General features: G+C 42.3%; 1 protein-coding gene and 3 pseudogenes across 1 annotated transcript; 3 read left to right on the top strand and 1 right to left on the bottom strand.

The window, feature by feature from the left end:
• Positions 1-7,096, top strand: part of LOC129017524 (ribosomal protein S6 kinase beta-1-like) — a 20,314-nt pseudogene extending 13,218 nt beyond the window's left edge.
• A 5,881-nt stretch (positions 7,097-12,977) lies between these two features.
• On the bottom strand, positions 12,978-24,218 carry LOC129017762 (E3 ubiquitin-protein ligase RNFT1-like; annotated as a pseudogene).
• Positions 24,219-47,677: 23,459 nt separating this feature from the next.
• LOC129017523 (obg-like ATPase 1) lies at positions 47,678-56,626 on the top strand (annotated as a pseudogene).
• LOC129017522 (stearoyl-CoA desaturase-like) lies at positions 56,333-59,007 on the top strand. The gene is made up of 2 exons (XM_054458139.2): positions 56,333-57,682; positions 58,877-59,007. Exons 1-2 carry the CDS (start codon positions 56,635-56,637, stop codon positions 59,005-59,007), a joined length of 1,179 nt encoding a protein of 392 aa, XP_054314114.2. The 5' UTR covers positions 56,333-56,634.
• Positions 59,008-118,653: the final 59,646 nt, after the last annotated feature.

The raw sequence follows: 118,653 nt of genomic DNA, 5'->3' as shown, positions 1-118,653 counted from the left end.
ACTTCCCGGCCTCCAGCAATCCTCACACCTCACCCTCTTGAGTAGCTGGGACCACAGGTACACCACCATGCCCAGCTAATTTTTGTGTTTCTGATAGAGACAGGGTTTTGCCATGTTCACCAGGCTGGTCTTCAAATCCTGAGCTCAAAAGCAATCCATCTGCCTCTGCCTCCCAAAGTGTTGGGATTATAGGCGTGAGCCACCACGCCTGGCAGTTATTTTTATTGATGCTCATTTTTTCCCTTCGTTGAATGCTGGGTGCAGTGAATGCTGGGTGCATCTTCATGTTGGGTTCTGAGTCCTTTTGATGAGCACATTGTCTGGTGTTGTACGAGAGAGCAAAATAAGGAAACTGCTGTTCTATGCTTATCTTTTACATTTTCCCCACACTTGGAATCAGCCATTCCTCCAGGGAGTGCAAGTACACAGTCTGGACTCTAAGAGAATTAATCAGGTCAGTGTGGTCATCTTTTAGTATTAAGTCAGATATTCTAAATTATTATTTACTTCCTACATTTGGCCCAAGAGTCTAACCAGATATTTTGGGAAAGAGACAAGGAATTAAATAAATCAATCTCATGGTTAGAACTGAAGTGATAACTATACTTTCACAAGGAAATATAACTAATAACCCATGCAGAATAGAAAATTATTTTTGCTCCTTTAGATTTCTAAAATAATGAAATAAGCTGTGGGAAGAAACTTTAACTGGAGCATATTACCAGTATTATTCATGTTTTAACTCTGCTTCAGTAGTTTTTCAGGTTTATTACAAACCTGCAGTAGCCAACTGAACTAATTATCTCTAAACAGGGATTTAGCCAGTGGACTAAGCACACTGAAGCTTTGTGAGAGGGGAAGTTGATATTCACATTTTTTCCAGCTTGTTTTGAGCTCAATATGTTCACTTTTTTTTTTTTTTTTATTGAAACAGACTCTCACACTGTCACCTGGGCTGGTGTGCAGTGGCACGATCTGTGCTTGCTGCAACCTCTGCCTCCTGGGTTCAAGCAATTCTCCTGCCTTAGCCTCCCAAGTAGCTAGGATTACAGGCACCCACCACCACGCCCGGCTAATATTTTGTATTTTTAGTAGAGACAGGGTTTCGCTATATTGGCCAGGCTGGTCTCGAACTCCTGACCTCATGATCTGCCCACCTCAGCCTCCCAAAGTGCTGGTATTACAGGCGTGAGCCACCATGCCCAGTTGATATATTCACATTTTTAATAGGAATAACAGTATACTAAAATATATTTTAATGCATGTTTAAGATTTGAAGATGTAATTTGACTCAGTACTTTCCACCTGCATTTTTTTTTATTCTGTGCCTGTTAAGACTATTCTAATACTTTAATACAGTTAACCCCTGCGAAAAGAGCTCCCAGAGCTTACAGTGCTTTTGATTGATGTAATATGGACTATTCATTATTTTCTAAATTATTTTGTTTGTATAAAGCAATCTGAAGAGGATGTAAGTCAGTCTGATTCCAAGTGTACACGTCAGACACCTGTCGACAGCCCAGATGACTCAACTCTCAGCGAAAGTGCCAATCAGGTCTTTCTGGTAAGTGAAAGAATTTCCATGTAGTCATGGGAAATTTTAAGTATGAGGATGGGCTCTTCGATAAGAAAATTCAGTTTGCTTGCTTTGCAGTTCATGTAGGTAACCTGGCCCACTTTTTTTTTTTAATAAGCCATGCTCTTATAACTTATTGATACCTATAAAATTGATTTTCATAATCCAACATTTTATTTTAGCAATTAGAGTGGGGATGTACAATTCTTTGGAGAGTATGATTCCCTTTTTTGGTTGGGCCACAGACTTAAAATGATGTTTGGCTTAGCATCTCAACCAAAAATTAAGTCATAGCAGTGGGGGAGAAAAACCTCACTAACTACATGTATTTTATTCCCGAAACAGCTATAGATTGTTGGTAGCTTTTTTTTTTTTTTTTTTTTTTTTTTCCTGAGACAGGGTCTCACCTTGTAGCCCAGGCTGGGTGTAGTGTGTAGTGGTGTGATCACAGTTCACTGCAGCTTTGACCTCCCAGGCTCAAGTGATCCACCCATTTCAGCCTCCTGAGTACCTGGACTACAGGTGTGTGCCACATCCAGCTAACTTTTTATTTTTTTGTAGAGACAGAGTCTATTTTACTCCTGGACTCAAGCTGTCTTCCCACCTCGGCTTCCCAAAGTGCCAAAATTATAAGCCTGAGCCATCATTCCTGGCCCTATTTTTGGTACTCTTAACATAAGTAGGGTTTGGTTTTTTTTTTTTTTTTTTTTGAGATGGAGTCTCGCTCTGTCACCAGGCTGGAGTGCAGTGGTGCGATCTCAGCTCACTGCAACCTCTGCCTCCTGGGTTCAAGTGATTGTCCTGCCTCAGCCTCCTGAGTAGCTGGGACTACAGGCACACACCACCACGCCCAGTTAATTTTTGTATTTTTAGTAGAGACAGGGTTTCACCATGTTGGCCAGGATGGTCTCGATTTCTTGACCTTGTGATCCACCTGCCTTGGCCTCCCAAAGTGCTGAGACATGAGCCACCGTGCCTGGCCAAGTAGGGGATTTTTTAACATTAATTGTGAATATTTGACATCAAAATATATTGGTTCATATGTAATAGTGAATTCTCATTGTAGAAATATCTGTATAGATTTATAGTTTGTCTCCTCAGAAAAGTAAAGGTCTTAGATGTTGGCCAACAGAAATGATGGATTTATATCAGATGACCATCAATGCATACTATTTTGCTTAAATATCATATATGCTTGTTTATTTTATTACTGTACTTATATGTCACATGAACATGTATCTTATTTTGTATCCTTTTTTTTCTTTTGTCATTCCTTTTTGGACTACCTCCAGGGAGAATAGAATATGGGGAAAACAATTGTTTCGAAGTGTTTTTTTCCCTCTTTTTGAGTACACTGGATTTGTCACTAACTTAATTCTCAAGCTTTTCTTCCCCACATTTCTCACTATGTAACACAAGTAGTGTTGTATCTTATGGGATGGGAAATAAGCTCTAAAGTTAGCATGGAGTTGGGGCATGGTGGCTCTCGCCTGTAACCCTGAGGTCAGGAGTTCGAGACCAGCCTGGCCAACATGGTGAAACCCCATCTCTACTAAAAATACAAAAATTACCCAGGTGTGGTGGCATGTACCTGTGGTACCAACTACTTGGGAGGCTGAGGCAGGAGAATGACTTGAACCCGGGAGGCAGAGGTTGCAGGAGCCAAGATTGTGCCACTGCACTCCAGCCTGGGCGATAGAGTAAGTGAGACTCTGTATCAAATAAAAAAAATTAACTAAAAAAGTTAGCATGGAATGCAAAAGTTGTCTATAGTACAGTATGGTTTCAAGTAAACAACACTGAATAGTAATAATCCTATAAATTAGTAATAGAGAGCATGTAGGCAAAATATAATCTTACAGTATTAATTACATAAGAGATAAAAGATGAGTGAGTGCACGCATGCTTTTAAATTCAAGTTTGATGTGTGCATGATCAAAGTTACGACATCTCTGTTAGTAAAATCTTAGGTTCAGTTAAGGAAGTGAGCATGAATCACTTTAATTTTGGCTTTTTTTTTTCTCTCATGTACTACTGATGTGGAATTTATACCTTTGATTTAACATAGAGACCTTTTCGTCAATTGAACATTGCAGAATTTCAACTTATGTGACAGTTTTTACCCCACAAAATAGAAGCATTTTATTTAGCTACCAAGAAATCCAGAGTTGTGCTGGTAAAAGTGAGATATTGAGGCTTTCATTGCCAGTTAAAGTACTGTTGAGCTTTTCATAATTACTTAAATTGGCTATAACTGATGAACAGAGCAATTCTTTTGTTAGGTTGTAGCCAGAATTCTGTACATAAAGTGGGTCTCTGTAAACATTAGTAAAAAAATAGGCCAGGTGCAGTGGCTCATGCCTGTAATCCCGGCACTTTGGGAGGCTGAAGTGGGTGGATCACAAGGTCAAGAGTTCCAGAACAGCCTGGCCAATATGGTGAAACCCCATCTCTACTAGAAATACAAAAATTAGCCAGGCGTGATGGCTGTAGTCCCAGCTACTTGGGAGGCTGAGGCAGGAGAATCGCTTGAACCTGGGAGGCGGAGGTTGCAGTGTGCCGAGATCGTGCCACTCACTGCACTTCAACCTGGGTGACAGAGCGAGACTCCATCTAAAAAATATATAAGTATATATATAGTGACATCCCACTTATCTGGATAATGTGGTTCTAGCAACCTCATTTCAACAAATATTGCAATTCCTGTTGTAAGACCCCATCACAGAATTAAAGGAAATTCAAAGATGATTAAGGCACAGCCTGTACCTCTTGGTAGTTATAGCTTTAGTCCACTAGAACGTTTATAAAATTATTCTCTGAAGTTCACATATAACTGTCACAAATCATGTGCACTTCAGAATTGCACCTCACTCTTTGGGCCTTCACCCGGAGCTTTGATGAGTCTTATTTATTGTAACACATAATGCTTACTCATAGGTTTTGATAAATAGAAGAGAAGATAGGTGAAGATGGTTAAAAGAATGAATATTGACAGTAAGAGAAATGACAGCTGGTAGCCTAATAGTAAGGTCCAAGAGAGAACTAAAACGAACAAAACTGCATTTTTGCCTATTACAACCGAAGGTTTTTGAAATGTTGATACTTATTCATCAAGAAAATAGCAAATTCTAGCTGGGCAGAGATCACACGTGCCTATATAGTCCCAGCTACTTGAGGGGCTGAGGTGGGAGAATAGCTTGGCTCCAGGACTTGGAGGCTGTGGTGAGCTATGATACCACCACTGCACTCCAGCCTGGGCAATATAGGGATACCCCATCTCTTAAAACAAAACAAAAAACAAATTTTGTCCAATCATTGCCACAAACCAGAAAGATCACAAGATCTGACTTTGATGCCAAATCAAAAAATTGTTTTTACTTTGACCTAATTATGAGAAACTGTTTTGGGGTGATAAACTTAATTGCTTATATGCCTGTGGCTAGAAACACTAGAAGTTTCTTTACATTTCTCCATCTTTTTTTTTTTAATTTTTGAGATGAAGTCTTGCTCTATTGTGCAGGTTAGAATGCAGTGGTGCGATCTCTGCTCACTGCAACCTCTGCCTCCCAGGTTCAAGTGATTCTCCTGCCTCAGCCTCCCGAGCAGCTGGGATTACAGGCGTGCACCACCATGCACGGCTAATTTTTGTATTCTTAGTAGAGATGGTGTTTCACCACATTGGCCAGGCTGGTCTTGAACTCCTGACCTCAGGTGGTCTGCCCGCCTTGGCCTCTCCGAGTGCTGGGATAACAGGCGTGAGCCACCGCGCCTGGCCATATTTAACATCTTCATATGGAGCCTGAATTTTCCTTTTTTTCTATTCCTGTCAGTAGGGTGGAATTTTGTTTGCTAGCATATCAGGCTCAATAGAATTCTGCTTTCTTGAAGTGTGTGCCTCACGAAATGGCTGGAAAGAAGTTAACAGGTCTAAAAATGAGGTTGAGGACGTGGGAGACTGTACAGATTGGTGGTTTTAGGTGTTCATCGCTGTGTAGGTATGTCAGACTGAACAACCCCATTTTCTTGAGATATTTGACAAAATGCCATTCTGTAGTCCACTGTTACTGTCTTTCAGGGTTTTACATATGCGGCTCCATCTGTACTTGAAGTGTGAAAGAAAAGTTTTCCTTTGAACCAAAAATCCGATCACCTCGAAGATTTATTGGCAGCCCACAAACACCTGTCAGGTATTTCACACTCTTATTGTCACTTTTTTTTTTTAACAACCTACAAGAGTGTTTACTTAAGAAATTTATGCCAAGTTACATAAATGAAAGACTGTCATATTCTCTTTGGTTGACATAAGCACAGCATCTATATCTTACATTGCAAAGGACTAGTCTGACTAATCTATGATGTTATATGGTTTACCTTCCCTCCTGAAAGTAAGCAGCCACACTGGCAAATGTCTTCTTTATCCATTCACTCAGCATTTATTGTGTACCAAGAGCACCAGCACTACATGCTGCATGTTATGTGTGTGTGTATATATATAGTACTATAATACAGGAATTGTCCCTGTCCTGATGAAGCTTACAATTTAGTGGGAGAGTCACAATAGACAAAGGATATACAAAAATATAATTACAAGTAGTGCTAAGTGCTATAATTTAAAAGGGGAAAAAGCAGAATGTAGTGGTAGAGAGCAGAGGAAAAACAAGGGGGCTTCTACTCACAGTGGTCAGAGAAAGGCCTCCCTGGTGTAGTAACATCTAGCAGTGAACAGAAAGAGCCAGCCCTATAAAACTAGGAGGTATAAGAATGTTGCAGGCAGAAGAACAGCAAATGCAAAAGCCCTGAGGGAGGAGAAAAGTTGCCCTTTTCCTGGAAATGAAAGGGAAATCAATGTTCCTGGAGTGTGTGGTGAGTGAAGAGGAGAAGGGCAGAGATTTGGAAAAGTATTTTATTTTAAATGCAATAGAAAGCTGTTTTGAGCAGGGGAGAGTAAAATGATATATATAATATGTATTTAAATATATATATATCTCATTGAGGGTTTTGGGGGTCAGGTGTAGAGGTAAAGAGACCAGTTAGGAAATTCTAGCAGTTAATCTAGGTGGGGGAGAGGTGGTTCAACTTTTGCCTTTGTGCTAATCCACATGAAAATAAAATTAAATGAAAATAAATGTCATATTACGCCACTCCCTTTAAATGTAAAGGAAATATGTCTTGTTGAGATGACCCTTAAACAAATGAATTACAGCTCTTCCTTGTCTTAAAGCCCAAATTTTCTCCTGGGGATTTCTGGGGAAGAGGTGCTTCGGCCAGCACAGCAAATCCTCAAGACACCTGTGGAATACCCAGTGGAAACAAGTGCACAGAGCAGATGGATGTGACAATGAGTGGGGAAGCATCGGCACCACTTCCAATATGACAGCCGAACTCTGGGCCATACAAAAAACAAGCTTTTCCCATGATCTCCAAATGGCCAGAGCACCTGCGTATGAATCTGTGACACAGCAATGCTTTTAATGAATTTAACGCAAAAAAGGTGGCGAGGCCGATGTGTGAGCATCCTGCAAGGTGAAACAAGACTCAGAATGACAGTTTCAGAGAGTCAGTGTCATTACATAGAACACTTCGGACAGAGGAAAAATAAACATGGATTTTAAAAAATCAATCAATAGTGCAAAAAAAAACTTAAAGCAAAATAGTATTGCCGAACACTTAGGCACATCAATTAATTGGTTCCTCGCGACATCTTCTCAACCTTATCAAGGATTTTCATGTTGATGACTCGAAACTGACAGTATTAAGGGTAGGATGTTGCTTCTGAATCACTGTTGAGTTCCGATTGTGTCGAAGAAGGGTTATCCTTTCATTAGGCAAAGTACAAAACTGCCTATAATACTTGCAACTAAGGACAAATTAGCATGCAAGCTTGGTCAACCTTTTTCCAGCAACATGGAATCAAAGACAAAAGAAACTTACCAACTGATGTTTTAAGTGCAAACAACCTGAATCTTTTTTTATATAAATATATATTTTTCAAGTAGATTTTTGATTCAGCTCATTATGAAAAACATCCCAAACTTTAAAATGCGAAATTATTAGTTGGTGTGAAGAAAGCCAAACAACTTCTGTTTCTTCTCTTGGTGAAATGATAAAATGCAAATGAATCGTTGTTAACCACAGCTGTGGCTCGTTTGAGGGATTGGGGTGGACCTGGGGTTTATTTTCAGTAACCCAGCTGCAATACCTGTCTGTAATATGAGAAAAAAAAAATCTATTTAATCATTTCTACTTGCAGTACTGCTATGTGCTAAGCTTAACTGGAAGCCTTGGAATGGGCATAAGTTGTATGTCCTACATTTCATCATTGTCCCGGGCCTGCATTGCACTGGAAAAAAAAAATCGCCACCTGTTCTTATACCAGTATTTGGTTCAAGACGCCAAATGTGTTCAGCCCATGGCTGAAGAACAACAGAAGAGAGTCGGGATAAAAAACACATACTGCGGTCGGCTAGGTGAGGGAGATAGGGATATCCAGGGGAAGAGGGTGTTTCTGTGGCCCACTCTGTCTAATCTCTTTAGAGGAAATTGGTAAGATTTTCAGTTTTATTTCTTTCTACTGTTTCTACTGTCTACCTTCCTTATATTTTTTTCCTCAACAGTTTTAAAAAGAAAAAAAAGGTCTATTTTTTTTTCTCCTATACTGGGGCTACATTTTTTGATTGTAAAAATATTTGATGGCCTTTTGATGAATGTCTTCCACAGTAAATAAGAAAACTTAGTGGCTTCATTTTGGAAACATGTTAACAGGACACTATGTTTTTGAAATTGTAACAAAATCTACATAAATGATTTACAGGTACAAAGAATAAAAGTAAAGGTAACTTTACCTTTCTTAAATATTTCCTGCCTTAGAGAGAGCATCTCCATGACTTTAGCTAGTGAAAGGGTTTAATATCTGTAGAGCTTTATAAAAATGTATTTCAGTGCATACTGTATAACAGGTGATCATGCAGTTGCAGTTGAGTTTTATCACCTCTTTTTGTTTGTCTTTTATAATGTCTTCAGTCTGAGTGTGCAAAGTCAATCTGTAATATTTTGCAACCCTAGGATTTTTTTAAATAGATGCTGCTTGCTATGTTTTCAAACCTTTTTGAGCCATAGGATCCAAGCCATAAAATTCTTTATGCATGTTGAATTCAGTCAGAAAAGAGCAAGGCTTTGCTTTTTGAAATTGCAACTCAGATGAGATGGGATGAAATCCTATGACAGTAAGCAAAAACAGAACCATGAAAAATGATTGGAAATATACCTTTTCAGTTGTGGCAATAATTGAAAGAATCGATAAAAGTTCATCTTTGGACAGAAAGCCTTTTAAAAAAAAATCACTCCCTCTTCCCCCTCCTCCCTTATTGCAGCAGCCTACTGAGAACTTTATGACTGTTGCTGGTAACTTAGAAGCTACAATAATAATTAAGGGCAGAAATTATACTTAAAGTGTAGATCCTTGTTCTCTGAGAATTTGTGATGTCTGAAAAAACAGAACCCGAAAAGCTATGGTGATGTGTACAGGCATTATTTCACACTGTAAATGGCTTGTGATACTCTTGATACTTGCTTTCAAATATGTTCACTAACTGTAGTGTTGACTCCCTGACCAAATTCCAGTGAAACTTATACACCAAAATATTCCTCCTAGGTCCTATTTATTTGCTAGTAAGACGAGCACTGTGATTGGCTGGCTATAACCACCCCAGTTAAACCATTTTGATAATTAGTAGTGCCAGCAATAGTGGCAAACGCTGCAACTTTTCTGCATAAAAAGCATTAATTGCACAGCTACCATCCACACAAATACATAGTTTTTCTGACTTCACATTTATTAAGTGAAATTAATTTCCCATGCTGTGGAAAGTTTATTGAGAACTTGTTTCATAAATGGATATCCCTACTATGACTGTGAAAATGTGTGAAGTGTCACATTAGTGTCACAGACAGAAAGCACACACCTGTGCAATATGGCTTATCTATATTTATTTGTAAAATCCAAGCATAGTTGAAAATATGATGTCAATATTACTAATCTTGAGTTTCTAAGAGGGTTCTTTATGATTATACTAAGTGTATAAAAGAGATTAAGTGCTTTCTTTTTCATCACTTACTTTCTTTAAAATCAGCTATTACAGGATTTTTTTTTATTTTATACATGCTGTTTTTTAAGTAAAATATAATCACTGAATTGAAGTTTACTAATTTGATTTTATAAGGTTTGTAGCGTTACAGAATAACTAAACTGGGACTTATAAACCAGCTGTGATTAACAATGTAAAGTATTAATTATTGAACTTTGAACCAGATTTTTAGGAAAATTATGTGCTTTTTCCCCTTTTATGGTCTTAACTAATTTGAATCCTTCAAGAAGGATTTTTCCGTACTATTTTTTGAGATAGAAGATAATTTGAGGGGAGGGGTGGAGGATGCATGTATGATACTCCATAAATTCAACATTCTTTACTATAGGTAATAAATGATTATAAACAAGATGCATTTTAGATAGTATTAATATACTGAGCCTTGGATTATACATTTAATATAGGACCTGTTTTGAATATTCAGTTAATCATATGGTTCCTGGTTTACAAGAGCTAGATCTAAGATTATTCCCATGAGAAATGTTGAATTTATGAAGAATAGATTTTGAGGCTTTGAAAATGGTTAATTTCTCAAAAACATTAATGTCCAAACATCTACCTTTTTTCATAGGAGTAGACACTAGCAAGCTGGACAAACTATCATAAAAGTATTTGTCACATATAACCTGTGGTCTGTTGCTGATTAATGCAGTACTTTTTCTTGTGTGATTCTTAACATTATAGCACAAGTATTATCTCAGTGGATTATCTGGAATAACATCTGAAAGATGGGTTCGCGTATGTTTGCGTTTGCTCTTTAAACTATTGTTTCTCCTATCCCAAGTTGGCTTTGCATCTATCAGTAAATAAAACTATTCAGCTGCCTTATCAGGAGTGCTATGCTTTTCTGCTTTTCATCTTGTATTTAGTTTACTGTATTATTTGATTTTGGATTGAATGAATGTAAATAGAAATTAAATGCAAATTTGAATGAACATAAAATAGAAGTGATTTTTTTTTATTATCCTGATAGGAAGAAATTAGTATACATATCCGGTGTATAAATGGTTTAAATAATTTATTTTCATTAACATGTCAGATGTGTTCAAGCTGTCATATAAATAAACTATGCATGTAAAGAATGGGTTAAAAGCTGTTCTGCTGAGAAATTGAAGCTATTTAAGTATATAACAAGTTTTAGTACTGATGTTTATGTTAGATGTTACACATCTTTGTTTTTCAACTTATGCCACATAGTAGACATGAATTGTTTACTTAAAAAAATACATGTAACAACCTATGTGAAAGCTAGCTTCATAAAAAACTCTAGGAAGACCTTCTTGTGCTAACAATCAACAATTTGTTCAGCCACACTTGGTCAGCTACATTTGACAATTTGGTATGTATGCACAAAAGAACGTGGTGAACTAATCTGTTTTAACTAATGTCTCAATATATCTAGTGTAAGCTGGGTATTTTGCATGAACCACTTCTTATCTGTAATTATATCACACTTGCCAACAGGATTTCTCTACAGAAGCCCTCAAACTGACTTTACCTTGCTATACAACATAGTAGCGGATCTGAATTCACAGAGTAAATGGGTTTCTGAATCTATCTAACCTTTTTTTGAGGTGAAGGAATAGAGGGATGGAAGAAATCCTTCCAGTTCATCAGCATTGTTATTGGATGGCATAGCTCCATTAGATTTTCTCCCTTTTCAATTTATAGGTAAACTGCGTCCCAAAAAAACCCCACCATGCACCTCCTTGGTTCTTTAATCACATTAAGAAACAGTGCTGTCTGAATAGTTATAGGGTAAGCAAATGTATTAAATAGGTATAATAGGGCTGAAGTAAAATGCTATTCTTGTGTTTGAACAGGAAGTCATCTTGGCTATCCTTCACAGCCGAATTGTAATCCCAAATTGCTTTTCTCACCCATCTTCTGCTGTATACCTAAATAATACAACTATTAGCATCACCACAAAGCCATTTAAATAATATTTGTAGTGGGTCTCAAAGTAGATAATAGAGTGAAATATACTGTAATTGAATATAGTTGTACTTACAACCTGGTAGTATTTACCTGGAGAAAAAAGGTACAGGCTTCCTAATGTTCGTTTGTCAATTTGGATGGCCATACAGTCATGAAAGTGCCTTCTATAGCCAGTTGGTCAGTATCCTTATTAATCCATGTGCTGGTTTAGCTTTTGTCTTATCACTACAGCAAATCTGTTTTCTACCTCTGCTTCCTAAGTTCTCCTTTCTACCACCTTTTCCTCGACTACAAACTGATGGATGTACTCTAAACTGAGATATAACCAGTAGCAGTCCTTCAGACATGTTTTAGATTTCAGATTCCTCCTTAGAGGTAACAAGGGGAGAAAAGTGCTTCATTCCCTTTTCTAGCACCCTGCACAAATACCTAGAGGCGAAAAACCACACTATCAAAACCTTATGACCACCTCTCAGTGCAAGCTTTAATCTTCCAATTGATGGTGATTCAAGCATAACATTCCAAAACTTTTATGGAGAAGACTATAAGGGCAATTCTTTTCTAAGATTTTAGGGCATCTGTCTTGAAACTTTTTAATGTTTTTTTATATAGAGATGGGATGTTGCCCAGGCTGGTCTTGAACTCCTGGGCTCAAGCAGTCCTCCTGCCTCTGCCTACCAAAGTTCTGGGATTACAGGCGTGCGCCACCATGCCTGCCCATTTGTCTTGTTTTCAATACTATTCAAATCATCAAGTAAGCCAGCTGTTTATAATCCACATGAATTATTTTAATAGTTACTTCAAGATACTCCATGGTACTATACAAAAAGCATGATCATGAGCATTAAAGCTGATGGCAGGAAGAATTTATGAGGTCCACAGACAAAATGAATTTATTTTCACTGATTACTAGTAATACTACAGAGAATAATACAATATTAAAATGTATCATCCTCAGTAAATTTATCTTCACTTAGAAAATCTGTTACTGATAAAATATAACATTTAGAACTTTCATTTAAAAATACAAATTTTATGAAAATATTAAGAATTTTTAGGATGGGAATTAAAAAGTCAATGCTGAACAAAATTCTACTTTTAGATAGTACGTGTCTTAAAATATTATGAAAAATATACTTTATTCTGAAAACAATGTCTGGAAAGAACACCTGAGTTCTCTAAAACCACTAGTTCTAGTTTCAAATTGCTGTTTTGGTAATATTAAGAAAACACATTTACAATTTAACACTGCAGTTACCTGTCAAATAATTAGAATAGAATGTTGCATATACATTAGGTTGAACATTGTATGTATTTTAAAACACAGGGTTGTTTCATTTAATCTTTTGGTGAATTGGACCGTTAAGTCTTACATTCTAAAACCATCTTGAAACATTTTTCTTGTAGCCCTGAAAATCCATTCTGATGCCTTATCAGTAGTCATTATGACCAAATGACATTAGTATTTTGTGGCCTTAATAGTTTATACAACTTAATAAATTTGAAGGTGTGATGAAGTGGCTCCATCTTTCCATTTGTTTGTATGGTCTGAAATCACAGCTCTGCAGAGTGGACATGTTTTCTCTCTGTTAAACCATAAGGTAATGCACTCTTCACAAAATATATGCTGTAATGGGCCGGGCGCAGTGGCTCACGCCTGTAATCCCAGCACTTCGGGAGGCCGAGGCGGGCGGATCACGAGGTCAGGAAATCAAGACCATCCTGGCTAATGTGGTGAAACTCCGTCTCTACTAAAAATACAAAAAAATTAGGCGGGCGTGGTGGCGGGCGCCTGTAGTCCAAGCTACTCGGGAGGCTGAGGTAGGAGAATGGCATGAACCCGGGAGGCGGAGCTTGCAGTGAGCCGAGATCGTGCCACTGCACTCCAGCCTGGGTGACAGAGTGAGACTCCACCTCAAAAAAAAAAAAAATTATATATATATATATATGCTGTAATGGAATTAAGAATTCGATTTTATACTTGATAATCATTTTAAATCCATCACATTGTAGGGAATGAAAGGGATTTTTTTTTTTTTTTTTTTTTTTTGAGATGGAGACTGAAGACTTGCTCTGTCACCCAGGCCGGAGTGCAACGGCGCCATCTCGGCTCACTGCAACCTCCGCCCCCCAGGTGGGCGGGCGATTCTCCTGCCTAAGCCTCCCGAGTTGCCGGGGTTACAGGTGACTGCCACTACCATGCCCAGCTAGTTTTTGTATCTTTAGTAGAGACAGGGTTTCACCATGTTGGTCAGGCTGGTCTTGAACTCCTGACCTCAGGTGATCCACCCACCTCAGCCTCCCAAAGTGCTGGGATTACGGGCGTGAGCCACTGCGTCTGGCCTGAAAGGGATTTTGAAGAGCACTAATCCCATCATTTTACAATTGTGAAAATGGAGAACATATGAGACATTCAAGAAGACAAAGAGCAGTATGATTGATAGAGCCACTAGTGTTCTGGCTGTACCATCCATTTAACCATAAAAGCGATCCTTAGGTGACACCTTTAAGATTAAGTATGATAACAGCTTAAAGTCTTTCAGTTACTAGTAACTGCCATAAAGTATAGGAAAGGGCCACAATCCAGTAACAAATGTCAGTATTGTTCTAAATGGCTAGTATCCAATTATAAAAATAGCCTGTTTTTTAATCACTTTGGTATTCAATCTGCCAGTTGAATTATTTTTCCCCTTCATATACTCCTCTGCATAAAAATCATCAGAACATAAGGGACAAAACTTAGCCAATCCGCCAATCCCCTGATCATGAATAAATTACTAGTATGTACTCTGAATGCTACCTTACACTAAACACTAGATTTTTTTTTTTTGCCTTACAACAAACATAAATGTGACTTTTGCAAGTCACAGAGAAGTGTTGTATTTAGGTTTTTAAATTTAAAAATATAATTACCTGACAGATGAGAATTGGCTTCTGAAATTCAGCTTAACATATTGAACAAGTATCATCCACATCCGAACACTGTCTCTTGCTGGCAGCCACTCCATAACTCTATGAAGATAGTAAGTTCTGTTAATCTACAAATTTCTTTCTTTCCTCTTCCTCTAATTACGTAAGTGATACCGTACTTCTCAAATCTCCCTGGAACCAGGCATTTGAAAACCTTCCCAAAGGATACAAACATTTCAAAGCTGAACCACATATGCAGAACCACCTCTCGAGTGCACCAAGATGAAATCATTAAATAATACATCACAGGATTTTGGAAGATTGTTAGATCTACTAGCTTTCCAAAGGATGATAGTGCTTCAAATTCAACATAACTGGCTTAAGAGACTAAGCAGTCTGAAATGTAACTATTATAAAATCTATAGCCATGTATTATTTGACCCAGGACTGCCAAATTGAGCTAACTTATTACCTACAGCAGTGGTTCATAAAGTCAATCCAGCCAGAGCTTGGCTGGCTGAATGTAACTCATGTGGAAAGCTTGCTTTAAAAATAGATTTCTCTGTTCCACACAATATTGATTCAGTAGGACCAGACATACTGGGATGTGACCCAGTAATCTATTATTTGAAAGGTCTCCAAGTGAGTGCAATATGAAGAAGACTTAGGGACCACTGAAGAGTGTTCTGCCACTAGGTCTAAAAATTATTATTTCAAATTATAAAAAGCATTTAGTGCTAAAAATGAATGATAAAGTTTCACAGAGAAACTGCAACTGTAAATGTCGCTTGGGTAGAATAACTACCATCAAAACTAACTGAACAAAAATGCAATTATTTGAATTTTCTTCTCTTCCAATGTCCTAATAACAAGTTTCTGGTGTCTAAGATTTTAACTTCCTCACCAGATTCAGAACTTAGTCATTAACTAGATGTGATGTTAATAACCCTCAGTGAAATTTGGAGAAATCAAAATGTTACAAATGAAACCTTCTTTCTGTAGAAATGATGGGGAAGAGGTAACTAAAGAGATGTAAGAACACCCAAGTTCAGTCACGGTCATGAGGGTAAAGAGTTATCTAAACTTCTTGTACTAAAACATCACAGGCTAACAACATCAAAATCAAAGTAAAACTCAAAGGATAAAGATTTTAAAAATTAAGGTTTTTTGAGACTGGTGATAAAGATTTCAGAAACAAGTCAGGATACTGTTAGATGATCTTGGTGTCAATTTCCCTTCAGTAAGGTGTCATTTAGCAAAGTACATTTGCAGATAATTATGCTGACAAGCTTTTAAAACATTACTCATCTGGCATCTTGGAGACTCCCTCTCCATATAGTAACTGCCATTTCCCTGGTAAAGGAGACTTGAACAAGTCAAAGTATTGATGACTGATATCCTCTCCATAGTTTGTCTCAGAGAAAGAATATCAGGGTATTTTCTTGAGAGTATTTTGGCACAAATCTTACAAGACCAATTATAGTAAAATGGTTAATGCTCACATAATCATCAGTTGAATTGACTTGGACAAAGCTGAACTCTCAGAATTTTATTATGTCTTGTCTAGAGAAAGAAGCTTGCATAGGATGTAGCAAAGTTTGTTTCTACTTTGCTAACTCCATCTTAGGGAAAAGATGCCCTGGCCAGTTAGTCTGGTTTACTTTGTAGACATAATCCTTTTTTTATTTTTACGTTATATTATTCGGTTAGCATTCTTTTAAGTCAGTCTCCTTGAGCCCTGATGAAATGACTGCAAAGTTGGGAATCAAACCCTGAAATCTGCTGACCACATGTAGGTACTGGGAACCTTTCAGGCTACTAAGTAGTAAATCAGGGTTCTCTATGACATCCTTTCACTGCAATTTGCAACATCAATAGAATCACATAATAATGTTATAAATGACACCACAGTCTCAATTAATTATTAAATTTCATGCCATGAACTTATTTATGCACATATAATTGAGCAATGGGGAAATTTGCTCCAGTAAGAAAACTGCAAGAGACATGATTTTTGGCAATGAGCTTTCTAAACATACAAAATAAATTACAGTGGAAGGATTTTCACAGGTGAATAAGGAGTTAATAGGAACACACAAAGCCCCATTTGTGAATTAAAAAAGAGGAACAAAAGTTCGTAAGATTTTTAAGGGTTTACAAGTCCTTAAAAATGTCAAATGGATTGAAGGGGCAAGAGACAAGTTCAAATATATAAGCACTGCAACAATTAGCAGGTGGCTGTCAATGTGTGATTCAAGAATCTGATCATAGAGATAAAACTCCTGAATTATTATAGCCCCAAGTGCCAAAGTACTAGAAAATAATCAAAGTAAAAGAAAAGGATCATCTATTTACGAAATCCATTCTTGTAAAACTGCTGAACTAAAAAACTTTTTGCAATGAAGAAAGGTGAAGGTATTTTTCTTACCTGATAAAAAGTACTTACTGGTTGTGTAAAAAATATTCATAAAACCTGTCTGAAAGTTCTCAGATGCCCAAAAAATTCCAAAAGCTGAAAAGGGAAATAAGAGATCATTTATTAATTCAAACAGTCCTATCTGCTAAACCCAAAAACCAAAGCTAAAATCCCATAACATCAAATCCTCATATTAACTTAATGCTCATTTTATGTCACAACTAATCATTTTGTGCTGAATATTTTATTCAATTTATAGATTTGAGCCATCTCAATCAAGCTGAAGTACATTTAAATGCCTAGAGCAACAATTTGATCAAGATAAATACAAATGTAACTATGTCAAAGTCAAAGCAATTTTATCTGATTCACACGTTTTTAACATTTAGATTTTAAAGTTTCATAAAGTGATTATTAGGTTGAGGGGCACAGGCATGGAAAGAACAGGACAAGATACTCTACTAGTTTAAGAATTATGTGTATGACAGTGTTACTATTGAGGATGAGTATGTTCTATTCAACTTGTTTTCCCTACTTAGATAATCCATGCTATGTGAAGGTCTACTCCCCTTCCCTCCAATGGAAACTGAGACCGCTGGATTAAGATAGTCTATTTCCGTTTCTCCATTTCTAAATAAATATAGAAACTGCTATTACTTCAAACTAGTGATACGAAGATAAACTATAAAACTGTTAGAGGAAAATAGTAGTATGTGTCAGTAATCATTAATATGAATCATGCAGTGACAAGATTTGTAATGGTACCTACTTTTAGTACGAGGTAAAGTAAAGCCAGCAATATCCCAAGACTCCATCTAGTTACATTACCAAACTCCCCATAGCTTATAAGGTAGTGAAACCAAACTAGTATGGGAACTAGTTCGGTAGTATTGACACAATTCTTCTAAAAGCATATACCAGTAACCCTAAAAAATAAGAAAAAAGAAAACAAATAGAGCTACCCAAACTACTTAACTACATAGCACAAACAATACTAGACTGAGAACACTGAGTATATGATACAATAAATAACTACAAAATTAATCTTCATAATGATTATGACTGAACCTCAAGCTAGTTCTCACATATTACAGTCACTGAGTGGTCTGCTTTGAACGAATTTCTAGGCTGGACGTGGTGGCTCCCAGCACTTTAGGAGGTTGAGACGGGTGGATCACCTGAGGTCAGGAGTTTGAGACCAGCCTGGCCAACATGGTGAAACCCCGTCTCTACTAAAAATACAAAAATTAGCTGGGTTTGGTGGTGGGCACCTGTAATCCCAGCTACTTGGGAGGCTGAGGCAGGAGAATAGCTTGAACCCGGGAGGTGGAGGTTGCAATGAGCCAAGATCACACCACTGCACTCTAGCCTGGGTGACAGAGCGAGACTTGGTCTCAAAAAAAAAAAAAAAAAAGATATAGTGAAAATGTTTTATGTATACTGCAAGTAAAACCTATGTATGTTTTTGCTGGTTATAAAAATTTTAAAGTTTTTATTGCATATGGGAAACCACTGAATAATTGTATATAGTCAACTGCCAATTGATAATGCCCTGGACAACAGAAGTACCAATCTAAATAGTTTCCCATATATGATGTGGGGACTGATTTTAAAATTATTCTGAAGCAAATATAATTCTGATTTTATCCAAATAGGTTAACATTCAGGTTCAAGTGCTTGAACAAATGGTTGCCAGGCTGAAATAATACAGATAATTAAAGCTAGTTAGCAAACTGAAAAATTGCAAAAGGAGGATTCATTTAAACAAAGACTAAATAGCATTAATGTGATTAGTTAACATCACTCCAATAAAGCATGTTAGTTTCTTACCTTAGATTTAAAAGGCATGATGAAAGAAGGCACCAATAAGATAAGACATTTTAAGCTCATGAAAAAGAATTTCAGAATGAAGTCTGTAATTCCAATAATCCAAAGTACTTCCCAGAAGCTCAAATGGTCCAAAATAGGATTTTAAAAAATTCAGCCACCAAAAGAAAATCATCAAAATTTACCAGAGCAACATACAAAGGTAAAGTATTAAGAAAGGGTTTTAATTTGCTACAAATATTTTATTTTGATATGTAAAAAATATGAGTTTGGCAGGATGTCAGAGTTCACATTAATGGAATGGAGGATCATTTTGCTTATTTTAAAGAGACTTTTAAAATGTTTGGAATTTAGATCTTCCCTTCATAGAATAAGGAAAAAGTCTTCACAGTTTGTCACAGTTGACAGCTTTCTAGCCTGTAAATGAAAAAAACTCATCAATAACAGACATCTGCCATGTTTTTCTTAACCAATTCCAATCAGGATTCCATCTCTTCCTTTCAGTGAATTGCTTGTCAAGATCATCAACTCCCTCTGTATGGCTAAATTTCAAGGTCACTTTTCTTTTTCCATCTTCCCTCCCTGAATAATTTTCTTTCTAGACTTTTAACACAACGCTCTTCTATTTCTCATATTTTACTGCTGGTTTCTTCTTAGTCTCCTTTGCTGTTTCTCTTCTTTTTTGTGGTCATGTCCCTTACTGGGCTCTCTATCTACACTCTCTCTTTCCTGGGTTAGTTTTCTCCAGTCCTGTGGGTTTTTCTTTTTTTTTTTTCTTTTTTTTTTTGAGACGGAGTCTTGCTCTGTCACCAAGGCTGGAGTGCAGTGGCGCGGTATCGGCTCACTGCAAGCTCTGCCTCCCAGGTTCACGCCATCCTCCTGCCTCAGCCTCCCGAGTAGCTGGGACTACAGGCGCCCACTACCACGCCCAGCTAATTTTTTTGTATTTTTAGTAGAGACGGGGTTTCACCGTGTTAGCTAGGATGGTCTTAATAACCTGACCTCGTGATCCACCCACCTCAGCCTCCCAAAGTGCTGGGATTACAGGCTTGAGCCACCGTGCCTGGCCCCAGTCCTGTGGTTTTTAAATATCAACCATATGCTCCTGATACCAAAATTTATAGCCCTAACCTCTACCCTGAGTTCATGACATATATTTGGAACCACTTTCTTACCAATTCTACTTAGCCTCTCAAACTTAACATGTTCAAAACAAAATTATTGATTTTTCTCCTCAAAATCAGTTCCTTCCTCAATCCAATGAAATGACACCACCATCCAGCCAGTTTCTTAGACTAAAAACCCAGAGGTCATTCTTGCTTCTCTCCACCCACTTACCCAATCCAGTCCATCTGAGGGATACTGGCTCCACCTCCAAACTATATCCCAGATTTGCCCATCTCTCCAACTCCAGTGAAACGCGGTCTTCTAATACTCTGGTAAAAGCTGAAAATTCAGAATACTCCCATTTGACATGGAAACTTATCAGCTACTGTCATTTAGTAAGTGTTCTTACTTTCAGAAACAAAGACCAACAATAACAACCTAATGGTACTTAAAAAATATGGAATATATAAACAAAAACTCAGGTATCAAAAAATTAAATATTTATTGAGCATCTGCTATGTGCGAAAGCACTGGGGATACAAAATCTGAATAAGTTACGTAAAGCTCTTGCTTATGAGGCCGGGTGCAGTGGCTCACACCTGTAATCCCAGAACTTTGGGAGGTCGTGACAGGTGGATCACGAGGTCAGGACTTCAAGACCAGTCTGACCAACATGGTGAAACCCCGTCTCTACTAAAAATACAAAAATTTGCCAGGTGTGCGACTATAATCCCAGCTACTCAGGAGGCTTAGACGGGAGATTTGCTTGAACCTGAGAGGCAGAGGTTGCAGAGAGCCAAGATTGAGACACTGCACTCCATGCTGGGTGACAGAGTGAGACTCGTTTCAAAAAAAAAAAAAAGCTCTCGCTTATGAAAAGAGACAGTTAAAAACTGAACTGATTGAATACAATAAGTACTATGTGAAGTAAGGTACAAAGTGCTATGAAATATATGATTACATTAAAAATGTAATTGTGTATTTGGACCTCTAATTACCTGTAATAAAGTGATGGAGAATGAAAGATGTAATATAAAAGAACAGAAGATCCTGCTAAGAATACCAGTAACCAAGCACACTGAATCTTTGAGGACCTTTCCTGAAAGATAAACAATTTTATAATGTTACTTTGATTTTGCCAGAATTTTAAATATCATTAAACTGTTTTACTTTAATGCCTATTAACTTAGAACATTTTTCTAAATTAATCTTAATATAGAATATCTGTTAAACTGTACATAATCATCACAGTTACTTTGTTTTATACAACTTTAGTGACCAAACAGAACTCTTATATTAAACAAATGTCTAAAACACGAGTTTCTTCACCATATGAAAAACATTACCTATGTTTCAAAGAAGCCAAATCTTCTCTCAAAAAAAAAAAAAAGAAAGAAAATTAAATTAAAAAAAAAAAAAGGAAGCCAGGTCCTCTACAAGCTGACATAAAGGACTCACCCAGGATGGGCGCAGTGGCTCACACCTGTAATCCCGGCACTTTGGGGGGCCGAGGTCGGCAGATCGCTTGAGGTCAGGAGTTTGTGACCAGCCTGCCCAACATGGTGAAACCCATCTCTACTAAAAAAAAAATACAAAAGTTAGCCAGGCACCATGGCACGCGCCTATAATACCAGCTACTCAGGAGGCTGAGGCATGAGAATCGCTTGAACCCAGGAGGCAGAGGTTGCAGTGAGTCAAGATCACGCCACTGCACTCCAGCCTGGGTGACAGAGCAAAACTCCATCTCAGAAAAAAATGGACCCACCCACAAAATAAAATTTCAAAATGCATTTTAATCTTGACTCACTTGTCAAGGTTTATATTTTTAAAATTCTCAGATTATAATAATTTAATAAATTAATCTGTTTTAATCTTACTTTTTTTTTATATGAGGTCTCGACACATTGCCCAGAACTCCTAGGCTCAAGCGTTCTTCCCAACTCAGCCTCCCAAGTAGTTGTAATCTCCCCCTTTTTTTTTTCGTGTGTGTGTGTGTGTGTGTGTGTGTGTGTTTTTGTGAGACAGGGTCTCACTCTTTCACCCAGACTAGAGTGCAGTGGCATGATCGCAACTCACTGCAGCCCTGACCACCTGGGCTCAGGCAATCCTCCCACCTCAGCCTCCTAGATAGCAGAGATTACAGGCACGTGCCACCACGCCCAGCTAATTTTTTGATTTTTTATAGAGATGGGGTTTTGCCATGTTGCCCAGGCTGGTCTTCAATTCCTAGGCTCAAGCAATCTGCCCATCTCAGCCTCCCGAAGTGCTGCATTACAGGCATGAGACACTGTGCCTTGCCTGTAATCTCACTTTTAAAGTCCAGTTTAATGAAAAGTTTTACTAATTTTAAATCATTAAGATTTTTCTAGTTTGATAGGTTGAACTATAGATTTCCAAGTCAGAATGCATGATACTTTACACAGACATAGCCATTTAAAGTTGTCTTAAGGTGAAATTTTAGAAACTCATCCTATTTTTCCCAGTGATTTATATGACTAGGGCTGGTGTAACTTATGTTATGGAAAAATTCCTTGGGTTTAATTTTCTTTTCTTTTCTTTTTTTTTTTTTTTTTTGAGATGGAGTCTCACTGTGTCGCCAGGCTGGAGTCCAATGGCACGATCTTGGCTCACTGCAACCTCTGCCTCCTAGGTTCAAGCAATTCTCCTGCCTCAGCCTCCCAAGTAGCTGGGACTACAGGCAAGTGCCACCACGCCCAGCTAATTTTTGTGTTTTTAGTAGAGGCGGGGTTTCACCACGTTGGCCAGGCTGGTCTTGAACTTCTGACCTCAGGTGATCCGCCCGCCTGGGCCTCCCAAAGTGTTAGGATTACAGGCATGAGCCACTGGGCTCCGCCCAGGTCTTTCTTTTTTCTTTTCTTTTCTTTCTTTCTTTCTTTTTTTTTTTTTTTTTTTTTTTGAGACGGAGTCTCGCTCTGTATCCCAGGCTGGAGTGCAGTGGTGCGATCTCAGCTCACTGCAACCTCCGCCTCCCGGGTTCAAGCAATTCTCCTGCCTCAGCCTCCTGAGTGGCTGGGAATATAGGCACGTGCCACCACACCTGGGTAATTTTTTGTATTTTTAGTAGAGACGGAGTTTCACCGTGTTAGCCAGGATGGTCTTGATCACCTGACCTTGTGATCTGCCTGCCTTGGCCTCTCAAAGTGCTGGGATTACAGGTGTGAGCCACTATGCCCAGCCACTAAAAGTTGTTGATGATGATGATATTACTTAGTATCATCAAAGTAATTTATACAACATGAAGGGACTTGCCAAATCAGATCAAATAGCATGTTCTAACTCTTTTAATCCTTTTTACTACTTTTTCTTTAACAGTAACCAATTCTTTTTTTTCTTACAAAGAAGGTAAGGTGAAGGAATTCAGCATTAGGAGAAATAATTTATTCCAGGATTTAGATAACAAATTTAATATATCATGGAAGTTACAATATAGCCCATTACTTCCTGTTTCTTTCAAAAGTTATTTCCTATTTCTCTCAAAATTATTTGTCTAAAATCTATGGAGAGAAACAGTTAATAATTTTTTAGTTGCTTGTTATACTTACTTAGAAAAACCTGATTTACAATGCTTTTGTTTGCATACATAATAGTTGTTAGCAGCCCAATTCCAAGAGAAATTCCTGTTAGAAAATAAGTTCCAGTTAATTGAAAGAAAAAAAAAATCAAAGAGGATTGTATAAGCTAACAATGACACAAATTAAAAATAAACATATACAATAATAAAAGCCAACAAAAAATAAGTAACTGAATGCATTACGTAAGCTACCAATAATGAAAGAAAATTAACTGATTTTCGGAATGAAAACAAGTTAATGTTTTATTATGCCCTACCTGTTATATGCTGCATAACAAGTTTCACACTCAGAATCAAAATATACGGAAGACTTTTTTGCAGCCACTTGAAGAGATAGCGGAATTCTGAGAAGGAGCTACTACCGTGATCTCCAGATTCTGCGGCAGTATCATCAGGCAGCCTTGCTTCACTGTGGGAGTGACCCGGTAAGCGACTGTGTACCCATCCATGGGCACAGCTATGGACACCTGACCTTATATTTCTGGAGCTTGTATTTTCTGCACATTCTTTAGGTATGGCGTTTATCTGGCTATGAACATCTCCAGAATGAAGACAAGAACCTTCTCCTGTCAATCTTGTGTGGACACAGTGAGGGGCTGAGGCATCCTCACTGCTTCCAGTTCCTGGAGGACTGTGCAGTTGGCTACGATTGGCTTGCATGGCCCTTAAATACTTTTTCTCTGACCCAGATGTCTTTGCTTCAGGGCTCTGTCTTCTAAAAAATCAAATGGCAGAAAATATTCTAAGTAAACAGGCAGTTAAATACCAGCAGGATATTCCTCACTGGGTATCCTTTATTCACTAAAGGAGTAGCAAATAATCACAGCAGATGAATTTTCAGGTTATTTATCACTGGATTCCTCCGTTCTCTCTTAATGCCAAGCCTCTGCTGCCCTACACAAATGATCTTTTAGGGAACATCTGCTACCAAAAAAAAAAAAGCAGCCAGGAGTTTGAGACCAGCCTGGCCAACATGGCGAAACCCTGTCTCTACTGAAAATACAAAAATGCAAAAATCAGCCGGGCTTGGTGGCGGGCGCCTGTAATTCCAGCTACTCGGGAGGCTGAGGCAGGAGAATCTGTTGAACCCGGGAGGCGGAGGTTACAGTGAGCTGAAATTGTGCCTATGCACTCCAGCCTGGGCGACAGAGGGGGATCCCCCGTCTCAGAAAAAACGCTTTGGCTTTCTTTTTTGTTGGGAGTGGGGGTGGGCGGCGGTGGTGGAAGGCATACTTAAGTCTCTCTGTGCTTACTAATTTAAATCTTTCCGACAGATTTCTGAGTCAGTAAGGGTGAGAGCCAGACTCCAGACTATAGTGAATTTTCCGAGGAGATTTGTATAAGTATTCTAACATTTCAACTATGTCCTGGATTTTTTTTTTTTTTTTGAGACGGAGTCTTGCTCTGTCGCCCAGGCTGGAGTGCAGTGGCGCAATCTCGGCTCACTGCAAGCTCCGCCACCTGGGTTCACCCCATTCTCCTGCCTCAGCCTCCCGAGTAGATGGGACGACAGGCCCCTGCCACCACGCCCGGCTAATTTTTTGTATTTTTTTAGTAGAGACGGTGTTTCACCATGTTATCCAGGATGGTCTCGATCTCCTGACCTCTTGATCCGCCCGCCTTGGCCTCCCAAAGTGCTGGGATTACAGGCGTGAGCCACCGCGCCCGGCAGTCGTGGATATTTTTAAACTTAAAAATGTGTGAAAACTTAGGAAACAGGAAAAAGAAAAAGAATATCACATAATTCAGCCACAGCCACAATGGAGCACAGTATGTATTAGTACACTGATAATTTTGGTACGTTTGGTACTTCTGGTACATTTGTAAATTTAGAATACCAAATGTAATGTTTAAATTCTTATCTTGGCCAGACACTGTGGTTCATTCCTATAATCCTAGCACTTTGGGAGGCCGAGGTGAAAAGATCGCTTGAGCCCAGGAGGTCAAGAGCAGCCTGGGCAACATACAGAGACCCTGTCTCTAGAAAAAATGTTAAAATTAGCCGGGCATGGTGGCAAGGGCCTGTAGTCCCAGCTACTCAGGAGGCTGAGGTGGGAGGATCCCTTGAGCCAGGGAGGTCAAGGCTGCAAGGAGCCATTATTGCTCCAGTCTGGGCGACAGAATGAGACCCTGTCTCAAAAAAAAAAAAAAAAAAAAAATTCTCCTTTTAACATACTCACAACACTGAAGGTATGTTAGTCCATACTGGAAGTTTATTAGTGCATCTGGAGCTGCATTTCACCCAAGTAACTTGACTGAAGTGTGACATATTTGAAGAAGGAAGGTACTGAATTGATGAGATTTGACCTGGTGACAGGCTGTTATCTGATAAACTTTCTTTCCACTGGCATCTGGACTGTTGGAAATAGACATTTTAATTTTAATCGGCTAATTCAAAAAGCATTTGCCAAGTACTTACTGAATGTTAAGAATAGTACTAGATGTTGGAGAGAGAGACATAATAAAGAGTCTCGGGCCAGGCACCATGGCTCGCACCTGTAATCTCAGCACTTTTGGGAGGCCAAAGTGGGTAGATCACTTGAGGTCAGCAGTTCAAGACCAGCCTGGCCAACATGGTGAAACTCCATTTCTGCTAAAAATATAAAAATTAGGGCCGAGCGCGGTGGCTCACGCCTGTAATCCCAGCACTTAGGGAGGGTGAGGCAGGTGGATCACCTGAGGTCAGGAGCTCAAGACCGGCCTGGCCAACATGGCGGAACCCCATCTCTACTAAATATACAAAAATTAGCCAGGCATGGTGGCGCACACCTGTAAACCAGCTACTCAGGAGGCTGAGGCAGGAGAATTGCTTGAACCCTAGAGGCAAAGGTTGCAGTGAGCCAATATCGTACCACTGCACTCCATCCTGGGTGATAGAGCAAGACTCCACCTCAAAAAAAAAAAAAGTTTCCATCTCATGGTGACGGAAATGGTTAGACCTGCAAACAAATAATTATAGTATTTTGGAGAAAACACTATATTGAAGGTTCTGTGAGATGCAATGGAAGCAAAAGGTAGAAGCATTTAACTTTGTCAGGCAATAAATCTTGTGTTAAATTTGTGATATTTAAGATGAAATCTTATTTATTTATTTATTTATTTATTTTGAGACGGAGTTTTGCTCTGTTGCCCAGGCTGGAGTACACAATCTTGGCTCACTGCAACCTCTGCCTCCTGGGTTCAAGTGATTCTAGTGCCTCAGCGTTCTGGATGAAATCTGAGGAATAGGTTGATATTTACCAGGACACAAGCAGTAATAGGGCATTGCAGATAGAAACATTATATGGAAAATATTGAAATACCATGGTCCTTTAAGGTCTGTTTTCATATTTGGAAGAGTAGGGTGCATAGAGTAGTAAGAGATAAGTCACATAAGTAGGAGCTAGAAAATGACTTTGTGGACCTCACTTTGTAGTTTATTCTAATGGCCAAAGGGAAGCTACTGAGTTTTAAGCAACAGAATTGTGTGACTGGATTTCTGTTCTTCAAAAAATTCATATGCTAATAGTAGCAGTGCAAGCTCCATTAGGAGACTATTATAAGTAGTTCAGGTACAAGATGAGGTCTTGAACTTGTCAGTGAAGTGGGATTCAAGAAGAAGAATGAGATTGGAGAGGTTATGAAATAGAATCAATAGGGTTAAGTGTCCTAGATTGTTGCACTTAGGCTCCGTGGCCCCTCCACTACCCACACCAATTTTTCACACCTACCCATGTCCACTCCCTTCGGTAGTCTTCTCCCAGACTGATTTAAGTGATTTGCATTGGCCCTTGAGACAATAGCAATTGTAATGTTAGCAGAGACTTGAAAAATTCTTCCGCATTGGGATTCACACTCTTACTGCTGGTAACCCTTTGCCACAATTTGATTAAATCAAGGCTAGTCTCCTAGAAGATGAGACCACTTTGAGAGTGTCCCTAGCTCTCCCAGCCTTCCTAGTTGTCTCAGCATTCTCAGTTGAAGCCCCAAACATATGTGTGAGGCCATCCTAGAATGAGCCAGTCTATACTTAGAATTATAGGAAATATAGATTCTTTTCTTTCTTTCTTTTGTTTTTTTTTTTTTACTAGATGGAATCTCGCTCTGTCACCCAGGCTGGAGTGCAGTGGCATGATCTTGGCTCACTGCAACCTCTGCCTCCTGGGTTCAAGCTATTCTCCTGCCTCAGCCTCCCAAGTAGCTGGGACTACAGGTGCCTGCCACTATGCCCAGCTAATTTTTGTGTTTTTAGTAGAGACGGGGTTTCACCATATTAGCCAGGCTGGTCTCCAACTCCTGACTTTGTGATATGCCCGCCTCGGCCTCCCAAAGTGCTGGGATTACAGGCATGAGCCACTGCACCCAGCCTATAGATTATTTTCTTTTCAGCCTCTAGGTTTGGGGCAGTTGGTTTCATAACAAGATTAACTGATAGCCTAACTGACCAAGTATATGGGGCAGGTAAGAGGAATAGTCTAAGACAAATCTTCATTTTTTAGCATGGATAGATGGATAAATCAATATTGGGAAGCTATATTAGAATAAGTAAATTGGTGGCATTTCCAGATGAATAGGGAATTTTTTTGAAAGACCAAGTTTGGAGAGATATCAATAATTTTGGCTTGTAAATACTGAGTCTTAGGAGTTCCTGGGAAACATACAGGTGAAGATATTCAGTTGGCAATGTGATATAAGGATCTGGAGATAGAAAATTTGAAGTAAAAACTGTGGCTTTGAAAACTTTGCCCATTTCTCATTTATGCATTTTCAGAGCCTTTTTTTTGTAGATTCTTTGTAGACAGTGTTGTCTACAAATAGAAACAGCTTCTTCTTTTCTGATGCCTATGCCTTTTATTTCTTGCTTTATTGTATTAACTGTAGCTGCCAATGTGATGTTATTAATAAATTAAATAGGAATGGTGACAGTAGACATCCGTGCCGTGCTCCTGATTTTAAGGGGAATACATTCAGCCTTTTTACCATTAAGTATGTGAGCTGTAAGTTTTGCTCATTTGTTTGTTTCTTTTTTTTTTTTTTTTTTTTTTTTTTGGTGAGACGGAGTCTCACTCTGTCGTCTAGGCTGGAGTGCAGTGGCGCCATCTCAGCTCACTGCAACCTTTGCCCCCAAGGTTCTAGCAATTCCCCTGCCTCAGCCTCCTGAGTAGCTGGGATTACAGGCGGCTGCCACCATGCCCTGCTAATTTTTTTGTATTTTTAGTTGGCCAGGCTGGTCTCGAACTCCTGACCTCAGGTGATCCACCCGCCTTGGCCTCCCAAAGTGCTAGGATTACAGGCGTGAGCCACCGCACCTGGGCTGTTTGTTTCTCTTTTTTGAGACGGAATCTCGCTCTGTCGCCCAGGCTAGAGTGCATTGGTGTGATCTTGGCTCACTGCAATTTCCACCTCCCAGTTTCAAGCGATTCTCCTGCCGCAGCCTCCCCAGTAGCTGGGATTACAGGTGTCCACAACCACACCTGGCTAATTTTGTATTTTTAGTAGAGATGGGGTTTCACCATGTTGGCCAGGCTGGTCTCGAACTCCTGACCTCAGGTGATCCGCCTGCCTTGGCCTTCCAAAGTGCTGGAATTACAAGCGTGAGCCACCGTGCCCAGCCTCTAGCTTTTTTTGTAGGTGTCATCTATCAGGTCAAGTAAATAAATTCCCTTCTACTCCTAGTCTGCTAAGAATTTTTATCATAAGTGGATATTGAGTTTTGACAAATCTTTTTCTGCCTTTATTAAAAAATCATACAATTTTTCTTATTTAGCCTGTTGATATGGTGAAATTTTCTTTTGTCTTTTTTTTGGAGACAGAGTCTCCCTCTGTTGGCCCAGGCTGGAGTGCAGTGGTGCGATCTTGGCTCACTGCAATCTCTGCCTCCCAGGTTCAAGCGATTCTCATGCCTCAGCCTCCCGAATAGCTGGGATTACAGGCATGTGCCACCATGCCTGGCTAATTTTTGTATTTTTAGTAGAGATGGGGTTTCACCATGTTATGTTGGCCAGGCTGGTCTCGAACTTCTGACCTCAGGTAATCCACCTGCCTCGGCCTCCTAAAGTGCTGGGATTACAGGCGTGAGCCACTGCACCCAGCCTATCAATTGATTTTTAAATGTTAAGCCAGCCTTGCATTTCAAGGATAAACCCCACTGAGTCGTAGTGTATTACCCTTTTTATATATTGCATTCATTTTACTAATATTTTGTGGAGGATTTTTGCATCTCTGTTTGTGGGAGATACTGGTTTTCTTACAATGTCTTTAACTGTTCTTGATGTCAGGATAATGCTGGCCTGAATTGGAAAATGTTTCCTGTTTGCAGAAGAGATTGTGTTGAATTGGTATAATTTCTTACTTAAATGTTTGGTAGAATTTGCCAGTGAGGCCATCTGGCCTAGAATTTTTTTCTATGGAAAGGTTTTAAACTACAAATTCTAGTTTCTTTATTCGCTATAGAATTATTCAGGTTATATACTTCTTCTTAAGTCAGCTTGAAGGAATTGGCATAAAGTTGTTCATAATATTCTCTTATTAGCCTTTTAACATCTATAGGCTCTGTATTGACATTAGCACTTTTATTGCTGGTATTGGTAATCTGTGTCATCTTTGTTTTTTTCTTGGTCAGTATAGCTAAAAGTTTATCCATTTTATTGGTATTTTCAATACAATTTCATTTCATTTATTTGGTTTTATTTATTTTCTAATATAAGCATATCATTATTTTAATTTAATTTGATTAATTTATTTTGAGACAGAGTCTTGCTCTGTCACCCATGCTGGAGTGCAGTGGTGCAGTCTGGGGCTCACTGCAGCCTTGAACTCCCAAGCTCAAGTGATCCTCCCTCCTCAGCCTCCCAAGTTTCCGGGACTACATGTGCAGGCTGCCACACCCAGCTAAGTTCTAAAATTTTCTGTGGAGATGGGATGTCACTATGTTGCCCAGGCTGATCTTGAGCTCTTGGGCTCAAGCAATCCTCCCGCCTTGATCTCCCAAAGTGCTGGGATTACAGGCATGAGTCACCACACTCAGCCAAGTATATAATTTTATATATGATCCTCTCACCTCGGCCTCTCAAAGTGCCAAAGTGCTGGGATTACAGATGTGAGCTACTGTGCCTGGCACCTTCGGTATTTTCTGTTAGTACAGGTCTGCTGCCAATGAATTGTCTTAGTTTTCCTTCATTTGAGAATATCTTTAGTTTTCCCTTCATTAATGAAGGATATTTTCATTGATATCTAATTCTGAGTAGACAGTTTGTTTTAGCAAATTAAAGATATTCCTGGCCGGGCGCAGTGGCTCACGCCTGTAACCGCAGCAGTTTGGGAGGCCGAGGTGGGTGGATCACTTGAGGTCAGGAATTCTAGACCAGCCTGGCCAACATGGTGAAACTCCATCTCTACTAAAAATAAGAAAATTAGCTGGGCGTGGTGGCATGCACCTGTAATCTCAGCTACTCTGGAGGCAGAGGTGGGAGAACTGCTTGAACCCAGGATGCAATGAGCTGGGATCGTGCCACTGCACTTCAGCCTGGATGACAGAACGAGATTCCATCTCAATTTAAAAAAAAAAAAAAAAGATATTCCACTGTTTCTACTCTTCAAGGTTTCTAATAAGAAATCTAAAGTCAAATCATCGTTCCCCTATATGTAATGTAGTTTTTTCTTTCTTTTTCTTTTTCTTTTTTTTTTTTTTTTTTTTTGAGACGGAGTCTTGCTCTGTTGCCTAGGCTTGAGTGCAGTGGCACGATCTCGGCTCACTGCAAGCTCTGCTTCCCGTGTTCACTCGACTCTTCTGCCTCAACCTCCCAAGTAGCTGGGACTACAGGCACTCGCCACCACGCCCGGCTAATATTTTGTATTTTTAGTAAAGACAGGGTTTCAGCATGTTAGCCAGGATGGTCTCGATATCATCACCTCGTGATCCACCCACCTCGGCCTCCCAAAGTGCTGGGATTACAGGCGTGAGCTACGGTGCCCCGCCTTTTTTTTTTTTTTTTTTTTTTTTTCTGAGACGGAGTCTTGCTCTGTTCCCCAGGCTAGAATGCAATGGTGCAATCTCGGCTCACCGCAACCTCTGCCTCCTGGGTTCAAGTGATTCTTCTGCGTCAGCCTCCCGAGCAGCTGGGACCACAGGCACGCACCACCATGCCTGGCTAATTGTCATATTTTTAGTAGAGGTGGGGTTTCACCATATTGGCCAGGCTGGTCTTGAACCCCTGACCTTGTGATCCGCCTGCCTTGGCCTCCCAAAGTGCTGGGATTACACAGGCGTGAGCCACCGTGCCCGGCCTGTGTAATGTATTTTTTTCTGCAGGTACTTCTGTCTGTTGTAGTAGGCTGAATAAATAGCCACCCAAAGATGTCAAGTTTTAATTCCTGAAACTCATAAATATTATTTTATTTGGAAAAAGAGTCTTTGTGGATGTAATTAAGGATTTTGAGAGGAGTCAGTTACCTTGGATTTTTCAGATGGGTCCTGAATACCATCCCAAGTGTCCTTATAAGAGAGAGGCAAAAGAGGCAATAGAGACACAGAGGAGAAAGCCATGTGAAGATGGAGCAGAGAGATATATGGCCTTAAGCCAAGGAATGCTGATAGCTGCCGGAAGCTGGAAGAAGGCAAGGAATGGATTATCCCCTACAGCCTCCAGAGGCAATGCAGCCCTGCCAACACTTTAATTTTAGACTTCTGGGCTATAGAACTGTGAAAGAATAAATTTCTGTTGCTTTCAGCTACTAAGTTTGTGATCATTTGGTGCAGCATTTACAGGAAACAAATACGCCTCTCCTTCTAGAGCTCCAATTATGTGAATGTTAGACCACCTAATATTGCCCCACATGTTCCTGAGGCTCTCTGTTCATTTTCTTTTTAATCTGTTTTTCTCTGTTCTTCAGATTGGACAATTTCTCTCTCTCTCTCTCTTTTTTTTTTTTGTTTTTTTGTTTTTTTGTGTGTTTGTTTGTTTGTTTTTGAGATGGAGTTTCACTCTTGTCGCCCAGGCTGGAGTGCAATGGCACAATCTTGGCTCATTGCAACCTCTGCCTCCCATGTTCAAGTGATTCTCCTGCCTCAGCCTCTGAGTAGCTGGGATTACAGGCGCCCACCACCATGCCCGGCTAATATTTGTATTTTTAGTAGAGACGGGGTTTCACTATGTTGGCCAGGCTGGTCTCAAGCTCCTGACCTCAGGTGATCCACCCACCTTGGCCTCCCAAATTACAGGCATGAGCCACCATGCCTGGCCTGGACAGTTTCTCTTGATCCACCATGCCTGGCCTGGACAGTTTCTCTTGATCCATCTTCACTAACTCTTTCCTCTATTGGTAATCTTTATCCTATTATTGATACCATCTAGTGAAATTTTTTATTTCAGATATATTTTTTCAGTTGTAAATTTTCTGGTTGGTTCTTTTTCATAGTTTTTTCTTCTGTTGAGAACTTATATCTTAGCATGTTCACTTTTATCTTATAGAGCATGATGATAATAGCTTTCTTAAAGTCTTTGATAATTCCATCATCTTGGCATTTGTACCTGTTGATTATCTTTTTCGCTTGAGAATGGTCACTTTTTCATGACTCTTTGTATGTTGAATAATACCAGTTTGTATCCTGAACAGTTTGAATATTCCTTTGTGACTCTCTGGGTCCTATTAAAGTCCTCCAGAGAATGCTGATTTTAGTTGTTGTTTTCAGCATTCAGTCATCCTGGTTGGATTGAGACTGCAAGGTCTGTCTTGCCCTTTTTTCTCCCTGTGGATTCCAATGTGAAGACAGTTTTCAAAGCCTGTCCTGTGCTGCTTTAGATCATCCTACATCTATCTGTGCCCTTTGGGGATTAGACTTGGATTTGTGCCTTATGTTGTTGTTCGGTTTTCAAGGCTTTTGCTGTGCTGCTTTGGGGTATTCTGTGTATATGCACCTCAGGAATGAGCCCTGGACAGATGCTTATTTGTGCACAGAAGTAGGAGAACCCTTCTCTAGGTCTCCTCTCTGGGATTCTTCTCAACTTTCTGCCTCTGTCCTAGAGCCAGAATGATGGGGCTTCTCAAGGAGGGTTAGTTGCCCATGCCACTGCCACAGCAAGAGAGAGAGGGAAAAAATGGACATTTCTCCCTCACAGCTCTGAAACCCAGGGACTCATTTTCTGAGTTCCTCGATCTACACAGACAGGACTTCTCTGGGAGTTTTAGCTGTCCACACTGCACTGCCACAGCTCACTGTATGCCTATCCTCAGATCACACACACACACACACACACACCCCCACACACACACACACGGAAACTCACTCTCATGTGGGCCCCTTTCTACAAGTTCGACTCTGCATTTGTTTACTTTTCAGAGTGCACAAGGAGTTGCTTTTTGTATTTATTCCAGAGTGTTTAGTTATAACCAGCAATAGAAATAACCTAGAGTGGATTCCTCCATCTTGACTGGCACCGGAGTCTTAAAATGTTAATAGTTCTTTCTCTTTTTTTTTTTTTCTTTTTTTGAGACAGGGTCCCACTCTTTTGCCCAGGCTGCAATGCAGTGGCACTGTCACTGCAGCCTCAATCTCCCAGGCTCAAGTGATCCTCTAGCTTCAGCCTCCTGAGTAGCTGAGACTACAGGTGTACACTGCATCCACTAATTTATTTTTATTTTTAGGTTTTTTTTTTGAGACGGAATTTTGCTCTTGTTGCCCAGGTTAGAGTGCAATGCTGCGATCTTGGCTCACTGCAACCTCTGCCTCCTGGGTTCAAGCAGTTCTCCTGCCTCAGTCTCCTGAGTAGCTGGGATTATAGGCCCCTGCCACCATGCCTGGCTAATTTTTTGTATTTTTAGTACAGACAGGGTTTCACCATGCTGGCCAGGCTGGTCTCGAACTCCTGACCTCAAGTGATCCATCAGCCTCGGCCTCCCAAAGTGCTGGGATTACAGGTGTGAGCCACTGTGCCTGGCCCACTAATTTATTTTTTATAGAGATGGGGTCTTGCTTTGTTGCCCAGGCTGCTCTTAAACTCCTGGCCTCAAGCTATCCCCTCATCTTGGCCTCCCAAAATGTTAGGCTTACAGGTGTGAGCCACCACATCCGGCTTTATTTCTTAAATGAGTGATTAAATGTATGTCTCTTTCACTATACTGAATGTCAGCAGGGACAATTTTGATTTTGTTTATTTTATTTTGTTTTGTTGTGTTGTATGTATTGCATTGCATTGCATTGCATTGTATGACGGTGTCTCACTCTGTCGCCTCGGCTGGAGTGCAGTGGTGTGATCTCAGCTCACTGCAATCTCCGCCTCCTTGGTTCAAGTGATTCTCTTGTCTCAGCCTCCCGAATAGCTGGGGTTACAGGTGTGTGCCACCACGCCCAGCTAATTTTTGTATTTTTAGTAGAGACGAGGTTTCTCCACATTGGCCAGGCTGGTCTCAAACTCCTGGCCTCAAGTGATCCACCCGCCTAGGCCTCCCAAAGTGCTGGGATTATAGGCATGAGCCATTGCGCCAGGCCTATTTTATTTTATTTTTTAAACTTATTTTATTTTATTTATTGTTTTTTTGAGACAGAGTCTTGCTCTGTCACCCAGGCTGGAGTGCAATGGTGCGATCTCAGCTCACTGCAACCTCCACCTCCTGGGTTCAAGCAATTCTCCCACCACACCCTCCCTAGTGACTGGGATTACAGGCACCTGCCATCATGCCCTGCAAATTTTTTTATTTTTGTAGAGACAGGGTTTCACCATGTTGGCCATGCTGGTCTTGAACTCCTGACCTCAGGTGATCCTCCTGCCTCAGCCTCCCAAAATGCTGGGATTACAGGCATGAGCCACCGAGCCCGGCTTTACTTTTATTTTTATGTTTTTGAGACAGAGTCTCACTTTGTCACCCAGGCTGGAGTGCAGTGGCGTGATTTTGGCTCACTGCAACCTCTGCCTCCTGGGTTCAAGCGATTCTTCTGTCTCAGCTTCCCAAGTAGCTGGGATTACGGGCATGTGCCACCACTCCTGGCTAAGTTTTCTATTTTTAGTAGAGACGGGCTTTTGCTATGTTGGTCAGGCTGGTCTCAACTCCTAACGTCAGGTGATCTGCCCACCTCAGTCTCCCAAAGTGCTAGGATTACGGGCATGAGCCACTGTGCCTGGCCTGGCTTTGTTTATTACTGTACCTAATGCCTAATACAGTCTTTGGCATATACTAAGTGGCCAATAAATACTTATGGAATGAACAAACGAATGGACACTTTTTAAACCACATCCTGCTTGACATTTTTGCAGCATTCTACACTATAGGTTGTTCCCACCTCCTGGAATCTTTCTTCCCTAAACTTTCGTATTCTACTGATTTCCCCACTTCTTTAGGCTTTCTTTACAGGCAAGCTGCTACTTCTTTATGAATCTTACAGCTTCAGATATTGCTGTGAAAACGGGGATACCTACATAGTCACCCACATAGGCACAAGTACAGACTTAGAGAATAATAAATGCTCAGTCACCTTTTCCTCATCTGAGAAGAGAGTGGATACAGTCATCCCTTAGTATCTCTGGGAATTGGTTCCAGGACCCCATGTGGACACCAAAATCCATGGATGCTCAGGTCCCTTATATACAATGATGCAATATTTGCATATAATCTATGCACATCCATATGCTTTAAATCAGATTACTTAAAATACTTAATAAAATGCAATTGCTATATAAATAGTAATTATATATGATTACTTAGGGAATAATAAGGAAAAAAAGTCTTTACATGTTTAGTTCAGACACACCCATCCTTTTTTCCCCCCAATTTTTTTTTTTTTGAGGTGGATTTTCACTCTGTCACACAGAGTATGACCTCTGCCTCCTGGGTTCAAGGGATTCTCTTCTGCTTATTTCCAAATTTTGGATATTATTTTCTTAATATTATTTTTAACTTTTATTATTATTATTATTTTTTATTTTATTTTTTTTTTGAGACGGAGTCTTGCTCTGTCGCCCAGGCCGGAGTGCAGTGGCGGGATCTCGGCTCACTGCAAGCTCCGCCTCCTGGGTTCACGCCATTCTCCTGCCTCAGCCTCCCAAGTAGCTGGGACTACAGGCGCCCGCCACTACACCCGGCTAATTTTTTGTATTTTTAGTAGAGACGGGGTTTCACCATTTTAGCCAGGATGGTCTCGATCTCCTGACCTCGTGATCCACCCACCTCGGCCTCCCAAAGTGCTGGGATTACAGGCGTGAGCCACCACGCCCGGCCTATTATTATTATTCTTGTTTTGAGACAGGCTCTCACTCTGTTGACCAGGCTGGAGTGCAGTGGCATGATCATGGCTCACTGCAGACTCAACCTCCAGGGCTCAAGTGATCCTCCCACCTCAGCCTCCTGGGACCACAGGCACGCACCACCATGCCTGGCTAATTTTTTGATTTTTTTTGTAGCTCAGGGTCTCCCTGTGTTGCCCAGGCTGGTCTCAAACTCCTGGGCTCAAGTGATCCTCCTGTCTCGGCCTCCCAAAGTTCTAGGACTACAGGCAGGAGCCACAGCACCTGGCCAGTTTTCATAATATGCTTCACCCAGACAGAAAAATTTTACTTTCTCTTTTTCTTTGTACCGGTCTCTCTTTCCTCATAGAATGTTTTTTCCTCTCTTCCTGCCCAGGTATGTCCCTTACTTTCTTTACATCTGGCCCCAGCTTGCTTCCTTTTAACACAAATTTCTGTTTCCTTCCTCTTTCATCCTTACATGAAACAGCTGATGGCCCAGGTGTTCATTCTTGAAACGTTCAAGGAGTAATTTGGAGTGTTAATTTTTCTTTTCTTTTTTTTTTTTTGAGATGGAGTCTCGCTATGTTGCCCAGGCTGGAGTGCAGTGGCATGATCTCTGCTCACTGCAACCTCTGCCTCCCGGATTGAAGCGATTCTCCTGCCTCAGCCTCCCAAGTAGCTGGGATTACAGGCGCCTGGCACTATGCCCGGCTAATTTTTGTATTTTTGGTAGAGACGGGGTTGCATCATGTTGGCCAGCCTGGTCTTCAACTCCTGACCTCGTGATCCACCCGTCTCGGCCTCCCAAAGTGGTGGGATTACAGGCGTGAGCCACCGCGCCCGGCCTGGAGTGTTAATTTTTCATTTAGGGGATAATAAAATGGTATTATTTTTATTAAAAATGGCCTTCATTAGTTTGGATTTTTTTTCCCCCGGTTCTCATTTGGTTTAAATGGTTTGGCATACTTGTGTTATATTCCCAGTTTCATTCTAACTTCCATGAGGGGAGAAAATAAATTTTTGTTTTTTTAGACGGAGTTTTCACTTTTGTCGCCCAGGCTGGAGTGCAGTGATGCAATCCTGGCTCACTGCAACCTCGTCCTTCTGGGTTCAAGCAATTCTCCCTGCCCCAGCCTCCCGTGTAGCTGGGATTACAGGCGCCTGCCATCACACTTGGCTAATTTTTGTATTTTTCGTAGAGATGGGGTTTCACCATGTTGGCCAGGTTGGTCTCAAACTCCTGACCTCAAGTGATCTGCCCACCTCAGCCTCCTAAAGTGCTGGGATAACAGGCGTGAGCCACCTCACCCAGCCGAAAATACAATTACTCTTTTTTTTTTTTTTAATAGAAAGTGTATCCTCTAATTCAGCCATGGTATATAGCACTCATGCTGCCACTGTGCTTACCCATAGCTATGGTAGATACAATTGATACCAGAGTCACTCTGGATCAGCCTGGACTCAGCCTCATATTCCTTCTCAACACAGAATTCCAGGCACCCACTCTCAGTCAATTAAAGTTGGCACAAGATGGACATGTTTTATTAAAAACTGAGTGTTTTAAAGAAATACGTCACTCAGGTGTGGTGGCTCACACCTGTAATCCCAGCACTTTGGAGGCTGAGGCAGGAGAATCGCTTGAGCCCAGGAGTTCAAGACCAGCCTGGGCAACATGGCAAAATCAAGTCTCTACAAGAAATTTTACAGTTAGCCAGGCATGGTGGCATGTGCCTGTATTCCAGCTACTCAGGAGGCTGAGGTGGGAGGATCACCTGAGCCCAGGAGGTTGAGGCTGCAGTGAGTTGAGATCGTACCACTGTACTCCAGCCTGAGTGACAGAGATCCTGTCTCAAGAAAAAATAAATCAATAAAAATTATAAAAAAGAAAGTGGTGTTTAAGTAAGATCAATCAGAAATTATTGTATGGGTTCATTCATATATATGTGAGTATAGGGAGACAATTGTGGTCTCTCTCCCAAAATAAAAATGTCTTTTGGGAATTGTTCTAAAATAATTTGTTGTATGGGGTTGATTATAATCTCACAAAGTATGTTTCCTTTGCTTTTTTTTTTTTAGACAGGATCTTCCTGCATTTGCAGGCTGGAGTGTAGTGGCGTAATCATGGTTCACTGCAACTTCTGCCTCTTGGGCCCAAGCAATCTCCCATCTCAGACTTCCTAGCAGCTGGGTCCACAGGCACACACCACCACGCCTGGCTAACTTTAAAATTTTTTGTAGAGACGGAGTCAGCCTAGGCTGATTGGTGACGGCCCAGGTTGGTCTTGAACTCCTGGGCTCAAGTGATCGTCCCACCTCAGCCTCTCAAAGTTATGGGATTAGGGGAGTTAACCATGGAGTCCAGCCTCTTTTTTTTTTTTTCTTTTTTTCCTCCCAAATCCAAGCAAATTATTAAGGTAGATACATTTCTCATATAAAAATTAATTTACATCATGTGGCCCAGTGGTTAGCCTTCTGGAAAATAAAGACCCATTTTCAGTACATTGTTTTGAATGTATCCACATTTGATCCTAAAGTAATGGTACTTTATTTTTTGAAATTATTATTATTATTATTTTTTAAAAAGACATTTATGGCTGGGTGCAGTGGCTCACACCTGTAATCCCAGCACTTTGGGAGGCCGAGGCAGGCAGATCACCAGGTCAGGAGTTCGAGAGCAGCCTGGCCAATATGATGAAACACCGTCTCTACTAAAAATACAAAAATTGGCTGGGCATGGTGGTGTGCCCCTGTAGTCCCAGCTACTCGGTAGGCTGAGGCAGAAGAATCGCTTGAACCCAGGAGGCGGAGGTTGCAGTGAGCCGAGATCGCAGCACTGTACTCCAGCCTAGCAACAGAGCAAGCCTCCATCTGAAAACAAAAAAAAAAATCTCTTAGGTGATGTTCTTCAGTGTCTTCTTTAGTGCCACCAACAAATATCTTTTTCACAGTTAAGTGAAAAAGTATTAGTTGAGAATCTTCTCTTTGAGAATCTTTGAGATTCTTCTCTTGAGACAGCTCTCTTTGTTTCCACAACTCTTCCATCCACCTTGTGTGGCCGTGCATTTGTGGCTGCATTCCCCTCCTCCACAGTGGCATATGTGACAAACCCACAGTCCCTGGAGCACTTGGTGTTTGGATGTCTTATGACCACACAGTCCGTGAGCATTCCCATTGCTCAATGTGGCTCCTCAGGCTCTCATCAGTTGTTTCAAAGCTCAACCGTCTAATGAAGAGCTTCCTCAGTTGTTCGGGCTCTTTAGGAGACTCTGACTTATACATGACAGCAGGGAGAAGAGAGACTTTAATGATGCTTCCTCGGCAGTGTCCATGGGCAGAAAGCTATTTTTTTATTTTTTTGAGATGGAGTCTCAGTCTGTCATCCAGGCTGGAGTGGAGTGCTGCCATCTCAACTCACTGCAACCTCCGCCTCCTAGGTTCAAGCGATTCTCCTGCCTTAGCCTCCCCAGTAGCTGGAACTACAGGCATGCGCCACCACACCCAGCTAATTTTTGTATTTTTAGTAGAGATGGTGTTTCACCATATTGGCTAGGCTGGTCTCAAATTCCTGACCTCAGGTGATCCACTCGCCTCAGCCTCCCAAAGTGCTGGGATTACAGGCGTGAGCCATCGCGCCCAACCAGCAATGTACTTTAGATTGACAAATTGTTTGGAATCTCAGAATCAGTCATTAAATCTAGAGAGTTTTGTCACAGATCAAAGAGGGTGCCAAAACAAATTAGTCACCCCTTTTCTTGCAGAAGAAGTTTATAATAAGCTTTAGATGTACCTTATGTCCAAAGGAAGCACTTGGTGTTTTACATACTGTGGTATCAAAACACGGATAAGGAGACAGAATTTATTGGCTTAATGTTCTCTTCAGAGCTCTTGATATTCATGTGGCATAATTATTAAAAACATGGACTCCAGTGCCAAACATCCTTGAGTTTAGCTTGGAGAGACTATTTAACCCTGCTCTGTCTCAGTGTCCTCATCTTAATGGGGTTGTTGTGAAGACCTTTTATTTACTTATATAACTGTGAGGAATATACACATTCATGTATTTATGTATGTGTATATGAAACTGACCCCATAGTCCCATAGAAGTTTTTTGGGATAAACATAGAAATAGACCCTTCTTGTGCTGGCTTAGTCAGCACATATACTAAAATTGGAACAACAACAGAAAAAGAAACTGACCTGGTCTTAAATTTGAAACTTACATTTGTTTTATTTTATTTTATTTATCTATTTAACTTTTTTGAGATGGAGTCTCATCTGTCGCCCAGGCTGGAGGACAGTGGCATCACCTTGGCTGACTGCAACCTCTGGCTCCTAGGTTCAAGTGATTCTCCTGCCTCAGCCTCCCGAATAGCTGGGACTACAGGTGTGCATAACCACGCCCAGCTAATTTTTTTTTTTTTTTGTATTTTTTTTTAGTAGAGACAGGGTTTCACTATGTTGGCCAGGCTGGTCTCGAACTCCTGACCTCAGGTGATCCACCTGCCTCAGCCTCCCAAAGTGTTAGGATTACAGGCGTGAGCCACCGTGCCTGGCCACATTTGTTTTATCTGAGTTTTTTCCTCAAAAAACTACCTTTAGGTCTCTCAAAAAAATTATCAAAGAACTGAAACTCACCAGGTCACCACATCCAGACAATGAGATTCGGGGACCCCTCATTCATCATGATTGCTGCCTTGCTCCTCCCTAGTTCTTGTTTTCTTTTTTTTTTTTTTTTTTCTTTTTTTTTTCAGATGGAGTCTGAAAAAACTCTTGTTGCTCAGGCTAGGGTGCGATGGTACAATCTCAGCTCACTGCAACCTCCACCTCCCGGGTTCAAGCAATTGTCCTGCCTCAACCTCCCAAGTAGCTGGGATTACAGGCACTACCACACCCAGCTAATTTTTCTATTTTTAGTAAAGACAGGGTTTCACTATGTTGGCCAGGCTAGTCTTGAACTCCTGACCTCAGGTGATGTGCCTGCTTTGGCCTCTCAAAGTGCTGGGATTACAGGCATGAGCCACCGTGTCCAGCCTCTCCTTTTCTTATACATTGTTACATGTCTTTTCTGCTACATAAACCCCTAGTTACAGTCAGTCAGGGAATTGGATTTGAGACTGAGTTCCCAATTCCTCTGCTGCAGCACCCAATTAAAGCCTTCTTCCTTGGCAGTAATCGTGGTTTCAGTGATTGGTTTTCTGTGCAGAGAGCAGCAGGACCTAGACTGAACCCCTGGTGTTTTGGTAACACATACACTCTCATGTAGAGCACTTAGAATAGTCTAAGGACATGGTAAGCACTATCCATGTTAATTATGACTTATCTTTACAAATCAACCTCAATATTGTCCTGGCACAGTAGCTCACGCCTGTAATCCCAGCACTTTGGGAGGCTGAGGTGGGTGGATCACTTGCGGCCAGGAGTTCGAGACCAGCCTGGCCAACATGGTGAAACCCTGTCTCCACTAAAAATACAAAAATTAGCTGGGCCTGGTGGCGGGTGCCTATAATCCCAGCTACTTGGGAGGCTGAGGCAGGAGAATCACTTGAACCTGGGAGGCAGAGGTTGCAATGAGCCGAGATCGCGCCACTGCACTCCATTCTGGGTGACAGAACGAGGCTTCATCTCAAAAACAAACAAACAAACAAATCAACCTTAATTTCATTCCTTAAATACTTACAAGTTCTGGTTCATGGATCTTTTATCATGAAAGAGTATTACAATTTATTTTAAATGTTTATATCATAATTACATAAATTTTTTGTTTCTTTTTGTAAATAGGTTTCTTGACCTATAAAAAGAGCTGTTTGCTCAAGAGAAGAAACTTCCGGCCAGGCACAGTGGCTCATGCCTGTAATCCAGCATTTTGGGAGGCCGAGGCAGGCAGATCACCTGAGGTCAGGAGTTTGAGACTAGCTTGGCCAACATGGCTAAACCCTGTCTCTACTAAAAATACAAAATTAGCTAGGCATGGTGGCACGTGCCTGTAATCCCAGCTACTCGGGAGGCTGAGGCAGGAGAATCACTTGAACCTGAGAGGTGGAGGTTGCAGTGAGCCAAGGTTGTGCCACTGCACTCCATCCTGGGTGACAGAGGGAGACTCTGTCTCAAAAAAAAAAGAGAAAAGAAAAGAAACTTCCAGTTTTCCAATTTGTTTAGATCCAGGAATAGACCAATTTGAAAAATCTTAAATAATATTAACTACTCAGGCCATAGTATTCTTCATAAAATGGCTGTAAGAGGCAGCAATACTAAGAAAAACATGAATTTATGAACGTAAGTACTGCTTTTTTCCCCCTCAGTTTGATTTAAATTTAATATCCTCCCACAATGGAAAATGATTTATAATAAAGAGATAAACTGGAAAGAATAAGAAAATGGAAAAAGATGTCATTTCTTTTTACTACCCAACAGATTTACCATATGTTTTTAAATGATGTCTGGCCATCTACAGTAAATGAAACAAAATTCTTTTTAAAATAATGTAACACTTTAAACTATTTTTACTACCAAACTCTCCCTGTCTTGTGAAATATCCATCTTACTAAGCAAAGGTTTATTTAAGCTCCACTTACATCTGTGTTGTTTTTAGCTCATTGCTTTTTAAAAAAGCAATGGGTGAGTTTATTTCCCAGTTTATCTGTTATCGTAAAATATAAAAGGCATTTCTGTTTTGGCCTCTAGTATAGCATTATCGAAAGCTACGAAACTCACAGCAAAATATAGGACAGTGTAAAATTAGAAACGGCTGGTGTTTCTTTAGCAGCAGTTGCTGTCCTTGCAGTTGTTTTCCCCTCTTGCCACCAGCACAAATCTGAAAGTCACCTCTGTGTACCAGACAACAAACCCCAAGTGTGTTTTTGAAATAACAGCTTTATTATTCACATAGCATAGACTTCACCCTTTTAAAGGACACAATTCGGTGGGTTTTAGTATATTCACAGAGTTGTGTAATCATTACCATTGTCCATTTAGAACATTTTCTTCTCTCCAAAAAAAACCAAAAAAAAAACCCCAAAAACTCCATACCCTTTAGCATTCATTCCCCATTTCTTCATTCCCCCAGGACCTGGCAATCACTAATCTACATTGTGTCTCCGTGGACTTGCCTAGTCCAGACATTTCATATAAATGGAATCACAATTATGTGACCTTAGTGACTGGCTTCTTTTGCTTCTTCTTCTTCTTCTTCTCCTTTTTTTTTATTATTATTATTATTATTATACTTTAGGTTTTATGGTACATGTGCGCAATGTGCAGGTAAGTTACATATGTATACATGTGCCATGCTGGTGCGCTGCACCCACCAACTCGTCATCTAGCATTAGGTATATCTCCCAATGCTATCCCTCCCCCCTCCCCCCACCCCACAACAGTCCCCAGAGTGTGATGTTCCCCTTCCTGTGTCCATGTGTTCTCATTGTTCAATTCCCACCTATGAGTGAGAATATGCGGTGTTTGGTTTTTTGTTCTTGCGATAGTTTACTGAGAATGATGATTTCCAATTTCATCCATGTCCCTACAAAGGACGTGAACTCATCATTTTTTATGGCTGCATAGTATTCCATGGTGTATATGTGCCACATTTTCTTAATCCAGTCTATCATTGTTGGACATTTGGGTTGGTTCCAAGTCTTTGCTATTGTGAATAATGCGGCAATAAACATACGTGTGCATGTGTCTTTATAGCAGCATGATTTATAGTCCTTTGGGTATATACCCAGTAATGGGATGGCTGGGTCGAATGGAATTTCTAGTTCTAGATCCCTGAGGAATCGCCACACTGACTTCCACAAGGGTTGAACTAGTCTACAATCCCACCAACAGTGTAAAAGTGTTCCTATTTCTCCACATCCTCTCCAGCACCTGTTGTTTCCTGACTTTTTAATGATTGCCATTCTAACTGGTGTGAGATGGTATCTCATTGTGGTTTTGATTTGCATTTCTCTGATGGCCAGTGATGGTGAGCATTTTTTCATGTGTTTTTTGGCTGCATAAATGTCTTCTTTTGAGAAGTGTCTGTTCATGTCCTTCGCCCACTTTTTGATGGGGTTGTTTGTTTTTTTCTTGTAAATTTGTTGGAGTTCATTGTAGATTCTGGATATTAGCCTTTTGTCAGATGAGTAGGTTGCGAAAATTTTCTCCCATTTTGTAGGTTGCCTGTTCACTCTGATGGTAGTTTCTTTTGCTGTGCAGAAGCTCTTGAGTTTAATTAGATCCCATTTGTCAATTTTGGCTTTTGTTGCCATTGCTTTTGGTGTTTTAGACATGAAGTCCTTGCCCATGCCTATGTCCTGAATGGTAATGCCTAGGTTTTCTTCTAGGGTTTTTATGGTTTTAGGTCTAACGTTTAAGTCTTTAATCCATCTTGAATTGATTTTTGTATAAGGTGTAAGGAAGGGATCCAGTTTCAGCTTTCTACATATGGCTAGCCAGTTTTCCCAGCACCATTTATTAAATAGGGAATCCTGTCCCCATTTCTTGTTTTTGTCAGGTTTGTCAAAGATCAGATACTTGTAGATATGTGGCATTATTTCTGACGGCTCTGTTCTGTTCCATTGATCTATATCTCTGTTTTGGTACCAGTACCATGCTGTTTTGGTTACTGTAGCCTTGTAGTATAGTTTGAAGTCAGGTAGTGTGATGCCTCCAGCTTTGTTCTTTTGGCTTAGGATTGACTTGGCGATGCGGGCTCTTTTTTGGTTCCATATGACCTTTAAAGTAGTTTTTTCCAATTCTGTGAAGAAAGTCATTGGTAGCTTGATGGGGATGGCATTGAATCTGTAAATTACCTTGGGAAGGATGGCCATTTTCATGATGTTGATTCTTCCTACCCATGAGCATGGAATGTTCTTCCATTTGTTTGTATCCTCTTTTATTTCCTTGAGCAGTGGTTTGTAGTTCTCCTTGAAGAGGTCTTTCACATCCCTTGTAAGTTGGATTCCTAGGTATTTTATTCTCTTTGAAGCAATTGTGAATGGGAGTTCACTCATGATTTGGCTCTCTGTCTGTCTGTTATTGATGTATAAGAATGCTTGTGAACTCTCCACCCCAAATCAACAGAATATACATTTTTTTCAGCACCACACCACACCTATTCCAAAATTGACCATATACTTGGAAGTAAAGCTCTCCTCAATAAATGTAAAAGAACAGAAATTGTAACAAACTGTCTCTCAGATCACAGTGCAATCAAGCTAGAACTCAGGATTAAGAATCTCACTCAAAACCGCTCAACTACGTGGAAACTGAACAACCTGCTCCTGAATGACTACTGGGTACATAACGAAATGAAGGCAGAAATAAAGATGTTCTTTGAAACCAACGAGAACCAAGACACAACATACCAGAATCTCTGGGATGCATTCAAAGCAGTGTGTAGAGGGAAATTTATAGCACTAATTGCCCACAAGAGAAAGCAGGAAAGATCCAAAATTGACACCCTAACATCACAATTAAAAGAACTAGGAAAGCAAGAGCAAACACATTCAAAAGCTAGCAGAAGGCAAGAAATAACTAAAATCAGAGCAGAACTGAAGGAAATAGAGACACAAAAAACCCTTCAAAAAATAAATGAATCCAGGAGCTGGTTTTTTGAAAGGATCAACAAAATTGATAGACCGCTAGCAAGATTAATAAAGAAAAAAAGAGAGAAGAATCAAATAGATGCAATAAAAAATGATAAAGGGGATATCACCACTGATCCCACAGAAATACAAACTACCATCAGAGAATATTACAAACACCTCTATGCAAATAAACTAGAAAATCTAGAAGAAATGGATAAATTCCTCAACGCATACACCCTCCCAAGACTAAACCAGGAAGAAGTTGAACCTCTGAATAGACCAATAACAGGAGCTGAAATTGTGGCAATAATCAATAGCTTACCAACCAAAAAAAGTCCAGGACCAGATGGGTTCACAGCCGAATTCTACCAGAGGTACAAGGATGAGCTGGTACCATTCCTTCTGAAACTATTCCAATCAATAGAAAAAGAGGGAATCCTCCCTAACTCATTTTATGAGGCCAGCATCATCCTGATACCAAAGCCTGGCAGAGACACAACCAAAAAAGAGAATTTTAGACCAATATCCTTGATGAACATTGATGCAAAAATCCTCAATAAAATACTGGCAAACAGAATCCAGCAGCACATCAAAAAGCTTATCCACCATGATCAAGTGGGCTTCATCCCTGGGATGCAAGGCTGGTTCAATATACGCAAATCAATAAATGTAATCCAGCATATAAACAGAACCAAAGACAAAAACCACATGATTATCTCAATAGATGCAGAAAAGGCCTTTGACAAAATTCAACAACCCTTCATGCTAAAAACTCTCAATAAATTAGGAATTGATGGGACGTATCTCAAAATAATAAGAGCTATTTATGACAAACCCACAGCCAATATCATACTGAATGGGCAAAAACTGGAAGCATTCCCTTTGAAAACTGGCACAAGACAGGGATGCCCTCTCTCACCACTTCTATTCAACATAATGTTGGAAGTTCTGGCCAGGGCAATTAGGCAGGAGAAGGAAATCAAGGGTATTCAATTAGGAAAAGAGGAAGTCAAATTGTCCCTGTTTGCAGATGACATGATAGTATATCTAGAAAACCCCATTGTCTCAGCCCAAAATCTCCTTAAGCTGATAACCAACTTCAGCAAAGTCTCAGGATACAAAATCAATGTGCAAAAATCACAAGCATTCTTATTTTTTTTTTTCCTTTTCTTTTAGCTACAGGGTCTCACTATGTTGCCCAGGTTTGTTTCAAACTCCTGGGCTCGAGGTGCCGTTCGGGGCCCGGCCCTCCAGTTCTGCCGTGGCCACCGCTGCCGAGGTGCGTGGGCCCGGCGGAGGGCCGGGCCTGCATTCTCTCCTCCTTCCTCCCCGCCTCTGGCTGCCAGTAGGACCTTTCTCTCGCAGCCGCTGGGACCCTGTGTCATCGCCAAGGCTGAGCACGATGCCCTGAAAAGAGGGAGGTGATGGAATTAAACCACCCCCAATCATTGGAAGATTTGGAACTTCACTGAAAATTGGTATTGGTGGATTGCTAAATGTTGGAAAATCTACTTTCTTCGATGTACTAACCAATAGTCAGGCTTCAGCAGAAAACTTCCCATTCGGCACCATTGATCCTAATAAGAGTAGAGTACCTGTGCCAGATGAAAGGTTTGACTTTCTTTGCCAGTACCACAAACCAGCAAGCAAAATTCCTGCCTTTCTAAATAGAGTGGATACTGCTGGCCTTGTGAAAGGCGCTCACAATGGGCAGGGCCTGGGGAATGCTTTTTTTCTTTTTAATCTCATATTAATGCCTGTGATGGCATCTTTCAACTAACACGTACTTTTGAAGATGGTGATGACACATGTTGAAGGAAGGGTAGATCTTATTGGAGATATAGAAATAATACATGGAGAGCTTCAGCTTAAAGAGGAGGAAATGATTGGGTCCATTACAGATAAACTAGAAAAGGTGGCTGTGAGAGGAGGAGATAAAAAATTAAATCCTCTTTGGGAGGCCGAGGTGGGCAGATCACCAGGTCAGGAGTTCAAGACCAGCCTGGCCAATATGGTGAAACCCCATCTGTACTAAAAATACAAAAATTAGCCAGGCATGGTGGTGTGTGCCTGTAATCCCAGCTACTCGGGAGGCTAAGGCAGGAGAATTGCTTGAACCTGGGAGGCAGAGGTGTCAGTGAGCTGAGATTGTGCCACTGCCTTCCAGCCTGGGCGAGACTCTGTCTCAAAAAAAAAAGAAAGAAAAACAAATGGTTGATAAAAATAAAAATAAATTAAATAGTGGGTGGACAAGTATGACCTAGGTGCCTTTGTCATTCCTTTTAGTGGGGCCTTGGCAAGAATTGAGTGCTGAGGAGAGACCGAAGTAACTGGAAGCAAACACAACTCAAAGTGCTTTGCCAAAGATCATTAAGGCTGGGTCTGCAGCACTCCAACTAGAATACATTTTCACTGCAGGTCCAGATGAAGCGTGTGCATGGAGCATCTGGAAAGGGACTAAGGATCCTCAGGCTGCAGGAAAGATTCATACAAATTTTGAAAAGAGATTCATTATGGCTGAAGTAATGAAATACGAAGATTTTAAATGGAAAGGTTCTGAAAATGCAGTCAAGGCTGCTGGAAAGTACAGACAACAAGACAGAAATTATATTGTCGAAGATGGAGATATTATCTTCTTCAAATGTAACACACCTCAACAACCAAAGAAGAAAGATAATGCATATTTTACAGTACTCCAGATGTCTGCACTCAACAAAATATTTGAAAAAAAAAAATACAAAAAAACAAACTCCTGGGCTCAAGCAATCCTCCTGCCTTGGCCTCCCAAAGTGCTGGGATTACAGGCATGAGCCGCCATGCCCAGCCAGCTTTTTTCACTTAGCTTAATGCTTTCAAGGTTTATTCATGTTGCAGAATGTATCAGTACTTCATTCCTTTTTATGGTCAAATAATATTCCATCGTATGGTTATACCACATTTTGTTTAATCATTCACCAGATGATGGACATTTAGGTTGTTCTTGTGTTGATTATTATGAACAATGCTGTTATTAACATTTATGTACAAGTTTTTATGTGGATATATGTTTTTATTTTTCATGAGTATATGTACAAAGAATGAAGTTGCTGGGTCATATGATAACCTTTTGAAGAACTGCCAGACTATTTTCCAAAGTGGCTGCACCATTTAGCATTCCCAGTTGCAGTGCATGAGAGTGCCGATTTCTCCACATTCTAACCTTTGTTATCTATCTTTTTGATTATAGCCATTCTAGCGGGAATGATGTAGTATCTCATTTTGATTTTGATTTGCATTTCTCTGATGGCTAATGACATTGAGCATCTTTCCATGTGCTCATTGTCCATTTGTATATCTTCTTTGGAAAAATGTCTTTTCAGATGCATTTTTAAAAAAAACAATTATGGGTTTTATCTTAATATTGGGTCCTAAGAGTTTTTTAGAATATTCTGAATATAAGTCTCATATCAGATATATGATTTGCAAATATTTTCTCCCAATCTGTGGGTACTTGGACTTTCTTGATGGTATTTTTTGAAGCACTAAAATTTTCAGTTTTCATGAATTCCAGTTTATCTGTTTATTTCTTTGGTTGCTTGTGCTTTTAATGTTGTGTCTAAGAAACCATTCTGTAACCCAAGAAAATTTACTTTGGGGGGTCATGGTGGTTCACACCTGTAATCTCAGCACTTTTGGGAGGTTGAGACTTGAGACCAGGAGTTAAAGATTAGCCTGGGAAAAATAGTGAGACCCCGTCTCAAAAAAAAAAAAAATTGAAAAGTAGCCAGACATGGTGGCATATTTCTGTGGTCCCAGCTACTCAGGAGGCTGAAATGGGAGGATTGCTTGAGCCCAGGAGGTGGAGGCTATAGTGAACCATGTTCACACATCTGCACTCCAGCCTGGGGTGACAGAGTGGGACCCTGTCTCCAAAAATACATAAATATATAAAAATTTTTAATTTACTTATATATTTTTTCTACAAGTTGTACGGTTTTAATTCTTACATTTTGAGCTAATTTTTATGTATGGTGTGACATAGGAGTCCAAATTAATTTTTTTGCAATTCACTTGTCCCAGCACCATATATTGAAAGGCTCTTTCTCACTGAATTTTCTCGGCATCTTTGTCAAAAATCAGTTGACCATGAATATAAGGGTTTATTTTTGGGCTCTAATTCTATTGCATTGATCTATATGAATGTTGAATGTTTTTATACCAGTACCACACTGTCTTGATTGCTGTAGCTTTGTGCTTGATATGGTCAGGCTTTGTGTCCCCACCCAAATCTTATGTTGAATTGTAATCCCCATAATCACCATCATCCCCATGTGTCAACGGAGAGACCAGTGGAGGTAATTGAATCGTGGAGGCAGTTCCCCATGCTGTTCTCATGACAGTGAGTTCTCATAAGATCTGATTGTTTTATAAGGGGCTCTTTCCCCTTTCTCTTGGCACTTCTTCCTGCTGCCTTGTGAAGAAGGTGCCTTGCTTCCCCTTCACCTTGATTGTAAGTTTCCTGAGGCCTCCCCAGCCATGCTGAACTGTGAGTCAATTAAACCTCTTTCCTTTATAAATTACCTAGTCTCAGAATGTTATTTATAGCAGTATGAAACTGGACTAATACAGTGCTGTTTTGAAATCAGGAAGTGCCAGTCCTTCAACTTTGTTCTTTCTCAAGGTTGTTTTGGCTATTTTATGTCCCTTGTATTTCTTTCACTATTTTTCTTCCTTTTGTAGTTTTAACTGACCATTTTATAAGACTTCATTTTTTCTCTCCCTTTTTTTTTTATTTTTTTCTTAGCATATTCATTGTACTTCTTTTTTTTTTTTTTTTACTTTTTAACAACTTTTTTCAGTGGTTGCTCTAGGTTCCCTTTTTTTTGTTGTTTTTGTATTTTTTAGAGACAGGGTCTCACCGTGATACCCAGGCTGGAGTGCAGAGGTGTGAACATGGTTCACTGCAGCCTCTACCTCCTGGGCTCAAGCAATCCTCCCACCTCAGCCTCCCAGATAGGTTGGATTACAGGCACAAGCCACCACACCACTCTAATTTTGTTGTAGTAGTTTTTGGTAGAGAGTCTCACCATGTTGCCCAGTCTGGTCCCAAATTCCTGGCCTCAAGCAATTCTCCCGCCTCAGCTTCCCAAAGTGTTGGGATTACAGGCATAAGCCACCATGCGTGGCCAACTCTTGTATTTTAATCTGAATTTTAGGATCAGCTTGACAATTTCTGCAAGAAAGAAAACTGGGGTTTTGATAGGATTGCCTTGAGGCTGGGCACGGTGGCTTATGCCTGTAATCCTAGCACTTTTGGAGGGTGAGGTGGGTGGATCACCTGAGGTCAGAAGTTCGAGACCAGCCTGGGCAACATGGTGAAACTCCATCATTACTAAAAATGCAAAAATTAGCTGGATGTTGTGGCACACAACTGTAATCCCAGCTACTGGGGAGGCTAAGGCACTAGAATCATTTGAACCCAAGAGGCGGAGGTTGCAGTGAGCTGAGATGGCGCCACTGCATTCCAGCCTGGGAGACAGAGCGAGACTCCATCTCAAGAAAAAAAAAAATCACACTGTACCCCATAAGTAAGTGCAATTATTATGTGTCAAAAATAAAAAATTATATAAAAACTAATAAACAAGTACACCAATGTTGTAGGGTACAAGATCAATAAACAAAAACCAATCATATTTCTGGCTGGGCATGGTGGCTGGGCTCAGTGGCACAAGCCCGGGAGTTTGAGACCAGCCTGGCCAGCATGGTGAAACCCCGTCTCTACTAAAACTACAAAAAATTAGCTGGGCGTGGTGGCACGTCTGTAATCTCAGATACTCAGGAGGCTGAGGCATGAGAATCACTTGACCCTGGGAGGTGGAGGTTGCAGTGAGCCAAGGTCACGCCACTGCACTCCAGCCTGGGCAATGGAGCGAGACTCTGTCTCAAAAAAAAAAAAAAAAAGAAAAAAAGTTCATGTAGTACATGTATCAAAACATCACACCAAGGTTGCAGTGGCTCACGCCTGTAATCCTAGTACTTTGGGAGGCCGAGGCAGGTGGATCACTTGAGGTCAGGAGTTAAAGACCAGCCTGGTCAACACAGTGAAACCCCGTCTCTACTGAAAAAAAAAAAAAAGAAGAAGAAGAAGAAGAAGAAGAAGAAGTTGGCAGCATGGGGAGGGGGAGGAACAAGTGGGGAGTGGGGGTGTTGTTAAAAAAATACTGGTCTGCTTCAACCCAAGAGGAATCGGAAGATCAAAAGCAGTTTGGGAAAGCCAGAACCATCAGGGATGGAGGAAGAAGGAAAATCCAGGGGTTGGGGGGTTCTGTTTGGCAACTGGGGTGAAGGGATTGCTTTCTCCCTGCTGGGATTCTCCCCAGCCCCTCCAGTCAGGCAGGAAGGGAGCAGCCTATTTCACGGCAGGCCCAGATGAAGTGCGTGCATGGACCATCCTTGAACTCCTGGGTGCAAGGGATCCTTCTGCCTCAGCTTCCCAAGTAGTTAGGACTACAGGTGTGTGTGCCACCATGTCTAGGTAAGGTTTTTTATTTCTAGGGGATGGGGGAGCTGTCTCACTATGTTGCCCTGGCTGGTCCTAAATTCCTGGGCTCAAGGAATCCTTGCACTCAGCCTCCCCAGTGGCTGGATTACAGGCATAAGCCACTATGGCCAGCCCTCCTGTAATACTTTTAAATCATCTCTATATTAAGCCTGGCTAATTTTTGTTTTTTATGGCTTTTTGTTGTTGTTGTTTTGTAGAGATGGAATTTCCCCATGTTGCCCAGGCTGGTCTGGAACTCCTGGGCTCAGGCGATCCTCCCTCCTCGGCCTCCCAAAGTGTTAGGATTATAGGCATGAGCCACTGTACTTGGCCTAGCAGTGGTATTTTAAATAAATATGCTTTTGGCCAGGCATGGCGGCTCACACCTGTAATCATAGCACTTTGGGAGGCTGAGGCAGGAGGACTGCTTGGGCCTGGGAGGCTGAGGCTGCAGTAAGCTGTGATCACACCACTGAACTCCAGCTGGGTGACACAGCAAGACACTGTCTCAAAAACTGTATATATATATGCTTTAGATTTTCATGTTTTCTCTAGCACCGCAGACTGCTAAATAATCACAGTCAGTTAATGGAAATGAACTCCTATTCTTGCTCACTGAGTTAGGAATTAAAATGAGTAAGTTATGAAAACATACGAATTATTGATATTTTGTGAGGATCAGCAATATTTGAACTTTCTCCCACCTGAGTGGAAGGCAAGCTAAACTTGGAAGCACTCTTGGATTTTTTTTGTTGTTTTTTCTTTTTTTATTTTGATTTAATATTTTTATTGCTTATATTTCTTTTTTTTATGTTTTAATCTGTGAAAGTCAAAGATTTTTTAAATTCCTAGACTGATGGAGAGTAGTTATTTAAAAGCTTGACAAAATAATTTTAATACTGTCTAACCAGCAAGTTTATGAAATCTTTTTTTTTTTTTTGGAGACAGGGTCTTGCTCTGTCACCCAGGTTGGGGTGCAGCGATGCAACCGTGGCTCACTGCAGCCTTGAGCACCAGGCCCAAGCAATCCTCCCACCTCAGCCTCCGGAGTAGCTGGGACTACAGGCAGGAAGTGCCATGCCAGGCTTATTTTTTTTTGTAGGGACAGGGTCTCGCTATATTGCCCAGGCTAGTCTTGAACTCTTGAGCTCACACAACCCTTCTGCCTTGGCCTCCCAAAGTGCTGGGATTACAGGTCTGAGCCACTGTGCCCAGCCTGAAGTCTTTATTTTAATTGATACACCCGAAGTTACTTTTATGATGCATAATTTCATTTATTTATTGATTTATTTTGAGACAGAGTCTTGCTCTGTTGCCCAGGCTGGAGTGCAGTGGTGCCATCTTGGCTCACTGCAACCTTCGCCTCCTGGGTTCAACCGATTCTCCTGCCTCACCCTCCTGAATAGCTAGGATTACAGGTGTGGGCCACCAAGCCCGGCTAATTTTTCATTCTTAGTAGAGATGGGGTTTTACCATGTTGGCCAGGCTGGTCTTAAACTCCTGATCTCAAGTGATCCGCCCGCCTTGGCCTCCCAAAGAGCTGGGATTACAGGCATTAGCCACCACATCCAACCTTACGATGCATAATTTTAGAGATTGCTTTTTTAGACAAATATTGAACTCATGTATTAAATAGTTTAATGAAAACTCAGACTCTATCTGAATATGATACCTCTTTATATTTTTTTACTTTTCTTAAGTTATACATATTTATTATAAAAATATTCAAATTAGTAGGGAATTTTTAAAAACGTAAAATTACGTTGTTCATCTTAAATCGCATTTTTCAGTAGTAACTACTGTGAACACTTTTTGGGAGGGGGGAGGGGACAGGGTCTCTGTCGCCCAAGCTGGAATGCAGTGGCACGTTCTTGGCTCACTGCAACCTCCACCTCCTGGCTTCAAGAGATTCTTGTGCCTCAGCCTCCCAAGTAGCTGGGACTACAGGCATGTGCCACCATGCCCGGCTAATTTTTTTATTTGTTTGTATTTTTTTGTAGAGACAGGGTTTTGCCATGTTGGCTAAGCTGGTCTCGAACTCCTGGCCTCAAGCAATCCACCCACCTCGGCCTCCCAAAGTGTTGGAATTACAGGCATGAGCCACCATGCCTGGCCCTGTTAACAGTTTTGTGTGTTACCTTCCATATCTTTATCTGTGCGTATACAAATCTGTCCTCTGTAACCCATTTTGTACATATTTTTTATTATATAATTTATTTTTTAAAAAATTCTTTTCATAGAATACTTTTTCACACTAAAGATTCCCACAGGAGGAAAATAACAATTTATTACTTATAGTTTTATGTTTGTGGGCAGATTGTTTTAGAACAAGTAAAACACACTTAAGAATTAAGTCTCAGTTTGGAATTTGTAATATTTTGATGCATCTACAAGGAGGACCTAGTCCTTAAATGGAACTTCTGTATATTCAGAAGCTCTTTAAGCTTTTCTTCACAGGATTTAGAAATTCATAATGTGAGAAATCAGCATTTCCTAATTTTAAACTTTCCCTAGTATATGTAGTCTTCAGTAGCTGGTATATACCAAACAAAGAGGGAAGTTTTTGAAAATTAAACCTGGCTAATTTTCTGCAAAGTTTTTATTCATGAATTAACAGTATTTCCCATTTCTCCCAGGGCAAATATAGAAGCAGTTTGGTCATGTACTGGCAGTAATAAAGCTGGATTCTCTTTAAGAGATTGATGAGGTCGAGCGCGGTGGTTCACACCTATAATCCCAGCACTCTGGGAGGACGAGGCAGGGGGATCACTTGAGGCCAGGAGTTAAGAGACCAGCCTGGCCAACATGGTGGAACCTTGTCTCTACTAAAAATACAAAAATTAGCCGGGTGTGGTGGCGTGTGCCTGTAATTCCAGCTACTCATGAGGCTGAGGCAGGAGAATTGCTTGAACGTGGGAGGCAGAGGTTACAGTGAGCTGAGATCACACCACTGCACTCCAGCCTGGGTGACAGAGCGAGACTCAGTCTCAAAAAAAAAAACAAAAAACAAAACAAAAAAAAAACAACAAGTGGAGGGAAATCATACGTTTGCATCTGTAATGTCCATGTATCACGGATTCTGCCCTAGACTAGACTAGTGTCATCCAGTGCAGTAGCCGCTAGCCACAGGTAGCTATTGAAAACTTGAGGCTGGGCATGGTGGCTAATGCCTATTATCTCAGCACTTTGGGAGGCTAAGGCAGGAGGATAACTTAAGCCCAGGAGTTCAAGATCAGGTTGGGCAACATAGCCAGACCCCGTCTCTGCAAAAAATTTTAAAATTAGTCACGTGTGGTGGCATGCACCTGTAGTTCCAGCTACTTGGAAGGGTGAGGCGGCAGGATCATCTGAGCCCGGGAAGATCGAGGCTGCAGTGAGCCATGACGGCACCACAGCACTCCAGCCTGGGTGACAGAGTGAGACCCTGTCTTAAAAAACAAACAAACAGGGGCCGGGTGGTGTGGTGTCGGTGTTGGCAGCATCCCCGACGCCCTGCTGCGGTCGCCAGGAGCCTCAGCCTCTGTCTCCTCCCCCTCCCGCCCTCACCGCCACGCGGGACCGCCCGCGCCAGTCAACTCCGCTCACTTTGCCCCTGCTTGGCAGCCGATAAAAGGGGGCTGAGGAAATACCGGACACGGTCACCCGTTGCCAGCTCTAGCCTTTAAATTCCCGGCTCGGGGACCTCCACGCACCGCGGCTAGCGCCGACATCCAGCTAGCGTGCAAGGCGCCGCGGCTCAGCGCGCACCGGCGGGCTTCGAAATCGCAGTCCTCCGGCGTCCCCGAACTCCGCTCGGAGCCTCAGCCCCTGGAAAGCGATCCCGGCATCTGAGAGCCAAGATGCCGGCCCACTTGCTGCAGGACGATATCTCTAGCTCCTATACCACCACCACCACCATTACAGCGCCTCCCTCCAGGGTCCTGCAGAATGGAGGAGATAAGTTGGAGACGACGCTCCTCTACTTGGAAGAAGACATTCGCCCTGATATAAAAGATGATATATATGACCCCACCTACAAGGATAAGGAAGGCCCAAGCCCCAGGGTTGAATATGTCTGGAGAAACATCACCCTTATGTCTCTGCTACACTTGGGCGCCCTGTATAGGATCACTTTGATTCCTACCTGCAAGTTCTACACCTGGCTTTGGCGGGTATTCTACTATTTTGTCAGTGCCCTGGGCATAACAGCAGGAGCTCATCGTCTGTGGAGCCACCGATCTTACAAAGCTCGGCTGCCCCTGCGGCTCCTTCTGATCATTGCCAACACAATGGCATTCCAGAATGATGTCTATGAATGGGCTCACGACCACCGTGCCCACCACAAGTTTTCAGAAACACATACTGATCCTCATAATTCCCGACGTGGCTTTTTCTTCTCTCACGTGGGTTGGCTGCTTGTGCGCAAACACCCAGCTGTCAAAGAGAAGGGCAGTACGCTAGACTTGTCTGACCTAGAAGCCGAGAAACTGGTGATGTTCCAGAGGAGGTACTACAAACACGGCTTGCTGTTGATGTGCTTCATCCTGCCCACGCTTGTGCCCTGGTGTTTCTGGGGTGAAACTTTTCAAAACAGCGTGTTTGTTGCCACTTTCTTGCAATATGCTGTGGTGCTTAATGCCACCCGGCTGGTGAACAGTGCTGCCCACCTCTTCGGATATCGTCCTTATGACAAGAACATTAGCCCCCGGGAGAATATCCTGGTTTCACTTGGAGCTGTGGGTGAGGGCTTCCACAACTACCACCACTCCTTTCCCTATGACTGCGCTGCCAGTGAGTACCGCTGGCACATCAACTTCACCACGTTCTTCATTGATTGCATGGCCGCCCTCGGTCTGGCCTATGACCGGAAGAAAGTCTCCAAGGCCGCCATCTTGGCCACCAAACACCGCATATTCTCACTCATAGGTGGGAATTGAACAATGAGAACACATGGACACAGGAAGGGGAACATCACACTTCGGGGACTGTTGTGGGGTGGGGGGAGGGGGGAGGGATAGCATTGGGAGATATACCTAATGCTAGATGACGAGTTGGTGGGTGCAGCGCACCAGCATGGCACATGTATACATATGTAACTCACCTGCACATTGCGCACATGTACCATAAAACCTAAAGTATAATAATAATAATAATAATAATAAAAGATATACTCTTAGCAAATTTCAAGCATACAATACATTACTATTAACTATAGCCACCATGCTGTACATGAGGTTTCCAGAGCCTACTCACCTTATAACAAAGTGTGCACCCTGGAAATGGAAAATTGCTGGTGATTTTTTAAATGTTTGTCAACTTAAAAAGCAAAAATTATATTTTAATCGACAATTTTTAAATTATTGATTGTAACTTTTTTCATATTTGTATTGGTGATTTTTCCTTTTTTGAAATGGATATTTATGCCCTTGATCCATTTTTTTATTGGTTTCTCTATATTTTTCATCCTAACTTACCAGAGTATCTCACATGTTAAGAATATTAACACCTAGTAAAGAGAAAAGAAAAAAAAAAAAAAAAGAACCGGAGACGGAAACTACAAGAGTGGCTGAGTTTGGGGTCCCTCAGGTTCCTTTTTCAAAAGCCAGCCAGGCAGAGGTTTTAATGTCTGTTTATTAACTACTGAATAATGCTACCAGGATGCTAAAGATGATGATGTTAACCCATTCCAGTACAGTATTCTTTTAAAATTCAAAAGTATTGAAAGCCAACAACTCTGCCTTTATGATGCTAAGCTGATATTATTTCTTCTCTTATCCTCTCTCTCTTCTAGGCCCACTGTCCTCCTTTTCACTTTGTTGCTATCGCCCTCCTTTCTCTTATTGCCTCCCAGGCAAGCAGCTGGTCAGTCTTTGTTCAGTGTCCAGCTTCCAAAGCCTAGACAACATTTCTGTAGCCTAAAACGAATGGTCTTTGCTCCAGATAACTCTCTTTCCTTGAGCTGTTGTGAGCTTTGAAGTAAGTGGCTTGAGCTAGAGATAAAACAGAATCTTCTGGGTAGTTACCTGTTAATTATCTTCAGCCCAGTCTTTTGCTAGATGGAATGGAAAAGCAACTTCATTTGACACAAATCTTCTAAAGCAGGTAAATTGTCGGGGGAGAGAGTTAGCATGTATGAATGTAAGGATGAGGGAAACGAAGCAAGAGGAACCTCTTGCCATGATCAGACATGCAGCTGCCTACCTGGTGAGGACTTCAAGCCCCACCCTGGCTAGGGGTAAGAAGTGGCTGTGGTGTTTGGCAATGCTAATTCAATGCCGCAACATATAGTTGAGGCCGAGGATAAAGAAGAGACATTTTAAGTTTGTAGTAAAAGTGGTCTCTGCTGGGGAAGGGTTTTCTTTTTTTTTTTTTCTTTAATAACAAGGAGATTTCTTAGTTCATATATCAAGAAGTCTTGAAGTTGGGTGTTTCCAGAATTGGTGAAAACAGCAGCTCATAGAATTTTGAGTATTCCATGAGCTGCTCCTCACAGTTCTTTCCTCTTTCTGCTCTGCCATCTTCAGGATATTGGTTGTTCCCCTCATAGTAATAAGATGGCTGTGGCATTTCCAAACATCCAAAAAAAGGGAAGGATTTTAGGAGGTGGAGTCGGGTCAAACATAAAATATATATACATATATACGTTGCTTAGAACGTTAAACTATTAGAGTATTTCTCTCCCAAAGAGGGATGTTTGAAAAAACTCTGAAGGAGAGGAGGAATTAGTTGGGATGCCAGTTTCCTCTCCACTGCTGGACATGAGATGGAGAGGTTGAGGGACAGGATCTATGGGCAGCTTCTAAGAGCAAACTTCACATAGGAAGGGATCTGAGAACACATTGCCAGGGGCTTGAGAATGTTACTGAGTGAGTTATTGGGAATCTTAATAAAATAAACTAGCTATTAAGTCCATTCATTAATTAGTTCCAGTTTCTCCTTGAAATGAGTAAAAACTAGAAGGCTTCTCCCCACAGTGTTGTGCCCCTTCACTCATTTTTTTGGAGGCGGCGGGGGGGGCTCTGTTAACATCTAGCCTAAAGTATAGAACTGCCTGGGGGGCAAGGTTAGGAATCTCTTCACTACCCTGATTCTTGATTCCTGGCTCTACCCTGTCTGTCCCTTTTCTTTTACCAGATCTTTCTCTTCCCTGAACGTTTTCTTCTTTCCCTGGACAGGCAGCCTCCTTTGTGTGTATTCAGGGGCAGTAATGACTTTCTGTCCAGGCAGCTCCCTCCTGCAGACAGAATGCTCAGGGTCACTGAACCACTGCTTCTCTTTCGAAAGTAGAGCTAGCTGCCACTTTCACGTGGCCTCCGGAGTGTCTCCACCTACACCCCTGTGCTCCCCTGCCACACTGATGGCTCAAGACAAGGCTGGCAAACCCTCCCAGAAACATCTCTGGCCCAGAAAGCCTCTCTCTCCCTCCCTCTCTCATGAGGCATAGCTAAGCCAAGTGCTCACGTTGAGCCAGTGGGCCAGCCACAGAGCAAAAGAGGGTTTATTTTCAGTCCCCTCTCTCTGGGTCAGAACCAGAGAGCATGCTGAATGCTCCCTGCTTGCTCGGTAAGGGTGCCCCACTTGAGTCAGTGCTCTCAGCTAGCAGTGCAATATTTGTAGAAGTAGGAGGAAACAGTTCTCACTGGGAAGAAGCAAGGGCAAGAACCCAAGTGCCTCACCTTGAAAGGAGGCCCTGTTCCCTGGAGTCAGGGTGAACTGCAAAGCTTTGGCTGAGACCTGGGATTTGAGATACCACAAACCTTGCTGAACAGAGTGTCTGTTCAGCAAACTAACCAGCATTCCCTTCAGCCTAGGGCAGACAATAGTATAGAAGTCTGGAAAAAAACAAAAACAGAACATCAGTGTTTTGAGACCCTTGGACCACTCCTGTCCCTGTAGCTCAGTCATCAAAGCAGAAGCCTGGCTTTGCTCTATTAAGATTGGAAATGTACACTACCAAACTCTCAGTCCACTGTTGAGCCCCAGTGCTGGAAGGGAGGAGGGCCTTTCTTCCTGTGTTAATTGCATAGAGGCTAAAGGGGTTAGCCTGGACTAAAGGCATCCTTGTCTTTTGAGCTATTCACCTCAGTAGAAAAGAATCTAAGGGAAGATCACTGTAGTTTAGTTCTGTTGACCTGTGCACCTACCCCTTGGAAATGTCTGCTGGTATTTCTAATTCCACAGGTCATCAGATGCCTGCTTGATAATATATGAACAATAAAAACAACTTTCACTTCTTCCTATTGTAATCGTGTGCCATGGATCTGATCTGTACCATGGCCCTACATAAGGCTGGATGGCACCTCAGGCTGAGGGCCCCAATGTATGTGTGGCTGTGGGTGTGGGTGTGGGTGTGTCTGCTGAGTAAGGAACACTATTCTCAAGATTCTAAAGCTCAGTTCAAGTGACACATTAATGATAAACTCAGATCTGATCAAGAGTCTGGATTTCTAACAGTCCTTGCTTTGGGGGTGTGCTGGCAACTTAACTCGGGTGCCTTACATCTTTTCTAATCATAGTGTTGCATGTGAGCCTGCCCTCACTCCCTCTGCGGAATCCCTTTGCACCTGAGAGCCTACTGAAGTGGCTGTAGAAAAAGGGGCCTGAGTGGAGGATTATCAGTATCGCGATTTGCAGGATTCCCTTCTGGGCTTCATTCTGGAAACTTTTATTAGGGCTGCTTTTCTTAAGTGCGCACATTTGATGGAGGGTGGAAGTAATTTGAATGTATTTGATTTATATATATATATATATTTTTTTTTAAGGTTAAAAGATGGTTGTAGCATTTAAAATGGAAAATTTTCTCCTTGGTTTGCTAGTATCTTGGGTGTATTCTCTCTAAGTGCAGCTCAAATAGGTCATCGTGAAAGGTTTAAAAAGCGAGGTGGTTATGCTGTTGGTTATGCTGGTGGTTAAGGCGAGGGCCTCTTCTACCACTGTACCACTGACTTGCTATGTGACCCTGGACAAGTCACTTAACTATAAGGTGCCTCAGTTTTCCTTCTGTTAAAATGGGGATAATAATACTGACCTACCTCAAAGGGCAGTTTTGAGGCATGACTAATGCTTTTTAGAAAGCATTTTGGGATCCTTCAGCACAGGAATTCTCAAGACCTGAGTATTTTTTATAATAGCAATGTCCACCATGAACTTGATATGTCCGTGTGTCCCAGATGCTGTCATTAGTCTATATGGTTCTCCAAGAAATTGAATGAATCCATTGGAGAAGCGGTGGATAACTAGCCAGACAAAATTTGAGAATGCATAAACAACGCATTGCCACGGAAACATACAGAGGATGCCTTTTCTGTGACTGGGTGAGATTTTTTTCCCTTTTTATGTGGGATATAGTAGTTACTTGTGACAAGAATAATTTTGGAATAATTTCTATTAATATCAACTCTGAAGCTAGTTGTACTAATCTGAGATTGTGTTTGTTCATAATAAAAGTGAAGTGAATCCGAAAAACAAACAAACAAACAAACAAAACCATAAAACAAAACCTTGAAATGTGGCTAATCTGGATTGAATTATGCTGTAAATGTAAAACACATCAGATTTCTAAGATTTAGAACATAAAAAAGAATGTAAAGTATCTCACCAGTAATTTTTTTAATTGATCATGTGTTGCAATGGTAATATTTAGGGGTATATTGGGTTAACTAAAGCATGTTATTAAATTAATTTTAGCTGGGCATTGTGGCACATGACTGTAGTCCAAGCTGCTGGGAAGGCTGAGGTATTTTTTAAAGTGAGCGTTGGCCAGGTGCAGTGGTTCACACCTATAATCCCAGCACTTTGGGAGGCCGAGGAGGGTAGATCACCGGAGGTTAGGAGTTCGAGACCAGCCTGACCAACATGGTGAAACCCCGTCTCTACTAAAAATACAAAAATTCTCCAGGCATGGTAGCGCATGCCTGTAATCCCAGCTACTCAGGAGGCTGAGGCAGGAGAATCGCTTGAACCCAGGAGGCAGAGGTTTCAGTGAGCCGAGATCACACCATTGCACTCCAGCCTGGGCAACATCAGTGAAACTCCATCTAAACAAACAAACAAACAAACAGAGTGTTAAGGATTGCTAGAGCCCAGGAGTTCAAGGTGCAGTGAGCTATCATCATGCCACTCACCGTACTCCAGCCTGGGCAACAGAGCAAGACCCTGTCTCTTTAAAAAAAAAAAAAAAAACTATGTTGCCCAGGCTGGAGTGTAGTAGCTATTTACGGTATTCACAGGCACAATCATGGCACGCTATGGGCTGGAACTCCTAGGCTCAAATGATCCTCCTCTTCAGACTCCCAAATAGTTGGAACTACAAGCCCTCGTTAGCTCACCTGATTTTTTTTTTTTTTTTTTTTTGAGATGGAGTCTCACTCTGTCACCCAGGCTGGAGTGCAATGGCGCGATCCCGGCTCACTGCAACTTCTGCCTCCTAGGTTCAAGTAATTCTCCTGCCTCAGCATCTCCAGTAGCTAGGATTACAGGCACGTGCCACCACACCTGGCTAATTTTTGTATTTTTAGTAGAGATGAGGTTTCACCATGTTGGCCAGGCTGGCTGGTCTCGAACTCCTGACCTCATGATCTGCCTGCCTTGGCCTCCCAAAGTGCTGGAATTACAGGCGTGAGCCCTGTGCCCGGCCAAGCTTGAGTTTTTAAAAAGACCCGGGTGTTTATCTGGGATGTGAGCCCCTGTTTCCTTTTACTGTTTTTAATGTGACTGCTAAAAATTTTGAACTACACATATGGCTCACGTTATATTTCCATTGGACCTCGTTGCTCTGAACTAACAGATGAGGTCCATAACACTGGCTTTAAAAATTACGTAGTATGGGCTGGGTGCGGTTGCTCACGCCTGTAATCCCAGCACTTTGGGAGGCCAAGGTGGGCGGATCACAAGGTCAGGAGACTGAGACCATCCTGGCTAACATGGTGAAACCCCATCTGTACTAAAAAATAGAAAAATTAGCCGGGCGTGGTGGCGGGTGCCTGTAGTCCTGGCTACACAGGAGGCTGAGGCAGGAGAATGGCATGAACCCGGGAGGTGGAGCTTGCAGTGAGCCGAGATCGCGCCACTGCACTCCAGCCTAGGCAACAGAGCCAGACTCTGTCTCAAAAATCAATCAATCAATCAATCAATCAATCAATCAATTACATAATATGGCCCGGCACAGTGGCTCAAGCCTGTAAACTCAGGAATTTGGGGGAACTTGGCTGGGCACTGTTGCTCACGCCTGTAATCTCAGCACTTTGGGAGGCCGAGGTAGGCAGATTGAGGTCAGGAGTTCAAAACCAGCCTGGCCAACATGGTGAAACCCCGTCTCTACTAAAAGTGCAAAACAATAAGCCGTGCCTGGTGGTGGATGCTTGTAATCCCAGCTACTTGGGAGACTGAGGCAGGAGAATCACTTGAACCTGGGAGGTGGAGATTGCAGGGAAGCGAGATCATGCCACTGCACTCCAGCCTGGGTGACAGAGCAAGACTCTGTCTCAAAAAATAAATAAATAGATAGATAGATAGATAAAAAGGGGAACTTGGAATGGAGACCATGCGGGAGTGGTGCTGGGTACGAGACCTGTGTATCTTGTTCCAGGGCTATCTTGAGTCACGGTCCCCTGATGTGGGCTGCTGTCATCTCATCATCTCAACAATGGCCAGGTTGTAGATTAACTGTCTTGAGGTAATCTCTGGTATTTAGCAGTTGGGTCTTCATGCCTGATGTATTTCAAAATTAGCCCCTGGAGTTTCTAAATACGTGCATAATTAGATAAGCGAGCACTGTGCACAGGAGTATCTATCTGGTGGGAAGGGAGAGAAACAAAGAGCTTTATTTATTTATTTATTTATTTTCGAGACAGAGTTTCACTCTGTTGCCCAGGCTGGAGTGCAGTAGCATGATCTCTGCTCACTGCAACCTCTGCCTCCTGGGTTCAAGCAATTCTCCTACCTCAGCCTCCCGAGTAGCTGGGATTACAGGCTTGCACCACCACGCCTAGCTAATTTTTTGTATTTTTAGTAGAGATGAGGTTTCACCATGTTGGCCAGGCTGGTCTCGAACTCCTGGCCGCAAGTGATCCACCTACCTCTGTCTCCCAAAGTGCTGAGATTACAGGTATGAGCCACCAGGCCCAGCCAACAGATAATTTTAAAGTATGTTTCAAGGCTAAATGTAAGAAAGGAAAAAAGTTTCAAAATGCATTTTGAAGCTGAGCTACTTGGTTACATATTGATGCTTTTATTTCTGTAGGATAGATTTCCCAAACAGACTGCTAGCTCAAATGTTATTTTCCAAATTGGCTTTAGCAATTTATATTCCCACCAGCATGTATGAGTGTCCTTTACTCATGCTTTCAGTATGAGGTATGATTACTCTTTTTATTTGTTTGTTTGAGACAGGGTTTCTTTCGCTCTGTTACCCAGGCTGGAATGCAGTGGCATGATCTCAGCTCACTGCAACCTCCACTCCTGGCTCAAGTGATCCTCCAGCCTCAGCCTCCCAAGTAGCTGGGACCACAGGCATAAGCCACCATGGCCAGCCCAGTTTCGTATTTCTTGTAGAGACGGGGTTTCACCATGTTGTCCAGGCTGGTCTCGAACTCCTGAGCTCAAAGTTATCTGCCTCGCTTGGCCTCCCAAAGTGCTTAGATTACAGGCATGAGCCACCATGCCTGGTGCAGATATGGTTACTCTTTATAATTTTTGTCAATTACTGAAAAGCGGCATCTCTTTCTTGTTTTAATTTGCTTTTTCCTAAATAGTGAGGCTGAGCAGTATCTTTTTATATTTTTATTGACCATTTGAATTTCCTCTTCTGCAATTTGCCTATTTGCAGCCTTTGTCCATTTTTCTGTTTGTCATTAGTTTCTTTCTAATTACTTTGTAGAAACTATTTATATATTACAGACTTTCATTCATATGTGTTACAAATATTTTCCCAATCAATTTTTTTTCTTAATTTCGTTTACACTCTCACCATGGAAAAAACTTAATTTTCATATAGTCACTTTCCATTATGATTCCTCTTAATCAAGTTCTCTTCACACACACCTCCTCTCTTTTATTTTTATTATTTTATACTTAGATATCTAATGCATTTCAAGTTATATTATCTTACATGATATGACGTAGTGGCTGATTGACCCAAATTTGCAATCAACTCTATAAAATAGAATCTCTACTACAATGCCTTAATCAAATAGGGGTCGGGCGTGGTGGCTTACACCTGTAACCCCAGCACTTTGGGAGGCCGAGGTGGGTGGATTACCTGAGGTCAGGGGTTCGAGACCAGCCTGACCAGTATGGAGAAACCCCATCTCTACTAAAAATACAAAATTAGCTGGGCATGGTGGTGCATGCCTGTAATCCCAGCTACTTGGGAGGCTGAGGCAGGAGAATCGCTTGAACCCAGGAGACGGAGGTTGCAGTGAGCCGAGATCGCGCCATTGTACTCCAGCCTGGGCAACAAGAGCGAAACTCTGTCTCAAAAAAAAAAAAAAAAAGGTTTTTTTTTGGGTTTGTTTTTTCATATAAGAAGAAGAATAGAAGTAAAAGATCAGGACAGGTGTGGTGGCTCCACCATGCCATCAAAGATCCAGGCATCTTCTCCCTTTCGGTTCCACAATTCAGGGATCGTTCTTTTCTTTCTTTTTTTTTTTTTTTTTTTTTAAGATGGAGCCTTGCTCTGTCACCCAGGCTGGAGTGCAGTGGTGTGATCTTGGCTCACTGCAACCTCTGCCTCCCGGGTTCAGGTGATTCTCCTGCTTCAGCCTCCCAAGTAGTTGGGATTACAGGCACCTGTACCTCGCCCTGCTAATTTTTGTATTTTTAGTAGAGAGGGGGTTTCGCCATGTTGCTCAGGCTGGCCTTGAGTTCCTGACCTCAAGTGATCTGCCCACCTCAGCCTCCCAAAGTGCTGAGATTACAGGCATGAGCCACCACACCCAGCCTATTATTTTCTTTTTCAGGCAAGCCAGTTTCTTTACTAAAAGGGTCATATTTACACGTTACGGGCAGGAAGAATATAGGGTGAAGGACAACCTTCTTTTCTTTTTATCAAGAAAACAATAGCTTTCCTGGAAACTCTACCCATTAGACTTCTAATTATGTCTCACTGAGTGGGACATGGCCACTCTTATTTTCAAGAGAGTCTAGGGTGGTAAATAAATTTGTCTTGGCACATTGCTGCCCTAAACAAAATCAAGATTCTGAATGAAAATTGGGTAGGCAACTAGTGGTGTCTGCCATAGGAGCTAGATTTATTTTCTTCCAGTTGTATACTCAATTATGCCAGAACCGTAAAATAAATAAAATAAAAAATAAAATAATAAAATAAAATAAATAAATAAAAAGTCATCTTGGTCCTTGTATTAGTCTGTTCTCATGCTGCTATAAAGGACTGCCCGGGACTGGGTAATTTATAAAGGAAAGAGGTTTAATCAATTCACAGTTGCACAGGGCTGGGGAAGCCTCAAGAAACTTACAATCATAGCAGAAGGGGAGGCAAACACATCCTCCTTCACCTGGTGGCAGGAAGGAGAAGTGCCGAGCGAAGGGGGAAAAGCCCCTTATAGAACCATCAGATCTTGTGAGAACTCACTCACTATCACTAGAACAGCATGGGGGTAACTGCCCCCATGATTTAATTACCTCCCACTGGGTCCCTCCACGACATGTGGGGATTATGGGAACTACAATTCAAGATGAGATTTGGGTGGGGACACAGCCAAACCATATCAGTCGTTTATTAGATTGCCATGTAGTTGGATCAATTTTGGGGTTCTATTTTTCTTATTTTAAAAAATAGAGATGGAGTCTCGTTCTGTTGCCCAGGCTGGGAGTATACAGGCATGATCATAACTCACTGCAGCCTTAAACTTCTTGGCTCAAGCAATCCTCCCACCTCAGCCTCCTGGGTCCCTGGGACTACAGGCACATGCCAGCACACCCGGCTACCTTTTTTATTTTTATTTTTTGTAGAAATGGGGTTTTGCCATGTTGCCCAGGGTGGTCTCAAACTCCTGGGCCTCAAGTGATCCGTGATCTACCCTCTTGGCCTCCCAAAATGCTGGAATTACAGGCATGAGCCATCACACCTGGCCCAATTTTAAAAATTTTTATAGACATGGGGTCTCACTTTGTTGTCAAGGCTGGTTTTGAATTCCTGGCCTCAGACTGGGCGTGGTGGCCCGTAATCCCAGCACTCTGGGAGGATGAGGCGGGCCAGAGGCCAGGAGTTCGAGACCAGCCTGGCCAACATGGTGAAACCGTCTCTACTAAAAATACAAAAATTACCTGGGCGTGGTGGTGGGTGCCTGTAGTCCCAATTATTAGGGAGGTTGAGGCAGGAGAATCACTTGAACCTGGGAGGTGGAGGTTGCAGTGAGCCAGGATCATGCCGCTGTGCTCCAGCTTGGGTGACAGAGAAAGACCCCATCTCAGTAATTAATAAATAAATAAATAAATAAATAAATAAATAAATAATTCCTGGTCTCAAGCCACCCTCCCACCTTGGGCTCCCAAAGCTCTGGAATTACAGGCATGAGCCACTGTGCTATTTTCTCTAATGATCTAGATGTCTATTCCTGTGCCGATAGTATACTGTTTTATTTACCATAACTTCATTTTAAGTTTAATATACGATAAGACAAGTCCCCTTTGCTGGTCTTCCTTTCCAAATATTTTTGACCATCTCATTTATTCTTCTATATGAATGTTAAAATTACTGTCCAGTTTTTTAAAAAATTGATGTATTCTGATTCTAATTGCACTTATATGCTAATTTGGATTTATATATTACATTTATATGTTAATAAAAGAATTAGCACCTTTATGATATTAATTCTTCCTATTCAAAATCATAGAATATTTTTCCTTCATTTAAAGGTATGATTTTTAGGTCTTTTGAAAAGGCCTGTCTTGAATTTTTATGTAGCCAAATTTATAAAAAAAATTTTCCTTATAGCTTCTGAATTTGGTAACACGTGCTTTAAATGGCCTTTTCCACTCCAAGATTAGAAAAATATTCATCCATGTTTCCCTTAGTACTTTTCTGGTTTCATATTTTATCTTTAATTTTTGATACATATGTAGTTTATTTTGGCATAAAGTAATGATTTAGGTTTTTTTTTTTAAGTCTAACCAGTTGTCTCATTATATTTATTGCATAAGCCACCTTTCTCCCACTGATCTGGAATGCTGGTTTTATCATATCATGAATTCAGTGTGTATTTGGGTCCAGTTCTCATTTTTGCAATTTGTTCTGTTTCTATACGAATACAATAAACATTTAGCGTCTTTGGAGTGCTAAGTGATTTCATCAAAATATTTAATGTTCAATTCCCTGTGAATTACACATTTTTCTTCCATTTTGAGATAAGAAAAGTGAACCTAGAGAAGGTAAGTTAATTGGCCGGTCACGGTGGCTCACACCTGTAATCCCAGCACTTTGGGAGGCCAAGGCGGGCAGATCACCTGAGGCCAGGAGTTTGAGACCAGCCTGGCCAACATGGTGAAACCCCATCTCTACTAATAATACAAAAATTAGCCAGGTGTGGTGGTGCACACCTGTAATCTCAGCTACTCAGGAGGCTGAGGCAGGAGAATCGCCTGAACCTGGGAGGCAGAGCTTACAGTGAGCCGAGATCGCACCACTGCACTCCAGCCTGGGCGACAGAGCAAAATTCTGTCTCAAAAAATAAAAAATAGATAAAAAATAAAAGAGAGAGAGAGAGAAGGTAAGTTATTTCTCATGCGTTCGGATGTGGGCTCTTGTACTTTCCCCAAGGAGAGCAGCTCGTAGTCTTCATTACTTCAGAGTTGGGATGAGCATTCACATTAGAAGACATGGATGAGGTTCTGAGGTTATTATTATGGTATTGATCCAGGGACCAAGAAATGCCTAGGTCCCTGGGTGCCCTCTTCTTTTTGGCATTCTAGATTGAGGGAGCTACAGAGAGGTATACACAAGGAATGGAAATCTAGTACCTCCCGCTATGCAGCTCTGTTATGTTTGATATTTTCTCTCTTCTCCCTGAAACTAACATGACACAGACTGCAGAGGAGGCCTCTATAAGAGAACAAAAGAGAAATAAATAAGGCCCAAGGAATGCCCTGGACTCTGACCAGTCATATTAACCACTCCTCCTAGGAGCTGAGGGGCCTAGGAAAGTCTTTTTGGGGCGGTAGTCTTGGGGAAATGGAGCAGAAGTGTTTTCTCCCCAAGATCTGCAAAGTTGAACCATATATCTCTAGAGTAACCAAAGGGCTACAGAGATTAAAAATTGAGGTGGGGTTGATGGTGGTTATGGTTAGAGTTATTGTTTCCTGAGTGTTTTTATGTTCTCAGCCTATGAGTGTTTGCCACTTCTACGAACCCCAGTTCCTCAGAATTTCTCATTAGAAACCTCAAGAATTGCCTATAGGGTACGTGAACTCCTGGCTGCTGGTGTCTTCCATCATCCAATAATCGAAAAACATATCATTGTTTCAAGATCTCTTTTAAAAAATAGTTTCACTGGGATATAATTCCAGTTTGACAATGATTTTCCATTCAGACGTTAGAGGTGTTATTCTGCTATCTTCTGGCTTCTTCTGTTTCTGTTGAGAAATCTGCTGTCATTTTCATTTGTTTCTTTGTAGGTAAGATATATTTCTCTCTAGCTGTTTTAGGATCTTTCTCTTCAGTTTTCTGTAGTTTCACTATGATGTGTCTTGATGTGGATTTCTTTTTTTTTTTTTTCTGGATTGCAGTTCACAGAGTTTCTTTAAGAATTTGGGTCTCATTAATTCTAGAAAATTCTCAGTCATAACCTTTCAAATATGGCCTCTGCCCCATTTTCTCTATTTCCTCCTACTGGAAATGCAGATATACATTGGATCTTTGTGCTTTATCGTCCATGATCCATGATCTTTCATGCTTTCCATTTCTTTGTCTCTGTGCATCCTGGGTAACTTCTTCGGGGCTATCTTCTAGGTCACAAATTACTCATTCATACTATTCATCTGTTTAATCTTTCCATTGATTTTCTACTTTCAAATATTATAATTTTCTTTTTTTAAATTTTTTGCCTCTCCCAAAATCAGGTGTTATTTTAAAAAATTATTGTTCTTCTTCTTATTATTATTTTTTTAATGTTGATATAGCTCTTTATTATTTATAATATTGATTTTAATTATGTGATTACATTTTGGGTTTTGAATAACTTGCGCACATGTACCATAAAACCTAAAGTATAATAATAATAATAATAATAATAAAGAAAAATAAATAAATAAATAAATAAAAAAAGAAGGCACAATAATAGCACATTCTTCATAGGATTTCTGGTAAACATTCATTGAGATAATGCATTCAAAGTGATTGAATGGTGTTTGGCATATAGTTAAGTACTCAATAAATATTAATTATTGTTAAGTGGTTCTTATTATTATTTTGAGACAGAGTCTCGCTCTGTCGCCCAGGCTGGAGGAGTGCAGTGGCGCGATCTCAGTTCACTGCAACCTCCCCATCCGGGACTCAAGCAATTCCTGTGCCTCAGCCTATGGAGTAACTGGGACCACAGGCCTGTGCCACGACGCCCAGCTAATTTTTGTATTTTTAGTGGAGGCAGAGTTTCACTTTGTTGGCCAGGCTACTCCTGAACTCCTGGCCTCCCAAAGTGCTGGGATTACAGGCATGAGCCACCGCACCCAACCTTATTATAATAATTTTCATTTCAAAAGTTGTTTGATTCCCTAATCACTACCTACTTTCATGCTGTTTTAACCTAGTCAAACTGCTGGTCTCATATGTTTTGTTTTTTGTCTTTGAGAGAGTCTCACTCTGTCACCCAGGCTGGAGTGCAATAGCATGATCTCGGCTCACTGCCCCCTCCACCTCCTGGATTCAAGTGATTCTCCTGCCTCAGCCTCCCAAGTAGCTGAGTGGGATTACAGGCATGTGCCACCACATCTGGCTAACTTTTTTTTTTTTGAATTGGAGTCTTCCTCTGTCGCCCAGGCTGGAGTGCAGTGGGCCAGTCTTGGCTCATTGTTCCAGCAATTCTGCCTCAGCCTCCCGGGTAGCTGGGATTATAGGCATGTGCCACTGTACCCAGCTAGTTTTTGTATTTTTAGTAGAGATGGGGTTTCACCATGTTGGCCAGGTTGGTCTCGAACTCCTGAGTTCGGGTGATCCACCCACCTCGGCCTCCCAAAGTGCTGGGATTACAGGCATGAGCCATGGCACCCGGCCTGGTCTCATATGTTGGTAGTAGTTAAAGCTAGATAATGGGTACCTAGGGATTTGTTAGACTTTTATCTACTTTTGGTATATTAAATGATTTCCATAATAAGTTTTAAAGGGCAGGGAGGGGGTCATCACACTTTAAAAAGTTGGGGATAATTGAACAATAGGCCATATGAAAACATGAGAATTTAAACTGGGTTATGGAGAAGACACAATTGTGGGGCATAAAACTTTTCTGGAATACAGTGGAGGATTCTGAATGGGTTGAGGACAGCAGGAAGGGAGGCTGTGGATATGTGGGAGACAGGAAAGAAGAGGCAGAGAATAGGAAGTGGGTTCCAACCCATGATGGGAGGAAACCAACACAGTCTATTCCATTTTCTTCAGGGCCCTAGGACCACAGAGCCACTAAGATAATCTATATGCTGCCTTCATTTGAATATCAAGGGCTGCTGGTGTCTGGGTTCAGGGAATTTTTTCCATTGCTCCCTTCTGTCTAGTCCAGTATAGCCAGTCTGACCTCTTGGCTCAACTGGTATCATCTCCAACCAATTCATGCCATGCCTTGCTAAGAGAAAGACCGTAAGAGGCAATGAAGAAAAAAACCGTTCAGACTTCTTTTCTTAGGTGACATAATTCTGTCTTTCCACTTTCTGTCCTGTCATGAAAAATTTGAAGAAAAATTTTAATTAAAGTATACACATTCGACCGGGCGTGGTGGCTCATGCCTGTAATCCCAGCAATTTGGGAGGCCAAGGCAGGAGGATCACCTGAGGTCAGGAGTTTCAGACCAACCTGGCCAACATGGTGAAACCTCATCTCTACTAAAAATACAAAAATTAGCCAAGTGTGGTGGCACATGCCTGTAATTCCATCTACTCAGGAGGCTGAGGCAGGAGAATCACTTGAAACCAGGAGGTGGCAGTTGCAGTGAGCCAAGATCGTGCCAATGCACCCCAGCCTGGGTGACAGAGCAAGACTCTGTCTCAAAAAAAAAAAAAAAAAAATTCCGCATACATAAGCAGAGAATATGCATTAAAAAAATCAGCAGAGCCTCACATTCAAGGATTTTCTACACAAGAAACCATTCCTCAAATATGTGCTTGGAATTACTAGGATTTCTCTTGCAAACATTTAAATAACACCTCATTCTTTTAAAATTGTGGTTATATATGTCATGTTATTAGATCATTACAGCAACTCTCCTGGGTAAAGCAGTTATTTCTAGGTCATTTTATAGAAGGAAAAACAACCAGTACTTTTTTTTGCTTTACTTCAGTAGCTATTGCCTCCTTCAATTTGACATTTCAATCCTGGCACATAGTGGGGGCTCAACAAATATTTGTTGGAGGAATGCCATTTAAAATACAATGATTGGATAGGAGAATATTTGAGGGCATTAACATTTTTTAAAAGCCAAAAAAATTACAATTGGACTTATAAGATTTTGATTTTTTTGTGTGTATTTTCTTTTAAAAAATAAGCTTCTCTAGGCTGGGCTTGGTGGCTCATGCCTGTAATGCCAGCACTTTGGGAGGCTGAGGCGGGTGGATCACCTGAGCTCAGGAGTTTGTGACCAGCCTGGCCAACATGGTGAAAACCCGTCTCTACTAAAAATACAAAAATTAGCTGGGTGTGGTGGCACACACCTGTAATCCCAGCTACTAGGGAGGCTGAAGCAGGAGAATCGCTTTAACCTGGGAGGCAGATGTGGCAGTGAGCCGAGATCACACCACTGCACTCCAGCCTGGGTGACAGAGCAAGACTCCGTCTCAAAAATAAATAAATAAATAAAGTATATAAATAAATAAGTAAGCTTCTCTTTTGGCTTCTTCCAATGTACTCTCTTTGAGTAGGAAGAAATTACATTGTTATGATTTAGACTAGTAAATTCTTTTTTTTTTTTTGAGATGGATTCTCACTCTCATTGCCCAGCCTGGAGTGCAGTGGCGTGATCTTGGCTCACTGCAACCTCTGCCGCCAGGGTTCAAGTGATTCTCCTGCCTCAGCCTCCTGAGTAGCTGGGATTACAAGTGCCTGCCATCACGCCTGGCTAATTTTTGTAGTTTTAGTACAGATGGGGTTCCACCATCTTGGCCAGGCTGGTCTTGAACTCCTAACCTCGTGATCCACCCGCCTCGGCCTCCCAAAGTGCTGGGATTACAGGTGAGAGCCATTGCGCCTGGCCGACCAGTAAATTCTTATATCAAAAAACTGAGTTAGAATGGGTCCCTGGAGCTGTTTTCCATCCCTAAAAAGATGACGTCAAGCTATCATGTATAATAAATAACTCAATTGACCACATATTTTCCTTTAAGCCTAATGATGAAATAATATTATAGTGAAATACTTAGAAGTTTTAAGGGAAAAAATCCTTTAAGTCATTAAATTAAAATTTAAACCGAAACAATAACTTGACTGTTTTAGAATAAAATTGGCATATGAAAAGTTTGATAGCGAACGACAGTAAGATTAACCTACTACAGCATTTGCCTTTAGCATTTACTGAGTAATACTTGAAGCTATCATAAATGTGCAAATGAAGACATTATTTATTGTATTACTGCTGAGATTAATATTGTCTTTTTCAGATTTCTAAAACATTACAACAAATGCACACATGAGGGCGCTCTAATCAGCCAGATATGGAGACGGTAGGCATTTGCTGACTGTTAAGCCAAAACTAGTTCTCGCCGGGCGGGGTGGATCAGACCTGTAATCCCAGCACTTTGGGAGGCCGAGGCGGGCGGATCACGAAGTCAGGAGATCGAAACCATGCTGGATAACACGGTGAAACCCTGTCTCTACTAAAAATACAAAAAAAAAAAGCCGGGCGTGGTGACTGGCGCCTGTAGTCCCAGCTGCTCGGGAGGCTGAGGCTGAGGCAGGAGAATGGCGCGAACCCGGGAGGCGGAGCTTGCAGTGAGCCGAGCTCGCGCAGCCGCACTCCAGCCTGGGCGACAGAGCGAGACTCCGCCTCAAAAAAAAAAAAAAAACTAGTTCTATACTTTTACAGATGGAAAAATCAAGGTCCACCAAAGAGGTTATGATTCTACATGTGTTATTCTCTAGAGGAAATAAATTGGGTATTAGAATTTTAAAAAGATTGAACAGAAACCCCTGTCAGTGAATTTATGCTGGATAATTTTGACTCTTATCCCAGCAACTCCTTATTGAAAATCTTTACCCATGGCATGATATAATTTATCTTCAATCTTAAATGGGTTCGGTAATAGTGTTTATAGGATGTAGGAGAAATACTTAATTAGAATATTTATTTATATGAACTTTTGCTCTATAAAATTATAAAATGTTAATTTTGCTTCGTTTATAGGTTATTTTATTTTTTTTTTTTGAGATGGAGTCTCGGTCTGTCGCCCAGGCTGGAGTGCAGTGGCGTGGTGTGATCTCGTCTCACTGCAACCTCTGCCTCCCGGGTTCAAGCGATTCTCACGCCTCAGCCTCCCAAGTAGCTGGGACTACAGGCACGCGCCACCACACCTGGCTAATTTTTGTATTTTTAGTAGAGACGGGGTTTCGCCATGTTGGCCAGGGTGGTCTCGAACTCCTGACCTCAAGGGATCTGCCCGCCTTGGCCTCCCAAAGTGCTAGGATTACAGGTGTGAGCCACCAACACCTGGCCCATTTATACTTAAGGCTGATTCTCAACTGATTTGGGTAAGATCCTTAGTCTTTCCCCGTCTCTGACGTAATTCCTAGTTTGTCCTTTGGCTTTCCTATGCATATAAAGCTTGCAGATTTTCCAGGGAAGGAGTCCCATAAACACTCACAAAGATTTTATTAGGGAGAAGCTATGATGGGAATATAGAATGTAGATTTTTTTAATTTAAAAATCAGTATGGGCCGGGCGCAGTGGCTCAAGCCTGCCATCCCAGCACTTTGGGAGGCCGAGTCAGGCGGATCACGAGGCCAGGAGATCGAGACCATCCTGGCTAACACAGTGAAACCTCATCTCTACTAAAAATACAAAAAATTAGCTGGGCGTGGTGGTGCGCGCCTGTTGTCCCAGCTACTCGGGAGGCTGAGGCAGGAGAATGGCGTGAACCCGGGAGGCGGAGCTTGCAGTGAGCCGAGATCGCACCACTGCACTCCAGCCTGGGCGACAGAGCGAGACTCCCTCTCAAAAAAAAAAAAAAAAAAAAAAAAAAAAATCAGTATGGGCCGGCCGTGATGGCTCACGCCTGTAATCCCAGCACTTTGGGAGGCCGAGGCGGGCGGATCACGAGGTCAGCAGATCAAGACCATTCTGGCTAACACGGTGAAACCCGGTCTCTACTAAAAATACAAAAAATTAGCCGGGTGCAGTGGCCGGCGCCTGTCGTCCCAGCTACTCCGGAGGCTGAGGCAAGAGAATGGCGTGAACCCGGGAGGCAGAGCTTGCAGTGAGCGGAGATCGCGCCACTGCACTCCAGCCTGGGTGACAGAGCGAGACTCCGTCTCAAAAAAAAAAAAAAAAAAAAAAAAAAAATCAGTATGTAGAGCTGGGCATGGCGGTGTGTGCCTATTAGCCCAGCCACTGGGGAGGCTGAGGCAGGAGAAGCCCTTGAGCCCAAGAGTTCAAGACTAGCCTGGGCAACACAGCGAGACCCTCATCTCAAAAAAAAAATAATAAAATAAAGTATTGCAATATTTATTATATAGGCAAATTTTTTTCAACTTAAGCACTACCCTCATCAAGGGAAGGTTTGTTTGATTAGATCCCCACACAGGCTGGCCACTTCCTCATTTCTACTTTTTCTTTTCTTTTTGAGATGGAGTTTTGCTCTTGTTGCCCAGGCTGGAGTGCAATGGCGCGATCTTGGCTCACTGCAACCTCCGCCTCCCGGGTTCAAGCGATTCTCCTGCCTCAGTCTCCCGAGTAGCTGGGATTACGGGCACCTGCCACCACACCTGGCTAATGTTTGTATTTTTAGTAGAGACGGGGTTTCACCACGTTGGCCAGGTTTGTCTCGAACTCTTGAGTTCAAGCGATCTACCTGCCTCGGCCTCACAAAGTGCTGGAATTACAGGTGTGAGCCACTGCGCCCGGCCTCATTTCTACTTTTTCAAAGAAGTCAATTTTCTTTAAAAAATTTGGCCACGCGGTGGCTCATTCCTATAACCCTAGCACTTTGGGAGGCAGAGGCAGACGGATCGCTTGAACTCAGGAGTTCAAGACCAGCCTGGCCAACATGGTGAAACCCTGTCTCTACAAAAAATTAGCTGGATGCAGTGGCACGTGCCGGTACTCCCAGCTACCCGGGAGGCTGAGGCAAGAGAATCACTTGAGTCCAGAAGGCAGAAGTTGCAGTGAACTGAGATCACGCCATTGCACTCCAGCCTGACTGATGGGAGTGAAACCCTGTCTCAAATAAATAAATAAACAAACTCTTATTTAAGAAAAAAAGCAAATCATGAAACAAAACAAAACCAGGGCTCTGAATGAAAAAGATCTCTCCTTTAGGGGGCTAGGTGATGGAAAAGAAAATATATTATGAATTTCATGTTCTCATTTGTCTTCGTTAATGACTTGTATGTATATATATTTCCGTTGAAGACATAGATATGCATTTAATCACCTACATTTGTTTGTATTTTGAGTCATAAATTAACTCATTTCCTGTCCAGAAAGCACCTGACAATCTTATGATAAAAAACATGGAATTTTAAAATCACAAATGCAAATAACAAGCCAGGCACAGTGGCTCGCGCCTGTAATCTTAGCTTTTTGGGAGACCAAGGTGGGCAGATTGTTTGAGCTCAGGGGTTTGAGACCAGCCTGGGTAACATGGAGAAACCCCATCTTTACAAAAAATAAAAAATTAGTGGGGCACGGTGGCATGTGCCTGTAGTCCCAGATACTCAGGAGGCTAAGGTGGGAGGAGCGCTTGAGCCCAGGAGGTCGAGGCTGCTGTGAGCTGTGGTGGCACCACTGCACTCCAGCCTGGGTGACAGAGTGAGACCCTATCTCAAAAAAAAAAGAAAAAAGAAAAAAAAGGAGTGCAAATAACAGATGACCTTACAAACATCAAAAGTTATATCTTTATTTATAATAAGTTTTGTCTGTATTTAATGAAATATATTAGACAAGTAAAAAATGTAACAGTATGCATATGGCTTTAACTTGGCCCTACCCACTACTCTGCCCTCATCTCGTTTCCTTCCCACTGAGTCCTTCCACATTAGCCACACCACAGCAAACCTGACAAGCTTCTGCCTGAAATAGCACCATTGCACTTCTCTTCCCTTTGCCTGAAACATTCTTTTTTTTTTTTTTTTTTTTTAATGAGATGGAGTCTCACTCTCTCACCAGACTGGAGTGCAGTGGCACGATCTCAGCTCACTGCAAACTCCACCCCCCGGGTTCAAGCAATTCTCCTGCCTCAGCCTCCCGAGTAGCTGGGATTACAGGCGCATACCACCATGCCCAGCTAATGTTTGTATTTTTAGTAGAGATGGGGTTTCACCATGTTGGCCAGGATGGTCTTGATCTTTTGACCCTGTGATCCACCCGCCTCAGCCTCCCAAAGTGCCGAGAATACAGGCATGAGCCACCGTGCCTGGCCAACATTCTTATTCCCTTTTTCTTTGACCATTGAACAAAAGCTCTAAGATAGCAAACGCTTTGTCTGGTTTAGTAAGGGTCTCAACAGAAAAACGATGGAACAGTCAGAATAATTACTGGACATTTTATATAAATGGAATCATACACTATGTGACGTGTTTTTTTGTGACTGGCTTCTTTGACTCAGCATAACATTTTCAAGGCTCATTCATGTGGTAGCATGTGTTGGTATTTCATTCCTTTTTGTTGCTCAACTGTAAAGTTTATTGACACAGTGTTTATTTTATTTAGTAAAGGGTTATTTACAAATGTAAAAGGGTAGAGGAACCATAAAAATGAGTGTAGTATCCCGGAGCCAGTAGCAGCTGCAATGTTACCATCTTTAGACCCAAAATGGCAAGGGGAATAGTGGTCAGTTGAACCTAAAAGAGTCAGCATGTAAAATCGGCTGCCCTGGAAGAGCAGTGGCCTTAACTGGAGAGATGCAGGCAGCCCAAGCTCCCCTCTCAGTGAGGGAGATGAAACAATAAATATCCTGAGCCCACCTTCCTTTCCACTCTAATTTCCTGCCTGGACTACCTGTTGGCCAAACCCAACCAAGGCATGGGAACCCTTTTGATGTGGATTATAAGGTCAGCCTCTGAGAGCAGAGTGGAGATGGGGGAAGAGTGGGTCTAGAAGGGTAAATAGAAGACATATGACAATTTCTGTATTTGCAGCACCTAGAACATTGCCTTACATATAGCGATTTTAAAAACTATAACAACTTTATTGAGGTTTAAGTCACAAACCAGGCAGTTCACCAATTAAAAGTGTATAATTCAATGGGTTTTAATATATTCACAGAGTTTGGCAGTCACTACCACAGTCAATTTTTTTTTTTTTTTTTTTTTTTTTTTTTGAGACCGAGTTTCCCTCTTGTTGCCCAGGCTGGAGTGCAATGTCATGATCTCAGCTCACCACAACCTCCACCTCCCTGGTTCAAGCGATTTTCCTGCCTCAGCCTCCTGAGTAGCTGGGATTACAGGTATGCACCACCACGCCTGGCTAATTTTGTATTTTTAGTAGAGATGGGGTTTCTCCATGTTGGTCAGGCTGGTCTTAAACTCCCGACCTCAGGTGATCCGCCCGCCTCAGCCTCCCAAAGTGCTGGGATTACAGGCTTGAGCCCCTGCACCCGGCCACCACAATCAACTTTAGAATATTTTCATTTCTCCCAAAAAGAAATCCCATACCCATGTGCAGTCCCTCCCCACTTCCTCCATCCCTCAGTCCTAGGCAACCACTAATTTACTTTCTTTTAGGATAGGAGTTGCCTATTTTGACATTTCATATAAATGGAACCATAGAATTTGTGGTCTTTTGCGACTGGCTTCTTTCAAGTAACCTAATGTTTTCAAGGTTCATTCATGTTATAGCATGTGTCAGTGCTTATTTCCTTTTGTTTTTTTATGGCTCAATAATATTCCGTTTTAGGAATATAACACATTGCATTTATCTGTTTATCACTTTTTTTTTTCTTTGAGATGGAGTCTCAGTCTTTCACTCAGGCTGTAGTACGGTGGTGTGATCTTGGCTCACTGCAGCCTCCACCTCCTGGATTCAAGCCATTCACCTGCCTCAGCCTCCCGAGTAGCTGGGATTACAGGCATGTATACCATGTCCCACTAATTTTCGTATTTTTAGTAGAGATCGGATTTCACTATGTTGGCCAGGCTGGTCTCAAACTCCTGACCTCAAGCGATCCTCCTGCCTTGGCCTCCCAGAGTGTTGGGAGCCACTATGCCCAGCTGTCTCCACTTTTTGACTATTATGAATAATGCTGCTATGAACATTCACGTGTAAGTTTTTGTGTGGACATATGTTTTCATTTCCCTTGGGAATATGATGAAGCCTGGCATTGCCAGGTCATATGACAACTCTGTGTTTAAACTTTGGAGGAACTGCCAGACTATTTCCAAAGCAGTTCCAACTTCATTGCAAAGCATTTTACATTCTCTCCAGCAACATATGAGTGTTTCAATTTTTCCACATTCTCTCCAACACTTGTTATTATCTGTCTTTTTATAATAGCCATTCTTGTGAGTGTGAAGTGGTTTCTTAACGTGGTTTGGATTTGCACTTCCCTGATGGCTAATGATGTTTCTATGGTTTGAATGTTTGCATCCTCCAAAATCCATGTTATAACCTAAGACCTAATGTGATGGTGTTAAGAAGTGAGGCCTTCAAGGTGGTGATTAGGTCATGAGTGCTCTGCCCTCGTGAATGAAATTAATGCCCTTATAAAAAGGCTTCACATAGCATTTCTTCTTCTTTTTTTTCCTTTCTTCTCCTGCCATGTGAAGATGCCACTGCGAGAACAGGAGCAATGGAACAGGACCTCACCAAATGCCAAATATGCTATCACCTTGATTTTGGATTTCCCAGACACCAGAACTGTGAGGAATAAATTTTTTGCTTATAAATTACTCAGTCTCAGGTATTTTGTTACAGCAGCACAAACAGACTAAGACAGAAATTGAGTATATTTTCTTGTGCTTATTGGCCATTTATTTTCTTTCTTTTATTTTTATTTGTTTATTTATTTTTAGGTGGGGTTTTGCTCTGTTGCCCAGGCTGGAGTGCAGTGGTACAATCTTAGCTCATTGCCACCTCTGCCTCCCGGGTTCAAGTGATTCTTGTGCCTCATCTGCCTGAGTACCTGGGACTACAGGCATGAGCCACACGCCTGGCTAATTTTTATATTTTTAGTAGAGATGGGTTTTCGCCATGTTGGCCAGGCTGGTCTCGAACTCCTGGCCTCAAGTGATCCACCTGCCTTGGCCTCCCAAAGTGCTGGGATTATAGGCATAAGCCACAGCACCTGGCCCTTATTGGCCATTCGTATGTCTTCTTTGGAGAAATATCTGTTCAGATCTTTTTTTCCATTTTAAAATTGGGTTATATCCTTTTTATTATCAAGTTGTAAGAGTTCTTTATGTATTCTAGATCCAAGTCCATTGTCAGATACCGTAGTCCCTCTTATGCTTTCTGCAGTTTCAGTTACCTGCAGGTAGCTACAATCCCAAATATTACAGTATTTTGAGAGAGAGAGAAAACTATTCATGTAACTTATATTAAAGTATATTCTAGCCGGGCACGGCGGCTCACACCTGTAATCCCAGCACTTGGGGAGGCTGAGGTGGGTGGATCACAAGGTCAGGAGTTTGAGACCAGTCTGGCCAATATGGTGAAACCCCATCTTTACTAAAAATACAAAAATTAGCTGGGCATGGTGGCAGGCACCTGTAGTTCCAGCTACTTGGGAGGCTGAGGCAGGAGAATCACTTGAACCCTGGAGGCGGAGGTTGCTGTGAGCCGAGATGGCGCCATGGCACTCCAGCCTGGGCAACAGAGCAAGGCTCCATCTCAAAAAAGAATATATATTCTAATTGTTCTATTTTATTATTAGTTTTTGTTGTTATTCTATTACAGTGCCTAATTTATAAATTAAACTTTATCATAGGTATGTATGTATGTATAGGAAAAAAACATAGTATATATAGAGTTTGGTACTTCCTGCAGTTTCAGGTATGCACTGGAGGTCTTGGAACACATTTTGTTACGTATATATAGCTATATATTTATAAATATATATTTATGTATAGCTATATATTTATGTATCTATATATCTATAAATATATGTTTATATATCTATATTTATCTATATCTATATCTATATATAGATAGATATATATTTATCTACATCTATATCTATATATATCTATATCTAGATAAATATATATCTATATCTAGATAAATATATATATCTATATCTAGATAAATATATATATCTATATCTAGATAAATATATATATCTATATCTAGATAAATATATATATCTATATCTAGATAAATATATATATCTATATCTAGATAAATATATATATCTATATCTAGATAAATATATATATCTATATCTAGATAAATATATATATCTATATCTAGATAAATATATATATCTATATCTAGATAAATATATATATTTTTTTTTTTTTTGAGATAGGGTCTCGGTCTATCACCCAGGTTGGGGTACATTAATGCGATCTTGGCTTACTGCAGCCTCAACCTCCTGGGCTCACGTGATCCTCCCACCTTAACCTCCCAAGTAGCTGAGACCACAGGCACATGTCACCACATCTGGGTAATTTTATTTATTTATTGTAGAGATAGGGTCTCTCTATGTTGCCCAGGTTATTCTTGAGCTCCTGAGCTCAAGTGATCCTCCCACCTCAGCCTTCCAAAGTTCTGGGATTACAGGCATGAGCCACTGTGTCCGGCTACATATTTTCCACAAATAAAGTGGGCCTACTTTGTATATGATTTGCAAGTATTTTCTCCCATTCTGTGGGTTGTCTTTCACCTTTTTTTTCTTGAGTCCTCCAAAATTCATGTTATAACCTAAGACCTAATGCGATGATGTTAAGAAGTGAGGCCTTCAAGGTGGTGATTAGGTCATGAGTGCTCTGCCCTCGTGAATGAAATTAATGCCCTTATAAAAAGGCTTCACATAGCATTTCTTCTTCTTTTTTTTTCTGCCTCAGCCTCCTGAATAGCTGGGATTACAGATGTGTGCCACCATGCATGGCTAATTTTTGCATTTTTAGTAGAGACAGGGTTTCACCATGTTGGCCAGGTTGGTCTCGAACTCCTAACCTCAGGTGATCGGCCCACCTCGGTCTTGCAAAATGCAGGGATTGCAGTCATGAGCCACCACACCCAGCACATGCATCCATTTTTATGATTCCTTGCTTGAACTGATCAACCAGTCAATTACTGGTTCCAATAAGGTTGGATGAGGTGGCTTATACTCTACTTATTTGCCGCCCCCAATTCTTCCTTTTTTTTTTTTTTTTAAGACAGGGCTTTTGACGAGCTGGCTGGAGTGCCATAGTGTGATCTTGGCTCACTGCAGCCTCTACTTCCTGGGCTCAAGCAGTCTTTCCACCTCAGCCTCTAAGTAGCTGGGACTACAGATGTGTGCCCCTATGCCTGGCTAATTTTTGTATTTTTGTAGAGACGGGGTCTCCCCATGTTGCCCAGGCTTGTCTCCAACTCCTGGGCTCAAGAGATCCGCCCACCTTGGCCTCCCAAAGCGCTGGGATTACAGACATGAGCCACTCTGCCGGGCAACTTGTAACAATTCTTTGTATATTCTTGATACAAGTCAATTGTCAGATATAGTAGTAGTATATAGTTAAACATAATTATATAAAACTATATTTTATATAAGTGCAGCATTATATAAAATAGCAAAAATTTGGAAATAACCAAATGTCCAACAATAGGTAGTTAGCTAAACAAATTGTGAAACATCCATGTAATGAAAGCTATACAACTATAAAACATGATCTAGATCTATTTATACTGACATCGACAGATGTCTAACATAAATTACATGAAAATAGGAGGTGACAAAGAAGAGAGTATGGTATAATCTCATTTGCATTAAAGTAATAAAAAAACCAACTTATATAATAGATACAGGCTGGGCAGGATGGCTCATGCCTGTAATCCCAGCACTTTGGGAGGTCAGGGCAGGAGGATCACCTAAGCCTAGGAGTTCAAGATCAGGCTGGGCAACATACCCAGACCCCATATCTACAAAAAGTTTAAAAATTAGCCAAGTGGGCTACTGCACTCCAGCCTGGGGGATAGAGCAAGACTGTCTCTAAATAAAATAAAAATAAAATAAAATAGGCTGGGCATGGCAGCTCATGCTGTAAAAGTGCTGTAATCCCAGCACTTTGGGAGGCTGAGGCAGGTGGATCACCTGAGGTCAGGAGTTCAAGACCAGCCTGGCCAACATGGTGAAACCTCGTCTGTACTAAAAATACAAAAATTAGCTAGGCATAGTGGTGCACGTCTATGATCCCAGATACTCGGGAGGCTGAGGCAAAAGAATTGCTTGAACCTGGGATGCAGAGGTCACAGTGAGCTGAGACCATACCATTGCATCCCAGCCTGGGTGACAGAGCAAAACTCTGTCTCAAAAAATTAAAATAAAATAAAATAAAATAAAATATAATATAATAGATATAGCTACATATGTGTGAAAAGGACAATAACATTAAATTACGATTGTTTTCTGTTGCTGTTTCTGTCCTCCTTTGGGGGACCTTTCTAAGGGGGAAGCAGTCTTCATTTACTTGACGAATTGTCCAACCATGGGGTTACTTAGGCTGAAAACTGAAAATGCCTGTAGACTGTTTTACTTACGAATAGGAAAACATAAAAGGAAAAGAAACAAGAGGAAGTAGGTTTGAGACAATGTAGCTATGAGTTTGGAGGAAGAAAGAGAGAAAGGGCAGTTTTGTGAGATGGAGGGAAAATGGCTAACGTGGACATTTTGGAAGTTTTATTGTGACATGCAACATAATTTTCAGTTATTCATTTTCTCAAAGCTGCAATGAAGTTCTCCATTGCTCTCTAAGGCTTTTGGAGTTGTTATTGTGTTGTATAAAATCTATATCTGCAGATAGAGACTGACCTCATATATGAATAGAAAAAAATCTGAAGAAGTAAAAATCGTTGATAATGATCATCTCTGGAGAGAAAATTTTCTGGGGTACTTTCATTTTCTCTATTGTGTCTTTCCGTAAGGTTAGAAAGTTTTGTTATGAGTATACATTCCTTTAGTTACTAGGAAGTGAAACGTAACACTGTGGGGCTTGTTGCCTTATTTCAGGACTAGGGTTTAAAGTAGTAAAATAAAAATGACTTTTAATTCCACCCGATGCGTTTATATCACAGCTTTCTCATTGATAATATTAAAACAAGCAGCTGCTTTTATTTTGGAAGGCATTAACTCAACTTAAGTTTCATTAAAGATATTTGCTCAAGCACTGTAGCTCTTGGGATTGTCTGCTATGTAGGGTAGATGTATGTGTGTGTGTGTCCACAAATTGTTTAATACTTTTTATCAACTTTAGTTCATAAGCCTTCTGCAAACATTTTCAATGACTGCCTGCTTGTATATAATGTTAGATGTTGCAAATTGACCTTAGAAATTGTAACAAATAATTCAGTGAGTTCACTCTGCTATTTACACAGTAGAGCCTAGTTTATTTAATTTGTGGGAACCAAGATTCAGAAAGCAGTAGGAAGGAGCTATCAGTTTTTTTGTCTGAAAGGGCTCTTCTTCCTGGATTTTAATGTTTTAAAGGAGAAAGTAATAACAAAGTTGCCAGATCCTGTTCTTTCTCTGCATTGAGGTCCTGTAACATGGTGGTTATTCGCATTGACTCTTGGTTCACGGCAAGTTCTTGGCTGCATGGGTTCACAGCGTAGTTCTGTGACCTCAAGCAAGCCAGTTCACCTATTTGTGCCTCAGTTTTCTCATATATAAAATGAGGAGATAGGCCGGGCACCATGGCTCACGCCTGTAATCCCAGCACTTTGGGAGGCCAAGGCAGGTGGACCATCTGAGTTCAGGATTTCAAGACCAGCCGGATCAACATGGTGAAACCCCGTCTCTACTAAAAGTACAAAAAATTAGCCGGGTGTGGTGGCAGACACGTGTAATCCCAGTTACTTGGGAAGCTGAGGCAGGAGAATCACTTGAACTCAGGAGGCGGAGGTTGCAGTGAGCCGAGATCATGCCACTGCACTCTAGCCTGGGCGACAAAGTGAGACTCCGTCTCAAAAACAAACAAACAAACAAAAAAACCGAGGAGCTAATGCCTTCCTTCACTGGGTTGCTATAAACATTAAATAAGAAAATGTATATAGGGTTGATAGCAATGCCCCTGGCATAAACTGTGTGCTTAATACATGGAAACTAATAATTGTTATTCTTGAATTTTCTTTTCTCTAGAATTTTGAAACTATTTTAGAAATAACTAAGAGCTGTGAATTTTACCAAAGCCTACACTGAATTCAATCTAATATAAATCAAGTTGCAATCATGGCAAACTTGAAGTAGTATTGTGAAAAGGTTTTTGTTTGTTTATTTTTTAAATTAAGGGTTATGGCCGGGCGCAGTGGCTCACTCATGTAATCTCAGCACTTTGGGGGCCAAGGCGGGCAGATCACTTGAGCTCAAGAGTTCAAGACCAGCCTGGGCAATATGGTGAAATCCCATCTCTACAGAAAATACAAAAATTAGCTGAGTGTGAGGGTGCACACCTGTAGTCCCAGCTACTTGGGAGGCTAAGGTGGGAGGATGGCTTGAGCCTGGGAGGCAGAAGTCACAGTGAACTGAGATCACACTACTGTACTTCAGCCTGAGTGGCAGAGTGAAACCCTGTCTCAAAAAAAAAAAAATTTAATTAAGCAATTATGAAAGGAGTTCAAAGAAGTAACAGAATGAAAGGGCTGGGTGCGGTGGGTCACTCCTGTAATCCCAGCACTTTGGGAGGCTGAGGTGGGCCGATCACCTGCAGTCAGGAGTTTGAGACCAGACTGGCCAAAATTGCAAAACCCCATCTCTACTAAAACTACAAAAAAAATAGTGGGGCGTGGTGGCTGGCACCTGTAATCCCAACTACGCAGGAGGCTGAGGCAGGAAAGTCACTTGAACCCGGGAGGTGGAGGTTGCCATGAGCCAAGATCAAGCCGCTGCACTCCAGCCTGGGAGACAGAGCAAGATCCATCTGAAAAAAAAAAAAAAGGTATATTTAAGTGATGAAACGATATTCTCTTCTGTCTACACCTCCATTCCCCTGCAGCCATCAGCATTCACTGCTTCAAGGAAAGGATGATAGAAGTGAAAATCTTTTGTGTTATAAGAACCAACCTGGGCTTCTGAGTTTCACATACCCAAGGCCTAGAAGATTCGTGGTATAAAGTTCATGCCATCAACAGTGATTTGGAGGAACAGATGGAGATCCAGGCTACCTACTCCAATCTGGGCTAAGGGGTGTCTCTGGACCCAGCAAGACGTGGGCACAAAGGAAGAGAGAGAGTACACAAGTGTGGACATGGAGCATGCAGGCCACACCCCTGAGAGAGGGTGCAGAGGCTGCCTGCCCATCCTGCCCCAGCAAAGGGACCAGCAGATCTGAAGAGGCCCTGCAGCCAGGACCGGGAAGACTCCCCAGGAGCCAGAAGGCCCCACAAGGGAATAGTGGGGTCTCAGCACATGGTGGCCCAAATAAATGGCAACTAGCAGCCCCAGCATCACGTTGGCCTCTGGAACTTAGGTGCAGTGAGGAAAGGCAGGAGGAGGCATTCTGCATTCACTCAGATTAAGTTTCTGCCATTGGGCAGAATGGGGACTCAAAATAGAAATTAAGTGTGGTGATATAAAAATAAAAGTTAATCTTTTACACTTCTGAGTTAAGGCTTTAAGTATATGAAGATCTAAATACATTCCAAATGTTTTACTAGGATGTTTTGAAGTATCATATCTTTATTGTACCAGAAAAGCTGTAAGCTGCCTTCTTAACATCATGACTAGAAAAAATATGTCATTGTTCATGAGGCTGAGCACACATTAGATAGCAGGTAGACATTTTAACCATACCGCTGGAGGATTAAAATAGTACTTTGGTATATGCCCAACATAAATGCATACTTATATTCAGTAAAAGGCATGTTCTAGAATGTTCATGGTAGCACTATTTTTTTTTTTTTTTTTTTTTTTGAGACAGAGTCTTGCTCTGTCACCCAGGCTGGAGTGCAGTGGCAAGATCTCGGCTCACTGCAACCTGTGCCTCCTGGGTTCAAGTGATTCTCCTGTCTCAGCCTCCGCAGTATTTGGGATTATAGGTGTGTACTACCATGCCTGGCAAATTTTTGTATTTTTAGTAGAGACAGGGTTTCTCCATGTTGGGCAGGCTGGTCTAGAACTTTTGACCTCAAGTGATCCACCTGCCTTGACCTCCCAAAGTGTTAGGATTACAGGTGTGAGCCACCACGCCCGGCCAGCAGCACTTTTTGTAATAGTCAAAATCTAACCAACTAACTAAATGCTCAATTAACAGTAGCATGGATAAATAAATTGTGGTACATCAAGCAATGGAATAGTCTACAACAATGAGAAGGAACAGACTCCATGCAAAAGCATGGCTACATTTCACAAACCTAAATTGAGTGGGAGAAGTCATTCGCAAAGGTCCTAATGTACTACCCCATTTACATAAAGTTCGCCGCAGACAAAACTAACCTATCAATTAGAAGTCAGGATACGGACTTAGGGGGCGTGGCTAGTGACTAAGAGCAAATATGAGGCTGGCTTTTGGGGAGCTAGTGACACTCTGTGTCTTGATCTGGCTGAGAATATGTTCATTTTGTGAAAATTCATTGAGCTGTACACACAATATCTGTGCCATTAAAAAATACAGTTTTACACTCAAAAACTACTATATTAGGGTGCTAGCTGATTTTATGCCTTCAACTTGCTTGTTTTCATTTATATACAATAGCATTTTACACCATGTCAGTTAAGCAATCTACTGCAAAATAATTTACAGTAAAATCATACTAAATTTATACAAAGTATTGATTTAGCATTAATTTTCCAACTGTGAAAGTCAATGAACCATAAATCTGTAAACAAATTGGTGAAGTGAAAGACATAAATGACAACAAAAATTAGTCACTGTGTTGTGTATGTGCTTTTTCGATGGTTATATGGGGAAAATATATGGGAAGAGGCTTCTTAAAATTTTAAATTAGTGACACAAAAATAACACAGTGCACGAAGAAATAGACTATCTCAACAAAATTGTGAAGAAAACCATCCTGGAATCTGGTTGATCATCTTGACATACTGGCATCACAATTCAGTTTCCCTGCAAGGGAAAGCATCGTCACACTCTTGTGCTTCCAAAAATGTTGGAGGCAAATCTATATAACACAGGCGATTTAATTCTTAGAATATCATGTTTCTGTTTATATGCATATGTTTGAATATCTTTACTGTTTTAAAAGCCCACATTGCAGGCATCATCTTGGCAATACAATAGTTTAGGCCCCCAGTGGACATTTGTGTCTCCTTGGCTATGTGTTTTATGAGTGATTGCCCAGCATGAATTTGATCACCTGCAGTGATGGGAATGCACCACCTCCCAATACATCATGGCCTATTCTGTTCTAGCCTTGGCTGGTTACTTAGAGATTATGGTGATTCTTGTAGTTCAGTCTCTGTTTTGGTCAGATAAAAACTTTTTTCGAAGACTATATTTACTAGACTCATTGCAGCTCCATCTCAATGGCATCAACTGAGCACCAGAGACCAGATAAGAGAGTGGCTAAGTTGGTAAAGATGCCATTATCATTGCTTGGAGAAAAGCATAAGTTCTTCATGTTGATACACTTAATTGATAGTTGCTGATATGGTTTGGCTCTGTGTCCCAACCCAAATCTCATCTTGAATTGTAATCCCCAGGTGTTGAGGGAAGGGCCTGGTGGGAGGTGATTGGACCATGGGGGTGGTTTCCCCCATGCTGTTCTCGTGATAGTGAGTGAGTTCTCCCAAGAACTGATGGTTTTATAAGGGACTCTTCGCTCTTTGCTTCCTCTCTCCTGACACAATGTAAGATGTGCCTGCTTTCCCTTCTGCCATGATTGGAAGTCTCCTGAGGCCTCCCCTGCCATGCAGAACTGTGGGTCAATTAAACCTCTTTCCTTTATAGATTACCCAGTCTTGGATATTTCTTTATAGCAGTGTGAAAATGGACTAATACAGTTGCTGTCTTCATTAGGTACTGTTAGTGTAAAAAAAAATCAGTCTTTATTTGGAAAATTATGTCATAAGGCTGTACAATCACATTAAGAGTTCTGTGATTCAATTGAGTGGATTAGTTTAGGTTTAGTTCATGTGACCACCACTGACCCAGAGGCCAGAGGAATGGGATGCATTAGGCCTAGTCATGTGTTATAACTCTAGGGTCAGTGGTAGTATCCTATCAGATTGTGTTGACTGTGAGAGTGTGAGCAGTGGATCCCAAAGGAAAATTAGGGCTGTGACCAGATCACTGGGAATGTAGTACAGACTGTGCACTGCACAAGCCCAAGGTCACCATTCACATAGTCTGCAATGTGATTGGCATTCCTTGGAGTTGTGCGGTGCACAACCTGTGCAGCTGTATGCAGTAGCCCTTGGTGTGACTCAGAAAGGGAATAATAAATGCTTTAGAGGCAAATTACAAATGTCCACTATACTGACTGGCTACATTTGCTTATCTAGTTGTTCCCAAAAGGCTTAAGACAATATTTATGATCCCCACCCTTATTTATTTATCAGGTCTATTTCTATGTCCTGTCTCTGTCTTTTTTTCCTGCTACAATATACATAAAGAATGATTTTTATGTAAGTTAGTACTTAGGAGAGGTATAATCCTAAAGTGTGTTCTGGATCTAATCCTTTGTCACTCACTCAAGAAAGCAAATATGTGGAGCTGGGCACCATGGCTCACACCTGTAATCCCAGCACTTTGGGAGGTTGAGGCAGGCAGATCACCTGAGACCAGGAGTTCGAGACCAGCCTGGCCAACATGGTGAAATGCCATCTCTACTAAAATTACAAAAATTAGCCGGGCGTGGTGGCACACGCCTGTAATCCTAGCTACTCAAGAGGCTGAGGCAGGAGTATTGCTTGAGCCTGGGAAATGGAGGTTGCAGTGAGCCGAGATCACACCACTGCACTCCAGACAGGGTACAGAGTGAGACTCCATCTCCAAAAAAAAAAGAAAGAGAGAGAGAGAGAGACAGAGAGAGGGAGGGAGGGAGGGAGGGAGGGAGGGAGGGAGAGAGAGAAAGAAAGAAAGAGAGAGAGAGAGAGAAAGAAAGAAAGAAAGGTGCCAGGCATGGTGGCTCACACCTGTAATCCTAGCACTTTGGGAGGCTGAGACAGGAGGATCACTTGAGCCAGGAGGTTTTGGCTGCAATGAACCAAAATCATGCCACTGTACTTCAGCCTGGGCAACTGAGAGAGACCTGTCTAAAAAATAATAATAATAATAAATATAGGAGTGTAAATTAGATCAACCATTGTTGAAAGACAGTGTGATGATTCCTCAAAGACCTAAAAACAGAAATACTATTTGACTCAGCAATCCTATTATTAGGTGTATACCCCCCAAAAATATAAATCATTCCATTATAAAGACACGTGCATGCATATGTTCATTGCAGCACTATCCACCATAGCAAAGACATGGAATCAACCTAAATGCCCATCAGTAATAGACTGGATAAAGAATATGTGGTACATATATACCTTGGAATACCATACAGCCATAAAAAAAGACTGAGATCGGCTGGGTGCGGTGGCTCATGCCTGTAATCCCAGAACTTTGGGAGGCCGAGGTGGATGGATCACCTGAGGTCAGGAGTTCAAGACCAGCCTGGTCAACATGGTGAAACCCGGTCTCTATTAAAAATACAAAAATTAGCTGGGGGTGGTGGCAGGCACATGTAATCCCAGCTACTCAGTAGACTGAGGCAGGAGAATCACTTGAACCTGGAGGCAGAGGTTGCAGTGAGCAGAGATCATACCATTGCACTCCAGTCTGGGCCACAGAGTAAGACTCCATCTCAAAAAAAAAAAAACCCACTAAAAATATTTTTATTAAAATCAGGCGTGCAATAAAATTTCTAACTTCATTGTGATATGATATGATATTATATGCATTGGTTCTTAGCAATGCAATGATACTGAAACATAAATATGATCAGTTATAAAATTATGACACATTCATAAATAAAATATTTTGTAGACACTGGAATGATGTTTCTAAAAATTTTGAAAGAGATAAGGAATTTTTCTAATACTATTGTGAATGAAAATGTAGGATCCATGCTCAAAGTTGACATCACCAGGAATGGGACAAATGGACATAACGTGCCTCCTAACAGGACACATTAAGTAGAACATGACATCACTTCTATGGTGTTTCTGCCAGAAAAGCATAACTTGACCCTAATCTTGAGGAAACATCAGACAACTCCAAATTAAGGGACATTCTACAAAATAACTGGTCTTTATTCTTCAAAAATGTCAACATCAAGAAACCCCAAGAAAGACTGAAAATTAAAAAGACATAACCAAACACAGAATATAATATGGGATTTTCTTTTTTTACAAAGGGCATTGTTAGGAGAATTGGTGAAACAAGAACAAGGTTAGATAATAGTTTTGTATCAATATTAATTTCCTGATTTTGATCATTGTACTGTGGTGACTGCAACAGAATTCCTTGTTTTTAGGAAATAACACAGTGAAGGATTGAGGTGTAAAGGGGCATCGTATCTCTGAGTTACTCTGAAAAGGTTCAGAAAGAGGGAGAGGAGAGAAAGCAAGTGTGATTGAATGTTCACATCTGGGAAATCTGGATGAGGGTTAGAGAGGAGTCTTTTGTACCATTTTCACAACTTTTCTATAAGTCTGAAATTAAGTAAAAAGAAATACTTTAAAGAAGAAAATGTGTAATATTTATTTAAAATATATATGATGAATATAAAATACTGGGAAGAGGTTAGGTGTGGTGGCTCACACCTGTAATACCAGCACTTTGGGAGGCCAAGGCGGGTGGATCACCTGAGGTCAGGAGTTTGAGACCAGCCTGGCCAACATGGTGAAACCCCGTCTCTACTAAAAATACAAAAAATTAGCTGGGCGTGGTGGCGCATGCCTGTAATCCCAGCTACTTGGGAGGCTGAGGCAGGAGAATTGCTTGAACGGGGGAGGCGTAGGTTGTGGTGAGCCAAGATCGCGCCATTGCACTTCAGCCTGGGCAACAAGAGCGAAACTCCATCTCAAAAAAATAAATAAAATAAATAAAATGAAATACAAAAATTAGCTGGGCATGGTGGTGGGCGCCTGTAATCCCAGCTACTCAGGAGGCTGAGACAGGAGAATCACTTGAACGCAGGAGGCGGAGGTTGCAGTGAGCCAAGATCGCGCCACTGCACTCCAGCCTGGACAACAGAGCGAGACTGTCTCAAAATAAATAAATACAAAAAAAAAAAAAAAAAAAAAAAGGCTGTGAAGAAATGTACCAGACTGCTATTTCTTAGCTGAAAAATTGTGAATGGTTTTTGGTATACCGTATTCTATTAACTGTATATATATAATATTTATGACTTTTAAACAGACCCATTTTTGCTAGGATTTTAATGTATATAAATAGGACGAATTGTTTTTTCTTCCTTAACCTCTTTGACTCTTTGATATTTTCAAGGTTGATAGCAATGTAATGATTAAATAATGTTTTTTTTATCTGAAACTGACTTGTAAATGATTGCCCACTTGCCTGCATCAAACAATCATGTAAGTGGAATGAATAATGGAGAATTCTGATTTTACTCCATGCATCCTGTAGCTTTATTGGAAAGGCTAGATTTGTAGATTAGTAATGTCATATTTCCATATAAAAGAGCAACCTAAATTATAATGTATAATATCACAGTAATTCAGTGTGGTATAACTTTAAGTGAAGGAAAGTACTAGATGTTGAGAACTATTGTTCAAACTGTTGCCCGGCCAATAGTTTGATCTCTAAATGGGTGTATTCCACTATATGCCTCCCAAGTTTAAATTTAGGACAGGTGCGGTGGCTCATGCCTGTAATCCCAGCACTTTGGGAGGCCGAGGCTGGTGGATCACCTGAGGTCAGAAGTTCAAGACCAGCCTGGACAACATGGTGAAACTCCGTCTCTACTAAAAATACAAAAATTAGCGAAGCGTGGTGGTGGGCACCTGTAATACCAGCTACTCAGGAGGCTGAGGCAGGAGAATTGCTTCAGCCTGGGAGGCAGAGGTTGCAGTGATCCAAGATTGTGCCATTGCACTCCAGCCTGGGAAACAAGAGCATACCTCCATCTCAAAAAAAAAAAAAAGTTTAAATTAAAAACTGTGCAGGTTTTATATTTTTTTCAATAAAACTATAAAATCCTAGTACAGAAGTCATCAACTCAGCCTCATGCCTCTAGGCAGAACCATAATTAAGTTATCCTAGACAGATAATTGTCTATTCCAGTGAGTCTATAACAAGCTCAGTAAACCATTCCTGTAACAATTTTTCATCAGAAACTTCTTTATTTGGTCTAATTCAAGTATTTTCCTTTCAGTTTAATTTAATTTCATCTGACTTTCTGTTACATATAGGAATTTATTCTGCTGTAGAAAATTATGTAATAAATGTCCTTGCACCATCATTTCATTTTATTCATGATAATCCTGATAAGAAAACATGGCTTCATTACATAGTCGGCATTAATATTATTTGTACATACTAACTGTATTTTCTTTCTTTTATGTTATGAGAGTATAATGATTTACTATTACATTGCTCACTTTATTGATAACTGTATATGGTACAGTATTTTGACAAGGCAAAAATGATCTTCATGCATTTATCTATAACCTCTGACTATATGATGGTATGGTAATTTCAGCTCACATAGATGACTTATGCTGAGTTAAATTATTAAAGAATGTTGAAATGTAGCAGCCAACAAACATGAAAAAATGTTCAACATCACTAATCATTAAAGAAGCAAATCAAAGGCACAGTGAGATACCATTTCATACCAGTCAGAATGGCTATTATTATTATTATTAATTTTTTTTTGAGACAGGGTCTTGCTTTGTCACCCAGGCTGGAGTATGGTGGTGTGAACATGGCTCACTGCAGCCTCGACCTCCTGGGCTACAGCAATCCTCCCATGTCAGCTGCTTGTAGCTGGGACTTACACGCATGTGATACCATGCCCAGCTAATTTTTGAATTTTTTAGAGATGGGGTCTTGCCATGTTGCCCAGGCTGGTCTTGAACCCCTGAGCTCAAGCCATCCACCCACCTCGGCCTCCCAAACTGCTGGGATTACAGGCGTGAGCCACCATACTTATCCCAGAATGGCTATTACTAAAAAATCAAAAAATAATAAATGCTGGCAGGCAGGGCGCAGTGGCTCACACCTGTAATCCCAGCACTTTGGAAGGCTGGGGTGGGCAGATTGCCTGAGTTCAGGAGTTCGAGACCAGCCTGGACAACACAGTGAAATGCTGTCTCTACTAAAATACAAAACATTAGCTGGGCATGTGGCGTGCGCCTGTAGTCCCAGCTACTCGGGAGGCTGAGGCAGGAGAATTTCTTGAACTGGGGTGGCAGAGGTTGCAGTAAGCTGAGATTGCACCACTGCACTTCAGCCTGGGTGACAGAGTGAGACTCAGTCTCAAAAAAAAGAAAAAAAAAAAAAAAAAGATGCTGGCAAGGCTGTGGAGAAAAGGGAGTGCTTATACACTGTTGGTGGGAATGTAAATTAGTTCAACCTCTGTGGAAAGCAGTTTGAAGATTTCTCAAAGAACTTAAAAGAGAGCTACCATTTGACTCAGCCATACCATTGCTAGATACATACCTAAAGGAAAATAAATCATTCCACCAAAACGACACATGTGCTCCTATGTTCACTGCAGCACTATTCACAATATCAAAGACATGGAATCAACCTAGGTGCCCATCTATGATGCATTAGATAAAGAACATGTGCTACGTATACTCCATTCACTACTACACAGCCATAAAAAAGAATGAAATCATGTCCTTTCCAACAGCATGGATGCAGCTGGAGGTCATCATCCTAAGCGAATCAAGGCAGGAACAAAAAACCAAATACCACATGCTCTCACTTGTAAGTGGAAGCTAAACATTGGATACACATGGACATAAAGATGGGAACAATAGGCCGGGCAGTGGCTCTCACCTGTAATCCCAACACTTTGGGAGGCCGAGGTGGTCAGATCACCTGAGGTCAGGAGTTCAAGACCAGCCTGGCCAACATGGTGAAACCCCGTCTCTACAAAAAATACAAAAATTAGCCAGGGGTGGTGATGTGTGCCCGTAGCCCCAGCTACTCGGGAGGCTGAGGCACGAGAATTGCTTGAACCAGGGAGGTGGAGGTTGCAGTGAGCCGAGATCGCACCACTGCACTCCAGCCTGGGTGAAGAGAGAGACTCTGTCTCAAATAAATAAATATATTAAATAAATAAATAAATAAATGGAAACAATAGACACTGGAGACTGTTAGGTGGTTGGAGGGAGCAGGGCAGGAGCTGAAAAACTACCTATTGGATACTATGTTCATTATATGGGTGATGGGATCAATCATACCCCAAACGTCAGCATCACACAATATACCAAGGTAACAAACCTGCACATGTTCCCCTGGTATTCAAAATAAAGGTTGAAAAAAAAAAAAGAATGTTGAAATGTATGTAGACCAGAGCACATGATAATCCACGGTTGTCTCCATGATTTCGAGTGACCTGTCATTTTCCTGGTGTTTAATTGTTGTTGGTATCTGGCACAGTATTTAGCACTCAGTGTAGAAATGAGCATGAATAATACTCTGGTCACTGTGCATCTCTCATTCATAAAATGCCCCTTAAAGGACAGGCACGATGGCTCATGCCTGTAATCCTAGCACTTTGGGAGGCCGAGGTGGGCAGATCACTTGAGGCCAGGAGTTCGAGACCAGCCTGGCCAACATGGCCAGACCCTGTCTCTACTAAAAATACAAAAATTAGCTGGGCGTGGTGGTAGGTGCCTGTAATCCCAGCTACTTGGGAGGCTGAGGCAGGAGAATCGCTTGAACCTGGAAGGCGGAGGTTGCAGTGAGCTGAGATTGCATCACTGCACTCCAGCCTGGGTGATAGTGAGACTCTGTCTCAAAAAATATAGAAATTTAAAATATTAAATAAATAAAATACGCCTTAAAAGTGAAGCAGTCTAGTCTCTTATCTGTCTGGACATCATGCTACCCCGCATTCTCCTTCCCTACCACACTGAACCACTGGTAGTGCCAGAAAGCCTGAATATTTCATGTTAGCAAGGATGGGTTCTCATCAAAGCAGGCCTGTCAGAGAGATGGGGAAATATGCCAGGTGATAGGCACATAAGCATGGGCAACGGGAATGTCGAGGGATGAGACTAAAAGGGCCACGTAGTGAAGGGCCTTGAATTTCACACAAGAGAGTTCGGATTGAATCCTTAAGAATTAATGGGAGCATTATGAAAGGAGACTAAAAAAGCATTGTGCAGATTTGGATTTAGGAAGAGCTCTCTACAGGCGCATAGTGGAATGGAGGGGTGGAGTAGGCAGGAATGAATGGCAAAGGCTTAATTTAAGACAATGAAGTGAAAGGGGTGGAAATGTGAATTATCAAAGGATAGAATAAAGAGGATTTCCCAGCACTTTGGGAGGCTAGGGCGGGCGGATCATGAGGTCAGGAGATCGAGACCATCCTGGCTAACACGGTGAAACCCCGTCTCTACTAAAAATACAAAAATTTGGCCGGGCATGGTGGCGGGTGCCTGTGGTACCAGCTACTCGGGAGGCTGAGGCAGGAGAATGGCGTGAACTCGGGAGGCAGAGCTTGCAGTGAGCCAAGATTGCACCACTGCACTACAGCCTGGGTGACAGAGTGAGACTCCGTCTCAAAAAAAAAAAAAAAAGAAAAAAAAAAGAATTGGGTGGTTGATTGAATATGGAAGGAAAAAAAAAAGATAAGGATGAGTTCCAGTTTCTGTTCTTTTCTTTCTTTTTTTTTTTTTTTTTTGTTTGAGACCAGGTCTTGCTCTGTTATCCAGGCTGGAGTGAGTGCAGTGGCACGATCATAGTTCACTGCAGCCTTGAACTACTGGGCTCAAGCGATTCCCCCTGCGTTGGCCTCCAATAATGGGATTACAGGTGCGAGCCACCACACCTGGCCCCAGTTTCTGATTTACACCTTGGGGTGCATTGTGATCCCAGAGACTGCTCCATTATACTGCCTCTCTAAGAGTCATTCTATTTAGGGTGTTCTCACCGAATCAGAAATGATTCTTGGTTGGAAGTAACAGAAGCCATCTCTGGCTGTCTTAAGAAGTATTTATGAAAGGTCTGTGAGATAGTGCTAGTTGTTATTTAATTTCTATTCTTTCCTTTTTAGTCAGGAAAGAGTAGAAATGTTCCAGTAAGAACCCTTGGCACATAAGACCACTTTCCCCAGCCTCCCTTGCAGCTAGGTCTAGCCATGTGACTAAGTTCTGGCCAGTGGGATATAAACAGAAGTAATGTGTGCAACTTCCTACACTTATCCTTTTTTTTTTTTTTTTTTTTGAGACAGGGTCTCACTCCATCATCCAGGCTGGAGTGCAGAGGCACAGTCTCAGCTGACTGCAACCTGTGCCCCACCCTGGAGCTCAAACGATCCTCACACCTCAGCCTCCTAAGTAGCTGGAACTACAAGTGCATGCCACCATGCCTGGCTTTTTTTTTTTTGAGATAGAGTCTCATTCTGTCACCCAGGCTGGAGTGCCATGGCGTGATCTTGGTTCACTGCAACTTCTGCCTCCCAGGTTCGAGTGATTCTCCTGCCTTAGCCTTCCAAGTAGCTGGGATTACAGGTGTGTGCCACCACACCTGGATAATTTTTGTATTTTTAGTAAAGATGGGGTTTCACCATGTTGCCCAGATTGCTCTTGAACTCCTGAGCTCAAGTAATCTGCCTACCTCAGCTTTCCAAAGTGCTGAAATTATAGGTGACAGCCACTGCACCCAGCCTAAACTTATCCTTGAAGGGTGAAGGTATATACTTATTCCTTTTTCCCATTACTTATGTGATGGCTGCAGCTCCGTCTTGGACCATGAGGAAGTCCATGCCTTGGGGATGGCAAAGCAGACAGAGTATTCTGGGTTCCAGAACGACCATAGCATCCTAAAATGCCTATGTTCAAACTTTTATGTGAAAGAGAAATAAACTTGTGCCTTAAGTATCCATTATTTTTGGTTTCTGTTACATGCAACAGAACCTGTATCTCAATAACACGGGTAGGCATCAGAGACTAACCAAAATGACAGAAGGCTAGAGGGCTTTGAATACAGCTGGATACAGGGGCGCCATGGAGGTGAGGCAGCAGAGACTGCCCAGCCTCAGTACCACGCTCCTGCTGCTGGGAGTAATCTGACTCCCAGGTGGCCCCAGTCTGGTTCACTCACTCAAGATGCAAAATCCTGGTAGGGAGCAGTTTATTGCTCAAATTGGGTCATGTGTCTCCTCCTCAGGGGCACCAAAGGTCAGCTGGAGGAAGGACCTAGCCCTACGCTTCTGTATTGGGCATGAGCATTGGGAGGTGTGTTCCAGGGATAGCCCATGCATTAACAAAACATACAACAAGAAATTCCTTCCAAGGGAAGATTGAGCTGCTGATAGGAAGGGGAGGATGCTGGACAGCCAGAAAAACACAACATATGTCTACTACATTTAACTTCTTATCCATACTGAATCACGGCAAATTAAGAGAGGCTATCATGATTTATTTTCCCATTTAACTTAAAGCTTTCTTATTTCAGTGGACCCATTTTGCCTTAAAACATTGTAATTTTCTTTCACAATACCCTTTAAATGGCACACATTTATCATTTTTTCTAAATTCTATTGCAAGCAAAGATATTCACAGGCTGCTTATAGTACTCATAAGATATACCTTCCTTTTTGGCAATAGAATCATGGAAAATAATGGCAACATTGTATAAAAGCTACAATCAAAATTCTGTCCTGGGATCTTTAAAATACTTCTTAAGAATAGCAGGAGTATTTTCTATATATAAAAAGAAATCTTAGCAACTAAAATGTTACTGGTATTCTTTCAAAAGCTAGTATCAATCTTGGCAATCCTGTATTTTAACATGACATTTTTATTGCATTTCAGAAAAAAAAAAGTTACAAAGAATTCAATCTCTCAATTTATTTGAAAAAAAAATTAAACTAGTCGTCATTAACAGGAAGACTATCAGACGGGCCCAAAGTGCAGTTGTTGAAAATGAGCATTTTTTGTAATCAGTTCAGTCTCATTACTGTTCTATTGTAGTTATCTGACAATTTCTGGAAAATGACTCTTAATACTTGTTTTTTAAATGTGTCCAAAATTAGTAATACTAGCTGAGATGCCAATAATTTGCAAATGAGCCTTATTGTTGCTCAAAATTAAGAAACCATTCACAGTCACACCAAGTAAAACATCTAGTTTGTAGCTCTAGTATTTTCATTAAAATACTTCACAGACAGAAACAAAACTTTCTTCTTCCCTCTCTCTTCCTTTCTTTCCTCTTAATCAAATCTGAGTTAATAATTAAACACGAAGTTTTGCAACCATTTCTTTCTTCTTTCTTTTTTCTTTTTTTTTTTTTTTTTTTTTTTTGAGACGGGGTCTTGCTCTGTCACCCAGGCTGCAGTGCAGTGGTGCGATCTTGGCTCACTGCAACCTCTGCCCCCTAGGTTTAAGTGATTCTCCTGCCTCAGCCTCCCGAGTAGCTGGGACTACAGGTGCCTGCCACCATGTCCGGCTAATTTTTGTATTTTTAGTAGAGACAGGGTTTCACCATATTGGCCAGGCTGGTCTCCAACTCCTGACTTTGTGATCTGCCCGCCTTGGCCTCCCAAAGAGCTGGGATTACAGGCGTAAGCCACCACACCTAGCCATTTTGCAGCCATTTCTAATGAAAAATCATGTGCCTGTTAGAGCAAGAATTGTTTAAATATTTGTCTATTATGCTAACGAAGAAATGTAAAGAATGTGGAAATTAGCCCTATGGTTTCTCCCTGAAGAGCTGGTGTTTGTTTGTGTTTTATGTTCTATTATGCAATTGTAGCTGCTCTGACCTCTGGTTCCATTTTAACAGAGTGATCTTTTATATAGGCTTTTCACAATGAAGATCAAGAAGCTACAAAGCTGGTAACAAACTGATATTTCTTTAATTGACCATGTTAAGTATTGTCAGATTATCCACCACAAGCAATATTTTTATTTCATTTGTGACATAGGTTGTGGCAAATGTTATGTCTCTATAAAAATTGATGTCAAATTTGACTAGGTAATATATGCACATGATATAAAGTTAAAGACATATAAAAAAGAGTATACAATAGAAAGTTTCCACCTCCCATCTTTGTCACCCAGTCATCTAATTCCCCTTCCTAAAAACACCAGCTTCACATGTATCATTGCTGATGTTATCTGAGCATATACTAACACATTTTAAGATAGTGTCAGCCGGGCACGGTGGCTCACGCCTGTAATCCCAGCACTTTGGGAGGCCGAGGTGGGCAGATCACGAGGTCAGGAGATAGAGACCATCCTGGCCAACATGGTGAAAACCCCGTCTCTACTAAAATACAAAAAAATTAGCTTGGCGTGGTGGCGTGCACCTGCAGTCCCAGCTACTCGGGAAGCTGAGGCAGGAGAATAGCTTGAACCTGGGAGGCGGAGGTTGCAGTGAGCCAAGATCATGCCACTGCACTCCAGCCTGGCAAGAGAGCAAGACTCCGTCTTAACAAAAAATAATAATAATAATAAAATAAATAAATTAAATTAAATAGTCTCCTTTGGCCTAGTGTGTGGTTCATGCTTGTAATCCTAGCACTTTGGGAGGCTGAGGCGGGAGGATCACTTGAGGTGAGGAATTCAAGACCTTGAGGCGAGGAGTTCAAGACCAGCCTAGGCAACTAGTGAGATCCTGTCTCTACAAGAAATTTTTAAAAGATTAGACGGGTGTGGTGGCTTGTGCCTGCAGTCCCAGATACTGGAGGGACTGAAGTGGGAAGATTATTTGAGCCCAGGAGTTCAAGGCTGCTGAGAGCTATGATCACGCCACTGCATTCCAGCCTGGGCAACAGAGAGACTCTGTACCTTTAAAAAAAAAAAAAAAAATTATCTCTCTCTTTTTTTTTAATGAAAATATACCATACTAAATACAATTTTTTTTTTTTCAGATGGAGTATCACTCTGTTGCCCAGGCTGGAGTGCAGTGGTACAATCTCAGCTCACTGCAACCTCCTCCTCCTGGGTTCAAGCGATACCCCCACCTCAGCCTCCCCAGTAGCCGGTATCATAAGTGTGCACCATCACGCCCGGATAATTTTTTTTTTTTTTAAGATGGAGTTTTGGTCTTGTTGCCCAGGCTGGAGTGCAGTGGTGCCATCTTGGATCACTGCAACCTCTGCCTCCCGGATTCAAGTGATTCTCCTGCCTCAGCCTCCCGAGTAGCTGGAATTACAGACGCCTACCACCATGCCTGGCTAATTTTTGTATTTTTAGTTGAGACGGGGTTTCACCATGTTGGCCAGGCTGGTGTCAAACTTCTGACCTCAGGTGATCCACCCACTTCGGCCTCCCCAAATGCTGGGATTAGAGGTGTGAGCCACTGCTGGCTAATTTTTGTATCTTCAGTAGAGACGGGGCTTCACCATATTGGCCAGGCTGGTCTTGAACTCCTGACCTCAAGCAATCCACCTGCCTTGGCCTCCTAAAGTGCTAGGATCACAGGCATGAGCCACCATGCTCAGCTAAACATACATTCTTTCACCTCCTTTTTTTTTTTCACTTAATATACCTAGGAAATGTTTCATAGTCATTGTGATGAATTTAAAATGGCTGCAAAAATCTTTATCATTCTCCCCATAGAGTTTATTTCCTCTCCCTTTGAATCTGTGTGGCCCGGTGTCTGCTTACCCAACAGAATACAGCAAAAGTAACCTTGTGGTAGTTCCAGACTTTAGAAGGACTGACAGCTTCTGTTTCTAACCTCTTGGAATACTTGCTCTTGAAATGGGTGTTCTGGGGGAATGCAGCCCCCTGTGTCAGAGGTCCAAGTGTCATGAAGGCATCATAGCGTGAGGAAGCCCAAGTGAGTCCTGTAGAGAGGCTGCGTGGAGAGTGACAGAGATTGTTTCCTGGCTAGTTTGTAGCTATTCCATCTACTAAGACACAAGACAACGTGAATGAAGAAGCCACCTCGGACGTGCGTTCTAGTTGAGCTTTGGGTGACTCTTTTTCCAACCACCATCATGTTGCAGTTATGTGAAAGACTCTAAGAGATAATTGTCCAGGTACAGTGGCTCATGCCTGTAATCCCAGCACTTTGGGAGGCGGAGGCGGGTGGATCACCTGAGGCCAGGAGTTCGAGACCAGCCTGGCCAACATGGTGAAACCCTGTCTCTACTAAAAATACAAAAAATTAATCGGGCCTGGTGGCAGGCACCTGTAATCCCAGCTACTCAGGAGGCTGAGGCAGCAGAATCACTTGAACCTGCGAGGTGGAGGTTGCAGTGAGCCGAGACTATGCCATTGTACTCCCGCCTGGGCAACAAGAGCGAAACTCCATCTCAAAAAGAAAAAAAGAAAGTTACTTGGTTTAATCTTCACAATAAGATTGGGAGGTAGGTGTCATTAGCCTCAGTTAATTAATGAGGAAAAAGCAAGCATAATATCACATAATAGTATTAAATAATTTCATTCCTGGAAAACTGAACAAATCACCCAGGTTTGCACATTTCTACCTCCATTTTTAAGTGTTCCTAATTCTTAGTTCTCAGTTTACTATCCAAAGTCTTTCTTTTTTTTTTTGAGACGGAGTTTCGTTCTTGTTGCCCTGGCTGGAATGCAGTTGTGTGATCTCGGCTCACCGCAACCTCCGCCTCCCGGGTTCAAGCGATTCTCCCGCCTCAGCCTCCTAAGTAGCTGGGATTACAGGCATGCACCACCACGCCCCGCTAATTTTGTATTTTTAGTGGAGACGGGGTTTCTCCATGTTGGTCAGGCTGGTGTCAAACTCCTGACCTCAGGTGATCCATCTGCCTCGGCCTCCCAAAGTGCTGGGATTACAGGTGTGAGTCACTGCACCAGGCCCCAAATTCTTAAATCAGGAATATAGTGGCAAATAATGGCATTAACAAGTCATTAATGTTAGTATATTTGTCTTAAATCCTAGTGATCTGGTTGTAATTTGTTAATAGATTTATTTGTCATATTTCTTTTTCTCCTGATTTTTTTTAATTTTCTTTTTCTTCTTTTCATATAGAGGATACATTTTTTTTTTTTTCTTTTTCGAGACAAGGTCTTGCTCTGTTGCCCAGGCTGGAGCCCAGTGGCGTGATCATGGCTCACTGCAGCCTCAACTTCTCAGACTTAATCAATCCTCTTGTCTCAGCCTCCCATGTAGCAGAGACTACAGGCACAGCACCACCATGCTTGGCTAATTTTTAAAAAATTTTTTAAAAATTTTTAGTACAGACAAAGTCTCTCTATGTTTCCCAGGCTGGCCTTGAAATCCTGAGGTCAGGCAGTCCTCCCACTTCAGCCTCTCAAAGTGCTGGGATTACAGGTGGGAGCCACTGCATCTGGTGAGGATAAATATTTTAAACCAATATGAAAGGAAAATAAAGCACTGATGTGAGAAATGGACATTGTTAGCAACAGTACAGAAAGCATGACATTTTGTTAAGTATCATATTTGCCATTTATTATATACTTTATTAGTTATTTATTTGAGGCTGGGCGCAGTGGCACACGACTGTAATCCCAGCACTTTGGGAGGCTGAGGCGGGTGGATCACCTGAGGTCAGGAGTTGGAAACCAGCCTGGCCAACATGGTGAAACCTTGTCTCTACTAAAAATACAAAATTAGCCAGGCGTGGTGGTGCATGCCTGTAATCCCAGGTACTCGGGAGGCTGAGGTGGGAGAATCGCTTGAACCCGGGAGGCAGAGGTTGTGGTGAGCCGAGATCGTGCCATTGCACTCCAGCCTGGGTAACAAGAGTGAAACTTCGTCTCAAAAAAAAAAATTATTTGATTTGTAATGGGTCAGCAGATGGTAAAATAGTTTAAAATCTACAAATGTAAAATGATCTGGGAATAAAAAATCAACTAAGATATTTGTGCTAGAGAATCATTATTCAATGCAGTGTTCAATAAAGTAATTAGAACTTTAGTTGGGAAAAATCATGTAATTGTTTAAAACAGTAAATGCAAACAACAACTAAAAATCTACAAGCTTGTTGGATTGCATATGGCAAGGTGCTAGTTTGCATAGTTTCTAAAGCTCTAGGATCTGAACTGGAACACATTGAAGACTTGAGCAAGCAGATGCTTTATATATCCTGGGATAGTTCTGTCACCAAGTGTTTCCTTCACATCTGTCCCTTCGTTTCCATTCTCTATGCTACTGTCCTATTTTGGCTCCTTATGCTTTCTCCCACAGTCTATGGTAATAATCTTTTAATTGGTATCTCTTTCTGGGAGTTTTTCCTTTTCTGACTTCTTTGCACAGACCTTCAGATTAATGTTAATACAGTTCTCTTCAGTTGTTCTTCACAGCCTCTTGAATGAAATCCAAGCTTGTTAGTGAAGTATTGAAAATCCACTATTAATTCTAGCTTCACTCACTGTCTGGCCTGAATAACTCATGTCTCCTGAGGCCTCAGAGCCCTGAGGGTAAAAACAATGGATTTGGCCGGATGTGGTGTCTCACATCTGGCCTCACTCCCAGCACTTTGGGAGGCTGAGGCAGGAGGATTGCTTGAGCCCAGGAGTTCAAGACCAGCCTCAGAAATATAGTGAGGCCTCATCTCTACAAAAAAATTATCTGGGCATGGTCATGCACATCTGTAGTCCCAGCTATTTGGGAGGCTGAGATGAGAGGATCACTTGATCCCAGGAGGCAGAGGTGGCAGGTGAGCCAAGATCGTGCCACTGCACTCTATTCTGGGCGATGTCTCAAAAAACAAAAAAATAAAAAATGATGGATTCACTCTCACAGAAATAGGCGACATTCTCCTAGCTCAGCCCCACCCCCACTAGTGCAAAGCCCCCTGTTATTTCCAAGGCTCTTTCCCCTTCCCTTCTGCTCCATTATCCTTCACAGGAATCTTCTGCTGAGGTCTCCACATCCTGTCGAGCCCCTTAATAAGAATAATAACACTAGGCTGGGTGCGGTGACTCACGCCTGTAATCCCAGCACTTTGGGAGGCTGAGGCGGGCGGATCACGAGGTCAGGAGATCGAGACCATCCTGGTTAACATGGTGAAACCCCATGTCTACGAAAAATACAAAAAATTAGCCGGGCATGGTGGCGGGCACCTGTAGTCCCAGCTACTCAGGAGGCTGAGGCAGGAGAATGGCGTGAGCCCGGGAGGTGGAGCTTGCAGCGAGCCGAGATCACGCCACTGCACTCCATCCTGGGCGACAGAGCAAGACTCTGTCTCAAAAAAAAAAAAAAAAAAAAAAAAAAAGAATAATAACACTAAAGAGAACTACAAGCAAGATACTGGGTTCAATCGTGCACCTGCATTACCTGAGCAAATCCTCACAACACCCCAAGGAGAAGCCACCATTAGGGACTAGTAAGTAAGTGGTCATGCCAAGATAAAGCCCAGGAAGGCTATCTCCAAAAGCCATGCTGCTCACCACCACACATGAGGACCCCTCCTTGTGTCACCACGCACCACTGAGGATGAGGACTTCTGCAGAGGCCATGCCTCCTTGCTTCCCCCAAGCGGTGTTGCTCCCGTGGCTTTCAAGTCATTGGTGCCTGGTGTCACCAGAGCCTCAGGCCTGGACCTGCCCCATTCAAGACACTCCTGAGCTAGAAGCTTTGACGATCAAAGCTTCACTCTGTCCTCTGGAGACCTCCTAGTATCACGGACCTGCAGGGTCCTTACCCAAGTGGGCAGAATACACTCTCACCCTTTGAGCTACACTCTGATACCAGGCCACATACACCATCCCTACCACCATCACGTCTCTCCCTATGCTCTCAGAGATGTTAGTGAGGATAGAACTTTCACTTTTAACCCTGGACCTTTTCTCTCTCCCTGGCACTGAAATGCAGGTCCATGGGCTGGGCTGGAAGGTCTAATGTGAGCAGTGGCCACAAGGATGTCCTCAAAATCAGCCACTGCCTCATGAGGGGTGTGGGATGGAGGGAAAAGGGTATTTCGTCGAGTATCTCTTTGAATTGTTACAGTACATGTCTTCCTTTTCCAAATCTTCCTTTTTCAAAAATCTAGTTAAAATACACAATTAATTATAAAATACTCAAATCCCTTCTCTTCTAACCTCCCAAGACATGATCATTAAAATTTTTGTCATTCTATCTCTGGAAGCTGCTCAGTCATTCATATAAATCAATTTCTGGCAGGTCCCAACTCTTTAGAATCCTGAGTTGAGCCCTGTTTATTAGGCTCAGGGTTGGACCTCACTACCCTTTACTTCCCATGTGAACCCTAGAGAAACCACCCAATGGAAACACACCAGAAACCAGCCTTTCGCTTTCTTGCAATGCCTTTTCCAAGGCACTTCCTTCACCTAAGCCTCCTCACCACCTCTACCTCCTAAAAATCCTTTAATTATTTATTTATTTATTTATTTATTTTTGAGACAGGATCTCTTTCTGTCACCCAGGCTGGAGTGCAGTAGTGTGATCATAGCTCACTGCAGCCTTGAACCCCTAGGCTCAAGCAATCTCCCTGCCTCAGCCTCCCAAGTAGCTGGGATTCCAGGCATGAACCACCACTCCTGGCCCTAAAATCCTATCTTGTAATGTTCAGGTCCAAAGTCCCTCTTCCAGGATTTGCTCACAGACCACCCTCGAAGTGAACTCTCTCTCTCTCTCTGCTCTAAACTCCTTAAGTCCCTTCCCTGGCACTTGTAACAGACATTTGTTTTGTCTGCCTGGCATCCCTTTCCACTATCTCCAGTATCTACTTCCACCTCTTTTCCCCTCCACTCCAGCCATGTGATTCTGGGGTGGACACCAATCACACCAATCACAGTGGACAAAGGGTGACACATTCCCAGCATTGCCAAACATAATGCCCTACCACTTTGGCCTCAATGATTGGTGGGAGGCAGGGACATATGACCAATGCAGGCCAATCAGAGTCTTTCCCTAGGATCTACAATTATAGCAGTGAGGAAAGAGAAATTCTGTCTTGTCTCTGGGTTGGAAACTGACATGTATTAGCCTAGAGGTGCCTCACTGTGTGTGTTTGTGTGTGTGTGTGTGTGTGTGTGTGTGTATGAACCCAACAATTTTGTGCATCCTCCACCATTGGATGAGCCCATAAATCCCCTTTCTTTTTTTCCAACTTTTATTTTAAGTTCAGGGGTACATGTGCATGATATGCAGGTTTGTTACATAGGTAAATGTGTGCCACGGTGGTTTACTGCACAGATCATCCCATCGCCTAGGTGTTAAGCCCAGCGGATATTAGCTATTCTTCCTGATGCTCTCCCTCCTCCCACCCTCCACCCTCCAGTAGGTCCCAGTGTGTGTTGTTCCCCCACCATGGGTCCAGGTGTTCTCATTTGTCAGCTCCCACTTATAAGTGAGAACATGCGGTGTTTGGGTTTTGTCCCTGCATTATTTCGCCGAGGATAATGGTCTCCAGTTCCATCCATGTCCCTGCAAAGGACATGATCTCATTCCTTTTTATGGTTGCATAGTATTCTATGCCAGGCTGCAGTGCAATGGCGTGACAGCCCACCGCAACCTCCACCTCCCGGGTTCAAGTGATTCTTCTGCCTCAGCCTCCCCAGTAGCTGGGATTACAGGCATGTGCCACCACGCCCAGCTAATTTTGTATTTTTAGTAGAGACAGGGTTTCTCCATGTTGGTCAGGCTGGTCTTGAACTCCCGACCTCAGGTGATCCACCCCCCTCGGCCTCCCAAAGTGCTGGGATTATAGGGGTGAGCCACTGTGTCCAGCCACCATATTTTCTTTATCCAGTCTATCATTGATGGGCATTTGGGTTGATTCCATGTCTTTGCTATTGTGAATAGTGCTGCAACGAACATACACATGCATGTATCTTTGAAAGAGAATGATTTATATTCCTTTGGATATATACCCAGGAATGAAATTGCTGGGTCAAGTGGTATTTCTGCCTCTAGGGTTTTGAGGAATTACCACACTGTCTTCCACAATGGTTGAACTAATTTATACTCCCAGCAACCATGTACAAGTGTTCCTCTTTTTCCACAATCTTACCAGCATCCATTATTTTTTGACTGTTTAATAATAGCCATTCTGCGGCCAGGCGCAGTGGCTCACATCTGTAATCCCAGCACTTTGGGAAGCTGAGGCAGGCGGATCACCTGAGGTCGGGAGTTCAAGACTAGCCCAACCAACATGGAGAAACCCCGCCTCTACTAGAAATACAAAATTAGCCGGGCGTGGTGGTGCATGCCTGTAATCCCAGCTACTTAGGAGGCTGAGGCAGGAGAATCACTTGAACCCAGGAGGCGGAGGTTGCAGTGAGCCAAGATCACACCATTGCACTTCAGCCTGGACGATAACAACAAAACTCTGTCTCAGAAAAACTAACATACAACCAAACAAATAATAGCCGTTCTGACTGGTGTGAGATGGTATCTCATCATGGTTTTGATTTGCATTTCTCTAATTATCAGTGATGTTGAGCTTTTTCTCATGTTTGTTGGCTGCATGTATGTCTTCTTTTGAGAAGTGTCTCTGTCCTTTGCCCACTTTTTAATGGGGTTGTTTGTTTTTTTTGTAAATTTGTGTAAGTACCTTATAGATGCTTGATATTAGACCTTTGTCAGGTGGATAGATTGCAAAAATCTTCTCCCATTCTGTAGGTTGTCTGTTCACTCTGATGATAGTTTCTTTTGCTGTGCAGAAGCTCTTTAATTAGATCCCGTCTGTCAATTTTTGCTTTGTTGAAATTGCCTTTGGTGTCTTCATCATGAAATCTTTGCTTGTGCCTATGTCCTGAGCAGTATTGCCCAGTTTGAACCTGGGAGGCAGAGGTTGCAGTGAGCCAAGATCACTGCACTCCAGCCTGGGCAACAGAGTGTGACTCCATCTCAAAAAAACAAACAAACAAACAAACAAAAAAAAACAATAGGAGTTGTGTAGCTTTCTTTCTTTTTCTTTTCTATGCTGTGAGGGTTAGTTGCATGTGTCAACCTGGAACCCAGCTAGACTATGGTACCCAGTTGATTGGTCAAATGCCAGCCTAGACGTTGCTGTGAAGGTGTTTTTCATGTGTGAGTGACAGTTACAGTTAGTGGCTTGGAGGACAGCAGGTTGCCCTCTGTAATGTGAATGGGCTTCATCTAAGCAGGTGAAGGCATTAAGAGCAAACACTGAGGTTTCCTGAAGAAGAACTTTCCTCAGGACTGCAACATAGAAGCCCTACCTGGTTTCCAGCCTGCTGCCCTGAGGAATTTGGACTCAAGACTGCAATGCAACACCAATTCTTCACTGACATTGCAGCCTGCTGCTTGCCCTGTATATTTCAGTCTTACCAGCCCCCAGTATCATGTGAACTCTTTCCTTAAAATAAATCTCTCTCTCTCTCTCTCTCTCTCTCTCATCTCTTCTTCAGAGATGCAGAACCAATAGAATGCAGGTGTATATATGCAGTTGTATACATATCCTATTGGTTCTGCATTATTTTGGTTCTGCATCTCTGAGGAACTCTAATACATACGTTTACCTTTAAAAAGAAATCTATGCTGGGGTGCAGTGGCTCACACCTGTAATCCCAGCACTTTGGGAGGCCGACTTGGGGAGGCCAAGGCAGGAGGATCGCTTGAGCCCAAGAATACAGGACCAGCCTGGGCAACATAGTGACACCCCTATCTCTATGAAAAATTAAAAAAATTGCTGGGCACGGTCGCTCACGCCTGTAATCCCAGCACTTTGGGAGGCCAAGGTGGGCAGATCACCTGAGGTCAGGAGTTCGAGACCAGCCTGACCAACATGGAGAAACCCGTCTCTACTAAAAATACAAAATTAGCTGGGCGAGATGGCAGTTGCCGGTAATCCCAGCTACTCGGGAGGCTGAGGCAGAAGAATCACGTGAACCCAGGAGACGGAGGTTGCAGTGAGCTGAGATGGCACCCATTGCACTCTAGCCTGGGTGACAAAGGTGAAACTCTGTCTCAAAAAAAAAAAAAAGAAAAGAAAAGAAAGAAAGAAAAGAAAAAGAAAAATTAGCTGAACATGGTGGTGCATGCCTGTAGTTCTAGCTACTTGGGAGGCTGAGGCAGGAGGAACCCTTGAGCCCAGGGATTTGAGGCTGCAGTGATTTATAATCATCACGGCACCCCAACACCTAGGTGACAAAGTGAGATGCCATCTCTAAAAACAAAAAGGAAAGAAAAAAATTCTAATAATTCTTTTGAGGTTTTGCATTTCCTCCCACATTCAGTGAGGGTTTCTTATGTACCTGGCTCTGTTTTAGGGCCTGGGGTTACAGCAGTGCACAAAACAGACAAAAACCCTTATTCTCATGAGCTTGCATTCTAGAGACAGAGGCAGATCATAAACAAAGACCTGCATACATAGTGCTTAAGATGGTGGCGTGTGCTTAAAATAAAAATAAAGCAGGGGATGGGGGACATGTTGTGCTATTGAATAGAGTGGTCAAGAGTAAGTAGTCAAGGAAGGCTTCATTGAGGAGATGTCATTTGAATAAAAACAGGAGGGAGGTGAGGGATGAGCCACGGGGATGGATATTTGGAGGAGACTGGGTAAGAATGCTCCAGGAACAGGGGGAGATGTTCTCAGCAGAAAGAATAGCAAGTAAGACTCTGAAGTGGGAATGTGATCATGTGTTTGAGGAATATTCAAGTGGCCAGGGTGGCTGGAGTGTAATGGACAGGGGAAAAAATGAGGTCAGGGCTGGGCGTGGTGGCTCATGCCTATAATCCCAGCACTTTGGGAGGCCAAGGCGGGTGGATCACCTGAGGTCGGGAGTTTGAGACCAGCCTGACCAACATGGAGAAATCCCGTCTCTACTAAAAAATACAAAAAGTTAGCCGGGCGTGGTGGCGCATGCCTGTAATCCTAGCTACTGGGGAGGTTGAGGTAGAAGAATTGCTTGAACCCGGGAGGTGGAGGTTGCGGTGAGCCGAGATTATGCCATTGCACTCCAGCCTGGGCAACAAGAGTGAAACTCTGTCAAAAAAAAAAAAAAAAAAAGAAAAGAAAAGAAAAGAAAATGAGGTCAGAAGGTCATGTGGGAGGACTTGTAGGCCACTGCAAAGATTTTTATTTTAATCTTATTGAGAAGGGGAAGCAATTGGAGGGTTTTGAGCAGAGAAGGGGTTTTTGTTTCTTTCTTTTTTTGTTTTTTTGAGACAGGGTCTCTGTCTGTCCAGGCTGGAGTGCACTTCTGTGATCATAGTTCACTGCAGAGCCTTGAACTCCTGGTCTTAGGCAATCCTCCAGCCTCAGACTCCTGAGTAGGTGGGACTTAAGTGCATGCCACCACACTCAGCTAAATTTTTAAAAAATTTTTTGTACAGATGCAGGGTGATGGTGGTTGGTGGCAGGGTGGGGGGGGGGGTCTTGCTATGTTGCCCAAGCTGGTCTTGAACTTCTGGCCTCCAGTGATTCTCCTTCCTCAGAGTCCCAAAATGCTAGGCATGAACCACCACGCCTAGCCCAGAAGAGAAGAGAGATTATTTAAAGGATCACTGACTGCTCTGTTGATTGTGAATTCTAGCAGGCCAAGGACAGAAGCAGTGATGATGATGGTGGTAGTGGAGATAACAGGACGTTATAAATTCTAGAAATTTTTTTTTTTTTTTTTTTTTTTTAGACAGTTTTAGACAGAGTCTCACTCAGCAACCCAGGCTGGAGTGCAGTGGTGAGATCTTGGCTCACTGCAACCTCCACCTCCTGGGTTCAAGTGATTCTCCTGCCTCAGCCTCTCGAGTAGCTGGGATTACAGGCACGTGCCACCACTCCTGGCTAACTTTTGTATTTTTAGTAGAGACGGGGTTTCACCAGTTGGCCAGGCTGGTCTCCAACTCCTGACCTCATCCACCTGCCTCGGCCTCCCAAAGTGCTGGGATTATAGGCGTGAGCCACCGCAACTGGCCCTAGAAATCTTTTGAAGTTTGAGCCAATAAGCTTTGCTAAGGTGGGGTATGAGAAAGAGTGGAGTGGTGGGTTTTATAATGAACACGGTAATAGATCAAATTGTATAGAAGATCTTGCTATGAAAAACCAGTGTCCCACCCCTCCACTCTCCACACACAGTCCCACTCCCCACAACCAACTTCTTTGTTAAAGGTTTCTGGTATTGATTACCTCCACAGCTCAAGATAAAATGTTTGTGGTTAACTTAGCAGCCATTCTCAACTCTCTTCTCACTTGCCACCTCTTACTATAAAGTTTAGAAGACTAGACCTCATCTTCCCAGCCTCCCTTGCAGCGAGGGTGGTCATGTACTCTGTTCTGGACGGTGACAAATAAACCTGCAAACCTTGTTCCTTTAAGAAAAAAAAAATAGCAGAAAACAAAACCCTAAGCAAAAAATTCTTGTAAAAAACCATCGAGATGGCTGGGCACGGTGGCTCACGCCTGTAATCCCAGCACTTTGCGTAGGCTGAGGCAGGCAGATCATGAGGTCAGGAGATCGAGACCATCCTGGCTAACAAGGTGAAAACCTGTCTCTACTAAAAATATAAAAACAAAATAGCTAGGCATGGTGGTGGGTGCCTGTAGTCCCAGTTACTCGGGAGGCTAAGGCAGGAGAATGGCGTGAACCGGGGAGGCAGAGCTTGCAGTGAGCTGAGATTGTGCCACTGCACTCCAGCCTGGGTGACAGAGCGAGACTCCTTCTTAAAAACAAACAAACAAACAAACAAAAAAACCATCGAGATATGTCTTTTTGGTTTCTTTTCTTTTTTTTTTTTTTTGAGGCAGATTCTCACTCTGTTGCCCAAGCTGGAGTGCAATGACACAATCTCGGCTCACTCCAAGCTCTGCCTCCCAGGTTCAAGCAATTCTCCTGCCTCAGCCTCCCAAGTAGTTGGGATTACAGGCATGTGCCACCATGCTCGGCTAATATTTTGTGTTTTTAGTAGAGATGGGGTTTCACCATGTTGGCCAGGCTGGTCTCAAACTCCCAACCTCGGGTGATCGACCCTCCTCAGCCTCCCAAAGTGCTGGGATTATAGGTGTGAGCCACCGTGCCGGCCTGGTTTCTTTTCAAATAATAGAGTTGAAGGAGAAGTTAGTCAGATTTGGGCACCTTTACCGAAATACATGTATTTATATATAAATACACATGTAAATAATCATATTTGATTATTCCTCACTTGAGATTGGATTTTTTCATTTCCTTTCCTTTCCTAGGAATGAGTGGCAGTTGTGAAGGGTATTTTTCGGAATTTTTGTGAAGTTTTTAGTGAAGATATGGGTTGGTCTTGTCCTCTCTAAATTAACTTCAGGATTTCCCTATATTGGGACTGAGGCAATCATTCCCCAGTCTGCTGGGGGTGTTGGCAGATGAAAGCCCTCAGCTGAATACCTCTCTAAGAAGAGAGCTATCTCACGCAATATCATGTTCCCTGATATGAGGCAGCCTCCATCCAATGGCTGGTTGATGTGGGAAAATGAAGTCCTAGCCCCCTTTCCTCAAGGCAGGGCAGCTTTATTATTTTTTTTAATTTTAATTTTTTTTTGGAGATGGAGTCTTGCTCTGTTGCCCAGACTGGAGTGCAGTGGCACGATCTTGTCTCATTGCAACCTCCGCCTCCTGGGTTCAAGTGATTCTCCTGCCTCAGCCTCCTGAGTAGCTGGGACTATGGGCGCCCACCACCATGCCCAGCTAATTTTTGTATTTTTAGTAGAGACGGGGTTTTGCCATGTTGGCCAGGCTGGTCTTGGACTTCTGACATCAGGTGATCCGTTGCCTCGGCCTCCCAAAGTGCTGGGATTACAGGTGTGAGCCACCGTGCCTGGCCCAGGGCAGCTTTGAAGGGCTCTCCAACCTATAGACCTCATCATAGGCTCAGCTGAAGCCTCTCCTCCAACTGCTTCATAGTTTAACGTCTCCCCCTTCACAAGCTTGCCTTCCTCACTTCTCATAGGTGTTGTTCTTTAGACAGAAGTTGCCACATTTGGCAAATATAAACACCAAATGCCCAGTGAAATTTGAATTTCAGATAAACAAGAATAACTTTTAATATAAACATGTCCCAAATATTGCACTCTTTGTTTGTCTCAAATGCAAACTTAACTGGGCATGCTATATTTTTTCTGGCAATCCTGTTCCTAAAGCACTCCCAAATAAATTTCCCACTTGACTCAGAGTAAATCTCAGACTCAGAGTCTGTTTCCCAGGGAACCTAATTTATGACAGTTGGTATCAGGAGTTATCATGAGAAGCAGATTCTAAAATGGGATTATGGAGCTGTTTCATCCAACAGCCGGCTTACAATAAACACCTGATAAAACCTGTGGCAAGAGGTTGTGGTGTGATTATTAAAACTTCTGGCCAGGTGCAGTAGCTCATGCCTGTAATCCCAGCACTTTAGGAGGCCACAGTGGGTGGATTGCTTATGCTCAGGAGTTCAAGACCAGCCTGGGCAACATAGCAAAACCCCATCTCTACCAAAAAAAAACAAAAAAAAATTGCCAGGCACAGTGGCTCACGCCTGTAATCCCAGCACTTTGGGGGCTGAGGCACGTGGATCACAAGGTCGGGAGTTCGAGACCAGACTGGCCAACATGGTGAAACCCCGTCTCTACCAAAAATACAAAAATTAGCCGGGTATGGTGGTGCGTGCCTGTAATCCCAGCTACTCGGGAGGCTGAGGCAGAAGAATCGATTGAAGCCGGAAGGTGGAGGATGCAGTGAGCCAAGATCACACCACTGCACTCCAGTCTGGGCAACAAGAGCAAAACTCCATCTCAAAACTCCATCTCCATCCATTCGGTTCCGAGGCCGCGCTTGGACTGGGGCGCCCACAACTGACCCCGGAGGCACAGCGAACGGCGAACGGCGCAGCTGCAGGGACACCCTGTCCTGCAGGCGACTGGGCTCCCGCGAGGCAGCAGGTGCCAAGGACTAGCAGCAGATCTGGTGTGCAGAACCCTGGATTCGAGTCCCGGCTTCAGAGGCCCTTGGTTGTGTGACGTGGAGGCGTCGGCCGCCCTCTGAGAGCCTTCGTGGATGACAGCTGATGCTTGGGCCTACCTTCCTCGGCTGCTGAGAGGCTCAGAAGGACCGCGTGTAAAACGCCTTGGAATCTTAATTCTACTTAATTCCATTTACCTGCTTCCTAGAAACGGTCCATGGCTTCCGTCCCTGTCGTAGCGCTGCGCAGCGGGACCGTTCTGCCCCGCTGCCCTCGAACAGCCCGTCCGCGCTCCATTGCCCCTCCAGGTGCCGTTATTTTGCCTTTTAACCTGGGGCGGGAGGTTTTAGATGAGGCTGCAAGTCTGGGCCGGCGGGGGCCTGAGGGTCGCTTGCAACCAGCACCCGCGACGGTGTCTATACTGGAATTCCAAGCCAACGGAAAGAGGGCTCCAGGGGCGCGACCAAAGTTCGGTCTTCTGCCTCTGGCTGCGCGCTGCTGTATGAATCGCCAGCCTTCCTCCGCGGCTCCCTCCTCCTCATCCCTGACCCCAACTCGGCAAGATCCCCCGAGCGCAGGCCCAAGCTCAGCACAGCTTGTGGGCCGTGAGGTCCGGGTCCCGAAGCTCGGCCCCGCTGGGGCTGTCCCTCCGCCTCTATTTCCAGGGTAAAGACCGCGGAACCAGGCGGGGGTCTGGGGAGCCTGGCTGCGACCTCGGCTGCAGGCTTCAGCAGCGCTTCCAGGGTGCTGTCCACCCCGTGGTGCTGAAGCGCCCCACGCCCCTCTGCCATCTAAGGGAAGCCGCGTCCGCGCTGCAGCCTCCACTCAGGATTCGACGCGAACTCCAGGACGCGTCCGCACTGGTCCAACAGCCCTCACGGATCGTCGCCTGCCTCAACTGTTTAGACCACCGCGGGTTTCACCCGGAAGCACCGGGGAGGTCGGAGCTTGCCTGAGAAAGCTCGGCGAAGGTCCATGCCTTGTCCAGTCCCAGGCAGTGCGGAAGAGGCGGGCGAAGCTCGAACCCCATGCTCTGTCCCAGCACTGGCAGAAATTCACTTATTATGGAGATAGTCCTCGCTCACTCCAGACCTGTCCTGTAATTGTTTGGGTCCCGGGAAGGCTTCCCTCGGCTTTTAGAATCTCAACCCCGGTGTGGCCATCCAAGCTGTGCCAACACTGCTACCTGCGAAGCAGGAGAGAAAAACCCCTGGAATTCCTCCCGCACATCTTTCACAAAGTGAATATGCCCTTCTTTGACACTGGGTACAGCCACTTCGGGACCAGATTTTTGCTCCTGAGCATATAAAATCACAAGCTTGGGCAGGCGCAGTGGCTCACGCCTGTAATCCCAGCACTTTGGAAGGCCGGGACGGGCGGATCGCTCGAGTCGAGGAGCTCGAGACCAGCCTGGGCAACATAGTGAAACCCCGTCTTTACAAAAAAACCATAAAAATTAGTCGGGAGTGATGGCACTGCACCTGTAGTCCCAGCTACTTGCGAGGCTGAGGTGGGAGGATCACCTGAGCCCAGGAAGTTTTAGTGAGCTATGATCACACCACTGCACTCCAGTCTGGGCAACAGAGCAAGACCATGTCAAAAAAAAGAAAAGAAAAAGAAAAGAAATGTCTTTCCTTTTTGGAAAGCTTGGATGACCACAAGGGGGTTGAGATTCTAAAAGCCGAGGGAAAGCATCCCAGGGCCCAGCCTCCCCATACAATTCATAGGACAGGTCTGGAGTGAATGAGGACTACTATATCCATAAAAAGAAAGAGAAAGGAAAGACAAGACAATATTGCCCAATGAGTCAAGCGTGATCATAGCACAAAGAAGCAGGGCACTCTTCCCCAGAGTAGGCCAGTTCAGAAAGGCGGTCCAGGGCTATGCCCCAGTATGGCTCCCGCCGTGCTCCTGCGCGGTGTCCCAGGGCCTCCTGGCACCTTCTTATCATCAGCCCGGGGCGAAATGCCAGACCAGATGGTAGAGGCAGAAGTCAGGCAGGCAGGTGCCGTCCAGGGCATTCCAGGCCAGCTGAGTGTGCAGCCAGCGCCCAATTCAGACAGCGCCCCAGGCCGAGGCTGGCCCGCGTAGGGACCACGCTCGGGGTGGACGTGGAGCTCAGCGCGCAGGGCCCCCATGGACGTCGCGCCGCTGACCTAGCTGTCAGACATCGCCGCGAGGAGTAGGCAGGCTCGGGAGGCCGAAACGCTGTCCTCACCTCGAGCACTGCCAGGCTGCTGGAGAGGCTTTCCGGGGCATAGAGGCCGCAGCGTCGCGGCGCGATGGGCCGTGAGCGAGCATCTGTAGGGGAGCGTTTCCCGCCAGAAAGCAGAACCTGCGCCAGCCAAGGGCCCTAGAGCTGCTGGTAGGAGGACTGTTCTCTATCGCCCAGCTGCTCCCGACCTCTTCTCTGAACTGGTCCCTGCTCTGGGGAACAGCGCCC

Source organism: Pongo pygmaeus, chromosome 19, assembly GCF_028885625.2.
Source record: "Pongo pygmaeus isolate AG05252 chromosome 19, NHGRI_mPonPyg2-v2.0_pri, whole genome shotgun sequence".
NCBI classification, from domain to species: Eukaryota; Metazoa; Chordata; class Mammalia; order Primates; family Hominidae; genus Pongo; species Pongo pygmaeus.
This window is presented reverse-complemented; position numbering and strand designations above follow the sequence as displayed.

Excerpts from the sequence above, each read along its gene's own strand:
- LOC129017522 (XM_054458139.2), top strand. The coding sequence starts at position 56,635 with ATGCCGGCCCACTTGCTGCAGGACGATATCTCTAGCTCCTATACCACC. Across the intron at positions 57,683-58,876 it reads CATCTTGGCCACCAAACACC|GTAAATTGTCGGGGGAGAGA; the intron begins GCATATTCTCAC and ends CTTCTAAAGCAG.